At 39.6% G+C, this 144,179-nt stretch overlaps 1 protein-coding gene across 1 annotated transcript; it reads right to left on the bottom strand.

The window, feature by feature from the left end:
* Window positions 1-91,378: 91,378 nt before the first annotated feature.
* Window positions 91,379-92,002, bottom strand: LOC148028166 (uncharacterized). The gene is made up of 3 exons (XM_087689930.1): window positions 91,961-92,002; window positions 91,674-91,882; window positions 91,379-91,583 (listed from the first exon to the last, which is right to left on the bottom strand). Exons 1-3 carry the CDS (start codon window positions 92,000-92,002, stop codon window positions 91,379-91,381), a joined length of 456 nt encoding a protein of 151 aa, XP_087546056.1.
* Window positions 92,003-144,179: the final 52,177 nt, after the last annotated feature.

The raw sequence follows: 144,179 nt of genomic DNA, 5'->3' as shown, positions 1-144,179 counted from the left end.
CAAAAAATATTTTCTCACACTGTTACGTGGCATCCTTCGTGAAGCCCACTCCTCCTATGCCACTTCTACCTCTTCTACTACATAAACTGATGTTCCTGCATTTGGCACATTTACTTCACTTTCCAAGGGCTTGACTGGTATCTCTTTATTCTCCTTAGAAACTTGAATATATATCTCTTCCAACTCACCATCATCAAATTGTATACTTCATGGCCTACCCCTATTTTTCCGTTGCCTTGACTCAATCACACATCCCAGCTTGTGGGAACTTGCAACTGCTCCACTTCCCTTCTTTTTTCTATGCACAATCTCCCTATCACCTTGCATTGTGGACTCCTCATACAAAGGACTGCCAGCTACAACATCTTGCAATGCACATGCAACAGAGGTAGGATTTGGGTATTTCTTTTTGCTAGCATTTGCCATCAAAGATTCCATTGAAGGCCCAGATCCAATATACCTACCCATGATATAGCCTAACCTCTTTGCACATTGGATATATGCATTCAAAACATCACTAACACATGCATCATAGACTGAAATCTTTCGTTTTCCACCTTCACCTGCAACTAGCATGGATACTTTCTAACAAGTTTATGCTTGGAATCTGAGCACAATTCGAGGGACTTTTGTTATCCTATAGAGTCAAATCCAAGAATAAAATTAGTAGTTCTCTCCATTAGTGCATTGTGTAGCAATTCTTTTAATGATCTAAGAAAAACATCAGACGTGCATGAGATTCAATTCCTCCCTAATGGGCAATTCTTTGCTGCTACCATTTTAACCACCTATCCAAAGACTTAATGTTATCCTTATTTACATTTTGTGGCCATCAATATCAGATAGCAGAGGTGTGAAGTGATGCTTGTTGACTAGTCGTTGCTAGCCTCCATGTTCACACATTTCAATGTGATGGATTTGTTTATCTATAGTGACTAACTTCTTGGTATGCCTTTGAAAACTTTGCTCCCAATGAAAAAGACAAGAGCGCTCTCTCCCTTCCATTATGTTATGCAATCCTCCACTGTAACCTTTACTGCCAACCAATTTGCACTTGCCTCATAGGACATGTATCCATCAAAGTCAAGAGGATCATGGCCACGTCAAACCATGATGAAATTCAGTTTTTTCCAAAACAAGATTTGAGACTCTTCATCCTCCCATTTAAATTCACATATTGCAATCACCTACAATGCTCTCATGCTAGTTAATGATTGATACATTAGCATAGTATTTTCTAGCAACATTTCAATTTTAATTTAAGCTATAATAATGTTACCACAAATCAAGGATCATAAATAGAACAAGACATTGTTGCCCATCCATCAACCCTATGGGTGTGATAGAAGTGCACCCATGCACTTCGTAGATCTTCGATTCCCGTTTGCCTCATACGATTCACTAAGTCCACCCCTGATGATGGTCCCTTAGTGGACATTTTAAACAAGAAGCACTTCTCCTTGGCATCATCTTGCCCAAGAAATCTACTTCCATGGAAAAATGGAAAGACACAATGTCTTTGCAAAAGAAGTATGTTGTCATACCCATCACCAATGACCTTTGAACCTGTGTGTTTGCTAGATGGTTATTTCAAATGTCAGGCATACAACATTAGTACAAAGTAATGAAACACAAGCTTACCCTTTATTCTGTACTAGTGGCATCATTTCTTCTAAAAAATGATTAAGATTTACCTCAATCGCCTCTGATTTATCTTCTTTTATCAAAGATTCAAACAACATCTGCTAAGAAACTAGCATATGTATTTTTCATGGGCCTCCCTTTTTGATTTTTTAGGACTATGCTAACAAGGCTCAGTACCTTTTCGTTGGTTGCCTTCTTTATGCCTTGTTGAACATCCTGAGCATGCTCCCCAACATGGATCACCAATTGTGTCATTGTAGGGTCCAGTGGCAACACATAATAGATTGAGCATCTACAAACGGCTATATAACTAACAACCTTTTGACAATAGTGACATGTTATCTTGGAGTTTCCCTCACTCGCAAGATAGCCCATGCTCACCTATCTGTCTAAATGACCATGGGAAAAAACATCATTGTATCTTCTCTCAGCTATGTAGTAAGGACAAGTTACCCTGGGATATTGAAGACTTCCAAGACAATAGCTCAAACACACAGTGCACTCTATTACCATATTTGTTTGTGAGGGTCGTGACCAAAGGTGGCCATCATATTTCTATTCCATACCCATAATTCATTTCTTACTGTGTGTAGTTGGAAGCTCAAAAGCAATCATACCATTATACTCAGTTGGGAGCTCATCCACCTTTTGCAGAGGTCCACAAAGTGCTAGTAAATTTTTCAATCTACCTAGCCTAGCTTTGTCCTCAATGAAGGCAACAATGGACTTATCATAGGAAGACACATACTTGCTTTGGCTACCCACATGCAACTCCTCCTCAATATTTGTGTTATGCATCCTTGTTTGCACACCTCTATCATTGTATTTAGATTTTGACATTATCAATTGGTCAACATCCTTGCTATCATTTGAGGGTATATCAAGATACACTAGAGTTGACTTGCTACAAGTACCACCTTTTATTGACTCAATACTATTAGATACATATATAGAATTGTTTGAGTGCATGATGGAGTAGGTGGTTGATAGTGTGCTACTAATCATGTAGTGCGCATGCCCTTCATGATCCCATCTTGGAGACACATTGACCTTGTTTGCTCCACCTTCATGCTCTATGATGGCTTGCTACCCCTGAAAAATTTTTGTTGGAGCCAATAGATTCTATAGGTAGTTCTCACTTAGAACAAGCTCTCCATTTCTTAATGAAACCCTGTGCTCTATGTAATCACTAGCTATTCTCTATGAAACAATGGAAAAACTTGACATGTTGTACTCTTTGTTGGGTTGGAAATTGATTAAAAATAAGACAACTCTATATTGAGCTTACAATGTGGATTTGTTAAAGAGAAGGAAATAGCTCTCGAATTAAAGAAAGTGCAAAGGAAAAAGGGTGTCATAAACGAAGTCTAAAGAGGGTTTGAATAATGTAAAAGTTCTAGTGGGTGGCCATCATTGTAACTTGAGAAAAATAATTAATGAATTAGCAGAATCATTAAATTTTAAGAGCCATAGAAAGACTATCCATTTATGACACATCATAGAGAACGTTTAGTAGTGATGGCTTAATATCTCCAAAACATCATTAGATTGAGTGAGAGACTTGCATGAGAGATGTTTAAAAAATGACAAAGAAGGACATTTGGGCTATTTTTTGGAACATTTTACACATGCATTAGTACGACCCTCCAGGCCTAGTAATATAATCTCTAGAGTCACCACCAAATACCTTGGTAGTAAGAGGCCGATATAATCCTACTTAAGAATATTGCCTTGCTAAAAAAGATGACTATCAACATGAACTCTTGATTTTTTCAATGTCTTACTCTCACTCTCACTCTCACAAACCTTTGTGTCTATCCCCCTCTCTCCCTCTCTTTCTCTCTCTCTCAAACCTTGATTGATTCAAGCCAAGAGACACTCTTTCTACCTCCCTCTCTCTCTCTCTCTCTCTAAACTTTTGTGTTCGTCTTTCTCTCTCACTCAAGATCATTGGGTCATCGAGCCACAAGTCATCATCCTCAAGATCGCAAAGTAGTCAATTCAATCGTGCACACACAGATCACAGGGGAGGTGTATAGGTGAAGTCATTGAGGTTCTTATCGTTTGCATATGCTTCCTACCTACACTAAGAAAAAAGGGGGGCAATAGCCCCCCCATCATTTGCGTGCACGTGGAGGATGGGGGGCTGCCAACCTCCCTTTTTTGCACATTATGATTATATAACCATTTTAAGTGAGACAATTGGTGCATAGGCCAAGATACGAGGAGAGAGAGTGTGTGTATGCATGTGTGAGTAGACATGCTTTGCTATGGAGGATAGACTCCATTGTAAAATAGTGAGGATAGACTCTTTTGTGTAATAGAGAAATGTATAAGAGTAGGCATGATTGGGTATAGTCACTTATTAAAGGCTTTAAATCTACTCTTTCCCTCTATAGCATTAACTCCACCTTGGCCTAGATTACTCCAAATAGCAATATCCAATTGCAAGCATCAACCCACATACACATGTCCTAGGTTTAAAGGAAGTTCAAGATAGCATTAGCTTTCTATTAAAAAAATAATTGTTGCATTAGTTTTCTATAAAAAATAATTGTTCAAGGTAGTTAGTAGTTTTACCTTTTTATAAAAAATGGTTATATGAAGGTTTGGATTATAATATCTCTTGTTGGAAGACCCTTCATTTTGTTGCTATGCAGCACAAACTTGAGTAGTCTGGGTGTATTTCCTAATCCTTCGGTCCCTACTTGGTCATTTAATGGTCAAGCGTAAGAAAAAGCAAATTATTGCTTTTAGCTACTATCAAATCGGATGACTGAACGAATTTGGAGGTTGCAAATTGGATGAATTTCAAGACGTGACATCAATTGAATGAATTTTGACCTAGATGAATTGCCAACCACAATATCAGTTAGTCAAATTTGAATCTAGAGATCTTTAACTAGAATAAGTCAATATGAATCACAACTAGTGAATCTAGAGATCTTTAACTAGACGAATTTTCCTTTAGACAAATTTGGATGAATTCTGATCGGAAAATTACATTTGGAGAATTGCCAAATTTAATGCCCTTGATGGCCTTTACGATGGACAATCAAGAAAATATTTAACACCATGGACAATCAAATGAATTTGGAAAAGAAAGACACATGGTTGATTGTAGGTAATGAAACCTTAATGGGCTGAATATAATTGCACATTAGTCTCCTTGAGGCCTTGTGGCCTTAAATGTTCTCATGAGTGTGGGTGGGCCTTAAGGCCTTATTATTTGATGGGTCAACTTTTGAAAGGCAAAGGCTTTCGATTATCTTATTCTTGTGAGAGAGCGAGTAGAAGCAGGTGCAGGTTTATATTAAATTGACCATAGGAGCCACCAAATCATCTGCGCGGACGCAGACGAGAAGTGAGCTCAGCTCCTTGCACTCATCAGGCATTCCTATGTTTAACTCTGGTCATTTATTTGTCTAACTATGGTCATCACATTTCAATTTTGATCCGACCACATTGGCCAATATGGCTGATGGTCAATACGGCTGTGAATGCACCATACGGCCATCAATACGGATGATGATGGTCATTGATAGCCCGACCATCAATACGGTTGATGGTCAATGGGACTATCAATGCACCATACGGCTCTTAGTGCACCATATGGCAAGATTTCCCCTTGTCAATGCGGTTGTGGATTGAGAGGCGTCTCTCTCAGCACACCATACGCAGTGTGTAGCAAGTCTAATATAGGGATGCGCCATGGCTTGGGATATAGGGATGGATGCACCATTTCTTTTGCTCTTCTGATGCACCATGGCTTGCGATATAGGTAGGACGCACCATGGCTTGCGATATGCAGATGCGCGTTGGTGCAGGTAGCTCCTGATATGATGGAGTCTGCCGGACACAACGTAATCTCTCTTTAATATATTTACAGCCTTCTTGAGCTGTCCAAGCCTACAAACCCTGCTTTCATGCTTTACCAAACCTTGAATTAACTCGAAGGAAAGTTTGCTTTGTCTACTTTCCTTGTCCAACATGATTTTGATGTTGCTTTTTCTCTACAATTAGCATCTAAATGCCACATTAGTAGCTTCACAATGATAAAAAAGAACATGCTTTCACAAAACATAGTTTTTGGATGCTGCACAATAGCCTAGGCAGTCCATAATATGACAACATGGTTAATACTCTTGTTTCCCACTTAATCTTGGGTATAGGACAGCTCTGGTCATCACATCACTAGTTATAGTAGAAATCTAGTTATTCTTTTGTTTAACATCGCAAGGGAACGTGTTTAACATCATGAGTTTCATCCGATCAGAGTGCATCTACTATGTGGCAAAGATTCATCGTAGAGTAGCAGAGAAATTAATTGTGCATAAAATCTTCCCTTCACGTGCATAAACAAGAAAATGCTTTTTCTTGGCTTATGGATAAGCTACTTTAGCTACGTGTTTACATGCATTAGGCATAGTAGCAGCACAAGCACAAACACATACTCCTAGGGACATATAGACACACATAGATATGCACCAAAACATGCACACATAAAGATACATATAGAAGCACATTATGGTCACTGACTTGTACATATTTATATTTATGTATATTTATATATAAAGCCTCAATGTACATATAAACACACTCATACATACATACATACATACATATGTATATATATATATATATATATATATATATATATATAAACCACTCACACTTTCTATACCCAAGAGGCCATAAAGCATAACATAAATATATAAACACATATGGGTATATAGACTCTCCTCATTCTCACCTATCATATTCTTTAGGAACTACACTCATCTCTTACCCTCTCAGCTCTCAATGATATTATTGGAAGAGAAAAAAGCCCAAGCTTGATAGTAGGCCCATTCCCAGGGGTCAATGTTCACATAGAAAATATAAGTGCACATATCCTAGGTTTTACTACTTATGATGCCCAATCTAGGATATTGCAAGGTCTTTGTCCAAGTTGCACATATCCTAGGTTTTAGTACCAAAATGAAGCTACTTATGATGCCCAAGCTACTTAGACAAAGACTAATTTGGGCTTCTGACATTGTTCTTTGTTTGTAGGATAATAGGCAATCTTGTATTGGACCTTGTCCCAAGCTATGCATGTGATAAGTTGCTTGATGGAGACAAAGATGGGAGTGAGTAACTATAGGATGGATGTGGATATGAGAGGCAGTTGGAGAGAGAGAGCGAGGATGGATGTGGATATGAGATGGAATTATTGTGTAATTTTTCATGTGTATCCACAAGAGAGAAGGTGAATCTTAGCATTATTGTGTATGTCTATATGCCCACATGTTGACACATGTGGACATGTATGTGTATGTCTATATGGAATTGTTGTGTGATTTTTTATGCATGCTCACTTTGTGACCATGCAAAAAGAGGATTTCAACAATATTAAGCAATAAATAATGGCATCATGATTTTTTATTTTCTTTGCAGTTTATGCTCAGATTGCATATTATGGCACTGAAAAGAGTGCATGGCAAGAGAAAGGAATATATCTCATGTCATAGTAACCGTCAAGTCAGCATGAAGCTACATTTGGGATGTGCTCCCAGATGGATCATAGACCAGGAAGCATCATCATGTGTGAGACCTTTGGACACTCCTCCAAAGAAAAAAGGATGTAGTCCAAAAAGATGTGTATTCATTGACAATGAAGCACAAGTAGATGGGGACTCCAATACCATTGACGAGATTGCTGAGCAGATAGGTAGTTACTTATATGTTCATTTCATTTATATGTCACTATTTCTTATTGTTACTCATTGATGTTTATGATTATATATATAATTGCTTCGCTACTATTGTTTTTTATTGTTGTTTATTAACGTTTGTGTTTATAGAGACCGATGTGCACCATGAGGGTTTGGATGATAATGAGAAGATGAGTTGTGATAATCTCAAGGGGAGGCTCAAGATGGAAAACAACAAAAGCACTCGAGGCGCCTAGGTAAGCAAGTCTCTCTAGGATTGATGAAGGATGTACTCAGCTAGTTTTATGTCAAGAAGAGGACGTTGCCTCCTACCGTGCCTCTTTGTAGATTGGTGACTCATGAGGTAGTCAAATTTGCCATAGATGATGCTCAGTGGTTGATTCCTTCCTTTGATTCTACTAGTTATCTAGAGACTATGGGACACTTCACTATGTCAGTTGTGGGTCCCAAAGGAGAGACCATACTTGTGAAAGCCAACAATCTAGATGCTAGGATCCAATTCTCGGCATCAAAGAAGTGAGGAGTTTGAGATGGCTCTTGGGAGAGAATGGCAAGATCTTAGGGGCAAGAAGTTCCTAGTTTGGGATGGAAACCATAGGCTATAAACATGGTGGAGACGCATCAAAGAAAGTAAGTAATCATTTATAATTTTTCTATTATATATGTAGGCATTGCATACATGTATCCTATTCTTATATTATTTGATTTTCAATTATAGAGTACTCTGATAATGCTCAATTTCATATTTGTGTATGGTGTCGATTCATTGAGGTGCCAAAGGAGAAGGAAGTAGATCTACTACTTGCATTGGATACCACCAATGCATAAGTTTTCTTCCTTAAAGTGAGCTTCTCATTGTCATATTTATGATTACATTATCATATTATGCTTATGTTTGTTTCCAATAGTATTTCTAGGGCGCATGTTACTCCAAATATTGCTCATGAGGTGTACGTGTTCCAAAAGTTTGGTCTTGCAAACAAAGAATCCATTTTAGATAGGAATTATCATGGTGCCGCTCCATTGTATAACTCTCCTTGCAATTTAATATCTCAGCTTGTATGGAAGGTGCTTTTCTATCTCTAGCTCTCTTGTATGGAATGTGCATTTCTATCTCTCGCTATAATGTTATTTTTGTTTTGGCATGATATGATGAATTCCATGCCTTTATCTCAAAAGAAACTGCGAAGGTTGAGGCTCTTGGTATAGATGAGGCAGAGAGAAAGAAATGAGTAGATAACTCTATAAGAGCCAAAGAGGAGCACCTCAAAGATAGGGGTTACAAGTACTTATACATTGCCAATCCCGAAAATGGAGATGATTTCTTTAAGTCGTTATTTAGCCTAAGGTGGGATGATACAAACATGCTCAAAATCACAAGAGACAAGTTGTATTGTCTTACAAGTCCAAAAATCTATTGGAAAATGTAATGTGTATTTACAAAGCAAGTTGTGTGCGTGTTGCTTTTTTTCTTCAATGCTTTTTATTCATGCATGTTGTTGTGCAACATAGGAAAGAAATATTACTGCATCTTATGAGTCTTAGAAGTATAAAGATCCCCAATACCCTCACTTTGGCGATTACAAGCTCTTTTGGGTTTACCTGAAGAAAGAGACATATTGGGCTCATTTTCATTTGGAGGCCGTGCTAAAGATCCAAAGGATACAAGTAGAAGTCTACAATTGCCAGACTCATTTGAGGAGTTCTTCAAATTTAACTTGAAGAATCATGTCATGCAAGTTGACACAACACAATACATCCATATTGCTTTCTTGAGCTTTTTCTTGATGTACATGTCAATATTAAGTTTTCGTAAAATACTTCCAAGCTTTTGCATGTCTCTTGGATGAAGTGAAGTCTTCAGACCCTGCATAGAAGATGCTAGAGCTTGTGCATTCATCCAAGCACGTGATTTATAGGTTTATTATTATTGTTGTACATGAGGAGTAATCATTTCTTCTCTTATGGTAAGTGCTTTAATCGTTATGGAGTCATTTGGATCGAGAATGTTGCAGATGGATACTATAGTGTGTAGAAGAGAAGACATTGGATGCAACTCTAGAATTCACAAGAGAGTGGATTGATATTCATGATGAGAATACCATGTTATGTGAGAGGAACTTGATGGCATGGGAGGCAAATGTTTGTCCTTGGTGGCTCAATTACCCTATGGGAGTTATCCCCAAGCAAGAGAAAGATCTGCATAAGAGTAAGTACTTCAACCCATGTAAATCGCCTTGTTGCTTTTTGCATAATTACTTTTTATGCTCATGCATGAGGGTTTAAAGGTTGAATCATGCTTGTCGGGTTCATAGAAAAGGTTCCTACTTGTGATTCACTTGCCATGCCCATTGTTGCAAATGAGTAAGAAATTACAGGTATTGAGGGTGCAAAAGGAAGTACTCAAGCCATTGAAGCTTGCAAAGATACTACACAAGCCATCCAAGGTACTCATGATAATGTGCAGGCTACTCAAGCTACCATTGGGGCCACGACTACACCTCTTGCTAGCCTCGTTGACAAGAGAGACAAATGGCTTATGAGCCAACCAAACACCTCCATAGATCCACAAAGAAAAAATGTGACACAATCATTTATGGCACCCACCACCTCCTTTGTTGCATAATCATCTCTTGGCTGAGACAGTTGAGAGAGGTAACCCATAACTCGTTCATAGGTGAGAAGCTCTTATATTAACTTGAAATTCATTTGCTTTGTTTGGTGCCCATGACGAAGACTTACATGTAAGATAATTAAAAATATATTACTTGAAATAATTATTCCAGGGTTCCCATATCAAACATACATTGATGCTTTGCTAGTTGATGTGACTCAAATTGATAGATTTGCCCTTGATAGGTAAACATGGTGAACATGTTTTTCTAGAGCCTCAATTGACCTGCTGTGTGTAGCATTGCATCATTGTTTACTTAGCATCAATGACTATGTGTTGTTTTTTGAATATCATCAACAAGTTTTTTGCAACAAAAAAAACACATCTTTATAGCAAATATGGAATTCCATGTTGAGAGATAGCTCGATTGATATTTGCAGATTTTCCTATGAGCTTGCTTGTGGATGCTCTATGTCAGTATGTGCTTGGTAGAGCATATAGGTGAGTTCATTGCAAATGCAGTGAGAGTGGGGCTTGTGCTTCATTGCACTTGGATGCTCATGTGTAATTCCAAGGCTTATTGGCATCCTATTACTAGAGAGGCAGTAAGATAACAAAGTTGGATGCTTTAAAGATATTGTTATATGTTGCAAACAAGGTTTTTGTTGCATTCTTTAAATGTAAACTTGGATCACTTATTCTATTTCCATTCATGAATAGGTACTTGATCTTACAATGTGTCTTTTGCATCATGCTATTCATGTTGTACCTTGCTATGATAGAGATGCTGGGGAGAAGATTTCAGAGAAGTTGTTTCTAGCATATCATAGGTACATGTTGGTTGATTGTGTCTTTCCCACAAATATTAATGGTGTCATTCTTAGAGGTGGGGTGGAAAGGTCTCATCTTTTTTATCGATAAGTAGTTTTGTATGTTTTTGCTCTCAGGTTTCCTTGTATAGTTATTTCATTGTTTCTACTTGCATGGTTGCAAACATTTTGTATCTTGATTGGTGATATGGTTAGGTGGTTATTGGCTATATTTACGAAGCGCTATGGCTATGTTTTGGATGTGTTTGTGGGGTGTGGTGGTTTGGCATGGGCTAGTGCAGAGGAGATGAGACACTGCATGTGTCTAGAGCTAGATGACGTGCTCTATGGGGAATGTTTATCCACCCTTATGTGTGGACGATTACTGTGTTGAGAGAGAGAGGATTTTTTGAGAGACTCTAGACAGCTCATTTTCTTGCTATATTTAGATGTTTATTATGTACTTCATCATGTGATTATGGTTTGATCTTTGGGTATGCCATGTGACTATATGATTGGTGGGAGTGTCCCATGCAAACTTATTACATTGTTTAGTGTGACATTATGCTTTGTGGTTGGTTGTGTTGACACCATATCATTCAACTATATTATTGGCATGTGACTATATTGGTTTTTCTTTCCCTAACATTACTTTACCCAAGGGATCACATGCATTAGGATATTTGATTTGGTTGGTTATGTTGAGAATATGCTACGTTGGTCTTGTTTCCTTGATGTGTGTTCATGTAAATACAAATTATCATATTATTTTAGTAATAATGAAGAATTACTATTTTATTTTTATGTCACTTCATGTCTATAGTTTGTATGACTATGAATTAGTAATTGTGCTATGAATGTGTGTATGCAAACCATGTATGATCGGTATGTTGCATGAAAAATCTCGAAAAAATGAGATTGATTGCGAAAGAATGAAAAATGAAAGCTCGCAAAAATAAAATCCCCAATAGTAGATAGACTTTTTTCTTGATTAAAAATTAAAACTTTCTTTTGAAGTATAAACCCTGATCATTGTCAAAAGGATTTCCCTCCTAAATTATTGAGGTAGAGTAAGAAAGTGAACTTTTTAAAAAAAAATATATGTTTGAAAAGAAAATTGATTATAAAATTGCATAATTCTCAGAACGTCATCCCGAATCTCAATACTACAGAAGCCCAAGAGAAGAAATTTCTTCTCAAGTACTACAAGCCACCAGAGTTTGATGGTAAAGGAAGGGGCATTCCAACTGAAGTAGAAACATGGATAGAATCTATGGAGGACTATTAACTGATGCAGGTGCACTGTCAAATCAAGCCATGATTGCCAAGCTAAAACTCACAAGAGATGCTTGTCTTTGGTGGAAATAATGGTGCAAGGACCAAAGAATGCTCGAAGGCGCTATCACTTGGGACAAAATTAAGGACGCGGTACGTGGAATATATCTTCCGCCCACATATCAAGCCCAGAAGATGAACAAGTTCTTCAATCTAAAGCAGTTAAGCATAAGCCTATAAGTCTACTACTCCAAATTCGTAACACTTCTAAAATATACATCTACAATGGATGTTTCACAGCAAGTATCCATATTTTGCAATGGTCTAAATCTACCCCTGAATACACATCTTAGATTAATGAGAATATCGGATTTTACAAGATGCATCGATTCAAGCAGCTCCAATAGTTCAAGAGATTGAATAAAGGACAAGAAATACAAAAATTTGGAACAGAAACAATCATAATAAGGACAACCTCTAAGGTTGTGCAAAAAGAGCCCAAGGACTGTACCAACCAAACAAAACAAAGAATGACAAATCAAATGTCATAGGAAGCTTTATACCCACACGAAGGGGCAATGAGACTCCAAGGTGTTTTTATTGCAAGGAACCAGTACATTTTAAGAGGCAGTGCCCGAAGCTTGATCGAGGTCAGTTTTGCAAGCAAAGCCAAGATGCCAAGGGAAAGGTCACTGTAATAAACCTAAAGGAGATAAGTAATGATAAAGATCCCATGATGAAATCCTATATGGAAAGAGCTAGAGTACATGCCACTCTCAATAAGAAGGGTTCAAATCATCAATTCTCAGTAACTCAAACACTAGCATATTATCAAGGTAAACCCTTTCGAATTTTAATCGACTATGGAAGTACCCACTCTTTCAAATCATCAAAATGCGCAAAAAGGCTAGGCATAAACACTATTCTTGCACCTAAAATGCTTGTGGAATTAGCAAACAGCAAAGAAATTCTATCAACACAACAACCTAGCAAGGTAGAATTTAGCTTGGGTGGCAAATCTTCCAAAATAAACTTCTAAATCATGAACCTCGCGACTTATGAATGTCTACTAGGTATGGATTGGTTAATTCCAAATAATGCCCACATCCATTGTGAAAAGGGCCAAATGACATTCCAAAACTCAAAGGGAGAACAAGTAACCACATAGGGAGAAGTAGGAAACCCTAAGGTCTAGCTGGCTAAAGCCTCCCAAATAGTAAAGGGATTGAAGAAAAGATTATCCATCTATCTACTTAAACTCAAAAAGGATGAGCATGATAGTGAAGCCAAGGGTCAACCATCTTGGCTAAAATAATATACATATATTTTTCCAGAAAACCTAACAGAGCTCCCACCAACAAGGGAAGTAGATCATGAAATTCAACTTATTCCAGCCGCCACCCTCATCACCAAATGGCCTTACTACATGTTGATTCTTGAGAAGCCATTGAGTTGAAGGAACAACTCAAGCAGCTATTAGACCATGGATACATCCAGCTAATTAATTCACCATGGGGAGCCCTGATTTTATTTTAGAAAAAGAAAGACGGAATACTTCGCCTTTGTATCGATTACCATGGATTAAACTAGGTGATAGTGAAAAATAAATATCCAATTCCTAGGATAGATGAGTTGCTTGACTAACTCCATGGAGAAAAGTTCTTTTCAAAGATCGATCTCAAATCAAGATATTATCAATTAAGAATTAGGGATGAAGATATCCCTAAAATTTCTTTTAACACAAGATACGGTCATTATGAGTTTATTGTGATGTTGTTTGGGTTAACAAATGCTCCTACCACCTTCAACAGCTTGATGCAAGATATTTTTCAGCCTTACCTTGATGACTTCATCCTTGTCTTCTTTGATGATATTCTAACGTATTCCAAGAATGAAGAAGACCATGAACCATAGCTACGAATAGTTCTTGAAATAATGAGAGTCCCACAAATTGTATGCTAAAAAGAAGAAATGTGCTTTCTTCAAGAAGCATAGTGAATATCTAGGGTTCATAGTATCGGCAGAGGGCATTTCAATGGATCCCCCCAAGGTCCAATATGTACAAGACTAGCCACCCTCGACAATGTTCAAGGAAGTGTGAAGCTTTCTAGAGATAATAGGTTGGTATAGAGTCTTCTTTAAATGTCTTGTCAACTAGAGCTGCCTACGACAAGACATTTCACATCATGATTGGTCTAAACTCACTAACGCGAAACAAAAAAAAGAAAAACCCATTGGAGTAGGTTTTATTCACGTTGGCCTTGAGAAGGTCTAGTGCCATCAAGAACACTGCCTTAGTCAGCGTTTTGTGTTCACTAGAATACTACCTCAGTCAGCGATTTGTACTCTGTAACGTGCCTACCTATCGGTTGTCCAAGCATGTTTTAGCGATCCATCGAGAAATGAATCTAAGCGTCACCATCCGTCACTTCCAAGGAATGTTTCGGGGTTTGATGCCTAGGGTTTCCCAAGTGCGCCTCGCAACAGAACTCTCACGGCCAACCCGCTAGGATCCACCTGAAATCTAGGTTCCTAGGGCCAAGGTCTCCTAATAGCCCGCACTTAGTTCAAAGAGAATGGAAAATGAGAGGGATGCATCGCTCAACCTCTTTGCTCATAGGGCATAGTCCCATTCTGATCCCCTAAAATAGTATGAATTGGGTTCTAACTTAATAATACCTAAAGTCGAACAGTGATAAATTCTTGTGAGAAGCCTCCTAGTTCTCTAGGACCACCCAGCCATAGGAGGGACCCATTGGGGATTTCGTCCACCCCCTTGTCTTAATGGCTTTAGTTTTCTAATTATGTCCTACCACATTTATGTGCGATATTTAAAATCATCTTCATTAATTTAGCCTTTTAGGGCATAGGGGTTCATTTGCGTAATTTACAGCATAGACACGAAAACAAAACAAGTAGTCTTTTTTTCAAGCAAGTTCCTTAACTTATCTTCAAGTTAATCTTTATCTCTTGCCCATACTATCAATGAACAAGCTATATGCAACTAAGTGCAATTAACTTTCCTTAATACATGTACTTTGCAAACCTCATCTTTCAAATATGTGAGAAGAGGCCTATCCCTTGCCATGACCTATTCTTGTACATCATAGTATGGAACCTAATGTATCTCATGCGAGAATCAAAACAAGCATTTATCAATTTGGAAATACATTACTTACAATCGGTACCGCAATTGGATTGACAGTGATGCCTTCACCTGAACCTTCGTTACTAGTTATAGGATTGCCATCCGTACACAACATTCTTTGCTTGGAGGCCATCATTCACAAGTAGACTCAAGAGATTAAGAAGGCAGAATAGATTCGAGATGGGAGAGTGTAAGAGAAAATGGCTAAGTCGAGGCTCGAGATAGAGGGAATGGTGTAGCGTCTCGGGGTAACTCTTCTCTCTCTCTCTCTCTCTCTCTCTCTCTCTCTCTCTCTCTCTCTCAAGATCTCTCTCACAATCTCTTGGAGGGGCATCCTTCTCTCTACCTCTCTCTCGCAGCCTCTCAGGGTCTCCTTATGGTCCCTTGTGCCTCCCCATGCCTCATATTTATAATGAATTAGAGAGGAGGGGATAAGGTTGAGAACAAGAGTTCTTGGTGGAGGAACTCTTGGAAAACTCAGTGATCTGATGCTTAACTCAAAAATTTGTTGGTTGCATTGGCTCCAAAAGGGGGTAAAACGCCAAGGTACTTGGTTGGAAAGCTCTTAGTTCACTCATTTTCTCTATTCGAAGTGCTGTCTATTGCCTGTAGACTGCGATCCGTGGCGCGCGCAATTTTGCCAATCACTTTTTAAAAAAAACTCCAAAACTAACTAAAACATCACTTGTCTTTTCTTTTAAATGACATCCAATTCTATCTTGTTTGGATAATATCTAAAATATATTAGTTTTTTTTAAAAATTTAATAACTTTGGACCATCTATATTATACACATTAACACGTGATTAATATGGCTCATAAGTCTCCTTCACGTTATAACATCCGTGAAGGGTGGCTACGGTCCTTGTCAATCCGAGAAAAACATAGGATTTACGACTCTCATTTAAAAAAAGATATATTTTTAATGAAATAAAAATTATTAGCTATTAACATTAGTTAGTTTTTACCTTAGCTAGTCTTTAGTTAGTAATCTTACTAACTTATTAACTGACTAACTAACTTTCGAACTAACCAACTAGCTTTTATTGTGTGAAAATATTACATCCTCCTCCGCTTAGAGAAATCAAGATGTCCTCATCTTGAGAGAAGCTGGGAAATACAAACATTAATGGGGCTTAGGGCCTGTGGGTTAGGACCCACCATGCATCCGTTGTGCTACTCTTAATGTTTTCAGGTAGTGCACTCATATTATTCCAATTAACCATGGATACAAGAGTAGGATTTATTCTCAATTGTGTTACATGTCAACTAAGCTTCTGGTATTTTTAGTCATCCTGATAAGGTGTAGTGGGTTCTAGGTCTTCGCCTTCATCTGATTCCCCTTATACCCATAGAATGCACCTGTGTAGCTTCTTTTTCTTGGTGGCTCAATGTCTTCTGGACTTAGATTAGGGCAATCTACTTGGATATATCCTAGCTCATTACAATGGAAGCATTGACGGTAAGGACATCTCCTACGAATGTGTCCTATCTCTCCGCTCATGTGGCATATCTTATCCTAATCTCGAGAGTCATCTTTGCTACAATTGCCTGATTTAAGTTCTTGGACAATTGGATTTGCTCAGAGTAATGCATCTTGCAAGTCCGTTGGACGCATTGCTTTAAGATGGTGGTTTAGAGGAGTGTTCAGGCCATGGCAAAACTTTGATACTTGTTGTGCAATATCCATAGGTGGCAGATATTTTAGTAGGGTTACAACTTTGAGTAGTAAGCTTCTAGGGTTAATTCCAACTGCTTAAGCTTGAAGAATTCATTCATCTTTAAAGTCTGGTAGGTTGGCAGAAGGTATCATCTACATACAACATCTTTCAGCTGAGCCCAAGTGACAGTGGCTTCAGAAATACCTTGATCTTTGAACCATTGCTTCCACCAGTGATCGAGCCTAGCCAAGTAACTTAAGTTTGGCTATCATTGCTTGATTCATGGAGGCAGTTCCCGAAGCAAAGAAATAGTCATCCATCAACTCAATCCATGTCTTCGACTCTGCTGTGACGTCTAACCCTTCTCCATCAAACTCGGGTGCCTTAATTTGCTTGAGAAGGAATTTCTTATCTTGTATGTCAGCATTCGTGGGTATAGAATGTGCCTAACAATCAAGTCATACCATTTAGGTTATTCCGTTTAGGATATGTCTATGAACCATACATTAATCATTCTCATATCATTACGAAGTTTTTGCTCTAATACCAATTGTAACATGCCCGCCTATTGGCTATCCAAGCATGTTTTAGTGGTCCATTGAGAAACAAATCTAAGCGTCGCCGCCCGACACTTCCAAGGAATGTTCTAGGGTTTGTTGCCTAGGGTTTCCTGAGTCTGCCCCACAACGGAACGTTCACAGCTGAACCCACTAGGATCGACCTGAAATCTGGGTTCGTAGGGCCAAGTTCTCCTAATAGCATTCTAGCGTCAGGTTTTGGACATCCTACTTTACGCAGAGATTCCCAATCCGAAACAGACCCGTGCTGTACTTAGTTCAAAGAGAATGGGAAATGAGAGGGATGCGCCGCTCAACCTTGGAGATGATCCGTAGTGCGATCTTGGAGATGATCCACCATGTAAAATATCATCCCTTAATTAATCCCTTTAGGAATCAAGCATGATTAAGGCAGTCAACACTAATAACATCTTCCAGTGAAACATTCGCTTATTTTCCCATGGCTACTTGTCATTACTGACCTTTGCCATGCTTTTGCCATCAAACACAAGAACTTGGAATATTTTATCCAAATCACAATGCAACAATCAATTGAAAGAAAAACATTTAGAGTGTTATTCAATCAACTAACAAAACTAATTGTACTTTTCTCACCAAAAAATACAAAAATAGACACGATAATAATTCCATCGCATATTTGCTCTCCCCCTTGGGATCAAAGAGCAATTTTATGCAAAATTTACTTAATACTTGTATGCAAAATTTTAAATGCCATGATTATGCCATTCATAACCCTTGACCGATTTCTCCTTATAATTGCTTTATCAATGAACAAGCCATATGCAACTAAGTACAATTAACTTCCCTTAATACTTGCACTTCTCAAACTTCATCTTTCAAATATGTGAGAAGAGACCTATCCCTTCCCATGACCTATTCTCGTACACCATAGTATGGAGGCTAATGTATCTCATGTGAGAATCAATACAAGCATCTATCAATTTGGAAATACATTACTTATGACCGGTACCGCAATTGGATTGACAATGATGTCTTCACATGAAGCTTCGTTGCTGGTTGTAGGATTACCATCCGCACGCGATATTCTTTGCTTGGAGGCCATCGTCCACAAGTAGACTCAAGAGATTAAGAAGGTGGAATAGATTTGAGATGGGAGAGTGTAAGAGAAGATGGCTAAGGCAAGGATCGAGATAGAGGGAATTGTGTAGCCTCTCGGGGTAACTCTTCTTTCTCTCTCTCTCTCTCTCTCTCTCTCTCTTTCTCTCTCCCTCTCTCTTTCTCTCTTTCAAGATCTCTCTCACAATCTCTTGGAGAGGTATCCTTCTCTCTACCTCTCTCTCGCAGCCTCTCGGGGTCTCCTTATACTCCCTTATGCCTCCCCATGCCTCATATTTATAATGAATTAGAGAGGAGGGGACAAGGCTGAGAATAAGAGTTCTTGGTGGAGGGACTCTTGGAAAACTTAGTGATTTGATGCTTAACTGATAAATCTGATGGTTGCATTGACTCTGAAAGGGAGATAAAACCCTAAGATACTTGATTGGAAAGCTCTCAATTCACTCCTTCTTCTTTTCTCTGTTCAAAGTGGCGTGTCTACTGCTTGTAGACTGCGATTGTAGCGTGCACGATTTCGCCAATCACTTTTATTTATTTATTTTTAAAATAAAATCTCCAAAAATAACTAAAATATCACTTGTCTTTTCTTTTAAATAACATCCAGTTCTATCTTTTTTGGATAATATCTAAAATATACTAGTTTTTTTTCTCAAGAATCTAATGTATTTGGACCATCTATATTATACACATTAGCACTAGTGATTAATATGGCTCATAAGTCTCGTTCACCTTGTAACTTCCGTGAAGGGTGGCTATGGTCCTTGTCAATCCGAGAAAAATATAAGATTTACGACTCTCATTTTTTTAAAAATATACATTTAAATTAAATAAAAGTTATTAGCTATTAACGTTAGTTAGTTTTCACCTTAGTTAGTCTTCAGTTAGTAATCTTACTAACTTATTAACTAACTAACTAACTTTCGAACTAACCAACTAACTTTTATTGCGTGGAAATATTACATACTCAATCATCCATATTTTAGCTTGATGATTTTGGGAAAGATCAGTACCTAGCTTACAATCACAAACGTCTTATTTCAAATGCATTATACATAAACTTTTTAACAAGTCTATTTCCAAGACATATCTTTTATTTTCAAAAATAATAACATCAAGGAAAATTAGCATAAGTGATAAAATCACTTTGAGACAAATCAGCATAATGTTAGATATGATCAATGCCCCACCCTCATTAGGTGCTACCAATGATCCATGGTGCTCAAAGTTGTAAGGCCCCCATTATGAGGAGAAGCCAAATGTGAGCTCGGACATTGGTTGAGTCCTGACTTGTATCTTAGATGAGGTCTATGTGACCGGATGGCAAAAAGGTGACCGTTGTGGGTCTAATCTTTGGGTTAGATGGAGTGGTTAAGTTGTAGCAACTCGAGGCGCATTGCATCTAGTTGCGGGGTAAGGGAGTTAAAAGGGGCCCCTATTGTGGGGTCCGGGGGCCGCGGAAGCGGCCCTTGGCACTGACCCCCCTGGTGAGGGTTCGGGAGCAGTGCCCTTGGCCCGATGGTAAAGGGAATATTCCCTGGCCGACTAGTGGAGGCTCATATAGTAGGTCAGCCAACCTAACGACCTTTGCGGGCTATAAAAGATAAACCCCTTCACACCCATTGATCACTCATCTTTCACCCAGTTAGAGATGTTGTTCCAGCTAGCCTTAAGCTTTTCACCTATCTTCTGTCTAGATCGCCAACTAAGCTTCACACAGTGAAAGCGCACGGGTGGACAGAGCCATCTTTGTATCAGTTGTTTGGAGTTAAAGAATTTATTGATTCTCCTCTTATCTGTTGTATACTCTCTATCTCTTTCTCAGATTCTGTTTGCTGCGCCGTGTAATATTTTACATGGTATCAGAGCCCAGGGGGCTCTAGAGATCGGAGAGTGTGCAAGAGGCAAAGGCTTCAACAGCAAAGAGAAACTATGTCGACTTTTGGAAGCGGTTCTGACGCATCAGCAAGTGGTGCAGGAGGTGGTGTTGCTATACCGGCTATTCAAACACTGAGGATTCATCCACCAACCTTCAGCGAAGGCAAGTTAGATGGTACAAACTACACCTTGTGGAAGTTCAAAATTACAACTATCCTTGATTCTTATGAGCTTCTGGAGACCGTGCTGGGGACTGACGCAGAACCACAGCCTACCCCTGACCCATCAAATCCTAGTGTGATGATTCCTCCGAATGCAGATCTTCTACGAGCTTAGAAACGAAGGAATGCAGATGCATTGTGTGCCTTAGTTACAAGCTGTTCTGACAGTGTTCTTACTTTGATTCAGCATACAACCAAAGCGTTAGAGGCTTGGAATGTACTAAGGACACAGTATGAAACACGAAACCAAACAAGGATTCAAAACTTGGAGAATTAACTAGTAGCGGAGAAGTTTGCTGAAGGAGAGACAATTGAAGCATTCATCACTCCGATTAAGAATCTGCGCAATCAGATGGTTGGCGCTGGGATACAAAAGACTAGCGAGGAGCTAGCTCAGAGGTGTCTTCGGATTTGTCCACAAAAGTTTGATGGACTAGTAACTGCCCTTAATACTCAGGTAAGACCTCAAGCTTTGACTTTTGAGGAGTTTTGTGCATTATTAATGGAGGAGGAGTTGAGGCTGAAAGCCCGAGAAGGAAGCAACAATGGAGATGCTGCATTCTCTGCCAATGCAAAAGGCAAAGGTGGTTCCTCCACCAAAAATGATGGTGACAAAAAGAAGAAGGGTGGAAAGAAGAAGTTTCAAAGAGAGTGCTTCTACTACAAGAAGAAAGAACATGCAATTGTAGATTGTCGTGTCAAGAAGGCAGATGAAAAGAATGGTACTCTTAAAAGTAAAGGGAAAGAGACAGCCAATATAGCTGAAGCAGAGCTGGAATTATTCATGGCGACCATTGAGGAAGTGTGCTCCTCAGAGCAAGAAGAATCTACCACTGATTCATGAGTGTTGGATAGTGGGGCCTCCCGTCACATGACCAACAAGAAAGGTCTATACAGTTCTATGCAGCCTCTACAAGAATCCATCACTGTGACGGTTGGAAATGATGCTCAATGCCCTGCTGCAGGCATAGGTACTATTTCTTTTGTTGTTGCAAATGGTGAAGTCAAAAAGCTTTCAAATGTGTTGTATGTTTCCGAAATCAGGAGAAATCTCTTATCAGTTTGCTGCCATAACTAATCTTGGTCATGAAGTGAGGTTTAAGAAGACAGGTGCAGAAATACTTGATAGTGTTGGCACAATTGTTGGCAAAGGAGAAATAAGGAACAACCTGTATGAGCTAAGTGCTCTTATAGCCACCGGTGGAGTGGGCACAAGTAAGCTTTGGCATGAAAGGTTTGGACACATCGGATTTACAGTGTTGAAGGAGATGCAAAAGCAAGGTATGGTTGCTCACCTACCTACAATAACTGAATTGAAGGAACCATGTGAAGCTTGTATGATGGGCAAGCAATAGAGAAATGCATTTCCACAAGAAAGCAAGAATAGAGCACAGGCTCCTCTAGAGTTGGTGCATGCTGACTTGTGTGGTAAGATGCCTACACAGGCCTTGGGGGGATCTTCTTATTTTATGTCGATTGTCGACGACTATAGTAGGAAGATGTGGGTGTACTTCCTTCGTGATAAGGCTCAAGCTTTTGGTAAGTTTAAAGAATGGCTAAAACTTGTTGAGAATGAAACATGGAAAAGTGTGAAGAAATTTAGAACAGATGGTGGTGGTGAGTTCAACTCAAAGGAGTTTGAAGGCTTTTGCAAGAGCAAAGGGATCAAGCGTCAATTGACGACGCCTCACACACCTCAGCAGAACGGTGTTGTGGAACGCAGGAATCGCACCATTGTGGAGATGGCAAGATGTATGCTAAAGGGCAAGGGATTGCCTAACCATTTTTGGGCTGAAGCTGTTAATACTGCAATCTACATTCTAAATCGGAGCTACACAAAGGCTCTCAAGGGAAAAACACCTCATGAGGCTTACACTGGTAAGAAACCATCTGTCTCACATTTCAAAATTTTTGGATGTGAATGTTATGCACATGTTCCAGATGAGAAGAGAAACAAGTTAAAACCAAAAAGCAGAAAATGTATCTTCTTGGGTTATAGTGATGAGCAGAAGGCTTACAAATTATATGACCAAGAGGTAAAGAAGATCATCAAGAGCCGTGATGTGGTGTTCAAGGAGGAGCCGCATACAGTGGAGGAGGAGAAGGCAAGTTCTTCCACTTTATCATCAAGCGAAGAAGTAGTCCACTATGAACCTGTCTCGAGAGCTATCCCTATCCTTAAGGAGGAGGAAGCATCATCTTCAGATGATGAGGAAAAAGTTCACCAACCTGACATTACCCCACCGGAAAAGCCATTGCCGCGCTGGGTGAAGCAGCTCTATGACCACAATAATCCTATGCCTGCATCTGTTGAGGAGAAGGTAGACGTCAATATGGCCTTGATGGTTGAGATTATGAGAGAAGTAAAGGAGCCAACTGACTTAGAAGAAGCACTTGATCCATCATGGAAGGCTGCTATGCAGGCGGAGTATGACAGCATAATGAAGAATGACACTTGGGAGCTAGTGGATCGACCAGCAAAGCGGAAGGTTATTGGCACCAAGTGGATCTAGAAGGTAAAGTACAAGGCTGATGGTACCTTAGAAAAGTACAAAGCTAGATTGGTTGCCCAAGGATTTTCACAAATTGAAGGATTTGATTTTCAAGAGTCATTTGCCCCAACTGCCAGAATGACCACTATTCGCACGGTACTTGCAGTGGTTGCCCACAAGAAGTGGCCAGTGTACCAAATGGATGTTAAGTCAGCGTTCTTAAATGGTGACCTCAAGGAGGAGGTGTACGTGGCTCAGCCACCAGGGTTTGAGGCCCCCCATTCTGAGAACAAAGTGTGTAAGCTAAAGAAGGCATTATATGGGCTGAAACAAGCCCCCAGAGCATGGTACCAGCGGATAGATAAGTTCTTTTTAAACCTAAACTTCAAAAGATATGCCTCAAATGCTAACTTGTATGTTTACAGGGATGGTAAAAAGTTTGTAGTGATTGTCCTATATGTGGACGACCTTCTTATTACAGGTGACTATGAAGATATGATCAACCAAACTGGAAAGGCTTTGAGTTCTGAGTTTGAAATGACAGACTTGGGCTTGTTGCACTATTGTTTGGGGATTGAAGTGAAAGATCTTCATCTCTCAGAAGCAGTATGCATGGGAGATCTTGAAGGCATTTGGCATGACCGAGTGCAAGGAGATAGCTACACCTATGGAGGTGAATGCAAAGTTATCCGTCGAGGATATATCAGCACTAGCAGACATTGGGAGGTATAGGAGGTTGGTCAGCAGTCTGATCTACTTGTGTAAAACCAGACCAGATATCAGTTTTGCTGTTGGTGTTTTGAGCACGTTCTCAAACAAACCTCATGAGAGTCATTGGAAGGCTGGGATGCGGGTGCTCAGATACTTGAAGAAAGCTCTTGACTATGGTATCACATACAGTTTCGAAACTTCTCTTGCGGGGAACTGTGACTCATATTGGGCAGGAGACAGTGATTCCAGGAAGTCAGTTTCTAGTTATTGTTTCTCTTTGGGTTCAGGAATTTTCTCTTGGATTAGTAAGAAGTAGTCAACAGTGGCATTGTCTTCTACCGAAGCAGAGTACAAGGCAGCTTGTTTTGTTGCATGTGAAGCAGTATGGTTGAGAAGGATTCTATGGCATATGGGAGTGTAGGATGAAGAACCAGCTGTGCTAAGATGTGACAATCAGAGTTGCATCGCCATTGCCAAAAATCCAGTGTTTCATGCACACACCAAACATATAGAGATCCAGTATCACTATGTGCATGATTTGATGGAGGATGGGATAGTGGAACTGGTGTACTATCCAACAGAGGAGAATGGAGCAGATATCTTCACCAAAGCACTTACGAAGGATCTGCTTCAAGTTCATCTTCAAAGACTCGACATTGGGCCGAGGAGATAGTTCACCTATGGGTGGACATTGAGGGGGGGTGTTAGATATGATCAATGCCCCACCCTCATTAGGTGCTACCAATGATCCATGGTGCTCAAAGTTGTAAGGCCCCCATTATGAGGAGAAGCCAAATGTGAGTCCGGTGAGTCCTGACTTGTATATTAGATGAGGTCTATGTGACCGGATGGCAAAAGGGTGACCGTTGTGGATCTAATCTTTGGGTTAGATGGAGTGGTTAAGGTGGTAGCAACTCGAGGCGCATTGCATCGAGTTGGGGGGTAAGGGAGTTAAAGGGGGCCCCTATTGTGGGGTCCGAGGGCTGCAGAAGCGGCCCTTGGCTGGGGGGTCCCAGGGGGGCCAGTGGCCCCCCCGGCGAGGGTTCGAGGGCAGCGCCCCCGGCCCGATGGTAAATGGAATATTCCCTGGCCGACTAGTGGAGGCTCATATGGTAGGTTGGTCAACCTAATGATTTTCGCGGGCTATAAAAGATAAACCCCTTCATAGCCATCGATCACTCATCTTTCACCCAGTTAGAGTTGTTGTTCCAGCTAGCCTTAAGCTCTTCAGCTATCTTCTGTCTAGATCGCCATCTAAGCTTCACACAGTGGAAGCACACGAGTGGACAGAGCCATCTTTGTATGAGTTGTTTGGAGTTAAAGAATTTACTTATTCTCCTCTTATCTGTTGTGTACTCTCTATCTCTTTCTCAGATTTTGTTTGCTGTGCCGTGTAATATTTTACACATAAGTAGCAAGATAACTTTGAGACAAATCAGCATAAGTGGCAAAATAACGTTGAGATAAATCAGCATAAGTGGCAATACCTTCCAATAGTCTTCCTGGACTTCCTCTTCCTTGGGGATTAGTTTGGACTGAATTTAAGTAAGAATTTCATACTTGACAATAACTCCCTTGGAGCTTCATTGGTCTTTGTCCGTAATCAAAGGAAATACTGGTTAGTTTTAATTACAAATGGTAACATTTGACAATTGTATCTCAAGGTCTCTTATATACAAAGGATTAGCGTCCATTGTTACACATCAAAGATTTCATTTGATCAATAAAAATATTAAAAATATTAAATTTTTTAGGGACATAGTACCTTCCTTGTACTTGTTTAGGTTCATCTTGTACAGACCCAAATTCGCCATTAAGAATTCCTCAAAAATATTATATGCAAGAGTAAAATAAAAAATTATTTTACTCATACATCTTTTGTTGTCTATTCATGGGATAAAGACGCTAGCTATTTTAAAATAATTCTTGAGAATCCATGATGGGTGCTTTGTTGATGGTATTTGTGGCTTCATTTGTAATCCTTGTACTCGCCATTCCATTTGTAGTAATTGAGTGTGTAGCGTTATTGGCAACTCGTGCCTCCATGGCCTTCATAGATTTTCTTCTTTGGGGCCATAATCTTTAATTGCAAGATCACAAAAAAGGAGATTTTGGTGAAGAATCTTGGGGATAATTAGATTGACGAAATGCTTGATTGACCACCAGGGGGAGGGGGGGAAAGGGAGCATTCACCAAAAATTTCGAGAAAAAAAGAAGAATCTTGATTCCACATGGGAATAGGTTAGAAGGGACGGTGTAATTGATTATCAAGACTTTATCCAAATAGAGTACATCTTATCTCAATTAAATTGTCATGTGTCACTTATACATGAAAGTAGTTTTGGTCACATGATCAAATGTATCATGTTTAAATTTTCTTTTAATAATTAGGACTAATAAACACCTTCTTTGTACATGCCATTTGAAGGCCTTTTTAGAATTTGAGTATGTTTAATATTATAATGATAATATAATTTTTATAACCAATTATAATAATCTATTATTAGTAGCCCAAGTATACTTATAATTAATGATAAAAAAGTCAGTATGAAAAAATGATTTTATTGGAATAGATTTTATCTCAAAGAAATCATCACATATATTTTCTTCATCTCATGATATTACTCTTGGTTAGATTTCTCCACATGGCCAAATGTCTCTTTTCTTAAGACATCATTTATTAGCTGGTACCTATGCATGTATTTCTCAATAAGTTAAATTGATTTAGTATTCTATGCTAGTTTACAGCTCAAATATTAAGTAGAATGATGATGAAGTAAATGAATCTAATGTGCTTCTTTTTCTTCTTTGTAACTTCAACTAAGACATCTATGGTTGGATATATAATATATTCAACAATAGTACAACATGATGGTGTGATTGGTGTGCTTGATAAGAAATGCAACACAATTATGTGTAATACTTTATCTCAATGATTTTCTTTTACAAAAGGATGCTTTGCTAAGTCTAAAAAGTTCTAAACTTTTCAAATCGGAAAGCAATGGCTTGTTCTTTGATCAAGATGTACAGAGTTTCTTGAAGCCTTATTTGCAAGATTCCAATTGGGAGTTTGATCAAGTGCTTTACATAAGAATTTCATGGCAATTATTAAGTACTTGAAGATCCATGAAAAAAAGAAGTATCCTTTCTTCATGATTTGGGGCCAAGAATAATGTCATAGATATTCACTCAAAATCATACATAGGCCAAATAAGATGGGAGTAGAAGCAATGTTCAAGCCTCTAAAGTATGTATGGGAACAATATGGAGATGTTTGTCAGCATACCAAGACTATTCTCATAGATGAAAGTCCTTACAAAGGATTTCGACCTCTTCTTGAGAATTGCAGTTATCCAAAAATATTTGATATTGATTGTGGAGACTCTATCTTGATCAAATAACTTCTATCATACTTGACTTGCTTAAGTAAATACCATGATGCGTGTGAAGTCATCAAGTTTGATCAATATGGACAGGAGCAAGTTCAATATGGAGATGAATTGTATGCATAATTCAAGGTTGTCATTGATGAATGGACTAGAGTAGAGAATGATGATATTTCATATTCATCATTAGCAGCACATGCGACTATGATTGATAAAGATGGAAGATATATTCAACCTTCAACCATTTCTTGTTTTAAGAGACCATCTATTATACAAACATCCTCAATAGATGCCTCACAGCATCTTTCTCTTACATTGAATAGCTCACAACTATCCAAGACGAGTCTCTACTTTGAAAGATATGACAGCAGTGCAACTTGCTCATCAATTAGAATATCAAAAACATTTCATAAATGATAGTACATCTTAATGTTTTATACAAAATCTACCAAATTTTTATTTTCCCAATATACATTATATAACAAGGCAATGACTCTATCTAGACTGATTTTGACTCCCATAATAAATATATCCCTTATATTAAGGGCTTCTGCATGGCTATGAAATATATGCTTATTAGAATTGTAAAGTATTTTATGTAGTTACCTTGGTGTTTCTAAAAACTACCAATATCAATGAGAGAAACTACTTAATGTTTTTTATACTTTCAACAACATTAGTTAATTGTGTTTGAATTTCTTATAAAGTGGTTTAAGTCCAATTTTGTACTTTATATCTCAACTAACAACTAAGTCTTAATTAATAATAACATTTACACCTAATTTTTTAGAAACACAAATCATTGGTCAAAGGTTAAATCTTTGGTCTTAGAAAAAGCATAAAATTCTAGCTTGGTATATAAATCTTCATTTTATGATATGAAAGTTCATTTAACTATTCAAAGTGTTAAGCTAGTTGATTTTAGCCAAATCCAATATCCATATTGTCCATAAATTTTTAAGATATGGGAACTTTTGAACAAAACACATTTATATATGCATATACATACAGAAGCATAAATGGGGTGAGTAATTAGCTAAAATACTTGTGTCTATTGGTTTATACAAAAAGAAAGAACCATCACATCACATGTTGTCAAAACTTATTACTATATGGTATCATATCAAGTTATTAAACCACACCTAATTAGTGGTGATTATTTTAAGGCATTAGTTCATGAAACTCATACATGTCACTTTCAATGATGCTATATTTAAAAGAAGAAACTCATATTATAATATATTTAAATCCATAACATTATACATTTTGGTCATGATAACATATCTTCATATAATGTTTGAGGCTTCTATATTCTAAATTCTCTCTGCACTCCTTCAAACCTTTGTATTTTTACATCAAACTTGGAAATTTCTTAGGTATATCCTAGCTAAGCCTCCTTGATATTTCCACCACCATACAATATCGCATTTTGTTAGTATGCTAGAAAAGATAGAGTGAAATCCAAATCTCCTAATAGCCACATAGCTTAGACTTCATCACTTAAGCTCTCAAGATGTGTGATCTCACATTTATAACCTCCAAAGTGCCTTTTAAAGACAAAAATAGACATAGTGCTCTCTTTTATTCACAAAAATAAGACATTCATTAAAAGTGAGATTTTAAATTTCCAAAATGTCTAATATGCTATTGCATGTTTGTTGATGGATTTAAAGTAGATTTCAATTATCCAATCACACACATTACTAAACATAGATATTCTCTTAGTAGAAGATTCATTGCATGTGCCATGCTAGTGATGGTAACTAGTGACTATCCAACTTAGTGCAGGATTAGATCTTTTAAAGAGTTTGGTTAATCTTTTTGTCGTAGACACAAAGCGATAGCTACCTAGAAAGCCTAGGTATCACGACATTATTTATATGATCAAAATATGTTTCAAACATAAACCAATCAAAAAATCAAGTGATGAAATGCTTACTTCTTTGATTATGCAAAGAGATCAGCCCTCACTCAAGCAGATATGGATGAACTTTTAAAAGAAGCAAGACTTTCTGGTAGATCATGCTTGTGGAGATTATATAATCTCTATGGCTTTGATTTGTTCTTGGATCTTGTATATGGTTGCATACATATTTTGAATCTAAATCTGCTCTCAAAGTATACATGTACTCTAATAAAGACAATGGAAAATAGAGTGAAAATGCAAATTGATGAGGAAACACGTCATTTTACAAAAGTAACGCCATACTCTATATGATATGGTCAATGACCAAATATTCTAATAAATATTGTAAAAGTTAAAGGAGGCGAAGAAAATCAAAACTTGATGGTATTTTCCATATGTATTGTGTGAGGTGAAAGATATTCCGAAGGTCTTTTATTGCTTGGGATTTAATACTCATAGACATTGCTCAAGCTTTTAATAACTACACTTGTGAACATGGTTGGTTTTTGGGGAAGTTACTATATGTATATCCTCTACATCACGTGCATTCAAGGTCTATTTATAAATATCCTTATCTATGAATTATTTCTAAATAAAACATAACCCTTTTCTATTCAATCTATAAATAATCCCTTTATATTATATTCAAGGAAGTTACTATATGTATATCCTTTACATCACGTGCATTCAAGGTCTATTTATAAATATCCTTATCTATGAATTATTTCTAAATAAAACATAACCCTTTTCTATTCAATCTATAAATAATCCCTTTATATTATATACTTCTATATGCAAAAATGTATAAAAATGGTATTTTGAAATTACCTTATTTTGAACCCATGTGTTGCATACATATATTCATGAGTGACTTACTCGAGGGTTGGTCTAGAGAAGATGTAGATACTTTGAGAAAATTGCTTGGTTCTTGAAGAGTAAGGTCTGAAGAACTCTTAGGATCCAACTCAGCTCCATTAAAGCATGCTGCAGGTATAAACTCTTCTCAACTTTCCTTTTATTTATGTATTTATGGTATATGCATTTTAATTTAACAATGTATCTTTTTTAAATATCAATTATAGGTTTCTAAGAGTTCTTAGATGATATTCTTTGTCACTATAGCCATGATGCTTTTTGGTACTATACATATGAACAAATGGTCTCAACATATGTTAATTGTATCAAAATAAACAACAAAGAAAATGAGATTTCTTATGCAAATGATCAAAGGCAGAGTTTCTTTACACATAAACTCATTCATATAACAAAAGACCATCTTAACAAACTTATGCCACATCAGAGGATGATAAGACAATTTCACAAAGCTCTCTTTCCATGTGATGGATACTTAGTGGATCTTGATAGATGTAATGAATGTTCAAAATGGCATGCATTAGGTCTCATGCATGTATCATGTGTTTATAGAGCAAAAGAGTTATGGAGGTTTTCTCCAAAAGCTAATGACTACGCATGCAAAATAGCAAAAGTAACAAATGGAATAGTAATAGGAGGGAAGAGGTTGAGATACAAAAATGCAACTAGTGATGAAAGGAGATATGTTCATCATACTTTTAACAGAACAATGATAATTGTGAGCCCCATACTTTTGGAACTTCTTAGACAATGGAACCATTAATTACATCAAGACAAGTCCCTTAAGGAAAGGCGTCAAATGCTATAGTGTTGCTGGCTACATCAACCAACAGGGCAAAAGGAGGTCTGCACAAGAAGCTGCATTCAAGATGAAGGCTGTCTATGTGTGTTATTGATGTGTTGCTGCTGCATCAATCGTTGATTGTTGCAAACATCTCCTCCCTTGCATTGAACTGTTGCCTAAACTTTCTTTCACTTGAAGACTGCATGAGCCTTACTGACTAGGCTCTTACAACCATTACAGAGTGTAAAACACCATATTGGGGAATATGGGAATTTCCCATAAGTTTGGAACACATGGTCAAATCTTTGGATTTGTCATAACTTGAACACTATGACTCCAAATCGGGTGCTTTATAGCTCAATAGATTCCATTTTTCAAGCGCTTTCCAATGATAGGTCACATCATATGGTTTTGAGAAACTTATGGGCATGTTATCCGGGTGCCACCTTTTTGGTATTCAAAAAATGGGAATTGGGAGATTCCCAAACTCACTAATAATGTGTTGCCAACCATTTCTTGCCTTGTAGATATCAATCTGATGAAAATAGTAACAAGCCCTACTCTGCAGATATCGTCTGTGTGATTTCTTCACTAGAATGAACATTGTGTTAACACACTAGCCAAGGGAAAAAGCAAGACATAAAGAAAATGGTGGACAATGACTCCATGTTTTGAGGAAGAAACTTGCAATGAGGCTATTAGAACAACACAAGAGGCTGCACCTCTTGCAAGTTGAAAATGATTACCATCACTCCATGAATAATCATCAAGATGGTTGTCTATTAGAAGCTTACGATGTCAAGAATGCATTTCTTGTAGTTATCTCCCACAAGGAGCAAGTGATCAGTATAGTAGAAGGGATTTCCTCCATGAAAGCTTGGAAGAAAGCTCCAAGAAGAAGAAGAAAATGCATGTTCTCAAAAGGTAGAAAGGGAAATAGTCTCTTCTAAGTCTTTTGAAACCCTTCTTTCACCAGGAACCCTAAAATTTACCTCAAAGTTAGTGGCGAGATGTTAAATCTAGTCTTCCAACCTCTAAACTTGGTCCAAGGACTCCATTAATGCTCCTGACTGTTGTCCTCTTGGTCCTTGATCTCTAGGTCCTTCAGTGCTCCTCCATTTTAGTGCCTGTCCCTGTGTACCTGAAGCTTCTTGGATTTTTAAGCTAAAAAGGATGGTAACTGAGCATGTAAGGTAGCGAAATGGATCAGAACCAGAGTCCTGATACCACTTGTCATGAAGAGGACAAGAGAGAGGGAGAAGAAGAGAGAGAGTGTGTGTGTGTGTTGAAGAGAGAGAAAGAGTGCAGGAAGAGGGAGAAAGACTGTGATGAGGAGAGAGAAAGACTAGAAAAGTAGAGAGAAAGACAGAAAGAGAGAGAAAGAAGCCATGAGAGTTGAGAGAGAGAGAGATGAAGATGAAAGGAGACTTGTATTATAATCTGATGGTCCAAAAATCAAGTCCCTAACACCTTATATACCAGTCAGTGTAGCTAGTATTTCCCCATTATTAAATCCCCCTCTCTTACACACATTGATATAGACAATGCATTATGCTTGAAAGGGGCCACAAAGGTTTGGTCATGGACTACAAGCATGACTCGTTTGCAAAATAGTTTTGTGACATTTTCATGGGACTGTATTAGACCAACATAGTCATTATTACATAAATTTATCCCACTTCAATATGAAATTTCTATTATTGCATTTGAGACAAAGGATCTGAGACTAAGGTCACACTTAACAAAGATAGGTTGCATTGGTTGCATTCCTCCTTGGCAAGAGGAGAATGAAATTATTTATATGAAGGATGATTTACTAGCATTATGTGGGCCAAATGACTTAAAATATGCCAGGATAAGGTCGGTTAATTATGAAATGAAGCAAGTTTGAGTGGGATGGTTGACCAAGGTCCACCTACAAGAAAATATTTGAAAGGTGAGAGGAGAGAATCGAGAATGGAAAGATTGGTGGTTGGAAGTATCCATACAAAGTAATGTCAATAAAAGAAAACAAATCATACCTATTATATGGCATTCACTTGAATATGACTCAACAATCTTATGATTGTATGTTTATTAAAGTTATTTTTTATGTTGCCTAACATTTTTTCAACATAATTAATATACATTTTCTCATAGTCACCACATTTATGTAAGTTTCAAATGTCAACTTCTAGCATGTAGAGATGATGGCTCTTTTAAAGAAGATAATGAGTGAAGATCTTGGGTTCCTTGGGCTTGTGGACTCTATGATAAATGAGGTGAAGATCCGAGGTTCCTTGGGCTTGTGGACTCTATGATGGAACTATATTAGACCAATGCAGTCATTATTACATAAATTTATCCCACTTCAATATGAAAATTATATTATTGCATATGAGACTATGGTCACACTTATTAACAAAGATAGGTTACATTCCTCCTTGGCTAGAGAAGAATGCAATCATTTATATGAAGAGTGATTTATCAACACTCTATGGGTCAAGTGACTTAAAATATGCCATCAAAAGGTTAGTTAATTATGAAATGAAGTAAGTTAATATCAAGAAGTGGACTAAAGAGATAAATGAAGAGAGAAGACTGGATAAGAGAGAGAAGAAGTGCAAGAGAGAGAGAAAGAGAGTGATGAGGAGAGAGAAAAACTAGAAATGGAGAGAGAAAGAAAAAAAATGGTGAGAAGCCATAGAAGCTGTGAGCAAGGTGATGAGAAAAGAGACAATAATATATTAATATTTCAAAAGATGTGAAAATTTACATCTCTCCTTTTTATACCAATGTTAGTGTAACATGGTATTACTATTATTTATGCACTAAATATCTCTTCTTCTTCTTACAGTGAAAGTGGGATGGTTGACAAAAGTCTACTTGTGTTTGTAAGAAAATATTTGAAAGGTGAGAGGAGAGAATCTAGTATGAAAGATTGGTGGTTGGGTGTATCTACACAAAAGCAATGGCATGTAGTCAAAATAAAAACAATGATAATCAATTAAAAAAATCATACCTATTATGTGGCATTTGCTTGAATATGACTTAACAATCTTATGATGGTATGTTTATTAAATTTATTTTCCAAAACAGGGGGATGTAAAAAGGAAAAGTGTGTCATTCAAAGGGATGAACAGGGCTATAAAGTTGGATCGAGCGTGTGGTAAATGTTGGGGATGTTCACATAAAAAATGAAAAAATTTACACAATAAAAGCAACCACAAGGGAAACGGCCTCAATGACAGGGGATACGAGGGTAGTTGGGTGGGGAAGGGACCCCATCATGGCAGAACTAGTATGTGGTAGACACGCATGATTGGGTAATGACATATATAGGGGGTATGCACATCAGACGCGTAGAGACGCATCCTCACAGTTAAGACCGTACCAGGCAGGGTTGACTAATCAACAAGGACCTAGGACCTAACAACACAGTGGATTTGGATGTCCCCACACTTAAGACATGATCGCCACTGGTAAACAGAAGGAGGTAGGGTTAAAAAAACTTGGCCCATTTTGCAGATAGTTGAGAGTAATTGTCGATGGCGCGCATTGGGTCACAGTCATTTGCAGGAGGTACCAGAGTTTGCTACAACAGATGCATCCAGCATGATAGGGACCATGTAGCAGCACCCAAGAATGTCTCATTGTTGATGAAGGTGCGGGAAGTCATTGATGGCAAAGGATGATAGAGCACGCAGGTCACAATCACTCATGTTGGAAATGAGAGAACAGTCACTCCCCCAAGCACTCAGAGCTCTCGATGAATACTGATTGAAACCCATATCTCACATCCAGTATAGAAATCAACACAAGGGGAATGGTGTAGAGGGAAGTACGACAGTGTTCATAATTGTTGGTGCAGTCATGAATCCCACCCATTTGGCATAGGTGCAAGGAGGAAGGCCAAGGAGCCTTGTAGCGCAGTGCACAGAACATGGTGACGTGTCCTATGATGATGGCAGAGACCCATCCCATGTGTGCATAGGAAAACAAAAACGTACTTGACTCCAATTGTTGTAATGTCCCTCAACCTCACATCTCGGAATTGATTGAGGAGAAACACCAGTCACACTTGGCCCACCCTCTACCTCAAGCTCTGTTGAAAGATACAGAGGACATCCCATTCTTAAAACCCATTGATGTAATCCACCAGTTACTTGTACAAAGGTTGTATGCATTGTGCACATTTGATGATGCAATAGTGCATCCCACCCTGTGGTGGCATATGCTGGCATACGATGCAAGAAGGCCAGGGAGCCTTATAGTGCAGTGCACAGGAACAGATTGTGCTTTGTGCATTGAGAGGCCCAATCCGTGCATGCAACACTCAATTTCCACATCCCACCTCTCATTGGAATTGAAGGGAAAGGATTGGTCACTCACTAATAGATATAGAGGGTAGACCATACTCACATTCCCATCCAATTAGGATGAAAGCTCACATCACTTAGGGGGTTGTCGATGAAGATCGCTTTGTCTATTGATGAAGAGGCATACCCAGGGAGGTAGCCAACAGATTGGAACTTGATGTTATGTGTAGAGCATGTCGTCTTTGGAAAAGGTAGTATGTTGTAGGGAATCATTCCTTCGAATGACACTACTAATCCAGTGCACCAATGGAGGTGGCTCTGGAAAGTTGCGTCTAAAAAGGTTCAGCTAGTGATTCAATTGTTTTGGAGTGCGGGGTGTTGCCACCTTTTCCACAGGCAGCTTCCCGTCCAAGGGTGTTTACCACCTTGTCTTGGAACGAGGCGTGCTATGACAAGAAATTGCTTCCTTTTCTTCCATAGCAGTTTGTTTGTTTTTTTTCTATTTTTTTAATTATTATTATTTATTTAAATAAAGAGAATGGTAGAAACACCATGTAGCAGGACCATCCTCATCACCACTGTTGGATCAGATGAGAGGAGAACAGAGTAAGGATGGGAGGTGTTTGGGAGGGACTAGCAGAACGAGACTATCGCATGAGAAAATCATAAGGGCTATCAGGAGCATGAAGAGAAGGATAGTACGACACCGAAAAGGGAAAGGGTAGATTGACTGTGATTGTCAAGTTCCCCAGGGGGAAGTACTTTTTTAGGCGATAGCCATTGATCAAAAAGGGATCATCAGAGGCATCAATTGTTTGGACTTGGACGGAGCCATTTGGATTAACGACAAGTACCTTATAAGGACCCATCCAACGTTGTTGTAGCTTGCCAAGAAACTTGCCAAATTGGGAATCATAGACCAGGACAAGATCACCTTCTTTGAACTCCTTGTGCTTGATGAAGCTATCATGATAGGCCTTGCCTCGCGCTTGAGTGGCTTCCATGCACTGTAGGGCCATTCGCCGAATCTCATCCAAACATTCCAAAAGTAGCAGGTGGTGTTGGAGAGACTCATCATCTCCGAGGTGTTCTTTGACTACCACTCACAAAGATGGCAACTCAAGCTCAACACGGAAGACGATTTCTATGCCATACACCAACTGGAAAGGGGTTTGTCCTGTAGCAACCTTGTAAGAGGTTCTGTATACCCAGAGGGCCTATGTAAGTTGATCATCCCAATCGCAGTGATGTGCGGCAATCGTCCTTGTCACAATCGAGCAGAGGATGCGATTGGTGACTTCAACTTGGCCATTGGCTCTAGGGTAATAGGGGGTGGACTTGCGGTGGCGGATCTTATACAGTTCTGTCAAGTCTTCCATGATCGAGGGGAATGCCAAAATGGGTGAGGATATTCTTGTACATGAACATGGCTAGGTTGTTTTCATCATCTTGCTTCAGAGCTTTAGCTTCACACCACTTTGTGACATAATCCGTACATACCAGGATGTATTTGTTCTACTTCCGTCTGGTGGGTGGATCAATGGGACCCATGAAATCAATCCCCCACTTCTCAAATGGATTTAGAGGAAGGATAGTTTGCAGTGGCATGGCACTGGTCTTGGTGGGTTTCCCCATTTGCTGGCAAGCATTGCATCTCTTGCAGTAGTCATAGGCATCCTTGTGGAGGGTCGGCCACCAGTATCCTGCGAGTAGTTTCCTTTCTCGCTGTCACTTCTCTTGCAAAGTGTCCACCACATGGTTCGTCATGGCATGATTTTAATACTATGTTGATTTCTTCTCCTGCAACACATCCTCGCAACACTTCATCTTGCCCTTCTTATACAATGCACCACCTAACAAGGTGTAGGGGGATGATTCCAACAGAAGCTTCTTCTTCTCACGGCTTGAGATGCCATGAGGATACTGTTGAGTTTCCAGGATGTTTGCTATCTCTACGTACCATGGAGTTACAATTTCAATCAAGAATAAGGGAGCATCAAGGAGGTTCATATGATCATGTTCCTCTTCGACAGTTTTAGGGATCCGTAACAGATGATTAGTTAGGACATGGGAACGGCCAAGCTTAGTGACCACTTCAAAATCAAACTCCTAAAATAGGAGCAACCATCGCATCATTCGTCCTTTGACATCAGCTTTGTTCATAAGGAAGGACAGGGCTTCATGGTCCATGTAGAGCTTGAAATGCATCGACAATAGATAGTATCGAAACTTCTCCAATGCAAACACCATTGCTAAGCACTCAAGCTCTATCACTGTGTAGTTCCCTTCTCTATCAGTGACCTTACGGCTTGCATAATATATTGGTTGATCCAACTTGGAAGATCCCTTCTGGTATAAAACATCGCCTAGCCCTTCGACCGATGCATTTGTTGCACATGGAACTCCTTTGTCTAATCACGAGGTTGTAGGATGGGTGCTCTGATGAGGCACTATTTTAGGGTATTGAAGGCTTCTTTGTAGTCAATCCAAAGGAAATCTGCTTCTTTCCTTAGGAGCTTGTGCAGAGAGGCCACCTTGGTTGCAAAATGTGCAATAAATCTTCTATAGTAGCCCACATGGCTAAGAAATCCTCTCATTTGCTTGAGGTTTGTTGGTGCTATCAGTGCTACAATCTTCTCAATCTTCATCAGGTCTGTTGCGATCCCTTGCGCAGAGACAATATGGCCTATAAGAACTCCCGATGAGATGCCAAAGACACATTTTTCGGGGTTGAGAGAGATCCCATACTCTCGACATCTATCAAAACATTGCTCTAGGTGTCCCCAATGCTCACGGATTAGGCTATAGACATAGAAGTCATTGAGATACACCTCAATGAAATCATGTAGGTGGTTCTGGAAGGCAGTCATCATTACTCATTGGAAGGTAGCAGGAGCATTACAGATCCCAAATAGCATCACTCTGTAAGCATAGGCTCCCCATTCTATGGTGAAGGTTGTTTTGGATTGGGCCGCTTCTGCAATTTGGACTTGGTTGTATCTATTGAATCCATCCAAGAGGGAATAGAGCTCATGGCTTGCCACTGTATCCAACAATTGGTCTTTGAGTGGGATAGGAAAATGATCCTTCTTCTTCTTAGAGTTTAGCTTCCGAAAGTCCACACAACAGATGCGAAGCTTCCCATTCTTCTTGGGCACGACCACAATTGGTGATACCCATTCACTGTTTGCAACTGGATAAATGAACTTTGCTTCAAGAAGCTTCAATAATTTAGCCTTCACTAGAGCAGAATAATTAGGTTTCATATATTGTTGTCTTTTCCATATAGGTTTGGCATAAGGCTCTAGGTCAATGTGATGTTGGCATACTGTGGGATCAATCCCCTTTAGATCTTTATACGACCAAGAAAACACATCTGCGTTCTCCTTTAATAGGTCTTGGAGGACCACTAGTTCTTCTTCTGGAAGATTTAGACCCACTTTTAGGTGACGTTCAGTACCATCAGCATCCAGAAATGTTAATTTTCTTTCACCTTCCACTTCACGGATAAAAGTCCCACAGATTGCTTCTGAATAGAGTTCTAACTCCTTTAGGAGAGCAGTGTCATCGTCTGATGTTCCACTAGAACCAGTGTCCTCCTTCTAAACAGATGACATTTTTTTGTTGAGATTGCTGGAAGGGTATCAGGGCTTTGTTTGCTTCTATGTGAGTGGTGATTTCTTTTGGACTTAGGGATTCATTTTCAGAGGATGCGTCCAGGAATGTCACATAGCGCGGACCTTCTATAGGCCGTGGCTCTAATGGCTTTGGCTTCTATTGACAAGGGGCATCATCATCATCTTTTCTCCAACATGAATGGTTAGGGCGACAGGATCCACTGGTGAACTTAATTTTTATACCTTTGATCCATTGCTTATGTAGATTATGCATACTTTGTGGTCCATTGGTCAACCCAAATGGAACCATAGTCATTCCATCCAACACCCCGAGATCCTTAGCCTTTGAGATCTCTGTAGGGACATCAACAAGATTGTCTGCTATCAAATGATCTTCTTCAACTACACTTTGATAACCTACTTCTTTTTCTTCCTCATCATTCTTATCCTCTTCCTCTAAAGGCTCTGTCTTGACTTCTATAGAGGCTCAGTAGGAGAAGAACAAGTCCTCCATCTTTGTGTCTACTTCTGCTTCTGCCTCTGTCTCTGGCTCTGTCTCTGCTTCTAACTCGGTCTCAGACTCTACGACTGCCATGTAATAGGGAGAAAAATACATTCATGCTTCTATTTTGCTGTCACATGTGATTTCAGAAGTCAATTCGGGTTGAGGTAGGAGGTATTCTCCCATGGACAAAGACTTTACTTCTCTCAGCAATTGGCTTACAATGCCCACTATTAGGGACTGTGCCTCTGTTTTCTTGGGAAAGATATGCTAAACAGCATCTTCATCTCCTGATGTACCATCTGTTACTTCATTGGAGGAGTCTATTATGACTTTGATGGATGTGGATACATTGTCTTTTTGTGATCCATACAATTTCAACACCACTTTATTGGGTCCTCTGCCTAGGGTTAGGGTGCCTTTAAACCAGTCCGTCCTGGCTCTTACTTCAAAAAGCCAAGGTCTTCCCAACAGTAGAGGGTATGAGGTCTCATAAGAATTTGGTTTGACCACCAAATATGTTAGCCAATAGTCTCTTCTTGCAAGGGTTGTTTTTACGTATGGGAGAATACTCAACGGTTTGATTATGCTTAGTCTGCTAGTCTGATAAGCCACTATGTAGGTTGAATTCCTTGCAAACCTAGATCCTTCATTGTCACATCCGTCATTATGTTTACTGATGAGCCTCCATCAATCAATGCATTTGAAATAAAGTATCCTTCTATCCATACACTAATCTCTTGGGTTCCACGATCTAGGAAGGCATTAGCCACATCCACTTCCTTCATAGGTTCTGAGGCTTTATTGGACTTTTTTGTTGTTGGGAGAGCAATCCTTAGGCCGCATCTTCTTGTCAAGATGCTTTTGGATATTTTTTGGCAACTGGGAGACAACATGAGTAATAATTGTCGGAATGTTAGGTTTGGTTTAAAGGTGTCTAGGTCTTTGACCAAATCATACTATTTGATAGGATCAATAGGCTTTTCCAATCGACTGGGAAATAGGGCCACACCCACATTTATCTTCCCTTTTTCTTCTAGAAGTGGCAACATATGCACTTCTTCTTCATGAGGAGGTACTTTCACATCCTCTATTTCCTGGACCTTTGGTCTTGTCTCTGCTTCTATCTCTGTAGCTCTCTGTGGCTTTGTAGTGTTGTACTTCCTTATTCTTGATTGCATTGTTCTGTTTTTCCCGATGGAGGTTAAACTTCACAGTCTTGGCAGAAGGAATGTTCTCTTTTGAAACTGTGGGTTCTCATTTCTTTGCTCGCGTTATTGCGGCCACTTCCAATTCCACTAAATTGGAAGCATGTTCTTGGGTCTTTTGTTGGGTATCAGAAGTAGATTTCACAGGGGCTGGACTTGGACAATCTTTTGCAGTATGGCCTCCTTTGCATCGACTGCATATAAGGGCTTGTAATCCACAAATTTTCTAGGGTTTGGACAATTTTGTGAGATATGACCCTTTTCTCCACATCTGTAAAATTTCACCTCTGATCTCTGACCATTGCCAACAGACTATCGTCCTTTGTAACTTTCAGAGGGAAACCTCCTTGGACTGAAATTAGGACCAAACTCCCTAGGCTTTGGTCCAATGTTCTGCATTGTCATTTTGGATTCCAGCAAATTGAATCTTGCATCTTCATCTTTCTTTCTTCGTTCGTGCATCTCTTTCCAGAGAGTAGATATCCTTTATATGGTTATTCCTCAAATAGTATGAATAGAAGGCTCCATGAATGGTTGGTTTTTGGGTACATTCAGTTGCTAAATGTCCCACTTGATGGCACTTTCCACACCATGTATTAGAATGCATCACATCTCTCCCAGCTCCCATAGGAGTGGATATATTAGTGGTATTCACCTTCAGCATCATGTATAAGCTTTTGTAATCACTGCATATATGGGCTGGGTTGATCCAAAGGGTCCTCTATTCTAGTTCTGATTTAGAGCTCCTGTTGAGATTTGGGGTTGCTGATTCCAGAGGGTAGGATTCCATTATTGTTGAGTTGCCATTGGTGAAACTATTTGAGACTACTACTATTGTGGTTGAACTATCAGTTGAGGCATTGTCATCTGTGGCCACTGTGGATTAGGTGCATTGTACTATAGCATTGTTTGCATTTGGGGGTAGGGGTAGGGAACTGTCCCTGGAACTACATTTGGTGGGTATACCATTCCTGGCATGGGAGGAGGTAAAAATCCTCTTCCTGGAGTCATTGGCAACCTTGCTTCAACTTTCTCATATAGTCTTGCACCTTCGACTGCAACTTGTAGATTGACTAGTCTTCTCAATTCCATGAACTTATAAACTTCTAGTTGTAGGCCTCTGAGGAACACTCCCCTCTAGATGCCTTCATACAAATGATGGTTGGTCCATCTCTTCAGGATGGATTCCATTTGCAAGACATAAGCTTCTACTCTGTCTTTAGAGAACTGACTTAGGTTCATGAACTCCTCTCGCATCCTCTCTTCAAAACCTTCATGCCTAAATTTAGTGAGGAAGGCCAACTTCAGGTTGTTGTCCCATGTGCCAAAACTTCCTCCTACTTGTCTCTCATACCATTGAAATGCCGCGCCCTTGAAAGTGGCGGAGAAGATTGCTAAGGGGGTTCTGACATTGTTAGCCACACATACTACCATAAACTGTGCTACATGAAGATCAAGGTCTTCATTGTACTCTCGCTTAAAAATTGGCAAAGGGACTACATTTGCTGGCCTGTCATCAATATTTCCAAGACGAATTTGACTAGGAAGGGGACCTTGAGTCGCCATGGGGACTTTTGTAAAGAGTGCTTTTAAGGCATCAAATGAGACTTTTGATGCAAGCTCGTTCTCAATCTTGATTCTTGCCTTCTCTCTTCTCACGTACCTCTCGACTCATTCTAGCGCTTGCCTCTTGATTGCGTCATTCATCAAGGGGTTGGTTCCAACTATTTGGTCTGTACTCAGTAGAATAAAATCAGAGGGGGACTTCATTCTTTGGAGGATTCTCTAGCCAACATCTCTTCTACTTCCTTCTTTTCAACATCTCTGAATTTAGCTTTCAAACCACTACAAAGGGGGAGATATTCCGTTCTGAAAGTATCAAAACTAATTCTTCTTAGTATCATTGTTGTGCCATCATCATAATAATGCTAGCTTTTGATGGTTTCAATAGTGTATGTTGTAAAGAACACTCTGTCTAGCAACTTCCAATGGGTTGCTAATTGGACAAACAGAAGATTATCAAAACACCAAGCATCCCACATGTCCTACTGTTGAGTATCCACGAACAAATTCCAACTCTTTTCTTTCTTGTTTTCGTGAACCTCCACTGAGCACGATGCCTAAAGTTTCTTCACAATTTCCCACTTGATGATTTCTGGAAACTTCTCAATGAATGCAAAATATTCCATGGATGGTCATTCTCTCTGTTTCTACTCTTCAGTTTGTTCCCAAACAATTTGCCACCAAGATGCACGTCTATGTTGCTTCAACAAGAAGAGGAAATAGTCCACCTCATAGAGCTTGCATCATGATGGTAATATGTTTCTGCCATTTTGGGATGAGCTTATTGTAGAAAGTGGCTTTGGTAATGAGAATCTCCAACTCTTCAATGGAAGAAGGAACTTTCCAAACATCCATTGAATTCTCCTCTTCTTGACAATGCCATTTCCTTCATTTTCAGCCTTTTCTACTACTTGTTGATGGCAAGTTTCCTCGGATGCACACTAAAAACATGGAGCCCCAAGAAGAACACCAAGAAAAAGGGGTTTCTACTGCAAGAAAATCTATCTTGTAACATCAACAAGCTTTTGTTTTATTCTTTAGAGAACCATAACAAGGAAAAAAACAACTCTTCACGCAGCATCATAGTAGATATCTCCCACGGATTTAATAAAATCAATCATAATCTTCAACATCTTCATAGAATCCATCAATAGAACAAGAAACACAAAATAATACACCATTTTTTAATGGAAATAATTACGTAGTATCCATCTTCATTGTTTTCATAGTTTTCTCTCTCAATCTCTCATAGATAGATACATTGTTTTGATAGAATTGACTATCTTTGACTCTCTCTTTCTCTCTCAATCAATAGTAAATCATCTCCTCACTACAATACTCAATAATGGATCATAATAATCATTCTTAGACTGTGGATGCATCTCCCAAGAGGTATGGGAGGTATGAAAGGGTACCAGAGTCACTATAGTGTCTCTTCATAGCACACTACTGTCACTTCACTCCAGTCTTCTCTTAAGTCTTCAGTAGCTACTTCTTCCATTTGTTTTAGCTCTTTTGAACTTAGATTCACCCTTTCCAAAAGTTATAAAATTTTCCCAAAGTCACATATACATTCCATAGAACACTTACAGAAGATCTATAGAACAGAACAGAACAAAACAGAGGCTCTACAAAGGGTTAATAGAAGATCAACAGAGGGTTACAAAAGGTCATCACTCATAACCCATACTAAAACCATCCCAAACTATCAGACTCTATTCAATAAGCTTTCAAAATATTTCAAACTTCATCAATCATCAATCCATGCTTCATACAGAAGAAAATCAAAACAAAAAGAAGCTGAACAGAAGGTATCAGAACCAATCAAAACCTTAATAGAACCTATCAAAATATCACAAAGCCTCATATTTCTACTGAGAATCATCATGAGCTTCCAAAAAATAATAAATATAATCCAAAACACTTTCAAATACTTCCAAAACAACCAGACATCACTCACAATCCATCAAAAGTCAACCATTCAGGCCTTAAAAACAACAAAAATCAACCAAAAAATCTAGTCATTTTAGCATTCAACAGCCCCATTAATGCTTGCCTTTCCTAGTTCTTCCAAGATAAGGACATCTCAAATTCTCTAAGGGGGGGAGCGGATGTAACGTTTCATTAAAAATAACCACAAAAAAAAATCATTTTCTCCCCCTTCCCCACTGAACAAGTAGGGAGGGGAAGGGGGCCGTCGATGATGCTGAGGCGGGGAGGAAGAACGCGATGATGACAATGATGGAGGTGGGAGGCCATGGGCTTACTGCCTCCCCCCCCCCTCTCGAGTTAATGCACCATGCTTTATGACAAGTGGTGGGTGGAGAAAGACCACCACCACTCCACCGCTTCCACATGCCCCGCCCAATAATAACCCCCCCCTCCCCCATCGAAAAGGGGTAGAGAGGTACCACCTCTTCCCCCCCCCCCCCCCCCCCCCCCCCTTGATTCCAGCCTATGAGTAAGAGAGAGAGAGAAAGAGAGAGGGAGAGAAAGGAAGAGGTGAGAAGAGGGAGAGAGAAAGAAGAAGAAGAAGAAGGGGAGAGAGAGAGAGAGAGGAAGAGAGAGGGAGAGAGAGAGAAAGAGAGAGAGGGAGAGAGAGTGTGTGAAAGAGAGTGAGAGAGAGGGTGAGAGAGAGAGAAAGGGAGGGAGAGGGAGAAGGAATATTCCAAGGTCGGCCGCGCTATTTGAGAACGAGATGGCTAAAAATCCCATGGGAACTGTGCCTAGAAGAAAGGGACGATTGTGAATGGCCCCAAAGCTGAGAATGTCAGGTGCAGGTGGAAATTCCATAATCGGCAATGAAGCCCCAGGCAAGGACATCACTGACAACCCAACTGTGGTACCGGTCATAAGTAATGTATTTCCAAATTGACATATGCTTGCTTTGATTCCCGCATGGGATGCATTAGACCCGAACTATACCACGTGAGAATAGTTTGATCAAAAGATAAACTTCCTCTCAATTATTCGAAGAATTGAGTTCTCAAATGCATGTAACAAGAGAAGTTAATTGCATTTAGATGCCATACGATACACTCATAAACAACATTTAAGGCTTCAAGCATTGTCATCTTTCCATCCTCACAATATAGATGTGTTTCCACCACACCTAAAGGTATGTTGTAGTTTGCACACTTGAAGGATGGCATGTTAAGCGATCTAGACTAAGGAAAATTCAATCTCAAAACTCTAAGTTCTTTGCCCAAGATCTTGCTCATATCACAAGCCGATAGCTCATGTTTGATATATTGGGATCTTGAGATGTGAGTAGTTAGTACAACATTAGTCATATGAATTAAAACTAAGATGCCTTGGGGTCCGTTTAGCAATTACTACCTTCATCCACACAACTCAGGGATTGGGCTAGGTACAAACTACAATTACAAGCTTCAAAGGCAACTAGAGAGCTCTAAGGATTAGGAAACCCTAAGTCAAAGCGATGCTTTTCTACTTGTTGGGAAGAAGGATGGGTTATCGATCAAGGTAAGTGACCACTAGGACTTATGTCTTGTACAGTGTTTGAAACCTTAACATATGCCTTACTTGAAAGAAGGGTGTGTTAGGTAAATTTTACATAGAACCACTCCAGATCCAAGGGGGGAGAGCAAATACGCAATGGAAAGGTTATCGCGACTAGCCCTGTAATGTTTGGAAAATGATATCATTGTTTTTGTTTATTTGTCAAACAACATCCTAAATGCTTTTGGCATTAAACTGATTGTTGGGATGTGATTTGGATGATTATTCCAAGTACTTGTGTTTGATGGTAAATGCATGGTAGGGGTCAGTGATGACAAGTTGCCATGGACAATAAAGGAATGTTTTCTTGGAAGATGATATTAGATTGATTGCCTTGATTGTGCTTGATTCTTAATTGGATTAATTAAAGAAGGATATTTTGCGCGGATGGAGCATCTCTAAGGTCACGTCGTGCCTCAACCCCTGAGGTCACTACTCGATTCACGAGCCGAAGGTCAAGTGGTGAAAAGGCCAACTACAGGAGTTGTGTCTCACTCCTAGGTCACTTGGGATCAAGCTCTAGACACCCCTTGCCAAGTCCAGAAGGGAGTTGAAGACAGCTGTGAGCCCAATGTCTGTGGCATTGGAAGATCCTATTCTAGATAATGGATGGAAATTATGGTGCCATGTGATTTGGATCAGGTACTTTTGTTGGATAGAAGGGATACATAGTTTCTCGTGTATGGGAAGGAGACAAAGATTAATGTGAAGATAAGTTAAGAAATTTGTTTGAACTTGTTTGTCAAAGGATTGCTTGCTTTGTATTCGCGTTTGCGCCATAAATTACGCGAACAAACCCTATTCCCTAGAAGGATTAATTAATGAAGCTGATTTTAAATGTTACACATAAATGTGATAGGACCTAATTAGATAACTAAATAATGCCTATTGAGGGAAGCAGGTTGGTGAAACCCCTGATGGGTCTATCCTATGGCAGGGTGGTCCGAGAGAACTGGGAGGCTTCTCAAAAGGTTTTACCGTTGTTTAACCTTTAGGAATTGTTAGGTAAGAACTTGATTCATGCCATTTTAGGGGACTGAAATGGGACTATGCCCTACAGGCAGAGAGGTTAAGCGATACATCCATCTCGTTTTCCATTCTCTTTGAACCAAGTGTGGCATGGGTCTGCTTCAACTTGGGTATCTCTATGTAAAGTAGGATGTCCAAAACCCGATGCTAGAATGCTATTAGGAGACCTTGGCCACTAGTAACCTAGATTTCAAGTCAATCCTAGTAGGTTTGATCGTGAACGTTCCATTGTGAGGCGAACTCAAGAAACCCTAGGCGACAAACCCCGAAACATTCCATGGGAGTACCAAGCAGCGACGCTTAGATTCGTCTCTCGATGGACCGCTAAAAATGTTCCTGGACAGCCAATAGGATGCATGTTACAATTTCTTTGATAAATGTTATTTTGGTGATGATTAGAGCCCCTCTCCATAGCAAAATAGAGAGAGATTCTAGAAACATGAAAAGAGGGAGGCAAAACATCCTTTGAGTGGGGTCCTCTAATATTTTATAGAAAATGAGGTCTTAAGCTACTTGTGCACTTTAGTGTGGGAAAACTATAGAGATTCCCTTTTGGCCTTCAAAAACCAAGAACCAAATGCACTACAAGCAACCTTTGTTGCATTGCATGAGAATTATCCTAATCTCCCCTATATGAGATTTACAAACCATTGGGCTTGAGAACGGATTAGAAAGGCACTTTTCAACAAAAGAGAGCCATGGTCAAACATAGGATAATAGAAAATAAGAGGAGGTTAGAGCATAGGTTTGATCCTAATCCAATGTTGATGATGACCGCACATGGTCATTCAAGAGTGGATAGAAGCCCATGGAGGAGGGGATTTGTAGCCCACAATAGAGGAAGGCATGATGAATCCAAATGGAGTGATTTGTTTTGTTGCATTTTGGGTCAAGAAACATCGACACATGGGAATAAAAATTTGTAAGTATATATATATATATATATATATTTGGCTTTTTATATGTGACTATTTCGTAGTTATTGTATATAATACTCATTTTTTCATTTTTCAATTGAGCATAGTCGAATGAATGCCCACTAGCCTGTGAGACATCTTATAAACATTTTCATAACATGCTTGACACGTGGAAAAACTTGTGGTATAGCAAGGTGTCATCACATAGCAACAATGGCATGAAATCACAATACAAAGAAATTTTTAAGTTTTCTCTTTTCCCAAATGCGTTGAAAAATATAAGTTATTCTAAGCTTGAATATTTTGCATCTATAGGGACAACAACCTAAGGAGGCTATTGGAGGGGACGAGGAGGGAGTAAGCAAAATAGAGGGTGATGCAATTAGAGTGAATTGCACCAGTAGAAAGAGTAGGATAACAATGAGGATGACAAGAGCGATGATAAAGAGGGAGGGATGGTGGTGACAATTCTCCACAAGACATATGAACTTTGATGTACATAGTAACCTATTAGGTACTAGAAACCATACTAGCTAGCTTCAAACTTATGTACATATCTTTTGTATATTTTAAGCAATACTAGCTACTCTTGGTCATTTTCTAGTAATACAAGCTACTCTTAGTCTTCTTTTTTGTCTACATTTAATTGTCTCAATCTTTATTAATACGTACAATTTTTTTCTAATATACATATATAATTTTCAAAGTTGATTGCTTAGCCCAATGTGCATGCAAGAAGGGCCTTTTAAAAAAACTAAGGAGCTACTACTTGCGAAATTGTGGCTACATGGCATAACTATGTAGCCAATAACTCCTTGGTTGTTATTTACATAGAGCATATTTATAGAAGCGTAAAATACAAATGAAATTTGCAAGTTTTTTAATGTAAAAAATCATGTTTATAAGTTGTAAAATAAACATGATTTTGGATGCGCATCTCTTGTTGATGCACTTGTTTTTGTGACCATAGATGTGCCTATAAGTTTTCTTTCTTAGTTAAGAAAATGTGTCAATGAGGCCATCTGTAGGCCTAATCCCTTGTTGTCTTTTCTTTCTTACCCCTTCTCTTTCTTTCTCTCCACACAGTATGTCATTACAAGGCTCAACTCCATAGAATAGTTGATATGATTATGAATGTAGGGAAACATGCTCATAGATCCAACGAGAAGTAGCACTTAATGTATGCACACATAGGCATGCTCACACACTCTTTAAATGCCTCATGTAGAAAAAGAAATAGAAATATTTGGCTAAATTGAAAACTAAGATGTATTCTATGTTCTAGGGACAAGATAATAAAAGGGTAGGTAGAAGTCTTCACGAGAGTCAACCATCAATATAGATTAATAAACTTGATGACTGGCATGCATATGCTTGTAGGCTATATGATATTCCATATTAGGATAGGGTGAACCATGCACCAAACTATGGCTCTTTGATACACCCACACTTCTTTATGGGGGGTAGTCATTTCAGACCCAAGTCTCTATTACACAAAGCAACAACCATTGATAGATCATGATGGATCAAAGAGGGAGTTTCATTATGGATGGGAGTATATGAAGTGACCATTTGTCATCATGATATAACTTATGATATGAGTGAAGAGCTCAATCCCACACAAGATCATCAAATCAAAGATGGCAATAGTACGTATGGTGGTTGAGGCCCTGCTCCAAGCAGTGACTTTTGTACATAGATTAAGGGAGCTTCCTTAATATAGATGCCTATAACTAGCATTGTCTTCATCTAGACTATTAGCAATAGAGGGTGGTAGATATTGTTTGTATGCTCAAATGGAAACATGGATGAGCTTGCATGGTTTGTAGATTGATAGACTAATCCCCCTATGATTATAGCTTGGATTTCTCCACACTTGAACTCACTTGATCCTAGCTAAGACATGTGATCAAAGTAGACATATTGAGACTAGAAATTGAGAGGATTGGATTAAGCCCCTTTCTCCACATGGCACGAGGGTGGCACACTACCAAACTCACTTTCTTCAGCTCTTTGAGGATTGGTTCAAGCTATAGGAATACTCAGCTACCACACGGACTTCATATAGCTATTAGGAAAATCTATACCTCCACACATCATGTAAGAACTAAGATAGGAAAATGGAAAGGTATTGTGATAGAAGATCTCATGTGCTAACTTTGTGAGAGAGAGCCAAAGACAAAGAAGCATTACATTTGTTAACGTACAGTATATTATGACATTTGAGGCAAATACCACTATTTGTTTCAAGAGGGTTTTGGCCCTATACAATAGGTGATGTAGTTTGAGGACCAAAGGAGTTTGGGATTCTTTCTCTTAGAGCCTTGGGAGCGTACAACACAACCAACTCCACCCAAACAAGGGGTTGTTACCAACTTTTCTGTTACCAAATAGTCTAACATGAGATCAACCCACCATTGTTGATCAATAAATAGCTAGTAGGGATACATTGTAGAGCATCTTATCTTCAAGAGGTATCTCCCTAGACAGATTAGTGGCACTTAGTCAAACAAGACACTCACATCCACCTAGAAGGAGACTACGACACCCTTATCATAGACACTTAAAGCTATCATTGAGCACCACAGTAATAAAGATACAATTTGACCAATGTAAAACTACTCATTTTGTGCTTTCCTACTTTGTTGTTGGAAGTGTGTCGCCTTTATATTCAAAAGAAATGGTGAAAGAATGACAATTAGATAAACTTTGATGTGGACTTTTCAAAGCCACAACAAAGGTGTTGTGATTTTGTGGATGATGAGTGCAAATCCATATGAAGTGGATAAAGGCATTGAAGTTGTTGTCACTCTCTTTCATGAAGAATATTTGACCAAAACAAGTTCCTTGATATTCCTCTAGAGTTTGCCAAGAATGACATTTGCAAGAAATTATTTTTCCTGCTACTATTTTGGAATTTCCACTAGCGAAACTTCTTTTCATGTTTTATGTATATCGAATATTTTTCCTAATAATGCTACATCTCTAATTTGAGAATGATATATTTAGAGAAATGTTGATATTGATTTATTCATTTATTTATATTGCGTTAGTGAAACACCCCTTGTAGAAAAAATGAGAGAGAAAGAGAAATATTTCATTAGGGGGAGAGAGAGGCGGGTGATTTCTATTGTGCTTTTCCATACTCTTTCATGTGCTTTACAATATAATGGTCAATTTCTTGTCTTGCTTGAAATTTTCCACTTAGAGAAAAAAAATCCTTAAGGAAAATTTCAAATCTAATTTTCTAATTTAAAATAAATATCACTAAGCCCTAATTGGCAATGGACCAAGTTGCACCAACTGCTCTTTGATTACCACAATGACCTAATCACATCCTTAATACAAACTATGTACTCTAATGAAGAAGATGGTAATGAATCAAAAGATAAATCCATTAGAGTATGAGAGTGCCAATGTCTAAAATAAGGAGTCCACTAAGATAGGTGGACAATGGGATACATATTTTAACACAAGAATTCAAAAGAAACCCTAGGCTCTTCTTAAGCACTTGACAAATTTCAAGTGGATAGATCATAATTATGATACTTGGCACAAAGAGACAAGGAATATCAAGTCACCCTATTAAGGGACCTATAAAAGTAAAGGAGGTAAAACTCGTAGGAGAGGAAGAGATCCTTAGACCAATATACATAATTGAGGACCTCCATAGCACCACTCAATTATAAGACTTCTTGTAATGTTTGAGGTAATGTTTCTGAATCTTGCTTATGGATTAAGACACATTTCATAATTGTAAGAATTTAATGGAAGCTCAGCTCAATCCCATGTAAATTGTAATTTTTCTCAAAGTAATTATTAAAAGACCCACAATTTTTTAAAAGATTGCAAGAAATCTCTATTTTGTTTTACCTAAAACCATGCCCACAAAATCCAAATGTATGTGAAATGGACTAGTCACAAGCCTATTGGAAAAGGGTGGGCTACTCAACATTAAGTGGGAAATCCTAATCCTAATCCTAGTTTATATAATGTGTAGAATTGAATAAAAACTTCATTCTTGTAAGTGTGCAAACTTTGGACCTTCGACTCTTCTACCTTTTTTCATACATGCATGTGTGTGTGTGTGTGTGTGTGTGTGTGTGTGTGTGTGTGTGTGTGTGTGTGTGTGTGTGTGTGTGTGTGTGTGTGTGTGTGTGTGTGTGTGTGTGTGTGTGTGTGTGTGTGTGTGTGTGTGTGTGTGTGTGTGTGTGTGTGTGTGTGTGTGTGTGTGTGTGTGTGTGTGTGTGTGTGTGTGTGTGTGTGTGTGTGTGTGTGTGAAATATTGTGAGAGAGGATGAGAAACCAATTCAAAAGAAGCTCTTTGCCTTCCTCTTCTATTGGTGATAGAGCTACTTGAGATGAATACAAAGGAGTGCATCGAGAGTACACCACTTGAATCATGATATCACCTATGAGCCTTCAAGCTTTTGACAACAACCTAAGAAGGTAAGTATGTAAGTCTACTAGAACTCAAATCTCTTGGTTTCTCACTTGCAAAGGAAGTGTGAGGAGTGTTGAAAAAGAGAGAAAATGATGATGCTCAACAAATGCTCTTGTATCCCACATGCATAGTGAGGAGAGTAGAGAAAGGTCAGAGACTATATAATGATGTACTCGGTTCACTTTTCAATGCAATGCCATAGTAATTTTGTCCTTCAATCAAGTGTCTATGTCATTCTCTTACACACAAGATTGTGTTTATGAGTCCAAGTCTCAAACTTGGAACCTAATTCACTTGTGTGATAGTTGGTCTTGTTTGTGTATATGTCTACATGAGTCTTGTCTACATCTTCCATCCTCCATAGCTCATCCCATGCTCTAGATCCATGCCTTTTGAAACGGTATTAGAGCTGAATTGAGCAGGCCCAACTTAATCTAGCTATCCTCTCTACTCTCTCAAGCTTTCTTAACTTCATTCCACCTCAATGCTAGCTCATGATCTCATTTTCACCTCTACCTTGATTCCAGCTTTCATGGCTGCCATAGCGAGAATAGCACCTACCCTACTTTGAGCAATTAGATCTTCTAAACCAAACCATATATTTTCAAACTTTCTTCGGGTGCATCTTCCTTATCTTAGGGGTTAACTCCCTGTTAATTCAAATGCCAATGTTGAGCTCCAACTACCTCGGCATTACACAAATTCAAGCTTATTGATAGATCTACGCCCTATTCTGATTGTATCGTCTAGGCTCTTAATACGTAGTGCGATTCTTCCTACAAATATGGGAAAAGGAAGGCTATCATATGGACTATCTAAGCCTTTAGTCCATGCAAAATGGTTTAGTGTATGATCTACGGGAGCTCAGAAACCAGTCGCATGTTTGCAACCCTCTGGAAGAGTTCCATCCCCACTTCATTTTCCCACTTCTCTTAGCTCATTGACCCATGGCCACTCTGATTTGAGCCTGAACTGAGTTCCCAACAAGAGCAACACTTGAAATCAACAAACAAGAAGCAAATCAATCATTGACATCCAACACTAAGCTCAAAGAATAGTATCCATTGATGTGCAACTAGTGTCAATTTAACACTGATCTTCTTGTGTCTCTTGTCACATTGAACTACAACTCTTTTGCTGGTTATTTGAAGCTGATCAACATGCAAAGCTTGAGAAAATAGCCAATTTCAATGGAGAAGGCTTTCATTCCTAGAAGCAGAAGACCATGTACCACATTATGGGAAGGACTTGTGGGACCTATTTGAGGAAGAGGAGAAAGAAGAAGAAAGTGAAGATGGAAAAATCCTTGGAAGGGTCCAACCAAAGCCTGAAGAACCAAAGTCCAAAGAGTGGAAAAAGATGAATAATAAAGCTCTAGGAATTATTTCATGGGGATTGTCTAACGATGTATTACACCATATCTCTGGCATCAGAGATGCTAAAAAGGCTTGGGATGAGCTTGATAAGATCTTTGGAAGTCAAGCCAAAAACTCTAAGGTCAAGTTGTTAATGCAGTTCTATAAGCTTGACATAAAAGACAGCACTTCAATGACTGTGCATATTAACAAATTCAAAAGTCTAAAAACTCAACTTGCTACTCTAAATAAAACAATAGATGAAGATGAAGCCATTGTTGTACTCCTTGCTAGTGTAAACCAGGATCCTTATGAAAATCTTGACTCTAATCTTAGCAATGTACCTAATTTTTCAAAGAAATATATTGAGCACTCTCTTCTTGTTGGTGAAGAGGATAAAGAAAAGAACAAGAATGTGAAAGATGGTGTCCCATCGTCTAGGGAAAACCTCTTATACACTAAAGGAGCTATTAGACCTAAAGGAAGAGGTTGAGGATTCATCAACAACAAGAACAAGGATCAGATCATATGTCACTATTGTGGTAAGACTGGACATGTAGCCAATGTATGTTTTCACAAGAAAAGAGCCCAACAAGTACAAGATGATCACCACTAGAATCAGTTCATGAATGAAAGAGAAGAAGAAGAAGAAGAAGCTTCTACTATCAACTCTGACATATTTTATTGATAAAAAGTTCTTTGTATTTTCCCATAGTGGATGTTATCTTGTAAAAACCTACCAAGAATGTAAAGTTTCAAGCTTGACCTGACTAGGCTACCTAAGAGCAAGTCTCTCTCCATGTCTACATGTAGGGGGGGGGGGGGGGGCGCGAATGCTTAGTAGGTGTAGGAACTCATCATTTGACGGGGGTGTTGAAAAGGAGAGAAAATGATGATGCCCAACAAAGGCTCTTGTATCCCACATGCATAGTGAGGAGAGTGGAGAAAGGTGAGAGACCATATAATGATGTACTTGGTTCACATTTCAATGCAATGTCATAGTACTTTTGTCCTTCAATCAAGTGTATGTGTCATTCTCTTACACACAATATTTTGTTTATGAATCCAAGTCTCAATCTTGGAACCTAATTCCCTTGTGTGGCAATTGTTCTTGTCTGTGTCTATTTATACATGAGTCTTGTCTACATCTTCCATCCTCCATAGCTCATGCCATGCTCTAGATCCACATCCTTTGACAATGAGAAGTTTACTGGTTAGGATCTATAATACATGACAACTAAGTAAGAGGTAATTGAGTCTTATAAGAGTTTATCTCTTGAAAGAATAAGAGTGTCATATGATATTCCACTCTTGAGGTCTCTTTGAGACCAATAGTGTCTTACCAAATCATTGCATTCATCACTCCATATGAGGCATGCTATGATAGAAAGCCATCTCTTTATAACTTGCATGCTTTTAGTTTCTTAGCTTATGCATATTGCAAAAAATTAGATGACGAGTTTAGAAGATACATTTATTGATTAAAGTTATAAAAGAAAATGTCACAAATTATATCATCACAAACTAAGCATAATTTAGCCATTCTTGATGTTATCTTTGTGAAATATGATATGCAACCTTTACATTCTTGTACTACAGAGATAGATGGACACTCATAAGATATATACCCTCCTTTTAGTAGTGGATAGCCCAATATAGCATGAAATGAGGAACTTATTAGCCTATTTAAGTTTCTAATGAATCCACACATTAGCCTATTTTTTATACATATGGGAATGCTACACTTACCAATGAGAGAGTTGATATTAAGTAGTCTAGGAATACCAAAATGTTGAGTGAGAACTTTATTTATTGTAAATTGGATGCATTTTGTCTAGTTATTTAGATTCTCATAGCATATTTTATGCATCGTATTGTTATACACTTGCAATTTTTAGTATGTGTAATAAGAATGAACTTGTTTTCTTTTCAAGAGATAAAAGTTCAAACAATTTAATGGCTAATATGTAATCTAAATATGACGCTATTAAAAAAAATTAACACTTGGTTCTTGTGTGACTTGCCTCCTCAAAAAAGGCCCATTGGCACTAAGTAGATTTACAAGTTAAAATGTAAGCTAGATGGTAATATTGATTATTATAAGACTAGACTTGTGATAAAGGGTCATGCCCAACTTTGATAAGAGCTTTTCTTTCACTTGTCATACAATGATAATTCATAGCACTTCTTTGCTATCATGTGATGCATAACACATAGAATGATGCATTTAGCGATGCTACTTTGAAAAAAAAACATCAAAAATTCGAGCATGACATTTACCAAAAGCTTTTGCAAGAAAAAACAAAAGATGGAGTGAGAGAGCTCAAATCTTTGAGAGGGAGAGAGAGAGAGAGAGGAAGAGGGAGAGCTCATCACTATTGTCGACGCCTTGCCACCATACGTGAAGAAGAAGGATAAATGGGCAAGGGAGAAGTGGAGAGAAGCTACAAAGAGGAGGCATAAAGGGTTTTATCTTTGGGCCTTTGAGGAAGGTACATTGCCTCTTCTTGCTTTGTTTTTGTGTTTTCTTCTTTTCTTTTTTTTTTGTTTTTCTTTGCAAAGAGATATATTGAGAGAGAGATATATTGAGAGAGAGAGAGAAAGAGAGAGAGAGAGAGAGAGGGGAGAAAGGGGAGAAAGGAAACAGAGGAAAAAGAAGAGAGAAATGAGAGATGAAGGAAGGGAGAGAGGAGGATGAGTGAGAGAAACAATGAGGGAGGGGGAAAACAAAGAGAGAGAAACAAAGAAAGGGAAAGATAGAGACAAAGAGGGGGGAGATAAGGACAAGAGATAGAGAGAAAATTAGAGAGGGAGACAGAAATAGGGGAATAATGAGAGAATGAAAGAGAAGGGAAAGACAGAAAAGTAAAGGGAGAGGGGGAAGAGAGAGATAAAGAGAGGTAGGGAGACATTGCTTTCAATATCTTTGTTTATTAAGGTTTTTGTTTTCTATCTTTGAGAGATAGAGAGAAATAAAAAAGGCGAGAGAGAGGGGCTTCATAAGACATTGAAAGATGGAGAGAGAGGGGGGAAAGAGAGAGATGAAGGGGGCAAGCAAAGAAAGGGAAAGGGAAAGGAAAAGAGAAAGAGGGATGGGGAGAGAAATAGAGAGGGGGATAGATAAAGATAAAAAGAGGGGGAGAGAAAAGGAATAGAGAGAAGTAGAGAGATGGGGAAAGAGAGAGAAACAATGAGAGAGACAGGGGGAGAGAGAAACAAGGAAAGATGAAAAAAGGCAAACAAAGAAAGGGAAAGAGAGAGAGAAAGAGGGGTGGGGAGGGAAATAGAGAGGGGATAGATAAAGATAAAGAGAGGGAGAGAGAAAAGGAATGGACAAAGAGAGATGAAGGGAGGCAAACAAAGAAAGGGAAAGAAAGAGAGAAAGAGGGGTGGGGAGAGAAATAAAGAGAGGGATAGATAAAAATATATAAAGATAAAAAGAGAGGGAGAGAAAAGAAATGGAGAGAAGTAGAGAGATAGGGGAGAGAGAAACAATGTGAGAGAGAAGGCGGAGAGAGAAACAAAGAGAGATGAAGGGAGGCAAACAAAAAAAGGGAAAGAGAGAGAAAGAGGCATGGGAAAGAGGGGTGGAGAGAGAAATAGAGAGGGGAATAGATAAAAATACATAGAGATAAAGAGAGGGAGAGAAAATGAATGGAGAGAGAAGGAGAGATGGGGGAGAGAGGAGCAGAGAGAAACAAAGAGAGATGAATGGAGGCGAATAAAGAAAGGAAAAGACAAAGAGAAAGAGGGGTGGGGAGAGAAACAGAGGAGGGAGAAAAGGAATGGAGGAAAATATAAGAATAGAGAGCAAGAAAGATAAGTAGAGATTAAAATAAAGGAAGAGAAACAATGAGAGAAACAAAAGCATAATTGTATACCATAACATAGAACAAAGGGACAATGATAATGGTCATGAAATCCAAGATCATGAAGTGTATATTAATCCGCATGTCCTTTGTCCTTGCACTTAGTGAAAATTGGCAACCAAATGAAAGTGTCACCTGTCTATAGACCATGTGCGATACTTTGGCAAGTTTCAATCAGAAATCATTGACAATGCAATCTCAAACATTGAGCAAATGGTAAGAAAAGTATGTATCAATCATGCTTTACATTCTAAAAGTAATTAAATATCATATACCATAATTTTAGATGTACCTTGGAAATGTTTATAGAGAGGTGATGCTCCATTCCAAGAAATGTACCTATTGTGGCCCATCAAAAGAGTTCATGGCTGTGGGATGGATGGAGTTTTTGAGCTGATAAACCCATTGGAGGGCATGCCACTAACTACACCCTCGATACCATAAGAGATGGTAGACCTTTTGGACCTTCCTCCAATCTTGGAGCCTAAAATGGAGACAATGGTCGATGCATTACTACGCATGGATGCTAAGTCATTTGATCCACTAAGAGAGGAAGTATCCAAACCATTATATAATGGGTGCCAAGTATCTCACTTAAAGATGCTACTTGCACTCCTAAGTATTCAAGAAAAGTACAAATGAAGCAATCCGAGTGAGATCAAGTTGTTTAGGTACATACTACACTCTTTTATTTTTGACTCCATTATATAAAAACGTTTTCTATGCTCTTGGGTGCTTTGGGTTTTTTTTTTCAAGTTGTTAAAATATCACATATTGCCACCTAGAAACACAATACCTAAGTCCCATGATGATGCACAATTGGTGTTACAAAAACTTGACTTGGACTACAAAAGCATCCATGCAGTGTCAATGATTATGTGATGTTTTGAGGAGACTACTGGACTATGGAGACATGTGTGAAGTGTAATGCTCACTTATACACTTCATGTAATCCCTATCTCTCAGAAGGTTTTCAAATACTTTTCACTTATACCATGTATACATTACATGTTTTGTACATCAGGCAAGCATGGTAAGCTTGATAACATGGCATATGCAAAATAGATCCACAGATGGACTCCAACAAATATCAGTTTATTTACATGCATGAAGCCACATTGACTCCATATTTTCAAGCTTTGCAAGCACAAGAGCCAAGGAATCTTTAGCTTGATCTTTCTCTATGGATGGTATGAATCCATTTGGTCTCTACTCAACTTCTTATAGTGTGTGGCCTATACTCCTTATAAACTATAATATCCTGCTATGGCCTTCTATGAAGAAAGGACACTTGATCCTTAGCTTGCTCATTCCTCAGTGCTTCAAAGTCAAGAACATGGACATCTACCATTAGGAGAAATATGGACTCTCTTTTTTGCCCCTTAAGGAGTGAATAAACAAATATAGGCCTAACCAATGAGAGAGCTGGGATTCCAGATTCATGTAACATGAATCTTCTAGCCATATCTTGGACCAAATCTTCCCTCAGCACTAAAATAAGGGAAAAGGGGAGTACAAAGCTGTCACTTCTTGGAAGTTTGTGCCTCGAATTTTCATTTTCTTATTTTTTATGTTTGACTTTTCTTTTCTCCCCTTTTCAGTTTCCCCCTCTTTTTTAGGTGGAACTCAAATTTGTCATATCTCTTTCCCCGCTTCTTCTTTCCTGACGAAATGACGAAATTTTACAGCCTCACTGTTTCTTGCCCTGTCTGTAACCCTGTAAAATTTCATTTGCTTTGCACAAGCACAGAGAGAGTTTCATGTGTTTTATGAGAGCAGAGCTTGTTTTACCAAAGCCCTAAGATTCTCTTCACAAAACTCTACAGGTGTATTTTTCTCTTCCATAGATGTTCTATGGTAAAGTTTTATCTCGTTTGGAGAAAACCTGTGCAAGTTATGTGCATTCTCTGACATGTAATTTCTTTTGTTTTGATGCTCTAGGAGTCTCTTACAGTCAATAATAGTGATATTTTGAATACTCACCTTCTTCTTCAACATCTTAGGGTTTCTCTGTAAACAAAGTTACAGGTATATTGTCTTGTTTTTTTGTTGCTCCACTGTTAAATTTTATCTCGTTTAGACAAAATGTATACAAGTTACATGCATACTGAGCTTTCCTTTGTTTTTTTACTCCAAGAATCTCCGAGGGTGAAGAACAATGATTTATTAAGAACTCAACTTCTACAACATCTTTGGGATTTTGAACACTTAACTTCTTCTTCAACATCTTAGGGTTTCTCTGTAAACAAAGTTATAGGTATATTGTCTTGTTTTTTTGTTGCTCCACTGTTAAATTTTATCTCGTTTAGACAAAATGTATACAAGTTACATGCATACTGAGCTTTCCTTTGTTTTTTTACTCCAAGAATCTCCGAGGGTGAAGAACAATGATTTATTAAGAACTCAACTTCTACAACATCTTTGGGATTTTTTGCAGAGAAAGCCACAGGTATATTGCCATTTTTTACTACTGTTCCATGGTTAAATTTCAACGCATTTGGACAAAGCCTATATAAGTTATATGTATGCGTTGACCCAATATTTCTTTGTTTTTGTACTACAGGAATCTGTCAGTGAAGGAACAATGGTCTTGCTATAAGTCAACTTCTTGTTCAACATATCTAGGGATCTTTGTGAAAGAAATTACATGTACAATGTTTCTTTTTTAAATTGATCCATTTAAATTTAATTTCATTTGGAGAGAACATTTGCAAATTATACACATGTTGATAGGTAACTTTTGTATTTGGTTGTTACAGATGTCTTCACGGAGGAAAAATATCAGTAGTATACTTGCAGTGGAGGTCTTCAACAGGAAAGATAATGGCGGTAATTGGATTTGTGATAAGTATTATAAGTTGGATTGGATTTTGATGCACCCAAGTACTCGAGGGAGTTTCAAGGTCAAGCGCAAGGATGTTGCAAACCCTAGCAAACATTGGAAAGGTAGAATTCTAGAGTTCAGAAAAGTGTTTAATGGCACAAGTGCAGTGACAGAAGTGTTGATTCAACATGTTTATACGCATAAACAAATCTCTGTACACGACGAGAACAACATTGCAAATTATAAACAAAACAGTAATTTGTTAAATTTTATCATTGATTATTCTTTTGTATCAGAGTTGTTTTTAAAAGTCTTTGTAGTATTCTAATTCAGTCTTGTTTGATTGACAGCTCTATATCCATCGACTTTGCATGAATGGCAGAATGTGGAATGTTTAAGCGGCAAGATACATGTTTGGCATGAAGAGATAGGTTCTTTGATCTATGATAATACCTCTACAAGTCAACTTGCCACTCAAAATATCTTTTTTTATAATTCATTGTATGTGGTAGAAAGCCAGAGATTGCAGCATGTCCCATTGCCGCCACTGTCTAGTGGTGAATGGTTCATTGGTAGCTTGGAGTTGTCAGGAGCTTGCAAGTCGAAGATAAAATCTGACATCAATAGTGCAATGAAACCCACCACAGGCTCCAAAGATGTGCATCTTAATTGGTTTATTCCATTCTCATTGTTTGCACATTTGTTTGGTTCATGTGATGTTTTGAAGAAAACAAAGATTACTTATCAATGCAAGTGTCCATCCGAGGAATGGATGAGTCAGCTATTGGGTGAGTCTTGGGAAGTCAAAATAACACATTTTGATGAGACGATTGAGTGCAGGGTCAACCAATCTGATATTACATTCAGGTAAAACTTTTTTACTACTTTGCATACATTGATTTAATTGACATAGGTCTCGCTTAGATGAATTGTTATGTTAGTCGCATTGATCACTTACCATTATTTTTGTTTTTATTACAGGTATTTCATTGCTAGACAAACTCTGTGCGTTCGCTTTTGATATAGAAGATGGCGACTTTTGCGAGGGGAGTGGATCAGCTTGGATCAAGATATCCGAGATGACACACATACAGCGCTCGTAGATGTGGTAATCTTGTGGAGTGGTCATAATCCTTTCGTAGTCAGTGCAGAGAGTCATTGGCCCATTTATTTTCTGAGACAAGAAATCCAATTAATGTCCAGTGAGCCCCTCTACAACTTCTATTTCAAGTTAGATAATAGAAAAGTCAGGACTCGTAGTGAGCAATCCATGACATGTAAACAATGTGCTTCTCCACATATCCTTGAGATAGTGGAATCCTTGTAAAAAAACTTTATAAAGAGCGAATATATACATTTTTTGGAACTTCTGAGTACTTTAAATTTTAGTTTACTGTGATCCAAGCGTGCGATAATACATACTATAATTACTCAATCGTGCAGTTAAAAATCATAATTAAATTGCAGGTTAGAGGTCTATAATCTAGACAATATTGTCTTTGCACAATGATATATTGTAGCGCATCTCTACTGCTCGTTTCTTACATTTTAATATTAAATTGGATCCAAAGGGAATTTCAAGGCCTTTTAGATTTATTTTCTTTAAAAAATTATATATTTTCTCTCATTAGACTTGAATATACTCAGCGACCCAAACATATTCGAGGATATAATAATGTAGAACGAAGCGTTTGTCTGTATGAGTAATTTTAATAGTGACTTTAAAGTACTGAAATAAAGAAACTAAGGTAAGAGTTTTAATTTGAAACTTTAGAGTTAATAACTTTATAAAGAACCTTTATTTAAAACCCTAGACACATAAAAGCTATAACTCCAAACTCATTTTCACTTTCATTCTCCACTTCTCTACACTTGTGCTCTCATTCCTTCTCTCTTTGTGTGCCATGGCTACCACTCCCGCCTTCGCCGCATGGATCAGTTCCACATGCTACGCGCACATAGGGGACCAGATATACTCTAGGTTTTGCGTGACCTTGAGTCTAGAGAGCTCGCTTTCCGCTGTAGACCCTGACTCTAGTATACTAGCATCGTTTTGTGATGTAGTGAACCCTCTCACTTGCTCTATTCCCGACTCCACTCTCAGGTGGGTTCCGATGGATTTTTTGTATAGTTTGTGTGCCGGATCCAGCCATGCAAAGGTGATAAGTCGAGCCCTGGTGCATGTGGGGCAACATCTCCACGCTAGAGCAGTGCCCACCTCGTCACAGGATCACGTCACGATGGATCTCATTGAGAGGGATGCTGCCTTTGCCATATATGTTATGTGCATTGAGGTGCAAGAGGACAATGACGAGGACATCGACGCACCCTCTCGGCCACTATTAGAGTACTTTGAGAGGGAGCCTGAGGAGATCACTCTCGATCTGAGTGTTGAGGCAGCACAGAGCTTGGCCATTGTGCACCCACCTCCCTGCCCTGATGAGATGCCCACGAGCGAAGAGCCACCCCTCTCTTCTCTCCATGCTATCACCATCGAGGGGGTGGAATATCTACTCATGCAGGATGTGCTAGAGTTGTTGGAGCTTAGGGAAGAAGAACTATACTGTATCATGGTGCGTGATGCACCTAGTGATTTCATAGATTTTGATTTACAGGATGCCCCACCACATGTTGATGAGGTGGCTCGTTATGATGGCACGAGCATCGATGACATCTCTGCCATTGTGAGCATCCAGGAGCAGATTGAGGATGCGGCGCCACAGTATCAGATCTCTGATGAGGAGTTCGAGCGGTTGCAGGAAAGCCTTTTTGGTCCTCGACCCGACTATGCAGTGCCTACCCAGGAGAGAGACGAGGGCAGCCCAGTGGCAGGAGCAGACCTAGATGCTCCATTACAGCGGCAGATAGATGATGCAGAGAAGGTAATATTCTCGGTTTCATATGAAACTTAACCAGTAGGGCCTCTAGGGCATCGGGAGCACACACATGTGTTTTTGTCGGGATCGGGCCCCGAGATGTGCCCTGGCCGGAGGCTCGCGTCTGGGGGCCTGAATCTGTAGGATTCAGGCCCCCAGACGCGAGCCTCCGGCCATGGCACATCTCGGGGCCCGATCCCGGAGCACACATGTGTGTGCTCCGAGATGTGCCCTGGCCGGAGGCTCGCGTCTGGGGGCCTGAATCCTGCAGATTCAGGCCCCCAGACGCGAGCCTCCTGCAAGATTCAGGCCCCCAGACGCGAGCCTCCGGCCAGGGCACATCTCGGGGCCCGATCCCGACAAAAACACACGTGTGTGCTCCCGATGCCCTAGAGGCCCTACTGGTTAAGTTTCATATGCAGATTCAGGCCCCCAGACGCGAGCCTCCGGCCAGGGCACATCTGGGGGCCCGATCCCGACAAAAACACATGTGTGTGCTCCCGATGCCCTAGAGGCCCTACTGGTTAAGTTTCATATGAATATGATTTATATATCTTCAGCACACTCCATGCATAGTGAGTCTGATACTGAACTTGTGTGTTGCAGGAGATTGTCTATATAGATGAGTTTTCATCTAGGCAAGGTGGCCAATCTGGTAGCCAAGGAAGGGTGCAAGACTCGGCATTGAAGGAGTACGTTGGGTAGCTTGTCAACGACATTATTGTATTTCATAAGACATGCTCCCCTGCTTTTGCAGAGAACTTCTTGAAGTTGAGGGCACTAACAAAGGCTGGGTCCTTCAAGACCATCCCGACCAACTCCAGCCTGGAGAAAGTAGTGTTGCTTCGACGTTCGAAGCTTCTCTACTTATTCACGAGTACTAGGTCTGGCCCACTTTTTTCCATGGTGGCCCGTGGCATGGTTGCCGGTGTTGAAGACCCCACTGTCATTAGACAGGAACTATTGGGGCAAAATGTATTGTTGCCTATGATCAAGAATAGCTCTGACCATGGGGAGCCTAGCTCCAAGAAGCCTAGGAGAGAATAGATGTACTTATTGCCTACTAATATCGCATCACTGATGTACTGCACTTTGTAATCTTCTCTTCAAGTAATGAAAACTGATGTTTGTTGGATTTGCGTGCAATGTAGTTTGTGATACGTGTCATTTACTGTTTTTTTTAACTTGAATGTTATGTTTATTTGTCGAATTTATACATAACACGATTCGTACTCTAAATTTAATACATAGTGCTTTATCGAATTCGTGCGCAACATGTATTTGTTCGAACGCATGTAACGATAACTCAATGATGTAAATAAAATAAATATCAAGCGACTAAACAAAAATAAGATGCGCCAAAAACTTTGTATTTGTATTAATAACAATTTTACATGGGGTCCATTACAACCAAGGCTTTACAAAATGTCTTCAGAAGCTACATTCCATGTGCTTTTGAGTTTGTACACCTCTATCCTTGCTGACCTCCGCGAGGACTATCTTTCCATCGCCGAAAGAACCTGACTATCCGCAGATCCCTGTCGATGATAGTGACCCTCCTTGCATGCACCGCTGCATAGACTGAGTCTCCAAATAAGTCGATGAGGTAGGCTTCAGCAGCTTCTTGTAGTGTGAGGAGGGCCTGGGCAGTCCAGCGATCCGGTTGTTTCGCGCGTGATGTATCTGGAAACTGGTTCCTATTGTTCCTGATCAGTATGCCCTCCATGATCTCCCGCACCAACTTCTGGAATGGAGCCTTCAGTATCAGGAGGTGAGTGGTCTTCTGGTAGTGGTGGATCTCGCAAAGAGCCACTGTGCCTGGCTTCCATCGACGCTTGCGATGCTGGCGTGGTGGTGGTGGTGGTGGAGCTGGAGGACGTGGCTGCCGTATGGAATTTCCAGGGGGGTATCTCCGGGCCGCTTGCTTGGTGCGTACCATGTCTTCTAGGAGAGAGAACTCAGAACTCAAAAGTGAAATGTGTAAAATGAGGTGAAATTTTAAACTTATAGCCAAACTTTTCAAAAACCCTAAAATTTTAATTAATGAATCCACGCTTAGAAAAAATATCACAAGTGCTCCGATTCACATGAAATTTTACCTGTAGGCTCCTCAAGAACACATCAACCACCCAAAATTTTTTTGGCCCCAACAGAAGCCTCTGGATCACCTGTCCGGAGGCTCGCGTCTGGGGGGGCCCTGAATCTGGGGATTCAGGGCCCAGATTCAGGGCCCCAGACGCGAGCCTCCGGACAGGTGACCCAGAGGCTTCTGATGGGGCCAAATTTTTAATATAAATGAGTTTTTCTAATGCCCAGCATGAGGGTGAAGTTTCACCAAATTCCGATTTATAAATTTGACGATTCAATCTTTTTTTGAAAATGCATTAACTGCATTATATTGCACTGATAATGCATTGTCAACCTCGCAACTGTAGATTAAATGTATTGATAATGAGTGTGCGCAACTGCAGATTAAATGTATTGTCAACCTCACAATGTGAAACATTGGAAACTTAAAAATTGACAAAAAATAAATCATGGGTAAAATGGAATATCGCATCGGATATACTGTTGCCAAACCACTAAATATAGTAAGGATATAGTGCATCGGCCCATGTACAACTGATCACCGACGTGTACGTGGTTGCACATTGAATTTATCCTCAACAAAACTACTTACAAAATTGGAAACTTGAAAATTCACACAATGCGAAACATGGTCAAAATAGAATATCACATATTGGATTTAGCATTGTGAAACTATGAAATACACGGTAGATAGTGCATCGCACCAAGTACAACTAGAGCTAGGGAAAATTTAGCTCCATTTTGCAGGCCACTACTATCAAATACTTGAAGGTCTACTGGAAAGATAACCCAAAACTAAGCTCCTTACAATCTACAACCAAACGTGAGCTAAAAACATAGATCCAATTACAAGGTAGCTTCTCAAAGCATATTGTTGACATTAAGATTAAATGCATCCTTGTTATTGCAGATCCTGCGAACAAGAACCAGATCTATGGGCTTAATAGTGATACGTTGGGCATGAATGGCTAAAAGTTGACCATCACTCATTAGATCAATCAAGTAGCTTTCAACTGCTTCTTGGAGAGCAAGCAAGGCTTGGCTTGACCATCGCCCCACATTCCTTGCCTGGTTCCTTGAAAAGAACTTGTGATGATGCCCTGGCTGTAGATCTTACAGTATTTCTCGCACCAACCTGGAGAATGGTGCCTTAGGAATAATCAAGTCGGCACTCTTCTGGAATTTCCTTATCTCGTGTAGCGCAACTGTGCCTGGTCTCCATCTTCACTTTTTATGTGTTGGAGGGCATGTATTATGAGCTGGAGTAGTAGTGGGAGGTGGAGCAGCTGGAGCATGTGGACCACCATTTCTGGACAATGGTGAACCATCATTATCGACCATACTAGGGCCACCATTGTTGGCCACAGTAGCGCCACCATTATTGGCTGCAGTAGGGCCACCGTTATCGGTCACCAGGGGATCTTTGTCACTCACAGTACGCTCACTAGATTCGGAAGAGTGTTGAGCTCTTGCTCTCGCAGGCACCTTTTTGATAGGAAGCTTGGAACGTGCCATGGTTGTGATGATGAAGGATAGAAAGGTGGAGGGTAGAGTGGAGAGCAATGGGAAAAAATGAAAGGAGAGACGACTTAAATACGAAACTTTCAAACTTACTGTGGTGTAAATGAATTTTAAATTTATCATTTCATTTCATTTCTCCACCCCATCCCTACCTCTCTCTATCTCCTGACACCCCCCTCATGCCCCCCCTCTCTCTCTAGGCCAATGAATGTTCCAATGTTTAGAATTTTCATATCTTTGTCTTAGGATTTCAAAATTGACTTTTCATAATTAAAAAACAAAGTTCGAAATCGACTTTGAAAAATATAGTGACAAACCTTTGAAATTTTAAAGAAAATTTATAAGACATCTCATGTTAGAGATATGAGTATTGATGTGTCATATCCTTGGGACTTATGCTCTCTTGTGGACTCTAAATGCATCAAAATTATTATCTTTATCTAGGTCTCCATTTTTTGCCATCTCTCTCTTGGGTTGCCAACCATTCTACATGCCGTTGTCTAGCTGTGATGTTTTCATATCTTGCTTTTCTCACTTCATATATTGCCCTACTTATAGATTCTGCTTGAGATGTTTTGGACTTCTTTTCTTTTTCCTCGTATCTTATCTCTAGTCTCCTATACCACCATTGGAATAATTGCCTCATAGAATTGGAATCATTGATGCCACCTCCATGATCAGTTGCCTTTTGAAAAGCACAGCGAGCTTGCCAGTGAGATCTTTCCATGCCTTGAGTTGACCATATTGCCAAACTTCCTTGATCTGCAAAGTATGGACCATGTGCTTCAAGTATATGCTGCACAAGAAAAGAGATTAGAAACACAAAGTAATTTGAAATGATGATTTTTTTTTGCAATGGTGATAATACTGACCATGTAGTGTGTTATGCTATTTGTAGTCCATGCCTCCACCATGGACTTATGAAATTTAGCAGCTGTCTCTTTAAATGCATTGGCATCACCATCCATAAACCCCAACTTTTCCTGTAAGAGAGATGCTAATCTATCTAGGTGTATCCACACTTCTGCCTTCGCAATCCTCGTTCGTCCCCCATTGCTCCAATCTGAAACAGCAAGGTGCAACTTTTTCCATGCTTCGTACTTCTCTGGTTGTTTTACTAGTATATTGCCTTCCTCATCTTGAGGTGGAGATAAAAACTTCCTAGCCTTGGGTCCGCCAAAGCATGGTTTACAAGGAACATTTCCACTCTTCCCTGATTTTTTCTCGTCCTTTTTTATTTCTACTTGGCCTCCGTGCAATCCAACTTCAGAGAGGACTTGTTCTACCTTCTTGCATGTAGCATCAGATTCTGACACGGGCTGCATCTTGTATGCAAAGCATATATATTCATATACTAGCTTCTCAATTATTCTAACCAAACAATGCAATGTGCAAAAGTGAACCCTTGTTAGTGGTATTTCCAAAATAGGGCACTAGTTTGGATCCACTGGAATTAGCATTCCATTTCTCATGACTTTCTGATCACGTATCGGAGCACCATGTTGTCCTGCCTTGGCAAGCCATTCTTTCTTTCCATCTTTCCCTTTCTTCCTAGTTTGCATGCAGTATATGCACATAAATTTTGCATTTGTTGCATTTGATAAACCAAACATACACTTCAATGTTTTTAAATCACCTGCAAGATGCCATTCAACTTGATAGTCCCCAAACCCCTCAACGTGTAAAACTGCTCCATTATTTTGCTGTTGAATAACACTGGGTATATTAGTGAGGTTAAAAAAGACTTTAAGTACTTCATGGTCCTCCTTTGGTACTTCAAATGCTGCAAGCCACCATATTTCATTCTCCAATTGTACACTGAAGTATAAAGGATGTTTTTCATCGATGTTGGGATCCAATGCTCGATTCATAAGTGTTATACTCACACACTCAAGTCTTTGCCCCTTGATAATCTCACTCTCATCAAGTTTGAGGACAAACTTAAGCTTGCCTCTACATTCTTCCATAGACATATTGTAAAACTTGACCATAGCAATCTGAACCCTACATATATCCAATACAAAGTTGTTGGATGCATTCAATACAAAGGCAACTTCTTTGGAACCATACTTCAATATGTGTGTGTGTTCCAGATGCGTAGGCTCACCAATTAGTTCTAAAACTTTCTCATTTAGTTGTTTTCGAGCCTTCTTCACGTGAAATGGTTTTGGCAGAGGCATTACTCGCTTAGTATTGAAGACTTGCTTAAAACCTGTATCCAATTGTTGATAGAGCATACTATATGACTCAGAACTCATTCCCACCTTGTCACATAATCCCTGAGCATCTGTAGCAGTAAACAAGTTGCTCACATCTCTAAGATGTTCACTAGCAACACCATCCACAATGTCCCTGAATTTACGATTTTCCAATGCATTTTTGACCATATTCTTGCTAAGGACTTTGGCAATAGTATCATTCTCTGCATGAGGAAACATATTTCTCATTGTAGTAGATTGAGCATATATCCGTCTATGATATTGTCCACTTCCTTTGGCTAATTGGCCAATTGGTTTAATGGATCGGATGCGCCGAGGTGCCTCTTTGGTTTTTAAAGTGGGCCCAATCTCCAAAGTTTTTGTGAGCTTCCTCTCTATGTTTCGATTCTCCTTCTCCAAGTCATTGACTTTAGACTGTAACTCCATATTCTGCACGTGTGTAGCATGCATAGCATCTTCAATGACAGACATTGCTTGTTGTAGGTTCTAGTTCTCTCTATCCTTCTCAGCCAATAATCTATCCTTTTCCATCAAAGACTGCATATTCCCTTGTAATCTTGTCTGCATATTTGTCAAGGTTTGATGAGCCCCTGCTAATCCTTGTGTGACAAGTCTGCATGTGTATCCATACAATCCTTCATTGCCTTCACAAGAAAACTTTACAAATGATGTAAGCCCTTCAAATTGTGGTGGCCTTCGAGTGAGTGGATCGGGTGGATAAATGCACCCATCAACCCAAAGGTCCACATTTTTTTCCCTGCATTTCTTTCTTGTTGCATCGTGCATCTTATTGCATCATCTCTTTCCACAGTTCTTTTGAACATTGGTGCATATTCATCCTCCAATTGAAAGTGAATATCTCTCTTTCTCTTGGTACATCCTGCACCTGCATTCTGCAAAAAAAAAAAGTATGCAAATGTTAACTTGGATTAACATTCAAATCGCAAAACTACACCCCTTTGATTCACTATATCTGTGTTTTTTTTAAAACCCAGTTGGTTCTTGTCTCTTTCTCTTGCTTTCAGTCTTGATAGACCCTAATCAACCCCTAATCAGCCTGTAATCTTGGCTTTTAATCTACCTCTAATTAGCATCAAATCTTATCTTCTGTTCTATCCAAAATATTCTCTCTCTCTCTCTCTCTCTCTCTCTCTCTCTCAACAAAAATTCATCAAGGAAACCCTAAACACATTCATACTAAAGCTTGGCTAGTGGAAAACAATAACATCATCTTATCTTCTACCCTAATTTACTATCTGTCACTCTATCACTTATTTTCTTTGTTCATCTCACACAGTCCTCTCTGTCCCCCCCTTCTCCCCTCCTCTCTCTCTCTCTCTCCCCCTCTCTCTCTCTATATGAATTGATGCTTAAGGACTGAACAACAACTGTGAAGAATAATAACATCACAAAGATTTAAAAAATAAAGATACCTCCATTATCACTGGATTGCTTGTAGTATAGACTGTTGAAGACGGAGATTTCTTACTGCATATTTCTGAAGAGGAAGATGGCTTGTAGTAGGGTAGAGTGTGTTGTAGATAGAGATTCTTTGATTTCAACAAATGGTATCAAAACTACTCCTCAATGCTGCTTCAGAAGAACTCGTATGCAAGAAATCATATTCTGGAGGGAAAGAGAAGAATGCACAAAATTTGGGACAAAACTAGAGCTTTCTGAGGGAATGAAAAAATGCCCAGAAATAGGTATATACTTGTCCAAAAAAGATGAAAATTTACAAGGAAACTCTCGAGTCAAAAAGGTGTCTCTGGGTAAAAAATAATCTTAAAATATGATGTGTACGTCATTTTATATCGTTTTTTAACTTCCGCCCTTTTAAGAAGCGAGAATGAGAATGATTGAAAAGTCATGAGGGCACTAAAGAGGGCATTAAAGAGTCATGAGGGCATTAAAGAATGATTGGCTGCGTTTTTAGAAAAAATAGAATTGTATTTTTCTAGTTATGAGGATTTTGAGAAAAAGTGACCTTATCCTGCAGTTTGGGAATAAAATAATAGGTGAAATCTATTGAAAACACAAAAACGAGATTTGTTTGATTGTAGAAGATCTCTTTTTATAATATTATTTTGGAATCTCTTTTTAGAGAGAGAGAGGTGAGAGAAACCCCTTAAGGGGCAAAAAAGAGAGTCCATGTTTCTCCTAATGTTCTATCCATTAGTTGATGAACTTAAGATTTTGTGGAAGGAGGGGGTCACTGTGGAAGACACGAGCAAGCATGATGGTCAGCAGTCAGCTAATATATGAGCCATTCTCATGTGGACCACACATGAATTTTTAGGATTCGGTGCTCAAGTTAAGTGGGTTTCCATTCTTGTTTTTGACACCTAACATGGCTCATTCAAGTTTGTGCTGATTGGATAGGGATATTGTGATAGGTTTAGTTAACTCAAGTTATCATTCATGTCCATTGTATGGGTCATAATTCCCAAAGATTACAAACCATAAACAAGATAGTATATCAAGGACATACCACTTTCTTGCCGGAGGGTCATGAATTGAGGGAAGGTTTTCTTGAATGACCTCTAGTACGAATGAATGCCCAAGGATGGTATGAGTTGAAAATGGTTTACAAGGAGTCACATCCAAGTGGAATGTGATGATTCTCAATTTTCTATGAGTTTTCGTATTGGACCCACTTACATATCAACCACTTGTTCAATCCAATGCATATTTTCAAGAATTTGGGTAGCTTATTGTGGGACCATATCATAGGAAAGAGAGACACTGTAGGGGCACAAATGGATTTAAAGGAGGTAGGCAAGATGGAGGTGCTGAGCTCTAATAGTCACTTGTAATTACCTCATACTCCTTGGGTCCTGTCCACTAAAGAAGAGCGTACAATGAAGCAAATTATCAAGTTTATCTGCACCCCAATGGATATGATGCATTCTTTTAGGTCTGCTTTTTCTAAATATGACCAACTATCATAGCTAAAATCCCATGATTAGCACAAGATATGCTAGGCTTTCCCGCCTTGATAGCAAGTAACCTCAATATTTCCCTATTTTGTGTCGATTTGATATTCGTAATGCTTCAAATGTTTGGTAGTTCATACTATCGATTGCAATTGCAGTGTCTCTAACTCCAGGAATATTCCTTGTGATTTATAAGTTTTTGAATTTAGTACAATAAATCTAATAGAAGGAGATCAAGACATCCTCTATTGAATCCATAAAGCATGAAGCAGTGGAGACAATCTGTCTCTTTGAAGATTATTTGCCCACGAGCATGCTCACGATACAAACTCACCTCTTGGTACATTTCATGGATAAAGTGGAGATCCTAGGACTGATCCATACACGATGGATATTCTTCTTAGAGTGCTTCATGAAAACCCTAAAGGGCTTTATGCAACAACAAGCTCAATTGAAAGGTAGCATGGCTGACTTATGGCTAGTGTGAAAGGCGTAAATGCATATTTCAGAGTGGCTACCAATGGTGGATTTAGAAAATAGTATGCTATGGATGTTGAAGGACGATGATAGACTGACGGAAGATATGATGGTTGGAAATGGGGTAGAAAAAAGGATGGATGTTGCCATGGAGAAGAAAGTGAATTGTTTTTGTATGTTACATCATGCATCCATGTAGAAGTGGCTTAGTAGATATAAAAAAGCTAGAAGAGAGCAAGAGGGAGTGTGATTAAAATTTTGACAAATACACACCATTGACCAATTCAATACCCCAAGGGCATGGAGGAGATGCCACAGTTTATATCTATGTGATGGTTGCATGAAGCTTTGACCATAGCCTCATGTGAAGGGATAGAGGTCTCTACTGAGAAGTGGAAATTCTCAAGGGAATGTAGTTCAAAGGTGACCATAATACCATATTATAACGAGCAGGGAACATGGCATGGGAACATACCAGTTACACTGATGGTATATAAGGTGTGAGAGGGTATTCTGAGGTATCACAGAATTATCAAGAATCTCTCTTTTTCACCTTCACAAGCTTTCATGGCTTCTTCTTCTTCTTCTTCTTCTTCTTCTTCCTCCCTTTCCTTTCTTTCTCTCTCTTCTCCCTCTCTTTCTCTCTCCTCTTCTTCTTCTCATACAGTCCTTCTGTCTCTTCTCTTCCTTAGTTAGGCTAGTTAGGTCTCTTTCATTACAGGTGGTATCAGAGCTTTATCTTTGATCATTTTCTTTTCCCATAGATTTAGGGTTCTCACAATTTCTCACAATTAGAAAACCTCAATTACATCTCTCTCACAGGAACACAGGGAGTACTCAGGCAAGCTGTCAGCCCTCTTGAAGACTATGGCAGCCTTTCTTGGAGCCTTCCCAAGAACCATGGACACATTTGGAGGCGGGAAGATAAATTTGGCAGGTCATCACTAATTTCCATGTAAGTTTTGAGGGTTTTGGGAAAAAAGAGTGTAGTAGAGTTAGAGAAGTCCAAAAGCACAATTACTTTTTCAAGAGAACCTTCTCTCTCCTTCTTCCTTCAAGCTGCCATGGAACCTTCAGCCCAAGAAGTACAGAAATCTTGCTTCCCCCTCTTCCTTAGCTTGAATGGTTTGTCCTAGAGCCTTCCCCCCTTCATGCTCAGCATCATCTAGAGAACCCATGAGCCCCATTTGACCTGCCTGGAGCCTCTTGAGGCCGGCCCAAACATCACGATGCATTTTGCATTGAGTGGATTGCTCACTTCCTCCTACTCCAGCTCAGCTCTAGCCCTCCCTACTTCATCCTCTAGTCCTTGGCACACTTCTGGGCAAGCTTGAGCACGGGTATTGAGATCTCCTACCAGTTCTTGACATATCTCAATCCCTACTGTTGTGGGCAGCAGCCATGAAACCTTCAACCAAGCTCATGGCACACTGAAGCCCCTTCAATATTCTTACCCCAGGAGCCTTGGAAGTAGGCACAAGCTTCAACAAGTGAAGATATACGACATTGAAGACCCCCATACAACCACGGGCTGCAAGAAGAAGGGCAATCACAAATTTCTTGGAAATGGCAGCCATTAACTCTTCCCCAAGCTTGAATAAGGTATGTCAATCGGTTCTTGCTCTCTCTTTTACATCCAATTGTTGAGCTCATCCACTTTGATGAGAGAGATGGAAGAATTGCATGCCTTCTTGGAGTTTGAGAGTGCCAATTGAATTCCCATCCCCATTCCACACCCTTGAAATGCATGCATGGCCGGATGCTCTTTAAATTTCTTTCCCCATTAATCAAGATTTTACTCTAATCCTTAACCGTACTCTTATTTTGATTCCTACCGATAAGAAAGAATTTGTAAGAAGGGTAAGTCATGCAATCAGTGAGTCATTGATTTGCAGAGGTAACCCCTTTTCCCATCCCATTTTCCTTATTGATCATGCATATCATGAAAGGCCCAATCCTCAATTTGTAAATGAATATCATGTTGGTTGCTTAATAATAAATTTCAGCCATTTATATTTTGGGTGAGGAAAAGGCCGATGCCAGGCGAGGTGGCAAGACAAAAGAGGGGTGACCCCCCCTTGCCATCAAAGGCCTTGAAGGGGTGCACAAGCGGACCGAGGGAAACTTTGCTCACCTTCTAGTGATCCAGAGCCCAGAAATTCTTGCATATGCAGGTACACTGGAATGAATAGCCCAAGCCCTGATAATTTATGTCCATAACCTTGTACATGTATTGGTAATGACATGTATCACTTGGGAATGTATGGTCGATGCATGCAGGATGGGCAAGGTATGCAGTCATGAAAATGGTCTCAGCAAGAGAACTATGGATGCAAATGATGTATGGCTCTATGTGGCATTCAGAACCACCATTAAGGCCCTGGATGTCTTGAAATAAGCACCTTAGCATTGGGATAATGTATGCTCATTGAAGGAGTCCTTGCAAGATATTGCAGACAGCCAGTCCCACACAATCAGCCACAATTACAGCAAAGCCTTCTTGTGTGATTGAGTGTGGGTCCCATAGCTTAATTCTAAGAGGGACCCCCCCGATCAATTTGAACCAAAAATCTCCCCATTTCGCCCTACGGTTTGGGAGATACGCTCAATTTTGTGCTCAGAGGTACTATGGGACATGCAGCAGTCCTACACAGCTAGCCCACAAAAGTCACTTACAGCAAAGCCCTGACCATTTACTATCAGAGATATTTTTACATAGCCTCATAGAAAGGATCAAGACCTTTAATTTAAATAAAAAAATTTGGCGATCAAAGCTTCCTAGCTTAAGATATTGCCATTTTTGGGAGGACTTTTAGCATGAAATAAGGGACTCTTGTGCCTCAATGAATGATTCTAGCTCAGCCCAAGAGGATTGTGAAGACATGTTTGAAGAGGGTGCCCCCGAGATGGACTACTTGTCTATGCTTAACCATACTCTATGCCAACATAAGACCCGTCACGCCGAACGACATCGAGAGTTGGAACAACACCATAGGTGATGGGACCTAAAACGGGCCGGCACTGGCTCATGCACTAGCTGGACCTCTATCATGCGCTCGACAACCCCACGGCCTCGCGGCCAGGAACGTGGATGACACATACATCATATTCCTAAACATCTTGTGTTTGTATTACGTCTCTAGCCCAACTCTAACCCAATTAACACTCCTCAGAGGGAGTCCCAACACATTGCCAAATAGCATGAAGTACAAACATAGGAGGTCCTCCCACCGCTGACTGTCGCTACCTCACTGCGACTCTACTACACCTTGGGGATTGGCCCCTCGATGCGTCGCTAAACATATAAAACACAATATCGCACACATTTCCACTCCAGGTACCAATTATTCGTATCCAGGAATGTACCATTTCTCACTTTACTTTCTCCTTAGACCCAACGCCTAGCCTACAGCTTGGAGAACCTTACTCACTCAACGTTGCTCATGTCTCTAGAAAGCAATTGCCATGCATCCAGGAGGTATTGTTTGATACCTTTTAAACTTCTTTATGATTTATGCAACTTGTGAATGTCCACGTGCTCAAGCAATTAAGAAAATCAGCATTTGTGTACATGTGGAAAACATTTCTTTCAATGATTTTAACTATTGCTTGTATGTGGCATTGCATGAACCTAGCACCAAGAGACCCTCATGCTACTAGGTTCTTAATTTTCAATTATCGACCAACCTAAATGATATGCATAAAACTAGCAAGCTTTTCATCATTTCATTCAGCATTTAAACACCTTTTATACACTCTACCCCCTCACCCGTTTAGGTTGTGCATTATTGATTGGTTTAGGGTTCATTTCCATGTTTTTTTTATATAAAAAGCCATAAAAACTCACTAAAACATAGAGGTAGGGCTGAACTGAGGCTAAACCTCATACTTCAGACCCCCCATACATCCACAAACATGGTTCTTATTTTTCCTTAATTTTCGGCACTCAAAATCCATTTTTTCCTATTTTTAGGGGTTTTTTCTATTTTCTTTGTATTTTTTCCATTTTTTGCATTTTTTAATTACTAAAAATTCAAAATAGGTTACGGGCTATGGCCCTTAGTTCATTTGCAACAAAAAGCACAAATTTAGTTGGTGTGTCTTATTACATTTTCCATTTATGTACCAAAAACACCCAATTTTCCCATATTTTGCGTGTTTTACGGGACTTACCCTATTAATTTCATCCACAACACTTATGATTTTCTAATTTTTTGAGCATAAAAAGTTGGAAGACATTGCAAACAACCTTATAATGCATAATCATCTCATGGCAACAAGTATTCATGAAGCAAATGGCATAAAACATCAATTTCCTTTGTAAAAATGAGATTACCGTTCTTTGCGGGTTGCGGGTTTTTTATTTGTCATATCTCGGGACTAATTTCCAGCCACCATTAATGCTCATGACAGTCAGTAATCAGCAATCTTCCTTCCTCTTGCACCACGGAGTAATCCAGTCTTCATTGGACAAGCATCCGTCATCCATTCTTCTTCTTCTTCTTCACCACATGAATCTGCCTTTAAGGGAGAGAGAGGGAGGAGAGAGAAAGATTGATTTCAGAGATCTTCATAGAGACCGCCATTGGAGGAGCGAAGCACAGCGATAGAGTCAGCATCCAGGGGGGATTAAAGCCCCATGATCAATTGGGGGGGTTGTTTGCAACAGCCATGATGTCTCCTCCATCCAAGAAGCGTAATTTTCGGGCGCCATCTTTCTCCACGTTTTTTCACTCATATGCATGAAAAGTTTCATGCTATATTTAAATTTTGGGCTCCCAAGGGTCACTTGTCCATTTTGGCCAAATTTTATCCACCTCTTCGCATCTTGACCGGTTTCTTGGTCATTTCCCCGTCCGGACTTCGAATTGAGCTCTGAAAAATCTTGGGCATCCGGCTTGGCATCCCGCATTGGCTGGTAACTCTTGTCAACCCGCACAATAGTCTGAAAAATTATGAAAAATCAACAAGTGTCGCTCGGGCACATTTAAAGCACTTTGATGCTTAAAATCGTCCTAGATCGAGCCGCCGCCTTCGATGTTGAATATTTTTCCCTTGATATTTATAATTTTTAGCTATTTTTAAGCACTTCTCAGCACCAAAATTCCACTCTCATTGGCAACCACGGGATAGGGCAACTCAGCCCGTCGAATCCCAGACCAGATCTGCACAAAAACAAACAAAGGAAGCATCAAGCTGATACAAAACAAATAGATACTAAACACAATACAACGCTCACCCTACCCCCTGACAGAACCAAGGCATGACATCCACAAGGCATAGACCGAGCATAATTGTTGAGATATCGAGCTCCACTCGTGATATGCCAAGGTGACCGTTGTGCATTTATGTCACCGACTTGTTAGCTGTAGATGCGGTTGGTACACCGCCCATGAATAATAGGTAGATGACATCTATCCTTATCTACTCTAATTCGTGGCTCAGTTAGTATGTCACCTTAGTTAGTTGAGTTTGGTTTGAGACCCATATATAGGGTTCTTCTATTTCTATGTACTAGAGTTCTTTTTTGGCTTACACAACTAAGAAGAAAAAACTATTTTCAGCCTCCACCTTTGTGTGTATTCCCCCATTGTGCAAGCAAGAAAGCTACAAGTGAGACTCCTTCCTTCTCTCCCACAATCTTGACATGGTATCAGAGCCTTGTTCGTGGTAAGGAGCTCAAGAAAGCAAGCCAAGTTCGCGGTGTTCTGGTAAGAGGACCAATGTTGCTTTCATTTTTCTGTTTTGGGAGCAAGTCTCTGCAGGTAGCACAGCCGGAAAGTGCAAGAGTGCATTGTCTCAGATTGAGATGCCCTTCGCGGTGTAGCAAGAGGGCAGTATATGCTGCGGGATGGGGCTTTAGCCCTTGGTTGCTCTGTTTTTTTTATTTGAGGCCATTTCGGGGCCTGTTTTGGAGGCGGAAGTTTTTCTGCACGCACTTAGGAAAAGGCCCAGTTTTATGCTGTGCGACCACTGTTCTACAGGTCGATGAAAAGTTACTGTAGAAATTGCATCGTATGCCTGTGCGCAAAGACATTGGGAGTTACAGAATCATCCTTGTTGCCTGTTGATGCAAAATCGTCACTAGGAAGTGACTGTGTGGTCAAATACCACTTTCATCAGTTTTGCAGATTTGCCCTTGTGAGGTTGAAGCTGTGTTCCTTGCAGTGATAGAATTTTTTGCAGTGTTCTGTAATGGCATCTAATTCTCTTTCACATATTGTCACTGAAAAGCTTGACAAGAACAACTTCCAAGCATGGAAGTTTAGAATGACGAATTTCCTTATGGGAAAAGGATATTGGGAATTCGTTGCAGGAAATGAAGAAGAACCAGTTCTTCATGATGTTCCCAATCAACAGCAAATGCAAGCATTTAAAGCATGGCATGAAAGAGCCAGGAAAGTTATGTACTCGCTGTCTATCAGCATTTCAGACTCTATGATTGTGCATATTCAAGATGCAAGTACGCCAAAGGAGGCATGGGATACTTTGTCAAAAATGTATAGCACAAATATGCAAGCCAGGAAAATGCAGCTCAAGCAAGAGTTGCACAATGTGCAAAGAGAAAATATGAGCATCAATGACTACCACATGAAGGTGAAGAAGATTGCAGATGCACTTGCTTCCATTGGGTCGCCAATGGAAGATGATGATTTAGTTTCTGTGACCTTGAATGGTCTAGGAAAGGATTATGCACAGTTCCGAACATCCATTTCCTTCCGTGAAAGATTTCTTGATTTTGAAGAGTTGATTGCTCTTCTAATTTTTGAGGAGCAGAGAAATGGTGGTGCATCTTCTTGAGGAGGAACTTCAAAAGAAGCTGTCTTCTACTTAAATGCTGGAAGAGGTAGAGGGAGAGGTAGAGGAGGCCGATCTAGAGGCCGTGGTAGAAATCAGAATATGTAGCAAACTCAAGAAAACCAGTCCTATGGAGGAGGACGTGGTAACTCTAGAGGCAGGGGGAGCCAAAGAGGTCGTGGTGGATGACAAATAGGCCAAAATGCAAACAGTAATGTTGAATGCTACTACTGTGGTAAAATGGGTCATATGGCTAAAGACTACTATAAAAAGCAGAATGACATCATGAATGGAAATTTGCAACAAGGGAATTATGCATCTTCTAGTAGACAGGGTGATGACAGAAATGAGTATTTGTTTATGGTGCAGCACGTGAACAATTCCGTGACAAGTGCAAAAGAAAGCAATGATGTATGGTATGTTGACTCAGGTGCATCAAACCACATGATAGGTCATGCAGAATGGATGGAGAATGCAAGGAAAATGGAAAAACTAGGATTTGTGGAGACTGGTGATGATACTGCACATCTTATTGTGCAGATTGGAAAAATTCCTTTCTTTATGCAGGATGGGAAAAAGAAATACCTATGCGATGTATTTCATGTCCCGAATATCACCAAGAATCTGGTTTCTGTTGGTCAAATGGTTGAGCAGGGCTTGCAGGTCAGATTTAATCCTCATGGATGCTTTGTTGAGGATATGAAAAATAAAAGTTGCTTGATAGCAAAAGGAAAGAAGAAGGGCAGAATGTTTACGTTGGATGCAGACATGCCTGAATTGAGTGCAGCAATGTTTGCACATGGGACTAGTGTAGTTGCAGATATTGATATCTGGCATAAACACATTGGTCATAATGTACAACCACTTAAATCAATGTAGGCCTAAAATATTGTTGCAGGATTGCCTAAATTCAAGGTTGTAGAAATGCATAAGGTATGTGAAGCCTGTCAATTTGGAAAACAGGCAAGGAAACCATTTCCTAGACATGTTCAAGAGAGTAAGAAGCCATTGGAATTAATCCACTCTGATGTGTGGACTACTAAAGCTGCATTTCTTGGAGGCTGTCATTATTTTGTCACTTTTATTGATGACTATAGCAGAAAAGTTTGGGTGTATTTTATGAAAAAGAAAAGTGAAGTTTTTGGGCATTTCAAAACTCTTAAAGCTATGGTTGAAAAAGAAACAGGTCTGCAAATAAAATTTCTAAGGTCAGATGGAGGGGGAGAGTACTCTCAAATGAGTTTGCAAGGTTCCTGCAGGAGCATGGTATAAAGCAGCAATATTCATGCAGTCATACCCCACAACAAAATGGAATTGCAGAAAGGAAAAACAGGCATATTGGAGAGGTATCTCGTGCCATGCTCAACGAAAAAGACTTGCCAGATTTTTACTGGGTTGAAGCAGTTTGCTATAGCAGTCTACATAATGAACAGGATTCCCACTGCAGCAATACATGGGATGACTCCAGAGGAGAGGTATACTGGTAGGAAACCATATATTTCTCATTTGAAAATTTTTGGTTGCATTGCCTGTGTTCATGTACCAGATGAGTTGAGATCCAAGTTGGATCCAAAAGCTGAGAAGTGCATCTTTATTGGTTACTCTCTGCAGAGCAGAAAGGGTATAGATGCTATAACCCTTCTACTCGTAAGTTTACAGTGAGGAGAGATGTTGTTTTTGATGAGATGAGTAGCTGGTATAAACCAGTAAATGTGATTGATGATGTAGATGCACAAAATCGTAATGCTGCATAGAATTCACAGCAGCAGTCACAAAATATTAGTGGACCTGGAGCGTCCTCTAGCAGTGGTTCACATTCTTCGCCATGGACAGGCAGATTGAGATCAGGAGAATCTTCTCAAAGAAATGCATATAGTAGTATTCAGGTATCACGAAAAGGAAAAGAGAAGGTAGATCAGCCCATGTTTGATGTGAATGCAGGTCACTCTTATGTGGATGGTGAATCCAGTGGCTCAGAACAGAGCATTGATGATAAGTTGGGTATTTCTTCTATTGTTACACCTGAAGTAAGGAAGACTAGGAATGTTTTGAGAGCATCTGGGAGTGAACCTACTTTGCGCAGGTCTACCAGAGCTAGGTATCCTGTGAATAGGCTGAAATATGATGGATTTATAGCCATTCACTATGCCTATATGGTCAAAGTGATACAGGAATCAGAACCCACTTCTTTTGAGCAAGCCATGGGAAAAGAAAAATGGAAGAAATCCATGGATGAAGAAATGGATGCCTTGGAAGCAAATGCTACATGGGAATTGGTACCTTTGCCTAAAGGTAAGAATACAATTGACTGTAAGTGGGTTTATAAGGTGAAGCACAATGCAGATGGTTCTGTGAACAGATACAAGGCAAGATTAGTAGTCAAGGGGTATGCACAAACATATGGCATTGATTATGAAGAAAAATTCAGTCTGGTTGCAAGGATGGCAACCGTAAGAGCAGTCATTGCTATGGCTTCATCAAAGGAATGGTCTTTACATCAGATGGATGTAAAGAATGCCTTCTTGCATGGTGATTTGCAAGAAGAGGTATATATGGAGCAGCCACCAGGTTATGTGCATCTTGTTCATCCTGAGTTTGTTTGCAGGTTGAAGAAAGCATTGTATGACTTGAAGCAAACACCTAGAGCATGGTCTGACAAGATAAGACTGTATCTTGTCATTATTGGCTTTCAAATTTCCAAGGCAGATTTCTCACTTTATGTGAGAAAAACAGAGAAATGTATTATACTACTTGTCATTTATGTTGATGATTTGATTATGACAGGTGACAGTGATGAAGATATCCTTCATGTGAAAATGCTATTGAAGCAGAAGTTTGAGATGAAGGATTTGGGAGAGTTGCGTTATTTCTTGGGCATTGAGGTGATTAGATCACCAAGTGGGATACAGCTCTTGCAGAGGCAGTATGGATTGGACATGCTGTCCAAATATGGGATGACAGGCTGTAAGCCTATTTCAGTTCCTTTGGAGCATAATGTGAAGCTGAGCGTAGATGCAGGTGAGCTTCTAGAAGACCCTACTATGTACAGATGCAAAGTAGGAAGTTTGATTTATATGACTATTACCAGGCCAGATTTGAGCTATGATGTTGGATTGGTAAGTCAGTTTATGCAGGCTCCAAGGAAACCACATTTGGATGCGGCTAGATGCATACTCAGGTATGTGAAGTCCACATTGCAGTATGGACTAATTTATGAGACTGGGGTTCAGATACAGTTGCATGGATACACTGATGTTGATTGGGCTGGTAGTATTTCTGATAGACGATCTACCAGTGGATATGTGTTCTCTTTTTGGAGTGCTGCAGTCACTTGGAGCAGCAAGAAACAGCCTATAGTTGCCTTGTCGAGCATAGAGACTGAGTACAGGGGTGCAGCAATGGTTGCATGTGAGGTAGCTTGGTTGCATAAGCTACTTTATGATATGCATCAGCCTACAGATGGGCCAATTGTCATTTATTGTGACAACATGAGCAGTATACACTTAGCAAATAACCCAGTCTATCATGCTAGAACAAAGCACATTGAGGTGCATTATCACTATGTGCAGGAGAGGGTTTTACTAGGTCTTATTGATCTAGTTTATGTCAGCACAGAGGATCAGGTAGCTGACATATTTACGAAGGCATTGGGCGCAGACAAGCTGTGCAAGTTCAGAGACCTGCTTGGTGTGCAGGAATTGGGATTGATCTCGAGGGGGAGTGTTGAGATATCGAGCTCCACTCATGATATGCCAGAGTGACCATTGTGCATTTATGTCACCAACTTGTTAGCTGTAGATGCGGTTGGTACACCGCCCATGAATAATAGCTGGATGACAGCTATCCTTATCTACTCTAGTTCGTGGCTCAGTTAGTATACCACCTTAGTTAGTTGAGTTTGGTTTGAGACCCATATATAGGGTTCTTCTATTTCTATGTACTAGAGTTCTTTTTTGGCTTACACAACTAAGAAGAAAAAACTATTTTCAACCTCCACCTTTGTGCGTATTCCCCCATTGTGCAAGCAAGAAAGCTACAAGTGAGACTCCTTCCTTCTCTCCCACAATCTTGACAATAATCTGATAAAAGGTCCGAAGCTAGTCACTAACCAACTACTCCAACATGGCCAAACTAAAAAGAACTATCAAAGAGGTTGCCCTAAGAGGTGGTCTGAACTACCTACCTAACTAAGGACAACACAACCAGGAGCTCCTACTAGGCGAGGACTCCTATAGCCTGATCAAGAAGTGTTTTCTTTTAACACATTTCTTCTTTTAGGGTTTCATTTTATTGACATACTCGGGTATGTAAAAAGGAGGGAGTTGAGCGTAGTGACCCAAGGAGAACCGGGCATCAGTCTCAGGTCCTGTCTCGGTACCCAAGAGCCTACCAAGCCCTCGCAAGGCGACACTTAATCCTTTTCTGACGCTCACTTTTATTTTCTCTCCAACCTTCCTTAATTTCTTCTTTTCCAGCAAGATGCCACCCTAGGAAGACAAGGCATTGGCCCCGAGTTTGACTCGGTCCCCAGGAACCTACCAGGCCCTCGCTAGGCAATGATCAACTGCTTATAAGTTTTGTTTCTTTTCTTTTATTTGATAGGGGTTAGAACCCCTTTCTACACACCTCTGTATATATTTATTTTCTTTAAGATATTCAGGGTTTCTTTTTCTTTATCATCCTTTTTCCTTCGACAGGCTTCTCTAACTACCTCACAACTAACAAGAACTCCTAGAACGGCTGCCTAGCAGGCTAGCAAAACAGGGCCACTAGGACTTCCGTCTAAAACAGGTCTTTTGATGCTTAGCAATGTCTTTACAGGAGGCAATGACTACTTAGACCTCCCTCAAACATATTGAACCTAAACCTGGGACTCATGCCTTGGACGCCGGTCCCCAACAAGAAATGAAAAACCCCCTTTACAAGTACACAAACATGTATAGTATAAGAACCGCAGTACTCATAAAGGAGGGATATCACCTGGATAGGGCCACAAGAAGCTTCCACGCAACAAAAGGCTCCTTCCAAGCTCTTCTTCGAACCTGTCTAGCACAAAACTCAAACAAGAAACCATTAACTTCACCTGCACTAAACAGACAACTGGCCCTCTTTGCCTTACGAAATACAACATTCAGAACCTCGCACCACTGGCCCTCTTGGCCTTACGAGATCTCGACGTAATATCCAAAGCATCTTACCTTCCTGGCTTAAAACTAGATAGGTCATTTTAGTCCATGTAATACTGATGTCCTTGGCATACACATCACACCTTATTAGACAACCCAAGGTGCCAGGGATAACATATCATAGGTCAACTAGCCCCATGCTACTCATGCAAGTTAGCTAAAAGCTTGATCTTGTATTTTTTGATCTTAGGTTTTTTTTTTTTTTTAGAGATACAAGTCCAAGCCTTTCCACAAATAACTCATCAATAAGGCTGATCCCTTCTTGGGCACTATGAGCTGAATGAACGGCCTCCATGGGCTCACATGTCCCACATTTATTGTCAGCCGAATAAACTGGTTGTTCAAGCGGCTGAGTGGCTCCTTTGGCAGAAAGAATCATAGCTTTGTACTTATTTGAACCTCCCCTATTTGGGTTTTCACATAAATCTGTAAATGCCCCGAACAACGTAGTATGCTTAACAATTATGATATTTGCTTGTTTTCGAGATTTAATATAAAAGAGAATGAACACTTAAAGCTGAAAATGAAAATTACTCACAAAATTACAGCCATAAAAATGTAAAAGTAATGGAGATAAGATTGAGGGTTGAAGATGGGCAACCCCCCCCCCTCGAAGAAATGTATTTCTGCTCAACCCAAGTCCCTTAGGGAAGAGCTCAGTTACAATCAACCTGAGAGTGAGAAGAAGTAATTCTCACTCTCACAAGATCATGCAAAGATGTACAAACACACATGCATTATCTATTATGCAATGATAAGAACTGATTTCTTTACAGTATGAGAGAAGAAAAAGGGGAATTCACCCTTTCTCCATCGTTGATCAGCAGTACAGGGATAGAGCTTGCTTCTTGTAGCTAAAATGGAAGAAAGAGCTCAAGAAGGAGGTGCTGTAATGAATTTACAGGCTTGCTGTCTTGTAAAACAGCAGTGATAGAAGAGGGAATATGGAGGAATTTGATAATGGAGAAGTGGGGAATGATGATGGGGATGGATGGGGCCAGTTTCTGGCTATCTGTGGGTGCTGTACATGAGTTTACAGCAAAGAAAAATGATGTTGAATGAAGAAAAACGAGCTCTTATTTATAGGAGAGGGGAGAGCTAGTACAAAACGGGAAAGTGGAGTAGCACAAGACAAGTGTCCAGCCACATGTCATGAGATGTGACAAGTGGTGGGACACTTGGAAACTTGTGTGACAAGTGTCTTGACACTTGTCTCTTCTCTATGGCCTTCCTTTTTGGGTTGAATACTGTCAAGAATAGAAACAACCAAATTTAGTAAGCACAGTCAGAGTACAGAACTTACTATTTTTAGAATGACATCCCTATTTTTTAGGACTAGCATTTTTAGGCTAATTCGAGGCTCCTAAATTTTAGGGACCTCCTAAAATTTAGGGATCTCCTAAAATTTAGAGACCCCCCAATATGGGTGTCATATGACAGCTTTTTCTGTGTACATCGCAAAAATGGTATTCGAATCTTCATGTGACTTTCTCATGCAAAGAGATGTGCATTTCAAGCTTTCAGCCCACACATGCACATTATACAAGCATTTCATGATCATGCCATCTTGTTGATTGTAACTGTTTGTTCTGGTGGATCTAGCCCACACTTCAAGGCATCAATCCTTTCTGTGTGCGAGTCTAACCCTGATATGCGTGAGTTCTAGTCACAGGTGCCCAATCGGGTCATATAGGTGGAACTGTGAACTATCTTTTCTCTAACCCACCGCGTGGGTCCACCATAACCTGTGACCACTCATCAGTGGCCAGCTCCAATGCACTTTTCTTTATATCTAATTAGTGCAAAGGAAATAAATTTAATAAATCATTATATAGACAAATTAATGAAAAAGGATACAAATTCTGTTTCTATAGAGTTGTGACAAAATCAGTGCTACGACCCGAACTAGGTAGAACTTCAAGCCTAAGCACATCACATGGGTGTATCCCAAGGCAGTGTTTATGGTCAGATGTATATCCAATCTTACCTTCTTGGGGGTTCGACAAAATATATCCAGATGGGATCCTTGGCCTTGCATCCGACACTTCTGCCATAATTTTGGAGATTTTGGGTCTCCAAACCCATCTCACATTTCCCTTAATATTTTTGCACTCCCTCAAATTGCTGCACTGGTCTAACGAACTCAATGCAAACTTATCCCTATGGCCAAAGGGCCTCACATCCTTATGACCTTTGTGAAGCACAGGTGGACTTTTAGCATTTTTCATCCTCTTTACAAAAGATGCCTTTACTTGTTTACATCTACACTATGACTTATTACTCGTAGGGACCATGCGTTCACTAAAGGGAAAAACATCCACTCGGAAGCATGATTCACTTAGAGATGATAAAGGTCTCTCAAAAGCTTTACTAGCAACAAAATTAGAACCACACACAGAATGCTTATTAGCACTCATAGGCCCAATAGTTCGATCCATATTGCCATCACAACTACCTTTTGTGGAAGTGTTGCAAGTCCTAATGGGACTTGCATGGCTTGGAATCTTTGCACTGATAGGCATGTCATTACTACTCATAGGATGACCATTTTCTGCTTTAAGATTTTGGCCACCAAGGTTCCCCTCATAGGTTGCCTTGGTATCAACAAGCGAGCTGTCTTCTTGCAGAAATGGTTGGAAGCTAGGATGCACTTGTACTGAGCAGGGAAAACTCCAAAAGTTTTCCCAACATCTCTAAATATGACCCTCATAATCAATGGCTTGCATTTTTGCTTCCCTTAACGACTTAGGATTCCGCAGTCCCACTTGGATTTGCGTATTAATCTCTAAGCCATTCAGAAAGAGCTCACATAGCACATCATCTGGTAATGCACTGGCTCTTCTTGGCCAAAGCCTAAGAGTACTATCAAAGGCTCTAGCATACTCTTTAACAGAAGGATAAGGCTCCTGTCTAAGTTGCATAAGCTGCCCTAAGACCAAAATCATAGGAAGCTTCCTTTCATACTCATCTAGAAATCTATCACAAGACTCCTCAAATGATTTGATCGACCCTCTTGGGAGGCTCCAGTACCACTTCCTTGCCTCTCCCTTTAGGGTACTTGGGAATACGAGCATCCGATGTTTATCGTCAAACCCACTTGCAATAAAAGTTAGGTCGTATTCTCTTAAATGAATCATTGGATCCTCATTTGGCAACCCATTAAACACTGGGAGATCCCTATAAAGAGGAGGGCATTTAGTCTTCTCCTTTGGGATCAAGACTGGGTCATCATAATCTTCGTATTCCTCTTGACCTAATATCAGTGTGTTAGGGTCTTTAATCTCTTCCATTTTCACCTTTACTGGTGTAGAAGAGTCACTAATTCCATGAACTTCCCTTTCCACCAACTCACAAAGTGGTTTAGGGAGTCCAACATTATGCAATAGGAAATCTATCCCATCATCTGCTAGTGGTGTTCTAGTAAGTCTATTCTCATCTGCCACCACTTTGCTAGAACTTAGGATAATGAAATCTTCCTTACTAACAAGGGTTTTCCACACACATGGACATTATCCAATGCTTTATGGATCTTGGCAAGCACACTACGATACCCAACTACATTGGGCACTAGCATCGGATGTATCTTTAGATCATAATCATCATGTCCTCCTATGTGCATATTAACCATCATTGTCACAGTCTTTTCTATGACATTATTATCATGAATGATCATAGATGACTGTGTCTTCTCAACACTACTTCCACTTTCCCTTTTCTCTAATCTCCATGGGCTGTTAATCTTAGAGATAGTTTCATGGGTGTTTTCCCATAGTGACCCAAACTCAAGCATGGTATCACTTTTAGGGCAAAGGGTAAAATAGTCAATCACCCGACGTGTCAAAGATCCCACTAGGCTATTCAAGATGGACAAAGTATCCTTTGGGTGTTGGGGATTTCTTGGATTGACCGTCATATTGATGACCAAAGTTTTTATTAGACTAACTTGATATCCACCGCTTCAAGGCGGCTATCGACCAATAAAACTAACAGGTCCCTTATGAGACCAAGATTCGAAAACCGCCACTTATCGGTAGCTCCCGGCAGATGCACCACTGATGGGACCTAAAACGGGCCGGCACTGGCTCATGCACTAGCCCGACCTCTATCATGCGCTCAACAACCCCACGGCCTCACGACCAGGAGCGTGGATGACACATACATCGTCTTCCTAAACATCTTGCATTTGTATCACGTCTCATAGTCCAACTCTAACCCAATTAACACTCCTCAGAGGGAGTCCCAACACATTGCCAAATAGCACGAAGTACAAACATAGGAGGTCCTTCCACGGCTGACTGCCGCTACCTCACTGCGACTCTCCTACACCTTGGGGATTGGCCACTTGATGCGTCGCTAAACATATATAACACAATATCGCACACATTTCCACTCAAGGTACCAATTGATCGTATCCAGGAATGTACCATTTTCCTCACTTTCTTTCCCCTAGACCCAATGCCTAGCCTATAGCTTGGACAACCTTACTCACTCAACGTTGGTCATGTCTCTAGAAAGCAATTGCCATGCACCCAGGAGATATTGTCTGATACCTGTTAAACTTATTTATGATTTATGCAACTTGTGAATGTCCACGTGCTCAAGCAATTAAGAAAATCAGCATTTGTGTACATGTGGAAAACATTTCTTTCAATGATTTTGACTATTGCTCGTATGTAGCATTGCATGAACCTAGCACCGAGAGACCCTCGTGCTACTAGGTTCTTAATTTTCAATTATCGACCAACCTAAATGGTATGCATAAAACCAGCAATCTTTTCATCATTTCATTCAGCATTTAAAAAGCTTTTATACACTCTATCCCCTCACCCGTTTAGGTTGTGCATTATTGATCGGTTTAGGGTTCATTTCCATGTTTTTTTTGTATAAAAAGCCATAAAAACTCACTAAAACATAGAGGTAGGGTTGAACTGAGGCTAAACCTCATACTTCAGACCCCATACATCCACAAATATGGTTTTTATTTTTCTTTAATTTTCGGCACTCAAAATCCATTTTTCCCCTATTTTTAGGGGGTTTTTCCCTATTTTCTTTGTATTTTTTCCATTTTTCTACATTTTTTAATTACTAAAAATTCAAAACAGGTTATGGGCTGTGGCCCTTAATTCATTTGTGGAAGAAAGCACAAATTTAGTTGGTATGTCTTATTATATTTTCCATTGATATCTCAAAAACACCCAATTTTTCCATATTTTGTCTATTTTACGGGTTTTACACTACTAACTTCATCCACAACACTTATGATTTTCTGATTTTCTAATTTCAAACAGTTGGAAGATATTGCAAACAACATCATAATGCATAATCATCCCATGGGAACAAGTATTCATGAAGCAAATTGCATAAAACATCAATTTCCTTTGTAAAAATGAGATTACCGTTCTTTGCGAGTTGCGGGTTTTTATTTGTCATATCTCGGGACTGATTTTCAGCCACCATTAATGCTCATGACAGTCCACAATCAGCAATCTTCCTTCCTCTTACACCATGGAGCAATCTAGTCTTCATTGGACAAGCATCCGTCATCCATTCTTCTTCTTCTTCTTCACCACATGAATCTGCCTTTAGGAGAGGGAGAGGGAGGAGAGAGAAAGATTGAAATCAGAGATCTTCATAGAGACCACTATTGGAGGAGCGAAGCACAGTAATAGAGTCAGCATCCAGGGGGGATTGAAGCCCCATGATCAATTGGGGGGTTGTTTGCAGCCAACCATCACCCTCTCCATGCCATGAAGTGCAATTTTCGGGTGCCATCTTCCTCCACGCCTCCTCCACATTTTTTCACTCATATGCATGAAAAGTTTCATGCTACATTTAAATTTTGGGCTCCCAAGGTTCACTTGCCCATTTTGGCCAAATTTTGTCCACCTCTTCGCATCTTGATCGGTTTCTTGGCCATTTCCCCGTCTGGACTCCAAATTGAGCTCTGAAAAATCCTAGGCATCTGGCATGGCATCCCGCATTGGCTGGTAACTCTTGTCAACCCACAAAATAGTCTGAAAAATTATGAAAAATCAACAAGTGTCGCTTGGGCACCTCTAAAGCACTTTGGCGCTTAAAATTGTCCTAGATCGAGCCGCCGCCTTCGACATTGAATATTTTTCCCTTGATATTCGTAATTTTTAGCTATTTTTAAGCACTTCTCAGCACCAAAATTCCACTCTCAATAGGGAGATGGAAACCTGCCAAGATCATCGTCATTCCGAGATGATGGCAAAGATGGACTTACTCAGGCCATTGTGGAGTTGATATTGAGAGTTGTCATCCATAACACCTTGCTGTAATTTTTGAAAAAGAGGCCTAAATTCAGCATTAAGCAAGTAGGCCTCTTGGAGCTCTTCAATCCAATTATGGTGGAGTTCAATGATGGATGAGACCTTGCATGCCCACATGCGAGAGAGTGCATCAACCACTACATTGTCCTTGCCACGGGTGTGGGTAATCTCAAAGTCATAGTTCTGTAGGGTAGCTACCCATCTACGTTGTTTGGGATTGAGGTTGGGCTGAGTCAAGAAGTATTTGAGCACATGGTGGTCACTTTTCACTTTAAATTTACTACCATACAAGTAGTGGTGCCACTTTTTAATAGCATGAATGACTACCAACATCTCCTGATCATAGACATGCAACTCTCTCTCTTTATCATCCAATTTTCGACTCTCAAATGCTATTACACCGTGTTCTTGCAGCAAGACTACACCGATACCCCGTCCACTAGCATCACACTGGATGGTAAAATCCTTTGAAAAGTCCGGGCATACAAGGATAGGGGCTAAAGTGAGCAATTCTTTCAGTTGTGCTGAAAACTACGATCAGCCAAATCATCCCATAAGAAGGCCTCTTTTTTCAGCTTGTCAGTTAATGGTGCTACAATTGTGGCATAATGGCGAATAAATCTCCGATAAAAAGAGGAGAGGGCAATAAAATCACACAAGGAGGTAGTGGTAGTGGGTGTGGGCCAATCTCAAACGAGTGCTATTATTTAGCAAGCTCTTCATTTGGAGCTTTTTAAGTGCTTCTTGAAGCTTTTTGGTCATCACTTGGATTTTTTTTGTTATTTTATGGAGCTTTTTGTTTGACTATGTTATCGCTTTGAATTTAATTGTTATGCAATTGCAAAGTAATCGCAAAGTATTGAATGCTTTGATCTCTAACAAAAAATAGGTATACAACTACTTCTAAAGCATGAAGTTTTAGCATAATTTTATAAGTTTATGAAGTAATCCCAATTTAAGTGAGATCCAAAGTCCATAGAGTCATACATAATTACCGAGCATCATCAAGCCCCATGGCATGCACTACCAATACAAGGCATCATTTTAAAAATAATGCAACTAAAAATCATGTGAAATCATCATCGTCACTAGGATGAACAGATGGTGGTCCGCATGCCACATCAACCAAGCACTGGTTGTAGAGGCTAAAATCACCCTCAAGGCACATGCAAAAACGATGCATCTCTGTGCATGCTCTACCAAGGCCGCCACAACCTGAAAAAATATCTAGCACATAGTCGAGATCCTCTGTGAACGTAGCAAGGAGCCACCTACAAAAGAAACCATTTAGTAACATCCATAACAAAAGCATGACACATCTTAATGCAAAGTATAAACCTGTCTGAGAGTGTATAACGCACCTATAAAAAACTAGTGATCTTTCTGCACCCCCTCGAACCTCTACACCATCCACATAAGTGTGCTCAAATGATGTGCCCTGGAGGTCTGTCTCGAAGAGGAAGCTACGAGAGGCAGGAAACATGTATGGGCTAACCCTCTCGCCAGCCTCTCTATCATATGAAGGGACATGCATCCCTCGATAAAACAAGCCAATAGTAAGGTCCATGACCTAGCAATGCAGAATCATCTTGTTAGCTACTTAAACTTTTATTTTAAAAAGTTACAAGTTTGTCTTCAACACACTTACCTCCTCTCGAGTATCAGGGTGTCTATATCCACCCTCACACATGAGAGTCCATGTGCGATGGAGCTTCAATCCAATGGCATGAGCTCCTCTAAGCACTTTTCCAAAGTGTTGTGCAAGTCCCAAAGTCACCAAGAACCCCTCATCTGCCAAGAATCTATGGGCTAGGTCCATGACACCTTTGACAAGTGCACTAGAAAATGTATTCCATTCGGGAATCCCTTTCAAATGTAAAGATATATAAGACCATGCAATATCACATGAGTTTATAAACTAAACTAATGCAAGCACATATACCTTCTGCCTCAAGGCCAACAACAAGCAAAGATGTAGGAAAATCTGCAAACAACAACTTAGCAACCTCATATGATGGGACACCATTACACTGGTAAGAGTTGATGGTATTTCCCTCCATGAAGCGCTTAATGCTAAAATTGAAAACACAATAACAAAGCATAAGTAACCATTACAATAGATGTGTATATAGAGAATGGTGATAAAATATACCCATCCAATGCAAAATCGTCGATCGATGTCACGTCTACCAACAAAGCATCTACGATAGTTTGGTATTGAAATCCTATCATCAAAATAAAGTTTACTTACAAATGTTGATGTTGGCTAAATGTTAAGACTCAGAATGTAAAGCTAGAAATATACATACCTGTCTTGCGTATAGCAGGACGTCTACAAGACTCTTGTATAGGCTCTGATGACTGAGTCATGAACGACATAGCCCGAGAAGGTGTAGTATGTTGCAAAGATCCCTCAAAGTGACCCTTACTTTTTTCATTTTCTTTCCAAATGCTATGCATGTCAAAACCATCTTTTTTGCCTAAAGTTGTAAAGAAAAATAGGAAGGAAAGCAAATTATTTAGTGTTTAATGTTTAGATTTTATATTATCTTCAAAAAAATATAAAAATGTACTTTTAACATGACTCCAATAATCCAAAAAATGATACTTGATTCACCTTCTAATTCTTCATCCAATGAAACAACTTTCTCTTTGTGTTTAGACCTTCGCTTTGTTGTACCAACCTCATTTAATTCACTTATACTACCTACGCAATATAAAGACAACAAAATAATACTTTAATAAATTGACTCGTCAAATGGAAATCCTAAACTCTATCATTCATGCAAATTGGCTTACCCTTGCTATACTTCAACGCATCATCTATCGTGGTGATATTCTTTCGTTTTCCCATGGACTTTTGCTTCATTGTAGTATCAACAGTTGCACCACCAATGGCACCTAAGTAGTGTGAAGTCAACACAATATAATATCATATTCATGCAAATTAGAAACAAGGCTACTTGGATCAAACTAAAAATTTGCATTCCATCCAATATACCCTTTGCCATGCTACCACCACAAGTCGCCTTTATCCCCACAACATGAGGGACCATGTCTATTGTATTGGACATTTCTAATTTGCAAAAACAACAAAGTTAAGAAAACACAAAAGTCTAAAAAGTTATGATAAGTTTCATGTTAAATAAATACATTTTTAGAAAGTACCATTTCCTTCATCCTCTTCTTTGTGCGTAGAAATTACTCTATTTTGTTCCAGAAATCCTGCATATAAGGCAAGTATTACTAAAACAAATAGCTAAGAGCAAGAGTTACCACATATTTACTATGTTTGGCTCTCAAAGTACTTACTCTCTCTTAATTCAATCTCTTGCCGTGGAATGTCATCCAATGGATAGTCTATCCACCATGGACAAATACGCATTTCCCATTCCGACAGACCCCTCTCAAGCAGTGCTTTTGAGAACATACAATTTTGACATCCCAAGTCCATCCACTCCTCCACTAGAGGAGGGAGGCTTTCTAGCACTCCACTTTCCTGTAGACTACGCAACCATCTTTTCCAAAAATATAAGAACAAACAACAAAAGCACTCTTAAGTTAGAATACATTTGTACATATGGTATTTAGAAAATATGGTTTCTTTATACTAGAAATACCTGTATACCACCCTCTTGCTTGATTGTGTGAGCTCTGGAACCTTCTCAGAGTCTCCAACATTCTTCATTTCACCAAAAATATTTGCAAATGCCTTTAAAATATGTAAACGTCTTTGGCCTTTAAAAAAAACATCAAAGCCTCCTGGAATCTCAGTGCCATCAACTTGTAAGCTCCTGATCAATAAGGAGCATTCTCCAATCATATGAAACCAATACACCTCTTGCTTCATGTAGCTACGAAATCTCCTTACATCCGCAAAGTGTGACATAGTGGAGTCCTTTGCCTTCGTGACAGCCATGAGAAGTAAAATCTCCCTTTTTCTAATATATTGGTTATTGAACAAAACATAACTTCAATATTGTTGAACCAAATTATGTTCAATTCCAAAAAATAAGAGAACATTAGTCCATGAGGAAAACATACCTCTCCGCAGCAATATTAGCACTACAAATGGCATACAATTTGTCCTTGGTAATAGCCATCATGTTCCTTTCATCCCAATTCAATGCAAACAAAACAGAAAAGAAATCCTCTCCATGCCCAGGATTAGCTATTCCAAGGTACTTGTATCCTTTGTCCCTCAATTTATCTTGCTCTTTGTTTATGAATTGTTTTCTTTTTGCCTCATAATTTGCCTCTGGCAATGCAAGCTCCTTGAGGCGGGCCTCCTCTTTGACTATGGCAGAGTTATAGTCATCCTAAATAGAAAAATCAATACACTATTCTTAGTTATGGTTAAATTCAAGATACCATAATTTGTTATGCTGAAAACTAAAATACTATACCAAACTTTTTACCTTCCACACCAAAAGCGATATTAGCAAACATGGGTTCTTGTACCATGGATCATTGCCATGGTTACTTTTTCCTTCAATTTCATACTCTATTTCAGCCCACCGTCTTTGAGAAGGGCTCATCCTTTCCAAAATGCTTTGTTTATCAGCAATGCCAAACTTTTGGAACATGAAAATTTCATGGCCTAGGTTGGGTTTGACATGTGCTCTTGTTACACTACAACATTGAAAATTGTCTTTAAATTTTAAGATTCACACATAAATAAAACCTATTCACATTCACATAACTAATAAATGAAACCTATTGGCATTCACACGTAAATGAAATCTATTGGAATAAATAAAATATCTTGACATTCACACAAAAATTATCTTTATATTTTGAGATTCACACATAAATAAAAACTATTGGCAATATTCACACACAATTGATGATCTATTAACCCATTTGAAAAAGTTAATAGTGATAAGTATACTTACGCATTTGATGTATCCAATGCTAACAATAGTTCTCCTTCTTTCTTCTTCTCCACTTGAATGAATTGACATAGAACTCTAACATGTCACGAAATATCTTCATTATAAACTACATACATCAAATAATAAAATAAATAATTAGTCAAAGAAGGAAGTATCATCACAATAAACAAGAGAAAGCAAGACAATGCATAGTTACCTTCCTTTATCCTCTTCATCCATGTCTTCAACCTATGATTACCGTCCCATACCAAAAACTTGCGCCCTCTTAAATCAGCCCACTCATCAGTCAATTCATCTTCAAACCTTTGGTTAACTTCTCTCCAAAGAGAGCCCCACTCTTCCAAATTTTGGGGAGATACATCCATTAGCTCACCAGTGGGCCTTCTCAAAGAAACCAAAAATTTCCCCATTGTTTCCATATACGAAGCATTATCGAAAGATGAAATCAACCATGTAGCAGAACTAGATGCAAGCCTTATAGCCTCATAGGGCACAAGTCTACACAAAGGGATAGGAGGAGGAGAAGTAGACCTCGTTACAAAAAATGAGGCCAACACATCTGACATAAGCCCAAACTTGACATTCTCTCCAATGTGTCTATCATGCTCACTGACCTCTTTCTTTTCTTCATTAGCAACATCCTCATTCACCTCTTCATTTTCCTCATGTACAATTTGCAAATCTAAAGACCTCCCCTGTGTTGTTTCACCACACGCCGTGGTGGTAGTGTGGGTTCTCATAGGATCAGCATGAATGTCATTGCTTGCTTCATCCATGCTATCCTCAAGCGCTTCATCATCAATGAAAGGACATTTTTTCCTTGGTTTTCCACCCTTGTTATTTGGAGATTCAGAGAATGCACGGGAGGATGCTTCTTGATCGATACTTACTAGTCTATTGCATAGACCGGATCTTAACCTTGTAATTGGAGTATCTACAAGAATAATTTGAAAATAGAATATAACATTTATATGAAACTTTAAAAGAGTTGCTTAACCATTAAGAATAGAATATGTAAATTTAAAAGAGTGATTGAATGACTTACTTGGACGACCCCTTTTGCTTTGACCTCTCCTACCACCACCATGCCGACCTCTAGCCATGCTCAGAAGCACTAAAACAAACCACAAATCATTTTAAAAATGAAGATAACTCAACTAAATCACATGTTCTATTAATTAGTCTCCACCAAAATATGACCATTTGACGCAGACAACATACTTTAACATCATTTGTTATTTGGTTTTAATAAATCTATTAAATTTTCTTAATCATTTGAACCTCCCGACCACATTTTCACCCCCGCACCCCCAAAGGGAGGATACTCCCAATCCCTTATTCCTGTCTGCGTTGACGCAGACAATGCTGAGTGTTTGACAATTCCCAATCCAAAAAAATCAAATCATGTCACATTTATTTCTTTAGGATGATTTGCGTACGATTTAAAAATGGTTTAATTTTTCATGCCTTGGACTCGCGCGGTTTACACCCACTCTATATGGAGGGGGGGTGCCCCTTGGTGGGGGCTCGGGGGCAGCGCCCCCGAAGCCAAAAATTGTAGGTAACTTGGCTATAGAAGAGGTTTAAGGGGCGGTTTAGGGAGGAGCAGTGGTTTAAGGATGAGGGGCTGAGAGGGGAGTGGTTTAGGGAGCAGGGACTGAGAGGGGAGTGGTTTAAGGAGGAGGGGCTGAGAGGGGGGCGGCTGTGCACTACCCGCCCCATTTTATAAGGTACCCCGCCCCCCCACCAGGTCATCTGCGTTGACGCAGACAGCGGGCGGGTACTGAGGGTTCCCCCTCCTTGCCTTTTTCCTCTCCTCCTCCCCCTCCAAAGGGGGCTGCGCCCAACCCCCGAGAGTTGTCTGCGTTGACGCAGACAGCCCTGGGTGTCCCAAAGGTCTCCTCCTCTCCCATTTTTTCAGTTTACCATCTCCTTCTCTACCTCCCCTTTCCTTCTCTCCCCTCCCATTGTTGTCCTCTCATTGTCTACTTGCTCTTCCATTTCTTTCAGCCATGGAGGAAAAATAAAACTTGAAATATAGATTTTCTGCCATAAAGATGGAGTGTGGAGCTTACCCGGTGAGTTTGATGGAGAATGTTGATCTTGTTTGAGCTTGTTGCAAGGGTTGCTCTCCTTCTTGCTTCTTCTTTATGCCTTCCAACTTGCAATGGGAGAGAAGAAGAGGGAAACGAAAGAGAAAAGGAAGAAGAAGAAGAAGAAGAAGAAGAAGAAGAAGAAGAAGAAGAAGGACAAATAAGAAGATATGTTTAAACCGTTACATACAACTTTCAGTGACAAGCGGCGCGTGCATATTGAACATCCATCATGAGAGAATGTTTCTCTTGAACACCGAAAAATTATTTACTAAAAAATGTAAATGCTAACGGCGCCTGACATCTGACAAAATAAAACGTGCTTATAAAAATATGTGCTACAACACGACATGATTTTCGAAAAGACATGATTTATTTTTGAAAAGACATGTTTTTTTTGAAAAAAAATTTAACTAAATCTTGTGATTTTTCAATATGTAGACTTTTTTTAATGATTTGGTTCATTAATGGACTGATTCGCAACTTCAACCGTCACTAAGAACTGCCCATGGAGTAAGAGCTCATTTAATCCATATTTGGTGGGGGTAACGGACTATTATTTCTACGTTCAAAGAAATTGACAAACAATAGGCATGCTATTAGATATAATATTTCGCCTTCATAGCTCCATTGTTTGTTGAGTTTCAAACCGGCTTTTGTGAGAGACGATGGCAGAAGCTACTCTTCAATGGTCAATCGGCTCCGAATCACTGGAACGTGTTGTGCCCCTGAGGGATGGAAAGATTCTTGTGAGCTCTTATTTTCTTCAATCACTTCTACCCCCTGACCGTAAGCTGGTAGGTTTGTATGCTATTTTCCAACTTGATGCTTACAGTGAAGAGATTGCGGTTCATGGCCAACCAGATATCAATGGTGCGGAGCAATTTTTGCTCGATTCTTCTCTTTCATGTCAGTATAAAATAGTACATTGTGATACCACTTTCACCATGGACCAAGATGAAGGACTAGACACTGTAGAAAATAGCAAACAATCTCATTCACTTTCAGGACCTGTTGTAGACATTACATCCGATTCCTTCACAGAGACGTCATCTCAAACTTCTTTGCCACTTATAACAAATGCTTTTTGTGCACCTGTCTCAACTCCGACTATTGACTTAGAGTTGGATGATGGACTTGATAGTCCTCATTCATTTCCACAAATAAAGAAAGAGATTTTACCTTGGATTGCTAATAGCCCCAGAGGAAAGAAGTTGAAGGCTTTATTGCAAATGAGTGAAGGCCCTTTTTTTGTTAGTGAGATTCCAAGAGAGTACAATGGTTCTATTGCTTTCGTTCTTCTGCCAACATATGGCACATCTTCAAACATGGATGGGATGCAGCAACAATATGATGGTCATGTCTGGACAAGACCCCATCCAACTAATATCTTCCCTGATGCTACTTCGAGAATTAGCCATTGCCTCGGAGACTTACAATGTCATCGAGTCAATTGTCCTTACTATGAAAGCAACAATCAACATAATAAAATGTATTTTCATGGTTACCTCAATAGCACAATGAGCAAGGGGCTACTTGCAAGTGACGAAAAACATTCAATCACGTGTCACTATTGTAGTAAAGTTGTCACTTGTTATGCAACTTGTGATTGCAAAGTTTATTACATTTTTCCAAAGGATACAAGCATGGAGAGATTGATGCTTCATGTAGGCACTCACACACACAATGTGCAACCAGGGACTTCAATGGCTGCAATTAAAAAAATTAGATCTCTAGTTCACTCAGTTTTGCAAGTGAATCGACACTGTGGTGCTAGGAAGATTCAAATGATTGTAGCAAAACAAATTATCACTGAATCTTTGACAACTAATGGTTCAATGGTGGAGGGAGAACAAGAGCTTACAAACTTTTTGGAGGAGTTGATGCCATTGGTTCAAAATCAGAGGTTAGTTTTGGTTATTCAAGTCTGCAAACTATGGTTTGTAGCATTGTTATTAGTTTAACAAACTTTCGTTTGTTGAGGTTGCAGGTTCAATAGTATCGTGACATGCCAGAAAAAAAAAGAAACATGTGTTGTTGGAGATGGCTTTGATAACATTTTGGAGTTGAAAAAAAGATGCATGTTTCCTTTTTTTCATGGCAGTAGATTTCCAGGGCAAGGAGGGGTGGGTGAAAAAAGTTACATTTTCAAGATGTCTACTAAAGGACCCGGCTCTGGAGTGGAATTGGTTAATCGAATGAGACGCTTAGGAAATGGAGACCTTTGCAAGTCTTGGGTTCACTTTGAATTTACACACAGAATAGATGACTGGGCAACAATGTCTTGTTCTGTGTACGATCCATGGTTTGTTCGGGAACCTTACTTGTTATGAATTTTCGTTGACATATTCTAGTTGCTAATCACTGTATTTCTTATTGCAGCTTGAAGGGGATCATGGTGATTGCTATTTGTGATACAAAGGAAGAGGATACAGAAACACAAATTCTTTTTTGGAGATGCCTTAATAATGTGATGCTCGAGTGTGGACATCCTCCTGCAGACTTTGCAGGTTTTATGGCGGATGAAGCCGGTGCAAATTGGATGGCAATCCGCACTGTTTTCAATGCGGGACCTGACAATGTTTTGGAAGGAAGAGAGCGATCGTGTTTGTTTCACTGGGAACAAAGCTGACAGAAGCACACAACGAAATACGTGCCTTCAAACCTTCGAAAGCATCACTTGAATTTATGTGAGAGGTGGCGCCTTTCAAAATCCATTGAAGAGGGCAAGAGGAATGCCACAGCTATACAAAATTGGTGGCAGCAAGTAGGACTGCCTCGAGATAGTACCGTACCATTGAAGAGATGGATCAAATGGTGGGAGAATAGGATAGACCATTGGGGTAGTACTACACATGTAAATGTTTTTTTTTGTTTCTATTTGTTACATACACATGTACTAATATCATTGGGGTGGGAATACCCAAGTATGAGAACAAAATAGACATGTAAGAGGAATTGCTGAGTTTTTTATTGGGTTGCAGGCTTCCTTGAGTCCTTGGGAGAGGGCCTGTATTCCCAACACAAATCTTTCTGAGAGCGTGCATGCAAGTTGGTTAGCAGGGGAGGATGGAAAGAAGAAAATTGGTTTGTATGATGCATGCGTCACTGACTTGATCAACTCATATATTCAATGTTCAAGGCAATTGGCCTTCACAACTGGAAGATACTCTGGAAGTGGTCCCGACATGGATGCTCTTATTAATAGGGTGGTTGCAAGAAATACCCCTTCACCTGCATTCATAGCTCGAACAGTTCAAGGAGCAGCTCTTGGCACCCCCATGTACGGAGAGCCTTTCATTTCTGGAAACAAAGAAACAGTTCAAAGGAAAAGAAGAACTCTAGATGGTTGTAGCTCTCATAAACCTGGCTATGTAATGGAGTCAAGGGATAGAAAACAAAAAGGATGACCACACAAGATAAATTTTCAAAATAGAAATGACCAACCTATAGAAGTAGGCTTGGACCATGAGGTGCATGCAGTGCCGATTGAAATGGATCTCCCAACTAATATTGTCTCAGAGGAGGAAATGCATAGAAGTTTGTGGGCCATTCGGAGAATGCCTGTTCATTGCAAACGAAAATGTTTTGGTATTATAAATAGAAAGAAGTGCTGCAATGTGATAGAAAGTAGATCACCTGGGTTACTATGCCCTTCATTTTGGTCAGAGAGGGAATTTCAAGGTAAGCCTATTGCACAATGGTTCTGGTTTTGCAGTCATGATGTGGAGCATACATGGGATGTTGATAAACAAGTTAAGCATGTGCCCTTGCGACCAAGGATTTGGTCTATTGACAAGGGCACCAATGCTTCTGCAGATGAGATTTCAATTCTTATAAAAGGAGGTTTTGTATTCAAGCATGATGGCATTCCACCTACCCCCAAAAATACTACGACCCATGGGACAGAACCACTTACCTCTTCAAGTGGCAAATGAAGAAAAAAATGGAGACATGGTATTTCTAAGGATGCAGAAAGAAAAATTGCATTGGCTGAGGCATTGGATGTAGTTTTCATGGAAGAGAAAGTAGTGGTGGCAAATGAGAAAGTCATATTTTATGTTATGTCAGAGCATTTGTATGAGGTGCATGTCAATCCCGAGCCCTTCTACACGTGTCCTGACTTTCAAAAGAGAGAGTTGGAAAGTAAACCCTTCCTGGCCTGCAAGCACATGTATTATGTCTACATTCGTGTGCTTGGGATGGACAAAAATCAACATATGATGATGCATCAACCTTCCCTTAAGCAAACTGATTTAAATTTTATGCTTGCCCTTCCGTGACGCATAAAATGCAAATCAAAGACTTGAGAGTTTTATGTTGGCTATTGTTCAATGAGATGGGGGCCATGCAGTACTGAATGAAAGATTTAAAGGGCATATGAAGAAGTGAAGGTGGACGTTCATTTTGAATACATGATGTGAAGGGACCACATATTTGGTATTTTTCTTTTTGAGCATAATGAAAACTCTAGTAAAAGTAGACATTATTAATCATGGAGCAGTTATCCATTTGTGGACATGATTGGACGAGGATCTAAAAGTGGAATTATTGATCATGCTTTTTTGATTCATTGAGGGGGCCATCTATTTATAGATTAGGGATCTCTTTATAAACTATGCTAATTTAGTATGCAAAGTAATTTCATTTTTCCTTATTTGATGCTCCAACTTCATTTTTGTTGAGCCAACTTTTTTTCAAGGTAATCTAGATCTTGCTCCTCTTCTCCTATTATGAAAAGTATGCAAGTTTATTGTTTGCCTTTTGCTATGATGAATACATCCATAAAGCTTGGTATTCACTGAGGGGGGTACCTATTTGTAGGTGATGGATCTCATTATAAATCATGCTTATTTTGTGTGCAAAGAAATTTCATTTTTCTTAATTTTAATGCTCCAAGTTCATTTTTGCTAGTTGTGACAATTTTTTTCTCAAGATAATCTCGATTTTGTTTCATAAAGCTTGTTGATCACTTCATTTTAATTCTCCTCAGAGGATTGTCTATTTATATGTGAAATATCTCTTTATAAATCATTCTTGTTTTGTGTGCAAAGCATTTTCATTTTTCCTGGTATTGATGTTCCAAGTTCGTTTTTGTTGATTGTGATACTTTTTTCTTAAGGTAATCTTGATCTTTGTCCTTTACTCCTATTATGGAAAGCATGGTTACATAGAATCTAATCATGTATCATCTACTCTAGTCACATTTCTAATATATATTATTGTTGCTTCTCCTTCCCATGTTACACCTTCTCAATTGTTTGCTTCCCCTTATCACGTTATCAAGGTGTTTTTTTATCTAAACCATGTTCTAATTTCTAATTTTCATTTGTTAATTGGGTATTTTTTATCTAAACCATGTTTCATCTAACCTTTGATTGGCAAGTCTGCTATTGATATAAACCATGGCCAAGTTTGATGTTGAACCAAACCATGATATGGTTGCTTCCCGTCCTTATGCAACAACTCTACTCTTTGCTTCTCTTTTGCATATTGCTCTTCCTTCCACTTTCCATACTCAATTCTACTCATTTTTATTTTTAGCACAAGGTTTCCTTTAAATTCTACATGAGTCAAATCATGCCTAAACCTACACAGGAGGAGCTAGACATGAGAAAGACCTTCAAAACCGCAAATGGTAAACTAGATTCGTTGTCAAAAGCTACAAACTATGATGAGAAGTGGTCAATAAATGATGCAACATTTGCCATTGGAAAGGTTGAACAAATACTTGGCCAAACTTTTCAACAAGAGGATGAAAATGATATATCCCTTGTAGATATGTTAGAGTTAAAGCTCCCTACAACCATTGCATATATGAGAAGCTTTGGAGTGATTAGTTAAAAAGACGAGGAAGATATTGACATTTGTTGCTATCAAGTCCACATATCGATACTATATAATAGTTATATATAAGTGGCTTTCATAATTTACCTAAATAGTTGCAAGAGAAATAATTATATTTTCCTATATTGAGTTCTTTTTGTGTTTTGTTTAGATTGACTCATAATTTTAGAGATTAGTCTGATTGATAAGGGTACTTTTTGAGATGTGTGGTAGAAACCCAATTTTGTTCATTTTTCTCTCTTTGGTATATTTTGAGAGTTTGAAAAAAATGGTCCCTTGAATACCTTGCTTAATACAAATTTTCAATATGGGTAACAAGATTATCCCTCATAAAGTTACAAATTTTGTGAAAAAACTCCAAGTTTTGGCAAATACATTGAAAAACTCCAAGTTTTGGAAAATTTTGTGAAAAAACTTCAAATTGGAGACTTGCTTTTTTAAATCCCCCGTCTCAAACACACTGCACTTTATTAGGGTCAGCTTGGATGCCTTTTTCACTAACAATGTATCCCAAGTACTCAACCTCTATTTGCATGAAGAAACACTTGCTTTCCTTGGCAAATAACTGATGCTCTCTTAGTATATCAAAAATTTGTCTGACATGCTTCAAATGCTCATGTAGTGACTTGCTGTAAATGAGTATATCATCAAAGAATACCAACACAAACTGGAAAAGCCATGGCTGCAATATTTTGTTCATTAGGCTCTGAAACGTGGCGGAGGCATAATTAATCCCAAATGACATGACAAGGAAATGGTACAAGCCACGATCAGTCCAAAAGGATGTTTTAACTTCATCACCCACTCTCATTCTGATTTGGTGGTAGCCGGATCGCAAATCAATCTTGGTGAAGTAGCGTGCTCCCTTGAGCTCATCAAGCAAGTCATTGATTTGAGGGATGGGGTATCTATTTTTTGACGGTGATCTTATTGAGATCATGGTAGTCAATGCACAACCAAAAGGATCCGTCCTTTTTCTTAACCAATAGAACCGGGGAGGCATAAGGGGAAGAGCTAGGCTCTATGAATCCCATTTCAATGAGCTCCTTGACTTGCTTAGCTACTTCCTATTGTTCACATTTAGAGAGTCGATATGGGGGTTTATTGATGGGCTTGGCATGGGGCTCCAAGTCAATTGGGTGATCCACCGATCTCTGAGGTGGGAGAGTGGTGGGGGGCTGAAATAGGTCCTCATATTCAGCCAAAAGTGCTTTTAGTGCTGCATTTTGCTTCCCCAATGTGTGCTAGTCATCATTATCCTTATGCAAATGCAAGACAAAGATCTGTGAGTGTTTCTTGAATTCCTTTTTGAGTTTTCTTGCTGTTATAAGCTGAAATTTTGCAATTTCTTTGATGCCCTCCAAATGTACAAGCCGCCCATGCATTAAAACTCCATATACAATTGAGAGAAGTCCATAGAGATTTTTCCAAATTGCTGCAGCCAATCACAACCTAAAACAACATCCACGGGGCCCATATCAAGGGTAATTAAGTCCACCTTTGCTGTATAATTTTTTGCCAGCATAAGAAACACTTGTGTGCATACATGGGAGCTTATTTTCTCACTTCCATTGGCCACTTGAACCCTAAGAGGTTGTTGTAATTCAGTAGGAACACATGTCAAATGGGCAAGAGTCGATTTATTCACAAAACTGTGTGATGCCACTATCTATAAGAATGTATACATTCTTGCCATCAATGTCACCATGTATTCGTAGGGTGTTCGGGCTCCTAGAGCCAGTCCATGCATCTATGGAAATCGAGCAAGCTGATATAGTGATAAGTGTGGGGTGAAAAGGGTCATTCCTAAGCATGCCATCTATGGGGCAGCCACCAGGGTCAAAAGGGAACCCGTCCGGTGAGTCATAAAACTCATCAGTGTCAAGATCCTCTTCATATTTAGCATTTTCAACAAGTGTCATTATGGGAGCATTGTCATGTGAGTCCTCTTCCAACTTGTCAGTATCTTCTAGCACATACATGCTATTAAACTTGACAATGGCATTCTTAAAGGGGCATTTGGATGCATTATCAGTCGTGTACTTATCCCCACATTTAAAGCACAAGCCCTTAGCCTTGCGATCCTTGATAACCTCGAAAGGAATGAATTTTTTACCGTTAGAATTGAAGCCATTCCGTGTCTTATTTTCAGTATACTCTGGGTCACTTTTGGAACGGGGTGCTGTCCCAAAACTGCCATATTTCCTTTCAGCATTAAAAGTGGGGTAGGTGGGGATTTTGGGATTGCCATTCCCTACATTGCTGCTGAGATAATTACTAGCATATGAGGATTTCCTAGTAGGGTATCTTTGTTGTCCTGCAATGGGCTGCATGCCCTCATTGCGACAGTATTTCTGACTATATCTCTGCAAACAAAGTGGCTGGCTTTTGAGCCATTACATCAGCTGAAAGATGCGCATCTAGTCAACAAATGTATTTATGCAATTTGGCCTCATCACTGACGGCCTCAACATACATGGATAGGTTCATAAATTGGTTGGTATACTCCCTCACAATGAGATTTCGTTGATAAACTGATACCATTGCCTAGCCAAACGTTCATTCTCTACCGGGGAGACAAAAACTTGGATCATATGCATCTTAAAATCTTCCCAATCATGAAACTGCTGATTTTGACAGACAATTTTCAGCTCCATGGGGACCAAATTGGCTCCATCTACAGCCTATCATCCCCAAACGGATGGGCAGACTAAGTGAGTCAACAAGTGGCTTGAGACTTATTTGCGACAATTTTATCATGATGTGCAGAATTCTTGGGATGTATGGCTGCATTTGGCTAAATTTTCTTACAACAAATCCACTTATTCAAGCATTGGAGTCTCCCCCTTCGAAGCATTGTATGGTTATCGGGTGCCCCTCCCCACCGTGATCTTCAATGAAAAGCTCAACCCCCTTGGAAAAGAAGAGTTGGACCGCATGCAAGCTTTACTTCAACAATGCAAGGCAAATCTCAAAAGGGTTCAAGAGCACATGAAGCTCCATGCTGATGCAAAAAGGAGACCCCTTGACTTTCAAGAGGGTGAATTGGTACTCCTCAAGGTCCCCAAGTCCCGTTATGTTACACTAAAGGACGGTTCTTGCAACAAGTTGGCACACCACTACTATGGGCCTTACACAATCATTATGAAGGGTGGGGAATCGGCCTACCGTCTCCAACTCCCTCCCACTACTAAGATCCATAATGTCTTCCATGTGATCCAATTGAAACCTTTCATTGGCATTTCCAAAGATTATGTAGAGGAGCTACCCCCCATCGATGAGGAGGGTCTTCTTCAGTATATTCCTAAAGCGGTCATTGGGCAGCGTGAAAACCAACTCCGTACCCGTTCTATTCATGAATACTTGATCAAATGGCAAGGCCTACCAATAGAGGAAGCTCCTTGGCACCCATCATCTATCTTGGATGAGTTTCCACACCTCAAGGAGGCCATATTGGCTGGAACTTAACCACGAACTTAACCACACTTGACCCCTATTTTGGGTTGCAGTCTGTGTCTGGACAGCCAACTGTTTTGCACCAGTTTTGGTCCTGATACATTTTCAGCCCCATTCCCCATATATGGGCTAAAAGTACACCTCAAAGGCCCCGCACCGACACCTCACTTGCCCCAATCGAGGTTTCCTAGAGGAAGTTATGGCTATTTTTCTCCAGCCATACTATCTTGGACATCACATTAGTTACTTCTTGAACAACCATCTATCTTGCAACATTTTTGGTCCTGATGTATTTTCAGCCCCCCTTCACCCATGTGAGCTGAAATTACACCTTGTGGGCTCCGTAACGACACCTCACTTGTCCAATTCGGAGTTTCCTACACAAAGTTATGGCTGATTTCCTACAACATACCCCTACGGGACAGCATGTTGTCCACCCCATCCCGAGTCTTGTCTATTATGAAATGGTGGATTATAATTTGGGTGAGACCCTCCCATATGGTCTCCCATACCTCATGCCCCATTTCTCTTCTTTGCCCCGCCACCCTTGCTTATTGCCATTGCATCATGCGTAGAGTCGTACTTGGGAGCTCCCACTTCTTCTTTTCCGGTTCATCCGTTGTTTTTTAGGACAAAAACTCTATGAGAAAGGATGGTTTGTAATGAGCGGGGAACACGGGAACATGGCATGGGAACATACCAGTCACACGGACGGTATATAAGGTGTAAGAGGGTATTCTGAGGCGTCACAAAATTATCAAGAATATCTCTTTTTCACCTTCACAAGCTTTCATGGCTTCTTCTTCTTCTTTTTCTTTTTCTTCTTCTTCTTCTTCTTCTTCTTCTTCTTCCTCCCTTTCCTCTCTTTCTCCCTCTTCTCCCTGTATTTCTCTCTCCTCTTCTTTTTCTCCTACAGTCCTTCTCTCTTTTCTCTTCCTTAGTTAGGCTAGTTAGGTCTCTTTCATTATACATATTAGAGAATTTTGGAATCTCCCAAGTTCCACTTTCAAGTAAGGAGTAAATATTTGACCAAGTGGATAAATCTTAACCCCATATTTGAGAGTGGGGCACAACTTGGGGGTTTTGCTTATATAGTATGTAGGGAAATTTTCACCTTCAAGTAAGGAGATAAGATTTGACCATGTGTCAAAATATTAACCACATTAGAAATTTACAAACTTTATGAAAATTTCCAAATTCTTGAATATGTGGTTGCATGCTTTCTTTGTTATCATATCTAGGTTTTATGTGCAACAACTAAGCTAACCATTTTGGTGTGCAGTTAAAATCTATAGTGCAGTGTGGTTGTGCAGGTGACACCTTCGAGTTGAGCACATTTAAAAAATGCACTCCAAGTGAATTGTGGCATCATGGCAAAGTTCAAGCAAGAGAGTTGATGGTGGGCCATGGATCCAAATACTATAATAGATGAGATGGAATATTTTGGCAACTTGCAAAGTGTTATCTCAGTGGATTATCGTAGCTTCTCCATGATCATATTTGATGTACAATGGTTTAAAGTAGTATTAGAAGGAGTTGGGATAGCTACTTAGCAAGGTCCATCAAGATTTCTAGAGGTAGATTTTGAGAAAAGATTATATATGCAAAACATTTGTCTTGTTGGGTCATTGTGAATAGGTGCATGACCTTTTTTGTCTATTTTTCTACAATACGAAATAGTCACAAATGTTGGTTCACTCTTTACAACACACTTATATATGTGATATTGAAAAGATAATCTTCTATCCAAATCCGGGACAACCTTGATAGTGGTATATTTTGCAATCATCAACACCTCAGAGTGCACAAGTATATAATAAAAGCAATATCCCCAGCATGGATGAGAAGAGTATGCAAGTGGAGAGGTAAATCTTGTAGAGGGTGGAGGAGGTGAAGAGAGCTTGAAGTATGCAGAGAAGATAGACACAAGTAACATAGATGAAGAGATAGGAGGCCAATAATTTTTTAGAATGAATTGGACTCCTCTTTATGTGGAGACCTATATATAGACCTTCCAATAGTGTACGCCAAGATATGCCAAAAGCTTGACATGGAGTCATATGCTAGGCTATATTTATTTATGCTTGCTCAATTTATTGATAATTTGATTTTAAGGATACTTTAGTATATGTATTTTAATTAGGATCCTTTTTTGTAGAGTTATGTTATTATGCTTTACCTAAATCCTTATATTGATTATACTAATATAATTTTTTGTCTATGCAAGTCACCTTCTTTTGACAATATCGAGAGAACAAGATGAGCCAAGGGATGATAGATGAGGAGATTCTTGCAATCTTTACACATATGTCTCCAGATCAAATGGCATGGTTTAGAGATATGGCGGACTAGGAGTTGTCACAGTCATGGTGTGGCCATTCTACGAGGTCTACTTTATTACACTATGATGCTTCAATCTCTAGTAGCCAGAGTTGATGCTCTAGACTAGCCTCAGATATAGCGAGAATGATTTTGGGAGGTGCTACAAAGATGTAGATGCTATGAGCCCACGACTGATTGCTATTCCTCGCTCTCATATTGGTCCTAGAGAGAGGATGGCTCAAGTGGATGTTGTGGAGGCATTGATATAGTATCTTCATATTATCAATCTGATGGACACTTGTCACCTCTAGGGCTTATCATACTTGTAGGGACATCTACTCCTATGACTCCAAGTTTTGCTTAGCCATCCCTAGGTGGCACTCCTGTGGGTGCTACTCCAAGAGACACCACCCTCGCAGGTACACCAGATATACAGGGGTCCCCTAGTTATGCCCAAGAGCATAGTTATAAGTAGGAGAGGCCACACCTTAAACATACCCTAATAGGGTATGGATACCTTGTAGATGAAAAAGCATTTGATGTGATCACATGAATGATGAGGGAAGGAGGGAGATGGCTTACATGAAAGAGTAATGTCAATAAGTATTTAGGCACAATGTTTAGACCATTAGAAAAATATACTCAAGGGGAGCAAGGACTACATAGTGGTGTATTTGCACGAGGATTTTTTGGTACTAATGACAGAGAGGTTTTCCAGTGGGTAAATGATGGAGTGTATACGTGCATACATGCCATATAGATGATGAGATACATGCAAGGCAATCAAGAGTGGCACCTCAAAGCCCGAGTGATTGGAGTTTTCGGTACTAATGACAGAGAGGTTTTCCAATGGGTAAATGATGGAGTGTATACATGCATACATGCCACATAGATGATGAGATACATGCAAGGCAATCAAGAGTGGCACCTCAAAGCTCGAGTGATTGGAGTTTTCAGTACTAATGACAAAGAGGTTTTCCAATGGATAAATGATGAAGTGTATATGTTCATACATGCCACATAGATGATGAGATACATGCAAGGCAATCAAGAGTGGCACCTCAAAGCCCGAGTGATTGGATGCAAAGGATTGGCAAAGACTTGGGAAGAAGGCCACACACTCTCCAAGATGATGGTGGTAGCAAAACGAGAGGCAACAAGGGCATGATTGGAAGCATGGATCGTACATCATTTGAGGAGTGGTGGCCATAATACTTATTTGGAGGACTTTATAAGTTTTCTTTGGTTCTTCTCACTTTTTTATTTGGAATATTACTTGTACTAACAATCTTATTTCTAAAAATGCTACTCTCTTTTCTTTATAGCACTCCACCACAAAAAAACGCAATCCTACACTCGATATGTAGAGAGACATGGTCTCACTACACTTATCAATAGATTCTATGCACACAATGGCCAAATAAATTAATCCTCTTTTTTGTTTGTAGTCATTAGTTTTTTTGTAATGCTTTATGTATTGTGGACTAATGTTTGGTTTATTATTTAATAGATTCTATTTGGTGCTCCATTGCATTAGGACGAGCTTTTGGATGGAGAGGAGCAGTAGAAAATGATTGGATTCATGGAGTGCATATCATTTCCTTTTTTGGTCCTGTGATCCATGCAGGCCTCTTTTGTGTAGCATTTCCTAGATATATTTCTCATTCTTTGTATAAAATTTCATTTTGCGATATTTATAAATACATTTCTGTGATTATTTTAGACTCTTCTCTCCAAGGTTCAATATAGTTTTATGAGTTGTTATCATTATTCTTGTACTTATTTTATGAGTTATGAGTGCCATAGTTTGATGTAGTTTTTGCACATGTCTTTATGGCAATTGTGTATTCAATATGTAATTGCTTTACATAATATTATTCAATACATGGTGCTGGGGATGTCAAAACAATACTGAACTTTTTTTTCTCTCTATAAGCATCGCTAATTTACTGAACGTATCTCTACTGCATGTAGATAGCCACACAGATAGTGACAAATCTATGGATATTTCTATATCAATGCTTTTAGTGATGACGGGGGTTAATTTTTTTATGAATATTTGTATCACTTTAAACGCTAGTATGTGGCATGTATCTTGTAGTGGAGGGTGGGTACAAGTCCTAAATGCAAGTAACACTGACATATTTTAAGGTGAATATCTCAAGGATCCAAGAACCTATTCCCACCATACATATGGCTCACAACTAGTTTGGGCACTATCTGGGAGCCCATTGAGTCTAGTCTAACACATGGGAGCATATTTCCAAGAATTAAATAATGACTTCCATAGCATCAAGGGCTATGTAAGCCAATCAAAATCGATGCGTGATTAAAGCTAGGAGTGAACTCTTGGGCAATGCTCTTAATACAATCTAATGTGAACCCGAAGGCATGACAACCTACAAATTGTGCACCTGAAATCATATCTTGGACACAATCTCATGGAAAATTTCTCCACATAAATTGAGATTTTTATGATTCACCCATTACAAGTGAATGAAGACATAATGATGGTCATTTGAGATGAAATTTGACGATATCACTATCTGCGATGCAAAAAGCGTTGTAACAAGTATCACCATTTTCATCACTATTTGCAACACAAATAGTGACACACATTGTATTACTATTTGTGACGCTAATAGTGACATCATTCTAGGAAAAAAACATGGTTGAGAACCCAAGCATGGTATTTTGAGGTCAACAAAATGAAAATGAGTGAAAAGAGAGATCGAGAGACCTTGAAGCTTTGTGAGAGTGAGTGAGAGAGAAGGAGAGGGAGAGAGAGACCACTGCCACCACCATTGCCATTTGTAAGGCAAGAGGAGAGGAGAACAAAGGAGAAAAGGGAGGGAAGCCCCAAAAGCAAAGGGTTTTTACTTTTAGCCCTTGAGGTAGGTGCATTGTTTCTTCTCTCTTTGTTTGTGTATTTTCTTCACTTCTTTTCATATTCTTATTTGTAAAGAGATGCATTGAGAGAGAGGGAGAGAGAAAAAAGAAAGGAAAGAAACAAAGAGGGAGAGAGAAATATAGAAAGAGGGAGAGAGAGAGAGAGAGAGGGGGGGAGAGAAAAATAGGGAAAAGAGGAAGGAGAGAGAAACAAATAGAAGAAGAAAAGAGGGTGAGATAAAGGGAGGGATTGAGAGAGAAATAAAGAAAGGAGTGGGGGGAGAGAGAAATAAGGAGATGAAGAGAGAGAGAGAGGGAGAGAGAGAGACAAAGACGGGGAGGGAGAGAAAAACATAAAGAGAGAGAGAGAGAGACAAAAAGAAAGATGAGAGGAGAGAGAATGAGAGAAGGGAATAGAAGCCAAGAGAAAGGGATGGGGGATAGAGAAACAACGAGGTAGAGAGAGAAAAGGAGATAAAAATAGAGAGATAGAAGGAGAAAGAAAAAGAAATAGAAACAAGGAGAGAGAGAGATAAAAATATAGAGGGGAGAGAAAAAATGGAAATAGAAGGATGGAGAGGGAGAAAAATAGAGGGGAGAGAGAAAAATAGATAGAGGGGGATAAACAAGGAGAGAGATAGAGAGAGAGAGAGAGAGAGAGAGAGAGAAATATAGAAAAAGAGGAGGAGAGAGAATGAGAGAAGCCAAGAGAAAGGAATGGGGGTAGAGAAACAAAGAGATAGAGAGAAGGTAAAAAGAGAAAAATAGATAGATAGAGGGATGGAGAGAAAGAAGTAGGACCAAAGAGATGGGGGAGAGAGAAATACAAATGTAAAGGAAGAGAAAAAAAGAAATGGAAGGATAGAGGAAAAGAAATAAAAATTTTAAAAAATAAAGAGAGAGGGGGAGAGAAAGAGAGTGGAGGAGGGAGAGAGAAATAAACATGCAAGTAAAGAGGAGAAAAGAGAGAGATAAAGAAAGAGGAGAGAAAAAAATAGAGAGAGAGAGAGAAAAATAAAGATAGGGAGAGAGAGAAAAAGAAAGAGGGGGAGGAAGGGAAAAAAATAAAGATAAAAAATGAAAAAATGGAAACATAAAAATAAAAAATATAAATAGAAAAACAAATAAAGAGAAAAAAATAGAGATATAAAGAGTGAGAGGGAGCAGAGAAATAAAGAGAGAGAATAAGGGAAGAAATAAATTGTGAAGAGAGAGAGAGGTGTATTGTTCATCATGACATAGAGAATATGGACAACGATTAAGGACCATAATGTTGGAGATCGAGAGACATATCTCAATCAAGATGCCCCATATCCACACACTAATGCAAGCTTGGAATTAAACAAAAATGTTGTTTGTCTATAGATCACATGTGACACTTCTGCAAGTTTCAATCGAAAATAATCAATCAAGTAATCTTAGACTTTGAGTGGACAATGAGTAAAAGTATGTAACATTCATGCTTTGCAATCAAATCCTAGTTGAAATAAACTTTAATAAAAATCAATATGCCCCACAAATTTCCACAGAGAAGTACTAGTCTATCTTGACAAGCAATACACCTATTATGACAACCTATAAGAAGAGTTCATGGCCATATAGTGGAAGGAGCACCCGAGCCAATAAACCCATTAGAGGGCACTCCACCAACTATGCTCTCGATATACTAGAAGACATGGAGGATTGTCTATACCTTCCTCAAATTTTGAAGCCTAAGATGGAGACCATGATCAATGCATTATTACTCATCGATATGGGGTAATTAGATCCATTAAGAAAGGAGGTCTCCATACCATTATACAATGGGTGCCAAGTATCTTGCTTAAGGATACTTCTTGCGCTCCTAAGTATACAAGAAAAGTATAAATAAAGCAATGCAAGTGTGACCAAGTTGGTCAGGTTGTGGGAGCATTCGCTCAACCGCCAAGACCCACAAACCGCTTATTGTTCAAGCGTTCCAAGCCGAGCACTAATGGCTACCTCTTACATAGCCGATGCGCCATCCATATCTACGGGTGTAGTGAGATTACCTCCATGCCGATCGAGTTACCTCCTCTCTCGCGCACTCAGGTAGCTCCACCATCCAAGTGCAAGCTTCAACCAAGCTCCATCCTCAAGCTCCACGCTCCAAGCTCCATTGCCGCGAGCAAGAGAAGAGAAGAGAAGAGAAGAGAAGAAGAGAGGAGAAGATGGAGAGCTTCTCCTCCCCGGTTCCTCACCCTCACACACTCACTCCCTCACACTCTCACACTCCCTCTCTCAAGCACAAGCTCAAGCAAGCAAGCAAGAAGAAGAAGAAGAACAAGAGGAGAGCCACTTTTGACAAGAATGAGCTTCTCATTCACTTTTCAACTTTATATACAAAACCCTAAATCCCTTTTGGGCGGTCATCCCCTTATCCCCTTTTTTACATGGCCGGCCGTGGCCTAGGCCCTTTTTCCCATTATCCTCCTATCTTCCTAGCTTCCTTCCTACCGCCCATCTACCTTTACAAATTGCACGGGTGAGAGCCCGGCGCTCCTTAAATTAAATCATGATGCGCTTGCGCTCTTTTACGAAAGTATTGACTTGCGCTTTTCCTTGCACGCCTTTCTCCCTTATTTAGGACTTTTCTCCTTGTGCGTCTTTGTCTTCCATTTCACTTTGCCTTGGCCTTTGTCTTCTGCTTTAGCTTTTTCGGATTTTCCACCTTCGTTCGTTTGAGGGTTAACACAGGTTAACTATTGTGGGTGATGTTAGGGAGCTAAGGGACTAGGGATGGAGCCAACCAACCAAGGCCACTGGACGCACCTAATTTGAGGACCCCTAGGTGCTATGCTATGATCGTGGGTGCTTCTTATTTTTCTTTTTTTTTCTTTTTCTGTTTTCTTTTTTGTTTCTTTTTCTTATACTTTTTTATTTCTTTCTTTCTTTCTTTCTTTTTTTTTTGACTTGCCTGAGTACAACCATTGTAATATGTTGATGCTATCAACCTTTCAATGGGTTGGAAAATGTTAAGCTTCGAAGGCTCAAGAAATGGATATTACAGCGATGATTGTGCCCTAGCCTCGTTGTTAGAGAAGAAGTTGTTGAGATGGGGAGATCCACTTGAGATACTTACTGCAAACCTCTTTGCGACACACGATGTTGGTGCAATTGAGGTAACAACCGTCGTGAGCCAACTGTAGAGCTTGACCCAGGAAGAGAGCATAGCCCATGACTATGCTTTGGTTCATGCAATGTGGGCACTTGCAATGGTGATTTTTCACGCTCGGCAGCATGGCTTTGTCACGGTTGTTTGTGAGGTTGGTGGTCTTGCGGTGACTTGGGCATTGAACACGTTTGCACGAAGACCTGTGTCATCCTGCATCCACTTGTCACTTCATGAGAGTATATGCAAGTCACATCGTCAAGTACAACGAACAAATGCAATCATGTCAAGATATAACTTTTTCAAAATCCTATGATGCTGATTGTGATGCCTATTCTAGTGCTTGTTAAAGACGTGGCATATATTAGCAATAGGTAAGGGAAGTGTGTACAAGTGGGGAGCCTGCCCCTTTAACCATCAAAAGATAAAAAGTTATGGCAGGATGGCCTTTGTTAAGTTGCTTATATATCATAGGGGCTACTCTATTTACACAAGGCGGGGTGAGTCCGAGTGGTCAGGCGACTGAGGCTCTGCTGGTGAGGGGCTCCAATGAGGTGGACAGAGGGAAGATGTCGGCCGGGATCTGAATGATGTAGTCTCTGGCCGCAACCGTTTCTAAAATGCTTTTGAACAACGCATTAAATTCTTGCTTGTCTCGAGCTGCCCTTTCTGCTTTCGAGCACCTGGTGCCCGAGCGTTTGTTGGGGGTCCACACATTTGGTGTTGCCACACCTTGTGTGCTTCTTTGAGCTTCTATTCCCCTGGCCTGGGGATTCTTCGGCCTACGTCCATGGCGGTGTCGCTTGGGACCTCTGCATACCTCCCTTCGACAGCGGAGAGCGTCTTTGCAAGCCAACTGCCCTAGGTGCTCCATGTCTTCCACATAGGGGGACTTGCAAAATGCGAACCAAGGATTAGGCCTTGATATAGGATAAAACCATTGGCATGAAAGGGATTATAGTGTGGGTTATCAAGCACATATGATGTGAAGGGGAGGGGTGAGGCATGCAGTGTTTGTTGTAGAGGGATGGACCCCATGATGATGTTCATTTGGCCTCTAGCCATTAGTAGATTTTGGCTCATGCTAAGTTAGGTGGACTAGTTGTCATGGAGTGAGGCAGGGCATATCCTTGGAAGGATAGACTCGAAAGGGGAAAGGTGTATGGGAAGGGATGATACCCTGTCTACACCATCAGGGATGTTGTTCAGGACTTCCTATGTTGTCATGGAGTGGGGCAGGGCATATCCTTGGAAGGATAGACTCGAATGGGGAAAGGTGTATGGGAAGGGACGATACCCTGTCTACACCATCAGGGATGTTGGTCAGGACTTCCTATGTTGGCAATGAGGGTTGCATGCCCTCCACTTGGAGGTGAGAATGGTCACACAACTTCTAAAGGTGTGGTGAGAGGAGGACCTAAGGAGCTTAGCCTGTTGAATCCAACTCTTCTCCCTGCGCTTGACTATTATTGCTTGTGTGTGTTGATAGTGTCTATACAGGGTCACAAAAGTCATTGTTTATTTATATAAATATCCATGAATCCATGTCATGTCACTAGGATAAAATCCAATTGTAGAACTCCGGATTGTACTGGAGTGTGGCACACGCATCTAGTACTCGTGGTAGCTTACTCAATACCGATAGATATCTTACAACATCAAGTAGCATGGAACCTTGTCCGAGTCTACTAGCAACATGTAACTCCTCGTCAGTGAGAACCTTATCAAACAGAGAGTTGTCTTGGCTAGGTTCAACTAAGTTCGTACCCTGAATGGCAGTCAGCACTCGAAGGGAAGTTGGTGCCACATAGGTTGGGTCTCTTTGAGATCACCATTTGGCGAATCACTCCTCTGAGACTATCATGATCTAGGCTCCTAGTTCGACCATTGCAATGAGGTTTTCACACCAACGTTGTTCAAATTGACTTCAGCCCTCTGATAATCGCTTTAATTGCTCTATCTCTAAGAGATTTGGCTGGCAGAGCACATAATTGAATGTGACAGTTAAGCATAGCTCATCGGTTTTCTCGTCAGAGATGAGTCACATGCGTTCATACAGGAGCTTGTTATAGTGCTCATCAAGATGTTCTTTCTCTTCCCAAGATAAGGGAAATGGCAAGTATTCTTCAAGCTGCTCTTTAGGGAATGTGCCCATGTCTGTCAGGACGTAGACACGTGCGAATACTTTGAGCTTAGCATCCAACTCGGTTAAGAATTATGTGGCACTTCTATGTTCAACGAGGGCTTGCTCGGTTGCTATCTCAAGCAAGATTCTAGGAGTTTGCATGGGCTTTAGCATAGCTGGGGGCTCAGGCCTAGACGAGCAGGTTTGGCCAATGCTAGGACTTCTTATTCTCTCAGAGTTTCCATGTTTCTCCTGAGGCTTCGTTATTGCATCATGGTTCTCTTTGGATGTGACTAGTATAGATTTGTCACCTTGTTGTGACAGTGTTGTATCCACTCTTAATTGGTCAATGCGAGTTCTATTGTCGGTGGATAGAGTGTTGCAAGCAGCCGTTGATAGTAACAACTGCTTTGATTTTTTAGAGCACACGGATGTGTCTCAGGTTTCACCGCTATTAGGAGAGGCATCAATTGGTGCAGTGGTGGATGGACTCGATGCTTTATGCCTCAGCTCTCCAACACTCTTCGTCTCAATGTTCTTGGGGTCCACAACCACCTGCAACTGCTGTTGTTTTTGTTGTTGTCTCCTCTTTTTCTTAGTCAGTGAAGGTGTATCTCTCAATGACTCAGGACCTTGGACCATGTCAATCGTTGATGTGCTTGGTTGGGCCTCAGCATTCTCTTTCTCTAGTGTGTCCTTATGGGATAGAGCCATGGCCTCCTGAATAGCCTCGCCAGGTTGTGAGGGTACAACTGCCTCCCTTTTCAGAGAATCTAGCTCTTTAGCCAATTCCATTGTATTTAACTCATCTACCCTAGGCTTTAGGCCCTTTACTGGAGTTGTCAAGGAAGTTGGCTGTGACACCTCCTCCATAGGTAAACTACTAAGGACACATTCCACAAGGGGCATTGTCACGGCCAAGGGCTGTGACTGTTGTGATTCCTAATTGGAAGTAGTAGCAGCTGGTCCAGTGGGCTGGCTACCCTTGGTGGATTGCGGTGTCAAGTCCCTAGGACGATCGGAAGTGGTCGTGTCATTTGTTGTCCTTTGAGCATTCATCTGTGTAGATCGAGTATGAGTTGATCTAGTCACATTAGGTTGCTTAGGTATATCCTTGGGCCGAGAGCTAGGGATGGTGTCATGTCCCACCTCTTGGACATTTGGAAGCTTAGATGGAGATAGAGATTGGGATGGAGCAGTCGCCCTTGATGACTACTTAGTGCTTCTTGTGTCCATTTGGAAAAAGAGGGTGTAGGAGATCTAGGACTCTTAGGTGGACTTGGCACTGGCTGAATGATTTGCTCGAGGCTATTAGACGATTGTGCTATTTGCTTTGTTGAGCAATCAGCCTTCTCACAAGCAGCGCTATGCCTCTGGTGCTCATTATCCTCTTGGGAAGTCAAAAGATCCTTGAGCACTAATGGTCTTTGTGCACGCTCAATGGTTACATATGACATCTGCTTATTAAGTATGCTAGGCTGAGGCTCTTTCTTTCGAACACTCATGTTTGGTTTCTTGCCTCGAGACATGGAGTTTCTCTTAGGTTTCCTCCTGTGCTTCATTGCTTTTGATGCAATCTGGCCTTCAGCTGATAGAGGTGGTTTAGCAGGGAGTTTTGGTACTCAAATCCATCGGTTACCTCCGTAATACCCTTGAGCACGTAGCAATGCTTTGGATATCCATCGCGGTGCCGTGCTAACCCTCCATCGGTGCCTGCATCTATAAGGATTGGGATTCTTTTGGGGTCTTCTACGATGTTTGTAAGTCCAAATCCCGTCCTTGGCCCTGCCTCTTGACCTTCTTATTTCAGGCATGGTGTCACTCACTGGTTCTCGTTGTTCGACATGTGCTTATATCAACTCTTCCAACAAGTCCTTGCTCTTGTTAGCAGGCTTGATTGTTATGTCAGCACCCTCCTTGCCTTTCCCTCGAGGTTTGATGAGGTCACCCTTGCTAAAGCTTGTGACTATCCTCACACCCACTAGTGTCATGTGTATCCTCTGTGCTACATAGTCGGCCTCACACTTGGTCGCCCTTTGAAGGGTCTTCCTAGGAGGGTTTCCTTCCCGCAGCTAGCACTATTTCGAGGAACATGAAATAGGATAGGCAAGCTTTTAGTTTTAATTGTCGCAAGGATTATGCACTTCCCTATGAGTGCTTGTGGGTGTCCCCCATAAGGGCTAAGAGTGGCACTAGTCGGTGTGAGCTCTAGTTGGCCTAATAGGGTCCATGATTCATAGGTCAAGATATTGAAATCTGCTCCTTCATCAATCAGAGCATTGATAGTATGCTCTCTTTTTGTGGTGAGTTTGACTGTAAGATAAGCAGGTGGTACTATGTCTTCATCTTCCGGGTCTTGGCTTGTAAATTTAAGCTTTCTAACAAATGCCCTTGAGTCCTCAACTGCACGACCAGATGTGGATTCTCCACTGACATCTTGGATTGTCAATGCAGTGCTATTCAAGGTACATCTCTCGTCAAGAGTGTCATGTCTAGTCATCTTCGCATTTGTAGCTTGTTGATGTTGTATTTTGCTCTGACTAGACACGGTTTGAACACAATGTCTTTGTGTTCTCGTGGTATGGCCTTTTTTCCCTTTATGGCTAGATTGGCCCATTGAGGTTCTAGGGTCTCCATTTATCTCTGTTCGGGCATGGGTTTTTTATTGCTCTTTTGCAAGTGAGAATCCATGCTCGTGTAGAGCCATTACTACACTAGGGTCTAATTTGAAGGGCCTATCACGGCACACATTTTCTCTCCAACCTACTTGGGGGAGGTGCAGAGGGAGTAGAGCCCCTCTGCAGGGGTCCGAGGGGGAGGGGAGTCCCCCCGGCGTGCAGGGGTCGTTACAGTAAACACTATGTGCAATTTGGAGGACCGTTTATAACCAAATTTTGAACTACTTGCTCTAAGTTTCAACCCAGTGATGGATCTGTGATGTGCCTTTAACTCTACGTAGCCTTTGGGGTCAATTTCGGGGTTTAGATGCGTCAAAATTTGTGTTCTAGATACCTATCTGATTTTGACAATTTTCTGTCTGATTCTCAGATATCTGATTTTCAAGAGTCCGATTTTAGGTTGGTACGATCGGCCCAGTGGTCTGATTTTGGTCACATCCGATTCTTGCAGTGGTCCGATTCTAAGAATCGGATCAGGCAGAGTAGTCTGATTCTAGTAGTCGGACGGTCCAACTCTGGGACTGGTCCAATTTTAGGAATCGAATCGGACAGGGTGGTCCGATTCTAGTAGTCGGACGGTCTGAATCTGGGACTGGTCCGACTCTGGGACTGGTCCAATTCTAGGAATTGGATCGGACAGGGTGGTCCAATTCTAGTAGTCGAAGGGTCCGACTCTGGGACTGGTCCGATTCTAGGAATCGGATCGGACAGGGTGGTCCAATTCTAGTAGTCGGACTAGGACTGGTCCGACTTTAAGACTGGATCAAAAAAGTGGTCTTATTTTCAGAGTGGTCCAATTCTGGGACTTGGATGGCCTGGTCCGACGGCGCGGACCACGGCCCGCGAGTTGTGCGCGATGCCTCTAGGTCAACGTCTACTCCACCAAATCATCCAACGCCTTCCAGATAGGTACAAAACACTACAAGGAAATGCCAGACATGCCTGGAATCACTGTGGTGCTCGAATCAAACAACACTCCAAGGATCTGTGCCCCTATTTCCCTGTTTTAGCCTGTTATACAACAACATAAAATCCTACTATTTGCTTCTTTTTCATTGTTTTTTCCTACCCTAAATGCATACAAATCACAAAGCAATCACCTACACTACTCCAACATTCTTTTCCAAATCCAAAAACCAAAAATCTACTTGCTAAGGAGATCGAATACCTCTTCAAACTCCCTCGCTTCCTACTTATCTACCTCAAGCATCGGTTTGGGGAAAACCCTACTCCAATGCTCCATTCAAAGCAGGCAAGCACTCAAGGCTTGAATCCATTGGTCCCGGCAACGGAACCAAAATGTGGGAGCATTCGCTCAACCGCCAAGACCCACGGACCGCTTATTGTTCAAGGGTTCCAAGCCGAGCACTAACGGCTACCTCTCACATAGCCGACACGCCATCCATATCTACAGGTGTAGTGAGCTTACCTCCATGCCGATCGAGTTACCTCCTCTCTCATGCACTCCGATAGCTCCACGATCCAGGTGCAAGCTTCAACCAAGCTCCATCCTCAAGCTCCACGCTCCAAGCTCCATTGCCATGAGCAAGACAAGAGAAGAGAAGAGAAGAGAAGAGAAGAAGAGCGGAGAAGATGGAGAGCTTCTCCTCCCCAGTCCCTCACCCTCACACACTCACTCCCTTACACTCTCACACTCCCTCTCTCAAGCACAAGCTCAATCAAGCAACAAGAAGAAGAAGAAGAAGAAGAGGAGGAGAGCCACTTTTGACAAGAATGAGCTTCTCATTCACCTTTCAATTTTATATACAAAACCCTAAATCCCTTTTGGGCGGTCATTCCCTTATCCCCTTTTTTACATGGCCGGTAAGCCCTTTTTCCCATTGTCCTCCTAGCTTCCTTCCTACCACCCATCTACCTTTACAAATTGCACGGGTGAGAGCCCGGCGCTCCTTTAATTAAATCATGATGCGCTTGCGCTCTTTTACGAAAGTATTGACTTGCACTTTTCCTTGCGCGCCTTTCTCCCTTATTTAGGACTTTTCTCCTTGTGCGTCTTTGTCTTCCATTTCACTTTGCCTTGGCCTTTGTCTTCTGCTTTAGATTTTTTGGATTTTCCACCTTCGTTCGTTTGAGGGTTAACACATGTACACATTGCACCCCTTTATCTTGATACATAAATATGAATAATTTTTTATTTCTTCAAAGTGTTTGGAAAATTTTCAAGCTACTAAAATGTCATATATTACTATCTAGAAACATGATGTCTGAGTCTTGTGATGATGCATGACAAGTGTTGCAGAAGCTTGGTATGGATTATAATAGCATTTATACATGTGTGAATGATTGTGTGCTCTTTCAAGGATAATACAAGTTCATGAAAATATGTCCAAAGTGTCCTACTCATGGGTATCCCCAAGACCTTAGGAAAAAACTGTCCCTCAAAATATTCTCAGTCATTTTTCACTTATATCACACATTTGTCACATGTCTCACACAACATGGAGCATGGGGCAATTTTAACAATGCGACATGCACAAAATAGGTCCATAAATAAAATCTAATAAACATCAGTAAACTCACAATCATAGGGTCATATTGACTCCACTTTTCAAGATTTGCACAAGAACCAAGAAATCTTTGACTAGGTCTTGCTAAGGATGAGGTGAATCCTTTCAAACTCCAATCGACCTCTTAGAGTGTGTGGCTAGTAGTTCTTGTGAATTACAATATCCCACCATGTCTTTCTATGAAGAAGGGATACCTAACCCTTAGCTTGCTCATTCCTAGACACTACAAAGTCAAGAATATAGGCGTCTATCTCTATCCATTAGTTGATGAACTCAATATTTTGTGGGAGGAGGGGACTACTATGGAAGACATGAGCAAGCATATTGAGAGGTATTTTGTTAATATATAAGCCATTCTTATGTGAACCATGCATAACTTTTTGGAATTCCAAGAGTGCTCAAGTATGTTTGCTTATGTTTTCATTGTTGGCATTTCACATGGCTTGATTATACTTGCATTGACTAGGTACAGATATTGTGTTATGCCTGGTCACATCAGGTTACCATGCGTATACATTGTGTGGACCAAAGTTGAACTCTTGAAGGTCACAAACCATGAAGAAGATGGTCTATCAGGGATACATAGTATTCTTACCGAAGGGCCATGAGTTGAGAGTAGGATTTCTTGGATGACCTTCCGCATGAATGAATGTCCAAAGCTAGTATAAGTGGAAGATGGTTCACCAAGAGTCACTTTCAAGAAAAATGTGTCGGTTTTTAGTTTTCTATGAGTTGCCATAGTGGACCCATTTACAAATCAACTAGATTCCATGCGCATTTTCAAGAATATTGGGAGCTTGTTGTGGGACCATATCATAAGAAAGAGATATATCCTAGGGGCACAAATAGATTTAAAGAAGATAGGGAAGATGGAGGCACTTTGATCGTAAAGGAGCTCTAATGGTGGTGTGTAACTACCTCATGCTCCTTAAGTCCTATCCAGTCAAGAGGAGCATATGGTGAATCACATCTATTTACACATTGACAGTTATGATGTGTTCTCTCGGGTCTGTATTTTTTTAAGGCGACCAACTAACATGACTAAAAATCCCATGATTGATACATGATATGCCAGGTTTTTCATGGCCTTAGTAGTAAGACCATCTAGTATATCATTACATTGTATCAATCAATATTTTAAATACATTGAATTTCTAGCAATTCATACTATCGATAACAATTATAGGGTGTCTCACACCAGAGATACATTCGGTGATTTATAAGTTATCAAATTAAGTGCAGTGGATCTCAGAGAAGGAGATCAAGATATCAACCATTTAAGCTGCGAAGAAAGGAGCAATAGAGACAATCTATCTCTTTGTGAAGCACTTACCCACAAGTATGTTCATGATATAGACTCACCTCTTAGTACATTTCATGGACAAAGTAGAGATTGTAGGACCACTCCATACTAAATGGATATTCTTCTTGGATTACTTCATGAAAATCCTAAAAATCTTTGTGTGACAACATGCTTTATCCCAAGAGAGCATGACTCTGAAGGTTACCTATTGTCGGAGGTATTAATGTATACTTTGGAGTGGGTGCCAATAATGGTTATAGATAATAAGATGATGTAGATGCTAAAGGACAAGATTGACTAACAAGAGATATAGTGGTGGAAAATGGAATAGATAGGAGAATTGATGGCACAATGGAGGAGAAAGTAAATCATTTTTATATTCTATACCATGTATCTATGGAGATGTGGATTGGTAGACACGACCAAGCCAGAAGAGAAGTCAAGGTAGAGCGATTAGAATATCGGCATAGTTCATACCAATGACTAGTTTGATAATCTGAGGGTTTGGAGGAGATGCTATGGTTCATGTCTATGAGATGGTTAGATGATGCCTTGACTAACGCTTCATGCCAAGGGATTGAAGTATCTAGGAAGAAGTGTTGAAATATCGAGCTCCACTCGTGATACGCCAGGGTGACCATTGTGTATTTATGTCATCGACTTGTCAGTTGCAGACGCGGTTAATACACCGCCCATGAATAATAGCTACATGACAGCTATCCTTATCTACTCTAGTTCGTGGCTCAGTTAGTATGCCACCTTAGTTATTTGATTTTGGTTTGAGACCCATATATAGGGTTTTTCTATTTCTTTGTATGAGAGTTCTTTTGGCTTACACAACTAAGAAGAGGAAAACTGTTTTCAACCTCCACCCTTGTGTGTATTCCCCCATTGTGCAAGCAAGAAAGCTTCAAGTGAGACTCCTTCCTTCTCTCCCACAATCTTGACATGGTATCAGAGCCTTGTTCGTGGTAAGGAGCTCAAGAAAGCAAGCCAAGCTCGCGGTGTTCTGGTAAGAAGAGCAGTGTTGCTTTCATTTTCTGTTTTGGGAGCAGATCTCTGCAGGTAGCACAACCGGAAAGTGCAGGAGTGCATTGTCTCAGGTTGAGACGCCCTTCGCGGTGAAGCAAGAGGGCAGTATATGCTGCGGGTGAGGGCTTTAGCCCATGGCGACCTTATTTTTTTTATTTGAGGCCATTTCGGGGCCTGTTTTGGAGGCGGAAGTTTTCTGCACGTACTCAGGAAAAGGCCCAGTTTTATGCTGTGCAGCCACTGTTCTACAGGTCGGTGAAAAGTTGCTGTAGAAATTGCATCCTATGCTTGTGCGCAGAGACATTGGGAGTTACAAAATCATCCCTGTTGCCTGTTGATGCAAAATCGTCACTAGGAAGTGATTGTGTGGTCAAATACCACTTTCACCAGTTTTGCAGATTTTCCCTTGTGAGGGTGAAGCTGTGTTTTTTGCAGTGACAGAATTTTTTGCAGTCTTCTGTAATGACATCTGATTCTCTTTCACAGATTGTCACTAAAAAGCTTGACAATAACAACTTCCAAGCATGGAAGTCTAGAATGACGAATTTCCTTATGGGAAAAGGATATTGGGAATTTGTTGCAGGAAATGAAGAAGAACCAATTCTTCCTGATGTTCCCAATCAAGAGCAAATGCAGGCATTTAAAACATGGCATGAGAGAGCTAGGAAAGTTATGTATTGGCTGTCTATCAGCATTTTAGACTCTATGATTGTGCATATTCAAGATGCAAGTACGCTAAAGGAGGCATGGGATACTTTGTCAAAAATGTATAGCACAAATACGCAAGCCAGGAAAATGCAGCTCAAGCAAGAGTTGCATAATGTGCAAAGAGAAAATATGAGCATCAATGACTACCACATGAAGGTGAAGAAGATTGTAGATGCACTTGCTTCCATTAGGTCCCCAGTGGAAGATGATGATTTAGTTTATGTGACCTTGAATGGTCTAGGAAAGGATTATGCACAGTTCCGAACATCCATTTCCGTCCGTGAAAGATTTCCTGATTTTGAGGAGTTGATTGCTCTTCTAATTTCTGAGGAGCAGAGAAATGGTAGTGCATCTTCTTCAGGAGGAACTTCAAAAGAAGCTGTCTTCTACTCAAATGCTGGAAGAGGTAGAGGCAGAGGTAGAGGAGGCGGATATGGAGGCCGTGGTAGAAATCAGCATATGCAGCAAACTCAAGAAAACCAGTCCTATGGAGGAGGACGTGGTAACTCTAGAGGCAGGGGGAGCAAAAGAGGTCATGGTGGATGGCAAAGAGGCCAAAATGCAAACAGTAATGTTGAATGCTACTAGTGTGGTAAAATGGGTCATATGGCTAAAGACTGCTATAAAAAGCAGAATGACATCATGAATGGAAAACTGCAACAAGGGAATTATGCATCTTCTAGTAGACAGGGTGATGACAGAAATGAGCACTTGTTTATGGTGCAGCACATGAACAATTATGTGACAAGTGTAGAAGAAAGCAATGATGTATGGTATGTTGACTCAAGTGCATCAAACCACATGACAGGTCATGCAGAATGGATGGAGGATGCAAGAAAAATGGAAAAACCAGGATTTGTGGAGACTGGTGATGATACTGCACATCCTATTGTGCAGATTGGAAAAATTCCTTTGTCTATGTAGGATGGGAAAAAGAAATACCTGTCCGATGTATTTCATGTCCCGAATATCACCAAGAATCTGGTTTCTGTTGGTCAAATGGTTGAGCAGGGCTTGCAAGTCAGATTTAATCCTCATGGATGCTTTGTTGAGGATATGAAAAATAAAAGTCGCTTGATAGCAAAAGGAAAGAAGAAGGGTAGAATGTTTACATTGGATGCAGACATGTCTGAATTGAGTGCAGCAATGTTTGCACATGGGACCGGTGTAGTTGCAGATATTGATATCTGGCATAAACGCATTGGTCATGTTAATGTACAGCGACTTAAATCAATGCAGGCCCAAAATATTGTTGCAGGTTTGCCTAAATTCAAGGTTGCAGAAATGCATAAGGTATGTGAAGCCTGTCAGTTTGGAAAACAGGCAAGAAAACCATTTCCTAGACATGTTCAAGAGAGTGAGAAGCCATTGGAATTAATCCACTCTGATGTGTGGACTACTAAATCTGCATCTCTTGGAGGCTGTCATTATTTTGTCACTTTTATTGATGACTATAGCAAAAAAATTTGGGTGTATTTTATGAAAAAGAAAAGTGAAGTTTTTGGGCATTTCAAAACTCTTAAAGCTATGGTTGAAAAAGAAACAAGTCTGCAAATAAAATGCCTAAGGTCAGATGGAGGGGGAGAGTACCTCTCAAATGAGTTTGCAAGGTTCCTGCAGGAGCATGGCATAAAGCAGCAATATTCATGCAGTCATACCCCACAACAAAATGGAATTGTAGAAAGGAAAAACAGGCATATTGGAGAGGTATCTCGTGCCATGCTCAATGAAAAAGACCTACCAAATTTTTATTGGGCTGAAGCAGTTGCTACAACAGTCTACATAATGAATAGGACTCCCACTGCAGCAATACATGGGATGACTCCAGAGGAGAGGTATACTGGTAGGAAACCAGATATTTCTCATTTGAAAATTTTTGGTTGCATTGCCTATGTACATGTGCCAAATGAGTTGAGATCCAAGTTGGATCCAAAAGCTGAGAAGTGCATCTTTATTGGTTACTCTCTGCAGTAAAAAGGGTATAGATGCTATAACCCTTCTACTCGTAAGTTTACAGTGAGCAGAGATGTTGTTTTTGATGAGATGAGTAGCTGGTATAAACCATTAAATGTGATTGATGATGTAGATGCACAAAATGGTAATGCTGCACAAAATTCACAGCAGCAGTCACAAAATATTAGTGGACCTGGAGCGTCCTCTAGCAGTGGTTCACATTCTTCGCTATGGACAGGCAGATTGAGATCACGAGAATCTTCTCAAAGCAATGCAGATAGTGGTATGCAGGTATCACGAAAAGGAAAAGAGAAGGTTGATCGGCCCATGTTTAATGTGAATGCAGGTCACTCTTATGTGGATGGTGAATCCAGTGGCTCAGAACAGAGCATTGATGATGAGTTGGGTATTCCTTCTATTGTTACACCTGGAGTAAGGAAGACCAGGGATGTTTTGAGAGCACCTGGGAGCGAACCTACTTTGCGCAGGTCTACGAGAGCTAGGTATCCTATGGATAGGCTGAAATATGATGGATTTACAGCCATTCACTATGCATATATGGTCAAAGTGATACAGGAACCAGAACCCACTTCTTTTGAGCAAGCCATGGAAAAAGAAAAATGGGAGAAAGCCATGGATGAAGAAATGGATGCCTTGGAAGCAAATGCTACATGGGAATTGGTACCTTTGCCTAAAGGTAAAAATGCAATTGGATGTAAGTGGGTTTATAAGGTAAAGCACAATGCAGATGGTTCTGTGAATAGATACAAGGCAAGATTAGTAGTCAAGGGGTATGCACAAACATATGGCATTGACTATGAAGAAACATTCAGTCCGGTTGCAAGGATGGCAACCGTAAGAGCAGTCATTGCTATGGCTACATCAAAGGGATGGTCTTTACATCAGATGGATGTAAAGAATGCCTTCTTGCATGGTGATTTGCAAGAAGAGGTCTATATGGAGAAGCCACCAGGTTATGTGCATGTTGTTCATCCTGAGTTTGTTTGCAGGTTGAAGAAAGCCTTGTATGGCTTGAAGCAAGCACCTAGAGCATGGTCTGACAAGATAGGACAGTATCTTATCACTATTGGCTTTTAGATTTCCAAGGCAGATTTCTCACTTTATGTGAGAAAAACAGAGAAATGTATTATGCTACTTGTCATTTATGTTGATGATTTGATTATGACAGGTGATAGTGATGAAGATATCCTTCATGTGAAAATGCTATTGAAGCAGAAGTTTGAGATGAAGGATTTGGGAGAGCTGCGTTATTTCTTGGGCATTGAGGTGATTAGATCACCAAGTGGGATACAGCTCTTGCAGAGGTAGTATGGATTGGACATGCTGTCCAAATATGGGATGACAGGCTGTAAGCTTATTTCAGTTCCTTTGGAGCAGAATGTGAAGCTGAGCACAAATGCAAGTGAGCTTCTGGAAGACCCTACTATGTACAGACGCATAGTAGGAAGTTTGATTTATATGACTATTACCAGGCCATATTTGAGCTATGCTGTTGGATTGGTAAGTCAGTTTATGCAGGCTCCAAGGAAGCCACATTTGGATGCGGCTAGATGCATACTCAGGTATGTGAAGTCCACATTGCAGTATGGACTATTTTATGAGACTCGGGTTCAGATACAGTTGCATGGATACACTGATGCTGATTGGGCTGGTAGTATTTCTGATAGACGATCTACCAGTGGATATGTGTTCTCTTTTGGGGGTGCTGCAGTCACTTGGAGCAGCAAGAAACACCCTACAGTTGCCTTGTCGAGCACAGAGGCTGAGTACAGGGGTGCAACAATGGCTGCATGTGAGGTAGCTTGGTTGCATAAGCTACTTTATGATATGCATCAGTCTACAGATGTGCCAGTTGTCATTTATTGTGACAACATGAGTAGTATACACTTGGCAAATAACCCAATCTATCATGCTAGAACAAAGCACATTGAGGTGCATTATCACTATGTGCGAGAGAGGGTTTTACTAGGTCTTATTGATCTAGTTTATGTCAGCATAGAGGATCAGGTAGCTAACATATTCACGAAGGCATTGGACGCAGAGAAGCTGCACAAGTTCAGAGACCTGCTTGGTGTGCAGGAATTGGGATTGAGCTCGAGGGGAAGTGTTGAGATATCGAGCTCCACTTGTGATACGCCAGGGTGACCGTTGTGTATTTATGTCACCGACTTGTCAGTTGCAAACGCGGTTGATACACCGCCCATGAATAATAGCTACATGACAGCTATCCTTATCTACTCTAGTTCGTGGCTCAGTTAGTATGCCACCTTAGTTATTTGAGTTTGGTTTGAGACCCATATATAGGGTTTTTCTATTTCTTTGTATGAGAGTTCTTTTGGCTTACACAACTAAGAAGAGGAAAACTGTTTTCAGCCTCCACCCTTGTGTGTATTCCCCCATTGTGCAAGCAAGAAAGCTTCAAGTGAGACTCCTTCCTTCTCTCCCACAATCTTGACAAGAAGTAGGAGTTCTCAAGGGGATATAGCCCAAAGGTAATCATGTGCTATCCTTGTTATTGTATCTAGCAATTGTAAGCAACAGCTAATATAGACGTTTCAATATACAATACAAAATCTACAACAAAACATGGTCATGTAGGCAACATTTTTGAGTTAATCACACTAATAAAATATGCTCCATGACCGACTCTAAAGTCATGGTGAAGTTTGAGCAAGACTGTTGATGACAGTGGATAAGATAGAGTATTTTGACAACATACAAAGTATTCTTTTAGTAGATTGCCATAGCTTCTTTATGATCATATTCTAGTATTGGAAGGAACTGGGACAACACTTTGGCGAGGACCCTTTGGATTCTTGAAGGTAGACTCCAAGAAAAGATGGAATGATCTGTGCAATACATTTATCTTGTCGGATCACTTTGACTAAGTAATCTTCTATCCAAACCCACGACAACGTCCTTCTTTGAGGCAAGCTATCATGACATATTATTGAATAGGTAATCTTTTACCCAAATGTGCAACAATCGCATTGGTGGTATGTTGTGCCATTAGCACCTTGGAATGCTCGAGTGTATGATGAAAACAATATTCCTAGTCATTGTCAATAAGAGTATGTAGGTAGAAGAGTTGCTATTGCAGAGGGTGGAGGAGGAGGATGGTTTGCAGTGTGCATATGAGACAACTAGGAATAATATAGGTGAAGAGCTAAGAATTAAAAAATACTTTTAAAATGAAGTAGACTTCTCTTTTAAGGGGGACCTATTATACATCTTCCAGTGTATGCCGAGCTATGCCAAGAGCTTGTCATAGAACCGTAAGACTGGTCATATTTACATTTGCTTTGTCAAATTCATTGATAATTCACTTTTTTCGATATTTTATCACATGATTTTAAACTAACATACATCTTCACAAATATATATTATCATACTTTTTCTTTACCCTTGTATTTATTATGCTAATATCTTTACTTTGGTTGAGTAAGTCATTAGATGATCCACAAAGTAGAATGAGTCGAGGGATGACAAATAAGAAGCTACAAGAGGTCTTCACGTGTATATCTCCAAATTAGATTACACTTCTTAGATATGGCAGACTAGAGTTGTCTTGTGCCTAGCCATTCAGCGCGTTCTACCTCAATATGCTCTGAGATGTTCATCTCTAGTAGGCAAAGTCGATGCTCTAGGCTAGCCATAGAGGGAGGCTCAAGGATGCCTGGCTTGACTGGTGGAGATGGTGGTTGTGGTGGGTGTCTTGGAGAGCCGTATACTTCCTCTTCTTGTTGTTCTAAGGGTGATTCTGGGGAGATATCGTGAAGATACAAATGTTGTGACCCCACAGCCAATTGCTACTTCTTGCTCCCGCACTAGTTCTAAGGAGGGTAGTTCACATGTGGATGCTATGGAAACATCGATGTAATGTCTCCATCTCATTGGTCGATCGGATGCTTATCATCTCCAAGATTTGCTACACCTATAAGGATGTCTACTAGAGAATTCACTACATGTATATCTTCTGTATCGTGTGCTTTTAAGAACACTATATTGGAAAATTTAGAATTTTCATGCACTCTGGAAACCCCCAATATCTTTATTATTTGACCACATGGTCAAATCTTGTTGTCTTTCTTAAAGGTGGATTCTATTCTAAATGCTATATAAGCTACATTTTTAAATTCTATTTTTAAATATGGATGAAGATTTAGCCATGTTATCAAATATTTATCACTTATTTAGAATTGAGACTTGAAAATTTCTCAAATTCTCTAATATGATGTTCAAGTTCTATTTATAAATATCCTTATCTATGAATATTTTCTTAATAAATATAACCATTTTCTATTCAATCTGTAAGTAATCCCTTTATATGGAACCCTTATATATATAAACAATGTGTAAAAATGATATTTTTAAAATCCATTATATTGAATCTATGTGATACATATATATATTTATGGCTGATCTCTTCAAGGGATATCTATTCCCCTCACTGTAAGTTTCACTCAACCGTCCATAGGTGGCATTTCTATGGGTGCTACTCCAAGAGATAGCACCCCTGGTGGGTATGCCAAATGGACAAGGGTCTCTTAGCTTGCTATGCCCAAGAGCATGATCGCAGATGGAAGAGAGTGCATCTTAGACCCATCCCACCATAGTATAGATACTTAGTGGATGAAGAAATTGGTGTCATAATCATGAATGTTGAGAAGAGAATGGTGATGACACACACGAGAGAGTTGTGCCAACAGATATTTAGGCACAATGTTCTAGACCATTGGAAAAGCATATCGAAGAGAGCCAAGAAGTATGTGATCTTATCCTTGTACGAGGAGTTATCGGTACCTACAACAACTAATCAGGTCTCCATTCGATGGATGATGGATTGTATGCGTGTATATATATCACATAGATAGTCAAATGCATGCAAGGCAATCAAGAGTGACTCTCAAAAGTCTAAGTGGTTGGATGCAGAGCATTGGCAGAGACTCAAGGAGGAGGCTACATCTTCTTTAGGATGATAGCAACAACATCGTAAGATAGTGAGGGCATGATTGGAGGTAGAGATTGTGTATCATCTCGACAGTGTGGCAGACACAGAACTTATTTGGAGGATTTCATAATTTAATTTCTTTTAGTTATGTTCACTTTCTTATGATGTAGTACTTGTATTATTAATCTTATTTCTTACAGTGCTACTTCATTTTTCTTGAAGTAATTAATCTCACAAACTACGATTCCACAAGGTTGGAGACACTGTATGCAAAGAAGCACAATCTCAGTTATTGTATGCATGCAATGGTCTGGTAAGTCATTTCTCTCTCCTGATTTTAATTTCTAGTTATTTTTTATACATTATATTATGTAGATTAATATTTGGTTATTTTATATTATAGAGTCAGTTCAATGCTCCATTGCATCAGGATGAGTTCTTAAAGATGGGGAGGATACATGTCATAGATATGCATATGACTGATACAAATTTTGCTTGCAAATCAAGACCTAGTTTATAAATGTAACTTGGCATACTTGACACAACTTACCCTGTACACATGTCCATATGTCCAAATACATACATATGCTAACATCTTTAGTTAACCTTTTACAACAAAATAAACCACTCACCTTACCGAAGAAAACCAAACCCTATGATCACATAGACATGACTATGGACTTGTCTTAAAACTTACATGTAGATTGTTATTGTAACGAAACCAGTGGTCGATGATACTCGGAAGTTCTCTTATTTGATGCTTCTTGTGTAAATCAAGGTTAGGCAAAAGACATATTTACTGGCTCATTCTAGAGCCGATCGAAACTTCATCAGAGCAAAGAGAAGCATTCTTACAAGTGCCTCGGAAAGGAAAATTGTCGTTAGAAACATACATAGATTTATAGATAAAGTCAGCCTGATCTAGATTTAAAAGCTTTCACGGGTTCGAGTATGGATCTGCCGAAAACGTTCTGCAAATACTGAGAAATGTGATGCGAGTGGTACAAAAATGAAGGTGGAGATCAGGAGGTAACATGACAGGAAGAAGACGGTGGTCACTGGTCAGGGTGGAGGATGGGAGCTCCTCGTCACTATATTCGACGGATTTTGCTCCCCCCCGCCCCCCCCCCCCCCCCCCAAGTGATAGGATCGAGCCGTAGAAACCCGCGTGCGCATCTCGAGACATCAGGTAACCCACGCCAGGATGGGGGCGCCTGTCGACTGGCCGAATGAAGAGGCTGGAGCAGCTGCAGCTGGGCGTATTGTTAAAGTTGGCGGCGGATAATATTGATCATCAACGCGCAAGGCGAGGTTGCAGGAGCAGCTGCGAGCTGCTTTGCAACATGTCGATGCTAGCTACAGTGATAATGCTGTGCCATTCGCCATGATGGTCGTCGTCATATTACAGATAGTCGATATTGATCAAGAATTATGTATGGATGGATGAATCAGCTGCGGAGGAGGACGACGAGCCACAGGCGCAGCCGAGAGGCCAAGCGAGCAAGAAAGCCGAAGCCCAGAACGGCTAGCAAGGCGATGCAGACGGTACCCATTCTCTCTCTCTCTCTCTCTCTCTCTCTCTGTGTCCACACGTAAAACCCCCTTCTTCTTCCACTCCTCTCGAGTCTCCTCGCCTCTCTTTCACGGACACTCAGTTCCAACAGTCGTGACTCCTAAGTCGCAACTAAACTTCAACCCTTCCCATTGCCCAACCCTCTCCCACTCCCCCGCAAGTTCCTCGTGGTGTATACCCGCTATTAATGCTATTAATGCAGGTCCGTCTTCCAAATTGACACGTGAATTCTAGAACTTTTCAAAGGATAATGCCACTCTTTGGCTGTACGCTCATGAAATAACTTTTTCCCATCTAATGGCAAAAAGAAAGAGGTTGTCGATTTTATAATTAAAATGCTTCAAAAATAGTCGATTTGCATCACGACAAGCTTCAATTTCAACCAATTCTTTGAAAACCTTGCTTGGAAAAAATACACCAAAGGACTGTTTCCATGAACACTACTTGATCTAAGCTTAAGATTATCTACCCATTCCCTTCTATCCAAAGTTCAAACCGTAACAATTAGGTACACATGTCCAACATTCCAAACATTGCTAATATTTTCACTCCATTCCATTACGTACTCGTGAGCTCTATCCAATTTAATGCATCACAGTAGTTCTCAAATCTCTTAGTTCATTTGATAGTTGCGAGACTAACCCCAATTACTATAGTCATGAGTTTTCTTTTCACATAAGTGTTAATCCTAATGCAAAGAAAGCGAAAAGAAAATTAAAAAGATGTAGGGCAAAGCAGAAAAAGGCAGCCCGACTGAAAAAATAGAAGGGAAAAAAGCCAAAAGCACAAGGGCAACCTTAAAAGTTCAAGGCAAAGCACAAAAGAGGAAAGATGCATTTTAAATATAAAAGCACACTCTAAATCTTTGTAGAAGAGTGTCATCATTCCTCTTGTGCAATTTGTAAATGTAAATGGATATGGGTGAAGAAATAATGTAATAGGAAGGGAATAGGGAAAGAGAACCCAAGGTAAAATGGCCGGTCATGTAAAAAAATGATGGGCGCCCAAGGGGAGTAGGGCATGTATAAAAAGACAAAAGCGAATGAAGAAGCTCATTCTTGTGTGGGACCAAAACTAGCTCTCATCTTCTTCTCCTTCTTCTTGTTATTGCTAGCTTGAGCTTGTGTTTGAGAGAGTGTGTGTGAGGGAGTGAAGAAGTGAGTGTGTGAGGGTGAGGGACTGTGGTAGAGAAGTTCTCAATCTTCTCCTCTCTTCTTCTTCTCCTCTTCTCTTGTACGCGACAATGAAGCATGGAGCATGGAGCTTAAAGATCGAGAGCTTGCTTGAGCTTGCACCTTGGATTGTGGAGCTACCGGCGATAGCCATTGCACTTGGCTTGAAACACTTGAAGTAATAAGCGGTTTGGGGGTCTCATTAGGGGAGATTTGAGGTCTCAAAATGCCTTTTAGGATGTGGAGAGAGAGTGCTCTAGACCAATAGGAGCAAAGTCTCTGTAACAGAACTTCTATTTTTAAAAAATTAAAAAATAATTTTATAAAAATATACAAATATGATAATGTTAGAAATTTATATTTTTATTATCTATTTTTAGTCTCTTATATTTGTGATTATGACATCTTTTGTATTAATGTCATAGAGTCTTAGCTACTTTTATTTAATGATATATCTAGATTAATGATAATGACTGATGTAATCTAAATTCAAATTAGTGAAAAGCATGACACTCAGTTTTTTCCCTCCTTTCTTTTATTCCTCTATTATTTTTCCCTCCGTTGTGGTAGCCTAGTTCTCTCTCTCTCTCTCTCTCTCTCTCTCTCTCTCTCTCTCTCTGTGTATGTGTGTGTGTGTGTCTCTCTCTCTCTCTCTCTCTCTCTCTCTCTCTCTCTCTCTCTCTGTGTATGTGTGTGTGTGTGTCTCTCTCTCTCTCTTCTACCATGGATACAAAAATTTGATCTTCAATAAGGCGTCCAAGCTCCCAAATCACATCCATATCAGTGTTTAACTCATTCCAAACAGATGGAAGATGGATTCCTACTATCATTAGCAAAGGTAGTTGGATCACCATGCAACAAGTAAAATGTGGAAAAGGGCAAAGACATGAGAGTTCATTTATCTCTACTTGAAAGGGCAGAATCCAAGATTTTAAGCTTGGGGCAAATAAGAATAGCATCAAAGAGGTACTAGTGCAACATGTGTTCATGCATAGAGAGCTGTGTTTGAAACTTGGATCTTCAAAGCTTCCAATGCATAGACCAAATTGTAAGAATTTGATTCTTAGAGTTTTTCCTTTCTTAAACATGGTTTAGGTCTTTTCATTATAATATTTGTTTGTCTTGTAGATGTCTATCCCTCTAATCTTGAGGAATGGCAACTAGTGGAGTCTATTATTGATGTTATTGATGTTATACATGGTTCGATTGGAGAAGAAATGTATAGAGACAGAAAGAAGACAGAGCTTGTAGAGAATGGAATATTCTTTTATGACCATTCTTATGTTATTCCTATGCGGCATTGCCAATGGGGATCAATAAACCTCCTTCCTTTGCCAGATTTTTCAAGCTTTGAGTGGCCTTTGCCAAGTCTAGCTACTAGTGAGGGCTATAGATGTAAGATATTTTCTGAGATCCAGAAAGCATTAAAATCTAATATCTCAAGTAGGCTAAGCAAAGTTAATTTGTTTATGCCTATTAATATATTTATTGACTTTTTCTCTAATATGGAGATAAGAAGAACAAAAACCATGCTTTCAGTGAAGAGACTAACATATGATCATGTCATACAATTTGTTAATGAAGGATGGGATACAAGGACAGAAGGAAAAATTATATGTAAGATAGATCAAGACTCTATAGCTTATAAATATATGATTACTACTCAAAATTTTATCCTTAGCTTTTACTATAGTCGATGGCATTTTGTTGGTAGTAGTCTAGTTGCTTTAGACCAGAATCTTGATGATTTCAGCAAAGATCCTATAGTGGATCTTGATATTTGGTTCAACAAGGATATTATTGCAATCTTAAAGATCAGAAAATCATGTACGCTACATCAAGTGAGGATGGATTTACAAAATGAAGACATTGAACTACCATGCTCCTTTGTATTCCAATTTGACAAGAAATGAGTAAGTTTTCACATCATATTATATCTACTTAGATGTATATCAAGATCTCACTTCCTAACTAACAAACATTTGTAATTTATTTTTTGCAGATATAAAAAAGGAGAGAAAAGAATATACACTGCAAGGACATTCAAGAAAAGATATATTTACTATTAATATAAAGTATATGTACAAATTTTGTAGCAGATATCTATTTGCCATCTCTATGAGATATACAAGGGCTAAAGGGCAAATTTCTATATATGAAGGCTTACAAGGCGAGATGGTAAAGCTATTTCTTTTTTCGAGAACTATCCTTTCTAGGAGTCCTTTTGTCTTTCTTTGATGCCTTGGGTATAGAACGTGTGGGTAAAGGTATTGAAGCTGTGGCTTCACCTTCTGTGGTTATAGGCACCGCATCTCCTTCATTGTGTAAATCCCCACCAATCTCTGTTGTTGGTTGTATACAATCGACCATTATATACTTCAAGAGCTTTGCTCTGACGTACCAAACATGCTCAGATGCATAGCAATCCTTCGAACACTGTCACGCATTTATAGGAAAAAGATTTTTAGTTCATTATTATTCTTACAATAGACTATATTTTTATCATCAATGAACTATTTGCAATGAATATCTATCTTAAAGTTTAGCATCTTTCATATTACCTTTACATGTTTATCATCATTAAGATAAACAAAGTTAACCATTCTTCTAGCATGTGCAATCACCCTCCAGCCCCACAAGAATGGCTATCATCCTAATGAGGACAATGCAACCGCCAACACAAAGTAAAACTATGAAATTTACGGATGGTAGTTCACAGAATAAACTTATGTTTCAATTATTTTAATCAATAACTTACCGCAACTTGTCTATATTGCATTGTTGCAAGCAAATCAGACGGCATAGGGGGCCTTTTCTCTAGCTCTTCAATTAATCTTCTTGCATCTCTATATATAAAATATATTAAAATTTAGAGTACTTACAAAAAAAAATTTGAAATATCAAGGAGCCCTTGGATAATATAACTTACAATTTAGCATTTCCATGGCTTCCTCTCATAGAGTTGATTAAAAAACATTGATTATCCATACAGGTCTATTGCAATCAAGCTCCAATGAGAACTGAAAGCAGTCATATCTCAACAAATTAGTACTATAAAATCTCAAAAAATCTAATAGAATATTGAATTACTTACTTTTCATTATATGAAATTATAAGGAGCTCCAAAGTATCGAAGTCAATCAGATTGAACCACTGCTCAACAAAACTTGTATCAAGCTCCTTTCTCATAAAGTATGAGATAGATGGATCAAGAACCTCAATTTTTTGTTGCATATTCAAAGAAAACTCATGCATTACACACCTAGAAAAGGCATAGAAATAGTGAGTATAAACAAGAAAAATCTTATTGTTAAAAAAATATCAAAAAGTAGAAGTAATTATGGGTGGATATACCTTAGGCTAGCAAGAATAATACTGTCATTTATTTATCTTCTTTTATCCTTAAGAATCTGAACACAGGCAGCATTAAAGGAGATAATCTCAGCTCTTTTGCCTAAGGCACCAGGTAAGAAACAAAACACATTGAATCCTTTTGGATTTGCTGCTTCAAGAAGGGTGGCCAGCTCATTTTCAAAGGGCTCTAGTTGCTCTGCTTCCCTGTCTTCAGCCCTTTGCCTCCTATACTCTCTCCATTTATCTGTCTGTTCCTCTTTAGCTTTCTTCTCTTTTTCATGTTGCATTGTATCCCTCTCATAGGTGACATCCTCAACCTTGGGACCAGAATCATCTTTCTTTCTCCTAGTAGCTGGGGGCACATTAAGGATATTAAATGTCTTCTCATCAGTGAAAGGGAATTGGCTCAAGGACCTTTGAAAATCTATATCTTAGCCTCCTAAGAATTACCATGTCCTTGTCCATGAGTGTGAGCCTATGAGCATGAGCAGCACAAATATAGGAATCTTGAAAAAACTCAACTAAAAAATACTCTGTGGCTTCTTGTATACAATTAAGGGTTGTTCTTGTCCATCTGAAACTATCCAAACTATATTTGTCACAAATCTCCCTGACAAGCCTTTGAAAAGACAGCTTTGGAATTGCATTGTTAAGAGCCTTTATCGCCTTCCTAATCTCCCTTAGGGACCTGACATTTTGAAAAAACTTTCTCTTTAGCTTTGACTTTCTAGAGAGCTTCTGAGGCTTTGAAGATTTATGAATCTTTGATGCTAAACCCCTAGGATCAATCTTGTCCTTCCTTGATGTTGCTTTAGTCCTAGCCATCTGCCAAAAAAAGACACATTACTTCTTGTTCAGTGAAACTTGAGTTTCAGAAGACAGACCTCCTTGCAGCATGTTATTTTTGTGTTTCACCAGACAACACATAATATCAAAACAATCAACAAAACTAAGGAAAACAAAACATTAACCTAAGGAATACCATAAAAATTACCTACAATCTCTACACCATTAAAGCCATAGAAGCAATGTTATAAAACATTAGGGAAATATAAATTTTTATAGTACCACCAGATTATATCATAGACATGAACTTTTCAAACGCGAGTCAAAGGAGAAGTCAAAAAAAAAAACCTTGTCTCGTGCTTTGCTAGAAAAATTCTGTTGAAAACCAATAATCCTGGTGGAACGCAAATACGTTCTTCACAACCATAGCTCGAAGACCTTGCTGCATGACCACGAAAATGTGCTGCATACCATGAAAATGTGAAACAAATTTGGCCGTTGTTTCCCTTTATTAGGGGACTTTTCTAAAAATTGATGGTACATGCATTAATTGGTGGTGTGTTAAGTGGAACACGTTGCCATCATTACGTTAACTTTTTCATTGGAACTATCAACACACGTTTGACAATCAATATAAAAGCTTTTCGAAATCATCTTCTCCGATATTGCCTTTCTTTTTTCCGAAATTTTGCTCCAATTTGTCTTCAAGGTCCTTGCTTTCTGTTTGAAGAGCACTTCAACAATTTCTGATAGATAACAAATTTTTTTTATTACAAGTATCTGAACAAAATTTCTTTGATTAGTATAGAATGAATTTTTAACAACACTTGAAAAATCACAGATGTCATGTGCTTTGTGTCTTTCAAAAGAAGCATGGCACTTCCAAAAAGGAGTTTATCACAAATTTTTGCGTTTTAATAGAATTAATTCATAGTTCATGTTTCTCTTCTTGTTCTGTATATATTGACCGATGAAATGTGAAATAATGTCTCTGGTTAGTGATGTCTTGCTAACTGCCATATTTCACCGGTCAAATGTTGAAATAACGCTTGTTTTCAAGTAGTGTCCGGTGAAACGCGAGTTCTTCACCGGCTTTGGCCTCTGGACACCTGTTTTTACACTTCATCGGTCACATAAAAAAATTTCTCATTTTTTGATCTTTTGTCTTGTGAAATACAATTTTGGGGCCTCTTTCCATGGTTCTATCGCGTTTGATTGGACACTGTTGCCATTCTACTTTGTTTGCAGGGATAAATCTTTTGTTGGTCAAGATGACAAAGAGAAAGCTATCTTTGGAAGGAATGGATGAGGAGGAGCTAATGGAGACTTCTGATGATAGGCTCTTTGATTTCTTATACACAACTAGAATTTCTTCCAAGTTTAGCTATATCAGGGAAATTTTCAATGTTCCTTTTTATTTGAAAGAGTTATTGGAGGATCTTGAAGATAAACTTAAGGAGTACATATATTTTTATGATAGACATGTGCAAGGTTTAGAAGTCAATGGATTTGTTCATTATAGTGATGTCATGGGAGACACTAGTACAACCAGATCAACTTTGCTAGGTAGGTTCAACCTCATTGATGAGAAATTCACGAAGAGAGAAACATGTTGCCCTTTCCACAGATATCAACACCAATGCCTTCTGATCCACAAGGATGTTGAATTTATTGTGTATCTTCAGTACATGGAAAATTCTTCTCCAGATGTAGCCCAACAGAGAAAGCTAGAGGATATTGCAAGTATGGATAAGGAGGTCGAAGAGAGGAGGAGATGTTCCAAGAAGATATTGAGAATCAACTTGTCCAAGGTTTTGATGTAGGTTTGTTTAAGAGTGACAATATCACAATGGTGGAAGAAAATGAGATCGAGCCAAGTGCACAGGTTGATGAAGAAGGTCCTCTTGCATGCGTTCCAACATTTCCCACTTATCTTATCAACAAGAAGAGATATGTGTTGCTAAATGATATTCAACATCTTTTTGATCTTAGAGAAGATTATTGCTTAGCAATCCTTATGGGCCAAAATGACATGAATTTTATAGGTTATGAACAAGAACCACTAGCAAGTCTTGATGTTGAGGGAGAGAATTTCCAAGACAACTCTATAGCCTTACATACATGTATTAATTAGATCGTAGAATATGAAAAGGAGGGGCTACCTACAGAAGAAGAGTTCTTGCAGGTCCAAAAGAGACTTTGTATTGATGATATAGGGTATGAAGAGAGATTGAAGTCTCCATCAGATGAGAAACCCAAGAGTTCAATAAATCTTTATGATGATAGTCTTCTCGAAGAAGACTAACACCCTAAGGTATGAAATATAATTCGAAGTTACCCATTGAGTTTATGTTAGACTTTGTTATGCATTATAGATAAATATCTTATATCTTATACTGTTGTGGTTTGTTGTCTAGATTGAGATTGAAGATCTGGACAACTTTCTTGGAAGGGCCAAGGGCTCTAGGCCAATGAAGCTTGGGAAAAATCAAAGTCTTGGCCATTATATTGGAAACTTAAACAATCAAACAATTGTAATATATCATAGTAAATTGTCAAGCTCTCCAAGTCTACCAATGATGGCTTTGAGAGCTATCTCAAAGGTAATTGGATCTCAAGTTTTCAGCAGAGGTTTAGACAAGATCATTTTAGTGGAGAAGGAAGAAGCCATAAGAGTTTTTGGCTTCATGCCTAAATATAGTGGATCTAGAGCTGGATAGTTTGGAGTTCTTTTCTCCTATTTGCTCTCTTATGTAGGAGATAGTAAGAATTTGAAGCTTCTTCCAGGCTATCGAAAAGAGGAGTTTTTGAAATACAGAGGTCTTATTGAGTGGGATGAAACAAAAGATTCCTTTAGAGGCCCTGCCGAGCTACCTGAAACCAAGGACTCCTATGAAGGCCCTATTGAGGTGCCTGAAACTAAGGACTCCTTAGGAGGCCCTATCGAGGTGCCTGAAACTAAGGACTCTTCTGCAATACAATCAGACTAGGAGATGCCAAAGATCAAGGGTTTCTTGAAACCCATCTTTTTCCAACTCTTTGTTTGGTTTGTAACCATTCTATAAATCTTTGCTTTGCGCAAGAATTTAAATATCTATCTTTTCTTCTTTGGGTAACAATTTGTATAGTCCTTGCTAAAGATGATGTATTGCTTGATGTGGTTGTATCTTTAAGCTTGAATTTATGCCAAATTTGTCGATAGAACCATTGAAAGACCTCTAATAAACTGTTGGCTTTGTGTCGTCCACCTCCATGTCTTGCGTGCCTGAAATATTTTGTTCTTGCTTGATAATGTGATTTTTCCATACCTTGGGTTGACCAGATAGATAGAGATCCATATTGTTTAGTAAAGTATGGAGCATGGTTGTATAAAATATGCTGCATAGTCAACAAATAAAGAAAGTTATTAAAAAACATTATATGAGTTTGACAATGAAGAAACAGACATATACAAACTTCTTACCATATAGTGAGTAAAGTGTTGATCACCCCAAATTTTTGTCATCGGCTTTTTGAAAAGGTTCAATTGGTTTTTAAAGTCTTTGAGATCATCATCATTCCATTCAGTCTTATCACAATTAAAAAACACTTTGTATAGTGTTTTTCAAACTTTAGCTTTTCTATTCCGAGCTTGTTCATTATCAGTGTGATCCTTAATTGCATTATGTAGGGATTTTCACTGATTAAATTTAATAGTTGAGCCATGAGTTTATCTTGCCAAGTCTCCCATGAAAGCCTAGAAACCTTCTAGTCTTCACTCCACCAATAGATGGTTTTTTTGGGACACAATTACCATCCTTAGACTTCTGAAGATCTGGTTCAATAACAACATTGCCACCATGCAAGCCAATTGCAGAGAGAAAATTTTCAACCTTTGTTATAGCATCTTTTCTAGTTGATAATGGCTTCAGCTTCCATGCAAATCCTATATAGAGATGAACAAGCTTTTCAATTATCCTGCAAAGTGCATGAAGTGTACAAATATGGGGATTCGCTAAAGGAATGTCCAAGTCTGGTTTAAACTGTGGATCCTTATTGTGCTTAGAGGGAGCTCTAGTCCAATTGCTTGAGTCACCATCTATGTGCCACTCAATCATGTAGTTCCCAAATCCTTCAACAAATAGCTCTTCTCCTGCTTGTTGCCTTTGAATAACATTAGGTATTGATGTTTGATGAAAAACCCAATATAATATATCAAAATTCTCAGTATCTACCTCAAATGCTCTTAGCCACCGAATGTTATATTCAAATTGAACACTAAATGATGTTGAGTGATTGCAATGACCTGACGAAAGTGCTCTATTCATCAAGGTGATAGAGATTCTCTCCAATTTTTTACATTTCAGAATCTCACTTTCATCAAGTTTAATCACAAATCTAGCCACTCTCTGTGCCTCTGCTACTGATAAGTCATAAAATTTGATCATTAAGCATTGTAGGGTGGGCAAGTCAAGGAAAATATTGTTAAATTCATTGAATGTAACCTCCTTTTTCTTGCCCTTGAAGGTAGCCTTGATATAAAAAGGCTCACCTAGAATCTCCATCACTTTGTTATTAACTCTCTGTCTGATAGTCCTAACCACAAATGGCTTCGAAAGTATGCAATTGCGTACCTGTCCTTGCTTCATGTTTGATTGTAAAAGTTAAAAAAGTTGCATATAAGCATCTCGACTGATACCAGTACTATCCATTGTCTTCTGTACTAACTCAAAATCCAAAGAATGATCCTTTACAAATGACTCCAAGCATTGTTTCTTTGTCTTTTTAAATTTCTTCTTCTCCAAAATATCCTTTGAAACTACTGAAGGAAGAAGATGATAATGAAACTGGGCTGCTTTTAAAGGATCTCTTTCACTTGCATTTGGTTGTAGAAGAGATCTAAGCAAAATTAACATCACAAATCAATACAAGTAATTTAAATAAAGCCATATTTAAGATTTTCAAAGTGAAAAAAAATATACATTGCTGCTTGGATTCTTTTACCACAGCCTCCTCCTCCTCGTTTGAGATTCTCAATATTTTCAAGAGCTCTTTGTCGATTTCGAAGGCCT

This window comes from Lygodium microphyllum, chromosome 12, assembly GCF_053477565.2.
Source record: "Lygodium microphyllum isolate KBCC chromosome 12, Lygodium_microphyllum_v1.1.10, whole genome shotgun sequence".
NCBI classification, from domain to species: domain Eukaryota; kingdom Viridiplantae; phylum Streptophyta; class Polypodiopsida; order Schizaeales; family Lygodiaceae; genus Lygodium; species Lygodium microphyllum.
Note: the sequence above shows the minus strand (reverse complement) of the source record. Positions and strands in the feature narration are given on the sequence as shown.

Bases quoted from the DNA above. Each gene is read 5' to 3' on its own strand.
- LOC148028166 (XM_087689930.1), bottom strand. From the start codon at position 92,002: ATGTGTGAGGGTGGATATAGACACCCTGATACTCGAGAGGAG. The intron at 91,883-91,960 runs GTAAGTGTGTTG...CTGCATTGCTAG, and splicing joins ACCCTGATACTCGAGAGGAG to GTCATGGACCTTACTATTGG. The intron at 91,584-91,673 runs GTGCGTTATACA...TTTCTTTTGTAG, and splicing joins AGATCACTAGTTTTTTATAG to GTGGCTCCTTGCTACGTTCA.